The sequence below is a fragment of the Pipistrellus hanaki genome, assembly GCF_964339955.1.
Source record: "Pipistrellus hanaki genome assembly, chromosome: 10".
NCBI classification, from domain to species: Eukaryota; Metazoa; Chordata; class Mammalia; order Chiroptera; family Vespertilionidae; genus Pipistrellus; species Pipistrellus hanaki.
In genome coordinates, this window is record NC_140512.1 from 63,763,845 (window position 1) to 63,908,023 (window position 144,179).

Here is a 144,179-nt window from a genome sequence, read left to right on the forward strand (position 1 = left end):
CCTATTGATGCTAATTCATGAGAAATTTTGAATGCATGTTCTCCTCTCCACGTTTCTTGCCATTTCTCCAATTCACAATGACATTAAGCCTTTTAATGGGTCCTGCCACCTCCTGAAATTACCCTCTAAAATCAATACCACACATTATTTAGCATAAAGAGGCATGGAATACAGATATATTCTACAATGTGGATTTTGGAAAACATTATGCTAAGAGACATATATGATATACTGGGTTGACCAGTGTCCCCACAAAACTTTTGTTCACTCAGAACCTGTGAATATAACCTTGTTTGGAAACAGATCCAAATCAAACAGATGTAATCAAATTTAGGTGAAGTCATACTGAAGTAAGGTGAGCCCTAAATAGAGAGGCAGAGATTAAAATGATGCATCTATGAACTAAGAAATGCCAAAGGTTGTCAGTCACCACCAGAAGGCAAGAAAGCATCCTCCTGTAAAATTTCCAGAGGGCACATGGTGCTGTTTACTAGTACATTCTGATTCCAGACTCCATAATGGTGAGAGAATAATTTCTATAGTTAAAAGCCACCCAGCTTGTAGTAATTTTTTATGGTAGTCCTAGGAAACTAATATAAATGGTTATATACCACTTTTTGTTGATCCACTCATCAGTTGATGGACTTTTGGTTGTTTCTACTTTTTGGCTAATAAAAATAATGCTGGCGCGAACATTGTGTCCATCTATGATATAATTTGAGTTAATTTTTGAAAAGAATGGAAAGTTAGATCTTTTTAAACCTATGAATATTGAGTTGGTCTAGCATCATTTGTTGAAGTTTATCCTTCCTCCATTGAATTGCTCTTTCATCTTTGTCAAAATCATTTGGTCTTACTTCTAGGCTCTCTGTTCTGTTCCATTAATCTATGTATCTATCCCTTCTCTAATCCAATCCAGTTCTGATTACACAATAAGTCTTAAGATCAACTAGCAGAATTTCTCCTAATTGATTCTTCTTTCTCAAAATTGCTTTAGTGATCTAGGTTCTTTGCCTTTCCACATAAATTTTAGAATAATCTTATCTATTATCATAGTCTGCTTGGGCTGCAATAAGAGAATAAATAAGTAACAAAAATTTATTTCTCACAGTTCTGGAGGCTGGGAAGCCCAATATCAAGGTGCTGGCAGATCTGGTGTCTGGTGAGAACTTGCTTCCTGGTTCATAGAGCATCCTTTTGTGCCCTTACATGGTGGAAGCAGAAGGGGGGTCTCTGGAGTTTCTTCCATGAGGGCACTAATCCCACTCATGAGGTTTAGGCCCTTCCCTATGACTTAACGAGCTTCCAAAGTTCCACCTCCAAAAACCATCATTTTGGGGATTAGATTTCAGCATATAAAATATTTTTTAGGAGGTGTGGACAGAAACATTCAGTCTAGAGCATCTGCATTTACAAATATATTTTTCTGGGTAAATTTCAAGCTTGAAAAATCAATTACATATGAATAACTCACCTATTTCTATCTCTTAAGTCCAGCCGTTTTCCTGAGATCCATATTTGAATATCCAATTAGCCACTTGACAGCTACATTTGAGTAATTTGTTTTGAATATGTTAATTTTGAGATGCTCCTTTTATCTTCAAGTTTATCCTCTAGTCTTCTCCTTTTAGTAAATGGCACTACTACTTACCCAGATGCTCAAAACAAAACAAAACCTTCTAGCCCTGGCAGAATGGCTCAGTTGGTTAGAGTATCGTTCTTCCAACCAGAAGGCAGTGGGTTCAATTGCAAGCAAGAGCACATACCTAGGCTGAGGGTTTGATCCCTGCTCAGGGTGTGTGTGTGTGAGGCAACCAATTAATGTTTCTCTCTCCCTTCCTCTCTCTCTAAAACCAATTTTAAAAAAGCATATTCTTGGGCAAGGATAATAAAACAATAACAAAAAACAAACAGAAGAGTTTAAGTGTCTTTAAATACACACACACACAAATACACACACACACACACACACACACACACACTCAGTTTAAAAACATTTCGGGTTCTGGTCAAGTTGGCAGAGTAGGTAAATGCGGTGCTCACAATCTCATACAACCACATCAGTAGCACCTGAAATACAGACCAACAGAAGTCCTAAAACGAAGGAAACACAGAAGAAGACACATAAAGACTGGTGGACGGAGGGGCACAGAAGCAAAAGTTGCTGGTCCCACATCTATGTGTGGCAGGAAATGATTGGGAGGAATATTTCATCATTGAAAATTCCAGAAAAAGAATTAAATAAAAGAGAAGCAAGCAATGGATCAATGTTTCTCTCTCATATCTGTGATTTTTGCTCCTGAGGAGCTGAGGAGCAAGGAGTCCACACCCCATACCAGCCCCCCAGGCCAGGGTTCCTGTGCCATAAAGAGAAGTGTCCATAATTTCTGGTTTTGAATTGTGACTGAGTGAAATGGGGGGTTTTTGGAGTCCTAGGTATTCCTCTTAAACGGCCCATGCCCCGTTTTACTTGAACTCACTTGTATGTGTGGAGTAACAGCTCTAAAGGCTTTAGGGAAAGGATTGGAGGGGCAGCTTTCTGCAAGATAGAAGTGCTGGCAGAGACCACTGTTCTTTTGCTGAGCCTTCACCCCACAGAGAAGGTGCCTTATGTGAGTCTCCATCAACCTAGCTAACACTGTTTGCCCTGCTCTGGAGATTCCCTGAGACCCTGTCCCAACCAACTTTTGGGCCCACCCAAATTTTCAATGGCTGCTCCATACAAATGGCCTATCTTAGATCATGCTGCAAACTTTCCTAGAATTTCTCAAAGGTTCACAAACCCCAAACAAGTAACATCTGTCCTCAGCAGGCGCCATACCTCTTGCTAAGTGGCCCCAGGCCCAGCACCAATAGCAGCTGGCCTTGGTTTGCAGCTTGGCATTTCCCAGGCATCTCCAAACCCGCACCAGTAACAGCCATCTGCAGATCATTCTGTCTCATGCGGAACAGGGCACAGGGGCAACTGATCTCGGTCTTCACCTACTGAAAGGTCCCAGAGTCAGTGCATCCCGTAGATGGCTCCAGATCACACCAGAACACTGACCAAACACCTCCGCAAATGACACACTCAGGGGGTGAACTCAGTGGGCAGCAGAGCCCGTCTGAAGTGAGTCCTGCTCAATGGAGTTGGCCCCTGCACAGCAGCTCCTCTCCGCAATCTTGGCCAGTCCTCAAGGAAATCTTGAGTTAGGCTTTAAGGATTGCCCCACTTGTAGCTGGAGCAGGATTGGGATTTGTATGCCAAGCTATGATTTAAATCCTTAAAGCCAGTCCTCAATCTTGGCCAGTCCTCACATCAATGGGAAGGACGGTCCTTCCCATTGATGTGCCAACAGAAATCAAGGCTCAGCTACAACAGGAGGGTGCACACAGTCTGCGCAGGGTGCACACCTAAAGCACCTCGTTCGTGTGAACTGAGAAGTCTGGGTGTGCCACTGGGCTCTACAGGACACTTACTACATTTGGCCACTCAACCAAGTCTAGGAGACAGCAACTCTACCCAATTCATAAAAACATACACAAGGAGGCAGCCAAAATGAGGAAATAAAGGAATATGTCTCAAATGAAAAAAGAAAGAAAAAGAACAAAATTCCAGAAAAAGAATGAAATAAAATGGAGACAAGCAACGAATCAATGTTTCTCTCTCACATTAATGTGTGTTGTTGTTTTTTCTCTCCCTCCTTCCCTCTCTCTCTCTCTCTCTCTCTCAAATCAATAAAAACATATCCTCAGATGAAGATTAAAAAACAAAAAGCTTGTGAGCTCCAAGAGACTACTTGTTTTGTCTTTGATGTTGTCTCCCCAAACCTACTTGTACCTGGCTATGCTCAATATCAATAACATTTATTGAATGGATGCATTTAGAGAGGCATGACCCCCAAGTGCCAAACTACTTAAAAATAGTCATCTCTGAAAATCTCTGAAGTAAATGACTCCAAACTCTTACATCAAAGATTCCTTAAGAGGGGAAAAAAAATATTTTACAAAACTTTCAAAGAATAGTGCATGGTTACCTCCCTTTTAAATCAACCTCAGCTAATAAATCTGCTATTCCTTGGTGGATTTACTTTTCTGTGGCATTTCTCGTGGAGATTAGATGCAGAAAAGCGGGTCTGGGCTGCTTTCACCTAGAGTTGTTTGTATTATTCACTTGCTCTCTGAACATATAAATAATTTCTTCTTCCGCGCTCTTTGGATCCACTCTCCCCCCTTCCTGACTTGACTGAATTTTTCCTTTAGTGCGTCTACACTCTCTGGGTGGGAAAGCGTTTTTGATGCTCTTAAATTTCTGAATCTTCAAGGAGATCTCAGAGCACATGAAATGTAAAGAGAGACATTCTCCTGGCTCTTTCGGGAGCTCCCATTTGTCTTATAGCTTCTTGAATGCATGGGCGGTGCTCCGTAGGAATAATGTCCTGGGCAACAGCAGCCCCTCTCCAAGGGTACGCATGTTTGGCAGTGGGTTTGGAAGGGGTGGGAGCTGGGGGGTAGGGAGAAGCTGAAGGGGACAGGAGTGACAGCACAATCATAGCTTGGCATACAAATCCCAATCCTGCTCCAGCTACAAGTGGGGCAATCCTTAAAGCCTAGGAACCTCTTCGAACAAGTACCCTGCGAGCCCCACCTGCACCAGGGACACAGGTTTCCATCTCTCACAGCCAAGGGGCTGCTGGGAGGGATGAGGGGCTATGCGCCTGCGCCTGCGAGCTCTGGGCAGGGCTGGGGCACATCCCGCCTTCCCGCGTAGCCCAGTGCGCAGGCGCAGGCGCAGGCGCAGGCGCAGGGGGCGGTGCACGCGGAGCAGTGCGGAGGGAGGGAGGGAGGCCCGGCGGCCATGGCGGCAGGCAAGGCGGCCAGCGTGTTCCAGGGCCTGGCGGTGGCCGGTGGGGGCGAGAGTAGCGACAGCGAGGACGACGGCTGGGAAATTGGGTATCGCGACCGGGCACCTCAGGTAACAGTGGAGGCTTTTTCTTCCCTGCGCCTAGGTCTGCCTCCCCGGGCCCTCGAGGACCCGGCCTCCTCCTGAAACCCCTTCCTTCCTCACCTGTTTTCACTCCCTCTTCTGTTTTTTGATCCAGTGGAAATATGGGCTTTGGGATTTGAAACAAACTTCGTCTCGTTTACTTATTGTGCTTTTCGCCGGCTGCGCCGCTTTAGGTTGTCGATGCGGTAGCTGGTCACGTGGGCTCCTCACATGGGCTCAGACCCGCCATTACCTGGTCCCCTTTGGAGGTCACTTGAGACATGAGTTCTTTAGCTTTCGTATGTCGCCCACCACCACCATCCCGCCCCCACCCCTCCAAAACGATTTACCTGTTGCCGTGGAAATGAACATATGCATAACTATTGCTTTCTTTGTCTGTTTTTTTTGTTTGTTTGTTTTTTGTTTGTTTTTTGTTTGTTTGTTTGTTGTCGTTTTTTTAGAAATTAAAAGGACCGGTTCCCACTGAAGACAAGAACGAAACATTTAAGAGAGCATTGACCACAGGAGATATTTCATTGGTCCAAGAGCTCCTAAATTCTGGTGAGAAATAAAGGGTAGTTTCAACCCAACACCGTTGTTCTTAAGTTCACAACTGCTTCCGATCACAAAAGGGTTGAGTTGCTTTTCTAAGGGGAATCACAGCGAATGTTAGTGGATCAAGTGGCCTGCATACCTTTCTTGACTCTGCGTTCTCTTTGCCTTTTCTTCCTCTAATTTGAGAAATTACCTTCCATGAGTTCTTCCACTACAAGAGGCTTATTTTGACCAATCCTACCCAACTAATACTGTGTTTTGCTTTTTTTCAGCATTTTCTTGTTCTATTAATATGTTTCTCAAGAGTGATTCTAGTTATGACATCTCAGTTATGGTCTTTTCCTGTGCCGGGTGTGTGTGTGTGTGTCTGTGTGTGTGTGTGTGTGTGTGTGTGTGTGTGTGTAAAATGAGGCCCGGTATAGGAATCAGGATATTTAGGTATCTGTTCCGGCTGTATTGACTAGTCAGTGTGGTTCCTTGGAAAAGTCATTTAAACTTCCAGAGCATCAATTTATTTATGGAAAGCATCATAATTTTGGCCTGGGTCCCATGACATTTTTTTTTCTGTGGATCAAATATTTTTAAGAATTAACCTTGACATAGAAATGTCTTTCATTTGTGACCTGTTTCTTTGTCTCCTAGTTTTGGCTGCTTCCTTGAGTTGATAGAGTGGCTTTGTGTGCTAGGTATCCTATAGGGTCCAGTGGCTCAGCCTCCCCAGTTACCTGAGGTGAACACTCTTGGTGCACCCCTTTGTGGGCTGTGTGCACAGTCTTATTGTAGTTAAGCCTTGATTGTTGTTGGTATCATTGGGAGGAATTGACCTCCAGGCCAATTGGCTGTGTGGATCAGCTTTGTCAATGCTGGGAGAACTTCTGTGCTAGAGAACTTCTGTGCTAGAGAACTTCTGTGCTAGAGACACCCTTATGAGAAAAGACTTGCAAAAGCCTCTGTGCTCAGCTTGGATGGGCGAAGTCTCAGTGCGGAGCAGACAGCAGTGTTTCCCTTCAGCCGTCCCCTAATAGGCCCCTGGGTCTCAGTGTCCCGTGGTAATCTCTGCAAGCACCTCTGAGAGGAAGCCGCCCTCCAGTTTCGCCCACTGCCAGACAGTCGTTTTTCCAGGAACGAGTCTGGATCCCCAGAGTCTCTCCTGGAACTGGAGTTCAGAGCCGTCAGGAGCTTTTGCCTCCCTCCCAATTGAAAAAGCCAGCCGTGTACTCAGTTGCCTGTCCTCTTCGCACGCTCGCCTCAGTACCTCTTCCTTCTGCAGTTCTTCTGAGTTTCAGTGTGCTTTTCTCTTTCCTGACAGTCCAGTTTCACCCTGTATGAGTCTGGGTCCGCAGAGTCTCACCCGGAACTGAAGTTCAGAGCAGTCGGGAGCGTATGTCTCCCTCCTGCTTGAGAAAGCCAGCTGTGTGCTCAGTTGCCAGTCCTCCACGTGCGTGTCTCAGTACCTCTGCCTCCTGCAGCTCCTCTGAGTCTCAGTGTGCTTTTCTCTTTTCTTCTAGTTGTAGAATTTCCACTCAGCCAGCCTTCCTGTGGTTTTGGATGATGTCTGTTTTGTCTTTCGGTTGTAGTTTTGAAATTGTGCGAGGCAGCAGTTTAGGTGTTTGCCTATGCCGCCATCTTAATTTCTCCTGTGTTGTTTTCTCTCATTAATTACTGTGTACCTTATATCAATTGAAGTTACACAGTCAGGAGTAATTTTTCAGTAACTTAGTGTGGATATTATCTTCCTCTCTTTGGATGGAACCCTTTTTAGCCAAGTCTATAAAACTAAATAAAAGGTGTTGAAAGCACCTTTTATTCTACTTTTTATCTTTTCTTAATATTAACAAATATTTCTTAGGTTGAAGTGAGAGAGACATTGCCAGTTAAATCTTGATCTTTTTATTGAAAAGGCTTAACATACATTGAATAGGCTTTGTCCACTGCCTCATTGTATTCTTGCTCTCTTATCACATCTTCCCCAGTCATGGATAGAAACCTTTTTATATGATCACATCAGTCAATGCTGTTGGATAAGAGCAGATGACTTCAAGGATTTTAACCATTAATGACTTGAGAATTTTAAGGTCAGCAGGCTCAGCTGGCTCTTGTTTTTGCTAAACAAGTTATTAACTATCTTTTCCTGTCCCATTGTCATTAGTAGCTTTAAAACTTCATTCTAGTCCTCAGGCCTTGGGTCCCATCTACGCCTCTTATTCTAGCACATTGCTTGTCATTCATTAGTCCAAGGCAGACCCTGATAGTCATTTTGACTTGTTCTTTTCTATCACTTCTCCTTTTCAGAGTAATTTTAAATTCTGATGATCCTGCCTTTAAAATATTCTTTAGTATTCCATCCTCTTTTTTCCCACTACTTTTGCTGTGACATTTACATAGGCTTCTAGTCTGATAAATGGTCTCTCTGCCTCCTGTTCCACTCTCAACAGTAGTACCTTTGTTTTCTTTATAATACAGATATAATGGTGTCCATTCTTTGATCACAAAGTGCAGTCAACATTTCTTAATAGAGCTTTTATATTCTAACCCTAATCTATCTTTTTAGTTTCATGTTTGGCCAGTCACCCATAGATAAATTTTGTGTTAGGAAGGAAATTAAGCGAATCTTAAGAATATACATGGTGTTCACGACCAAAGAAATGTATAATATTCGAATTTAAAAAAAATTTGCCTCTGTGAAACCTTTCCAACTCCCCTAGAGAGAAAATGGTAGCATGTAAAACCTGTTATAACATAATAGTTTTATATAATACATTGCTGGGGCTGACCAGCATTCCTGGAACAATGGATGAACAGATTACTCAGACATAAAAGAGAGGGCTAAGGGGCCCTCTGCTCTAGTGGCCAGGACAGCCTCTATTACCTGCCTGTCTAGGCTTTATTGGAATTTTTAACTTTAGATATAGTCAGTACGGTGAGTAATCTTGGGAGGACACATCTATTTACATTGTCCTCTAGGCAAGGGCATCCAGGTATTAAGATTAAGGATTTCAATATTGGTGGTGGAGTTTTTTAAAAGCTTATTTTTATTTTGACAGGCATTAGTGTAGATTCTAGCTTTCAGTATGGATGGACTCCCCTTATGTATGCTGCTAGTGTTTCCAATGTAGAGCTGGTTCGGGTCCTTTTGGACAGAGGCGCTAATGCAAGCTTTGATAAGGGTAAGATGCTTTGAATATTTAATGTGAAAATTTACTTTGTATATTCTCTGTTTATACACCTCATTATATTGTGTTTAGGTGTGGTAATGTACAGTTTCCATGTTCTGTTTTTTATATATTCACTTTAAATCTTTTTCCTTGAAAAAAATAAGGGTAAGGTGTTTGAGATTATGTAACTGATTATGTTTACTGTGATTTTCTTGATGCAAGTGAAAAAAACTAAAGCAGTTAAAACTTTTTATAGTTATATTGGGTGAATAACATATAAAAGAAAAATTAGAAACCATAGACATTTTTAAAAACTCTCCAAAAAGGTATATTCCATTTATTTTTTATAACTAGTTGTGTTATTATGTATCTTTAGCTCTTATGCAAAAGGATTTGGATTATTTTTATAAAGGAAAAATGCATTGAAAGCATACATCAAAGCGTTCATAATTTTGTGGAAAATTACTTAAAAATCAGTTCTTGGAATTTAAAACTTAACTCTGAATTATATTAAAGTTGTTTCAAAGATAGTTTATTAAATCCATATTATTCTATCTTTTTTATTAAATGATTTCTATTCAGCATTTTTTTGAGTGCTCTTGAAAAATAAGAGTATATGCAAGTCCAATTTAATTATTATATTGAATTACTCATCACTTGTTTTTAACATGCTCCACATTAAATGAACTAAATTCATTTCATAATTCAGTTGTAGGTTTTATTTTAAAATTAACTTTCACATTAAGGTTGTACCTACATTAGATATTTGTAAAATCATTTATAGTTTGTTTTCTCATTTATATATTTTATATAAATTCCCATATTAACAGTTTTATGTTTAATCAACTGCAGTGATGAGTTTTTCTTTTGTGTCATTTTAAAATATCACCCAATGAAAGCTAAATTTAGGAATGAGATTTTTGAAGTGTATAAAATATTCTCAAAAAAAAAAAATAGTTTTCTTTGCTGTTGTAATCAGAGGAATACCTTACAGCTAGAAAGCATTTCATAAATTCTTTTATGTAGTCAACAACAGCATCATCAGGTAAAGAGGGCAAATATGAGCTTCCTATCTACAAATTAGGTCTACTGAGATAGTAAGGCATCACTCTAGTCATAGTTTATTATTAGTGGTGGAACTGGGAATAGAATATCTTTATACTCAGTCAGTGTGGGACCACTAATGTAAACCATGACTGCCTTGATCTATTTCGAATTTTTCAATTTTATTTAAGAAGTATTTTTGTTTTTTCAATCTACCCTGATCTCTGCTGATACCATAGAACCTAGGGGAAGAAGAGTTTTAGTAAAGAGCACAGAGCACAGAGAAATCAAGTAGAAAAGGACTGAGAAAATGATTTTCAGTAGGATGGTTTAGGTATAAACCAGGTCAGTGAGTTGTCAAATGAATGAGAAGTAAAGAAGTGAAATCAGAGAATAAGCAATCATTGTTTTTTCAACATGATTACAACAAGGTAAGTTTTAACCAACCAAAAAGTGTTCAACTCTGGTCAGTATCTTTACATCTACTCCATGCTCTTCCCTACTTTCCTATTCTCTTGAAGAAATAATAGGAAAAGGAAATTAAGAAATGAATTACAGATAAAATTTTGAGGTAATCCATCTCTAATCTCATTTTTTGATGAAGGAAGATAAAGTTGTCTACTAAGAGAAAGGGATTTGGAAATAGGTTGTAGAACTATAAGAGTGCAGTACTTTTTATTATCTTTTGAATAGTAAAAGAAGTCAATTAGATATACCTGTTGATGTGGTTCTAATTTTTCTATTCAATATAGATAAGCAAACTATTTTGATAACCGCATGTTCTGCTCGTGGCTCAGAGGAACAGATCTTGAAGTGTGTAGAACTGCTACTTTCAAGAAACGCTGACCCAAATGTTGCTTGTAGGTAAGAGCCTTACTATCTGTTCAGAAGTGATGGATACTTTATCAGACTTAAAAATTATTTTTTAAATCCTCACCCAAGGGTATGTTTATTGATTTTCAAGAGAGGCTGGGAGAGAGGAAGAGAGAGAGAAAGATCAATGTGAGAGAGAAATATTGATTGGTTGCCTCCCATTCAAGCCTCCACTGGAGATCAAACCCACAACCTAGGTATGCGCTCTGACCGGGAGTCAAAGCCACTCCCTTTTGGTGTATATGGGATGATGCTCCAGCCAACTAGCCATGTCTGATAGCATTTTTTATTTTTTTAAAAATTATAAGCAGTGTGTATTTACTTGGCCATAAAGTTGATGAATGAAAATATCATATGATTTATATAAGATGATCAAAAGAAGGAATATTATGAAGGTAATCTTTTAGCTTTTAATTTTTAGAACAACATCCTAAGAATTTGAAGTGAAAAGGAAAGGACAGTAAACTATTATTTCCTATGAGTCATATACTCAAAAGAATATGATTGAGTCATAATAGACGGCCTCTTAACTTTGTGTTCTCTCTAACATTTAAATCCACTAAACAATTTTATACAAATGCTGAGATATATATCCAAAATAATACATCCAAATGCTTTCATTTTCCAAAGAGTTTTCAATGAATTATGTTATATCATATATGTAATTGCCTAAATACATACAAAACAAATAGTAAGGTGTTCTTGCATCTTTTGAAATGTCAGTAATTTTTAAAACATGAACCAGGTTGCTTAAAATGTCTGTCATTGACTTCTTTCTTCTCTGGCTCCATTTTCCTGTTAAATCTCTTTCTGGTTTATTTAATCTTCAAAATGAAGAGAGTGGGAATTCTATCTGATCAATAGAATTATGTCTTGCAAAAATAAAGAAATTATTAATCATTTATTAATTCAAATAATAATGATCTAATGTCTAATATATTGAAATAACTTTGCTGATTTTAGGAGTTTTTTCCTAATTTATTTCAGGTTCTATAACCCTTGGACAGCAGTTTTGGAGGGTACTGTCCAACTTTAGATAATCCCTAGATCTTTTTTGAGATGCAAAGATTTTTATTTAGTAAAGTGGTTCTGAAGCAAGACCTAATTTGTCTCCCAGTGGACATTTGGCAATGTCTGGAGACACTTTTGATTCTCACATCTTGGAAAAGCTAATGCCATCTAATGGATAGAGGCTGAAGATGTTGCCAAATATTCTACAGTAGATAGAACAGCCCCTCAAAACAAAGAATTACTCATTCTAAAATGTTAGTAGTGCCAAAGTTGAGAAATTGAGTGTGAGAAAAGTCAAGGCTTATAGAGTGGATAATCAATATTTAACAAAAAATTATTGTAGGAAAGGAACTTCCTATAAATTTTTAGCAAACCAATTCACAGGAGCATTTTTTTTGCCATATATAATATAATCCCTAAAAAAGATTTGATTGTGCCTTAGAATTGGGAGCTCTTTGTCTTTAACATTTGGCATTTAAAGTATGTGTCTTGGTGTTGACCTCTTTGGGATAGTCTTGATAAGGACTCTTTATACTTCTTGGACTTGGATGTCTGTTTCCTTCACCAGTTTAGGGAAGTTTTCTCTGATTTCTTCAAATATTTTTCAGGCCCTTGCTGTCCTCTTCTCTGATAACTTTGTGATATGGATGACATTGTCCCAGTTTCCTCAGACCATCCTAACTTTTTTATTCTTCTTGTGTGTGTTTATTTTAGCTATTCCAAGTGACTGTTTTTTGCTAACTTGTATTCCACATTGCTAATTTGATCCCTGCTTTATCTAATCTATTGATTTCATGTAATGTATTTATTTCCATTTTTGTAATCTTCATTTATAAGGGTTCCTTTTTATATATTTTTTTCTCATTTTTAATTTTTTACTGCTTAAAGTATTACATGTGTACATATCTTACCATTGTCCCTGCCCCACCCACTCCCATACATGCCCTCACCCCCCAGTGTCTTGTGTTTATTGGTTATGCTGTATGCATGCATACAGGTCCTTCAGTTGATCTCTTTATCTTCCCCCACCCCTCCCCAACCTTTCCTGCTGTAATTTGATAGTCTGTTTGATGCTTTACTGCCTCTGTATCTCTTTTTGTTCATCAGTTTATAATGTTCTTTATTATCTACAAATGGGTGAGATCATGTGGTATATTTTTTTTTCATCGACTGGCTTATTTCACTTAGCATAATGCTCTCCATCCAGGCTGCTGCAAATGGTAAGAATTCCTTCTTTTTCATAGCAGCATAGTATTCTATTGTGTAGATGTGCCATAATACATCTGATCCAGTCATCTGCTGACAGGCATTTAGGCTGTTTCCAAATCTTAGCTATGGTGAATTGTGCTGCTAAGAACACAGAGGTACATATATCCTTTCTGATTCATGTTTCTAGTTTCTTTGGATATATTCCTAGGAGTGGGATTACTGGGTCAAATGGGAGTTCCATTTTTAATTTTTTGAGGAAACTCCATATTATTATCCATAGTGGGTGCACCAGTCTGCATTCCCACCAGCACTGCACGAGGGTTCCTTTTTCTCTGCATCCTCGCCAGCACTTGTGTTAGTTGTTTTGTTGATGATTGCCATTCTGACAGGTGTGAGATGGTACAGCATTGCCTTTTTTATTTGCATCTCTCTGATAATGACTTTGAGCATGTTTTCGTATGTCTCTTGGCCTTCCATCTGTCTTCTTTCAAAAAGTATCTAAGTATTCTTGGGTTCAGTCCCTTGCTTTGCATCACTTTGTAAATTTCATTCCATTCCCTTCTGGTCTGGACTGTTTCTGTTGAGAAATCCTTTGATATTGTAATAGGAGAACCCTTGTAGGTAACTTTCTGTCTCTCTGTTAGCTTTTAAGATTCTTATTTTGTTGTTGGTGTTTGCCAATTTAATTATGATGTGTATTGGTGTCAGTCTTTTAGGGTTCATTTTGTTTGGGACTCTGTGCTTCTTGGACTTTTATGGTTTTTTTCCTTGCCAGTATCAGGAAAGTTTTCTGTCATTATTTCTTCAAACAGATTTTCTATTCCTTGATTCTCTTCCTCTTCTTCTGGTACTCCTATATGTGAATATTGTAGATTCAATTGCTTTGCTACTCAGGTTCTTTTGAGGATGGTGCTACTGTTGTAATTTCTCAGTTCTCCTGGGCTTGGTAATCTAGTATACCTCCCTAATTGAGCTATTTGGGTTCTCTTGATGTAGACCTGCAAGCTTGAGAGGCACAACTGTGGTGTCTAGAAGTCAGCCGCTGTGGAGGGGAGTGTCCCAATTTTTTCTATCTTGCACCCTTAATTGAAATCACGCATGCCCACCAGTGACTCACAGTGGCACCCAGGAATTGTCTGTTGGGATGATGGGGACTAGGGGGCCTGCACTCTGGAAAGGCTTGACTGTGGTGTCCAGAATTCTATAGTTGTGGGGTGGGCAGACTCAGCTTTTGCTGCTGCGCCTGTGGTAGGTAGGTCCTCACTCCCAGTGGTGGCTCACAGGGGCACCCAAGGTACATTTGCCTGCAAGGTACACTGAAGTACTCTGTCATCTCTTCTCTTTTTATATTTTCTATCTTCTTTATTATATATATTTTTTTATCTCTTTGTTGAAGTTCTAGTTCATCTATTCTTTCCCTAAATTCACTAGCAGTCTATAACCAGTGTTTTGAACTATATATCTGGAAGACTGCTTGCTTCAATTTTATTTAGTTATTTTTCTAGAGTTTTATTATGTTCTTTCACTTGGAACATGTTTTTCTCCTTGTTCTGATTGCCTTCCTGTGATTGTTTCTATGTATTAGGCAGAGCTGCTACATATCCCAGTCTTGGTAAAGTGGCCTTTTGTGTTAGGTCTCCCATGAGGCCCAGTGGCACAGTGTTTATGGTCACTGACCAGATCCTCCAGGTGTTTCTTCTTTATGAGTTATGTGTACCCTCCTTGATTGAGATTAGCACGTTAATGGGAGGGTTTGAACTCCAAGCTGAGTAGTTGTGATTATTGGCAGTTACATAGCTGTTGTGCAGGGGCTGACCTTACTGAGTAAGATTCATCTTTGTAGGGTTCTGGTGCTGGCTGAGTCTACCCTTTGAGTGTGTGGTTTGTAGAATTGTTTGCGTAGTACACCGGTGTGGTCTGAAGCTGGCCACCAGGTGTGTTGGTCCTGGGACCTTTCAGAAAGGGTTCTGGGGCAGGCCAAGGTCAGCTGCTGCCTGCACCTGCCCAGGGCCACTTGGTATGAGCTACAGAGTGATCTGGAGATGTTTCCCACTTATGCTTGGCATGGAGGTTCCTGGAGGATGCTAAGCTGTGAACTGAGGCTGGCTGTCTCCAGTGCTGGGCTTGGAGCTGTTTATTAAGAGGATTAGATGCTGCTATTTGGGGTTGTATATCTTTGAGAGTCTAGAACATAAGCCAAGACAGTCCGTTTGTATAGAAAAGCCACTGAAATTTACTTGAGTGGGCCCCAAATTTGGGAAGGTTGGGGTCTCAGGGAATCATCAGGATGAGGCAAATGTTGTCAGCCAGGTTGATGGAGACTCAAACAGATATGGCACCCACCTGTGTGTTCAGGCTAAATTGGGTGAGTGCTCAACAAATGAACAATGGCTCTTCCCAGGACTTCTGTCTGGGAGAAAGCTATCCCTATAGCCCTTGCCCTGAAGTAAGACAATTCATTTCCTGCACATCTGTCTGTGACACCTTGAACTGCTGCCCCATTGCTGGAGTTCAGAGTGAGTGAGTCTCTCAGTAAATAAATGTGTGGGCCCTTTAAAAGGAACATTTGGGACTACAGCAGCCTACTGTCTCACTCACTCACAATCTTTGCTGGTTTTCACAGCCAGAAGTTATGGTAACTTCTTTTCCCAATACTAAAATCCTGGGCTGGGTGGCCTGGTGTGGGGTTGCTCCTCAAGTGGGACCTCTGCATATGAAATAGCTCTCTGGATTTCTAACCATCACAGAGGGGTGTAGGACTAGCCCCCTCCCACCTATCTGATTGTGGCTTCTTATATATATCCTTGGCATTGTCTAAATTTTTTAATTGTTTTTTACTTATATATAGCCTGTTAGCTCTTTAATATTTTGTGTTCCATGTAGATTTGTTTAATATTGTGAGAAATAGCATTGACTTAATATTTAATTATTAGCTTTCTATATAAGTATGTAAAGATCTACTTTGTTCTTTTATTTCTTCTTAGGTTTAAAAATTCTTTTTTATTTTCCCTCCAATGGGACTAATAGTCAAAACATGCAAAACATGATAACTTGAGCCTGGCCAAAGGTGCTCAGTGGTTGAGCATTGATCTATGAACCAGGAGGTCACAGTTTGATTCCCAATCAGGGCACATGTCTGGGTTGTGGGCTTGTTCCTCTGTAGGAGTGGGTGAAGGGGGAAGGGGGGTGCAAAAGGCATTGGATAAATGATTCTCTCTCATCACTATGCTTGAATCTCTCTCTCTCTTCCTCTCTGAAATAAATAAAAGCATATTTTAAAAAATGGCAACTTGAAAACCATTTTTAAATTAACACATATCACAGCTTGTGTTTCTCTTGGATCTTGCTTTTGGCAATACTTTAGCGCATTGTAATTTGTCTAGCAAATGTGGGGATTTAATACTGGTTTATTTATTGGGATTTTAGAGTTTGTTTCTGGGGTGATGTTTTTATTTAGTTTTTAAAGGAAACATGTATTGAATGTTTTCTGTGTACTCTTTATTGTGTTAGTTGCTCTTAAATGTGTTATTTAATATATTCCTTACAACTAGAGGTAGATGCTATGTTACTTGTATGTAAAATAAAATTGGCACTAAATCATTTAAGTCTTTGAGTATAGCAGAGGTTTAATTTGAGCAGGATCTACCACTGGAATGAAATTATATTTTCCATTTTGTCTCTATTTGGGATTAATATTACATATTTTCTAATTGTTGCAAAACACATGTTTGTGTTAAATTTCCTTATGTCTTTGGATTTTTCCCTCTCTTACCCTAAATTATTAGGGAAATTGGCTATTTTGATTTTGAAGGTCCACAGATTGCAATGGGAAGTACTATATGAACAGAAAAATATTGCTACTTTAATTTGGCTTAATATTTAGCCCTGAAAACAAGGTGGCCTGTCATCAACGTAATTGGAACTTGGCAATTGGCACTTGTGCCAAGTATGGACTTAACATTCCTTTTTTATTTGCATTGATAATGTGGTAACAAAAGAGATTATAAATTATGAAAGTCTAAAAAACATATAGATTATTAAATACATGATAAAATTTGAAACCTTCTTCAATATTGCCTTAAATTTAGAATTGACATTTTTATTGTTGGATTGGCTTTAAAAGTATATATTATAAACATTTATGCATTTAGGAATTACATAGGTTTTCTTCCCAGTTTGCTGAAACATTTTCTTAAATAAATAAATAAATAAGAATTCATTACTTTCAGAAGGCAATTTTTCTGGCAGAAGATAGTGTTCTATTGAGATTGCTCAGTCATGAGGTAAAGGTTTTGTAAAATGATGTGACACTTTAATTTCAATAGGTGTTTTATTAGTGTTGATAAGACAGCACACATTAACTAATGTTCAAGGTTTTTACGTAATCATTGTGTGATCATTAACTTGTCAAATGTTAGTGCCCATTTTAACAAATAGAAAATACTCTGGGAAAAATGTTGCTTTCTTTCTCAGATTATAAATTTAGTTATAAATGTCAGAAGCAGTTTAGTAGATTGAGGTCTAATTTTGTATTATAATGTTAGCTTGTTTTTTTAGTTTTGAGGAAATAGTGATATATCTTTGTTGAAGTCACAAAAAATATTTTCAGAAAGCATGTTAATAGCTTATTTAGAAAATATTACTAGAAATTGTTATTTTCCCCCCCTGTATTTTTCAACTAAATTGCCTGTCCATATCCTATGCTCAAGGTTTTATTTACCTATTTTCCTTATGTACCTTTAGGAGCTGATCTTAACTTTGTTAGCAGTTTTACATGTTTGCAGGCAATTACAAATATCTTAGTATTACTTTAGATAAATAGGGCATAGCATTAATATTGTTATTTATGTACAGAATGGAGATGAAGGAAGTCCTAAACAAAAGCATAGAAGCAAAGACTTATTCTGACTTGACTTTTTGACTTAACTGGTATTTACAACCAGTGGTAAGTTGTGTGCTGGCATTTATTCTCCTTAATTGTGGTCACATGGGCATATGTAACTTCAAGGGAGTGAGGAAGTATAATCTTGCTGTTTTCACAGAAGTGAAATCAGTAATAATGGTAGGCAGCCCTGATTATTTACCACCTAAATATATTTTCTTCATGACTACAATAATTGTATTTATTTTTTACTATGTGCTTAAAGCAATAACTAATTTTGAACATAAATTTGCACCAAGAAAATTTTTTATCTCAAATTGTTTCATTCACTTTTATATATAATTTGTCCCAAGTTGGTTCTTCCTTTGTAATGTCTATTAGATTCATTGCAGTTTTGATATTGTAATCCTTTAGGGCAGGGGGTGGAACATCCAGCCTGTGGGCTATAATAAGGCCCCCGAAATCTTTTGGTCAGACCCTGCTAATGCATTAGGGGTGAGTTAACTAAATGTTTTACCAAATATAGCAGGCTAAATTTTAAGTTGATAATTTTGTATGGCCTGTGAATGATATTATAAATGGCTCTTGGCAGAAAAAAGGTTCTATTCCCATGCTTCAGGGGCTACTTTTTTTTTTTTTTTTAATATATTTTATTGATTTTTTTACAGAGAGGAAGGGAGAGAGATAGAGAGCTAGAAATGTCGATGAGAGAGAAACATCGACCAGCTGCCTCTTGCACACCTCCTACTGGGGATATGCCCGCAACCAATGTACATGCCCCTGACCGGAATCGAACCCGGGACCTTTCAGTCCGCAGACCGACGCTCTACCACTCTGTGATCTGGTACCTCATTGTAGTTTTGATTTGCATTTCCCTAATCGCAAGTAAAGTTGAACATCTTTTCATATATGTGATGGCCATTTGTATGTCTTCTTGGGATAGGTATCTGTTCAGATCTTCTGCCTATTTTTTAATTGGATTATTTGTGTGGTATTGAGTAGTTTGAGTTCTTGTATATTTTGGGTATTAACCCCTTCACAGAGCTATTGTTTACAAATAATATCTTCCATTCGGTTGGTTGCTGTTATGTTTTGTTGTTGGTTTATTTTGCTGTGCAGAAGCTTTTTAGTTTTATAGTCCCTTTCATTTATTTTTGCTTTTACTTCCCTTGCAATTCAGATCAAAGTCATAAAATGTTCTTTATTACCAGATTGCATAATTTAGTATCTATGTTTTCTTCTATGTACTTTATTGTTTCAGATCTTATATTTGGGTCTTTGATCCATTTTGAATTAATTTTTGTACATGGGGACAAACTGTAATCTAGTTTCATTCTTTTGCATATGGCTTTTCAATTCTCCTAGCACCATTTATAGAAGAGGCTTTCTTTTCCTTACAGTGTGTTTTTTCCTCCTTTGTAAAATATTACTTTGCCTATATACCTGTGGTTTTATATCTAGGCTCTCAATTCTGTTGCATTGTTCCCTGAGTCTGTTCTGCCAATAGCATGCTGTTTTGATTCTGATAGCTTTGTAATTTCATTTGAAGTCAGGTAGTGTGATATCTCCAGCCTCATTTTTTCTCAGGATTGCTTTGGCTTTTTGGGGCCATTTGTGATTCCATACAAATCTGGCAATTTTTTATTCTATTTCTTTAAAAAATGACATTGAGATTTTGATGGGAATTGCATTAAATCTGTATATGGCCATTTTAACAATGTTGATTCTTCCAACCCATGAACAGAATATTTTCCATTTTATTTTATCTTTTTCTAGCTCCTATAAAACTGCTTTTTAGTTTTCAGTATATAGGTCTTCCACATCCTTTGTTAAGTTTATTGCTAGGTATTTTATTCTTTTGGTTTAAATTGCAAAAGGAAGTTTTTTTCATATTTTTTTCCTGAAGTTTCATTATAGTATATAGGAAAGCAATGGATTTTTAAAAACCAGTTAACTGCCATGCATCCAAACCATCTCCTCATGCCACGATATTTTGAATTTGCGCCTATAGATGATTATGGTGTACAAAGGGTTAATATATTTTTATTGATTCCAGAGAGGAACGGAGAGGAAGAGAAAGAAACATCAGTGATGAGAGAGAATCATTGATTAGCTGCTTATTGCACGCCCCTTCTGGAGATCCAGTCTGCAACCTGGGAATGTGTCCTTGACAGAAATCAAACCTGGGACACTTCAGTCTGCAGGCCAGTGCTCTATCCACTGAGCCAATGGGTTTTTGTACATTGATTTTGTATCCTGCAACTTTACTCTATCTGTTTATTGTTTCTCAGAGTGTTTTGGTGGAGTCTTTAGGGTTTCTATATGCAAAATCATATCATCTGCAGACAGTGTTTGTTTGTTAATCCTCACTTGATGACATCTTTCCATTGATTTTTTTAGAGAGAGTGGAAGGGAGGAGAGACAGAAACATCCATGTGAGAGAGACACATTGATTGGTTGCCTCCTGCATGCACTCTGACCAAGGCCAAGGATTGAGCCTACAACCTAGGTACACATTCTTGACTGGAATCAAACCCGGGAACCTTCAGTCAACAGGCCTTCAGTCTATCCACTGAGCCAAAGTAGCTAGGGCAGTGGTCAGCAAACTCATTAGTCAACATAGCCAAATATCAACAGTACAACAATTGAAATTTCTTTTGAGAGTCACATTTTTAAAACTTAAACTTCTTCTAATGCCACTTCTTCAAAATAGACTCGCCCAGGCCATGGTATTTTGTGGAAGAGCCACACTCAAGAGGCCAAAGAGCTGCATGTGTCTCGTGAGCCGCAGTTTGCTGACCACTGAGTTAGGGTAGCAATGGATTTTTGTACATTGTTTTTGTACCCTGCATCTCTACTGTATTTGTTCATTGTTTTTGAGAGTGTGGTGGAATCTTTAGGGTTTCTATATACAGAATCATGTCTTTTGTAAACAGTGACACTTTTTTCTTCCCAATTTGGATGCCTTTTATTCTCTTTTCTTGCTTGACTGCTCTGGCTAGGAGTTGCAGACCTATTTTGTTATGACTGGAGTGGGTATACTTGTTTCTGATTTTGGAGGAAAAGATTTCAGTTTTTCTTGTGCCAGCACTAGACTTTTTGGATTATAGTATCATTGAAGTATAACTTGATATTGCCATCCCTTCAACTTTGTTCTTCTTTTCTCAACATAGCTATGCTATATATAGGGTCTTTTTGGTTTCATAATATACATATGTTTATTCTAGATTTGTGAAATATGCCCTAGGTATTTTAATTGGGATTGCATTGAATCTATAGATTGTTTTGGGTAGTTTGGACATTTTAATGACTTTAATTCTTCCAATCCATGAACATTGTACATTTTTTTCACTTGTTTATATTTCCCACTACCTTCTCTCCCAACCCCCAGCACCCTATAGCGTTTTAAAGAGGTCTTTTATCTTCTTGATTCATTTTTTCCCCTAAGTATCTGAGCTATTTTGTTCCAATGGTGAGATTGATTTTTTTTTTTTTTTAGTTTCTCTTTCTGAGAACTCATTATCCTGTCTAATAAAGAGGGAATATGCAAATTGGCCATCATGCCATCACAAAGATAGTGGCACCCATAGCCACAAAATGGTAGCACCCAGTTCCCTCAGCCCTGCCAGGGGGGAGGGGTGGCAGGCGCAAGGAGTGGCCCGACCCGCCCTCAGTTCCCCAGCCACCCAGGCTGGCCATAGGTACAGACAAACCTTGGATGACGGCTGCCCAGCCACCTATGGCTGGCCAGAGGCTCAGGCAAGCCTTGAATGGCGGCTGCCCAGCCACCTATGGCTGGTCAGAGGCTCAGGCAAGTCTTGGATGGCAGCTGCCTAGCTGATGCCAGAGGCACAGGCAAGCCTTGGATGGTGGCTGCCCAGGGCCTCCCGAGGCTCAGGTAACCAGGGTTGGCCAAAGTTTGCACAGCCAGCAGTGGCAGAAGTGTGACAGGGGTGTTGCCTTCCCCTGATTGCCAGGTCGCCTTTCACCCCTGAGGGCTTCCAAACTGTGAGAGTGGGCAGGCTGGGCTTAGGGATCCCCTGCTCAAGTACATGAATTTTCATACACCAGACCTCTAGTTGGTGTATAAAAATACCATTGATTTCTGGATGTTAATTTTGTATCCTTCTACATTGCCAAATTCATTTATTAATTCTGATATTTTTTTTGTGGAGTCTTTATTGTTTTCTGTGTACAATATCTTGTCATCTGCAAATAATGACAGTTTTACTTCCTCCTTTCCAATTTGGATACCTTTTATTTTTCCTTGTCTGGTTATTATTGTTAGGACTTGCAGTACTTTGTTGAATAAGCGTGGTTAAAGCAGACATCCCTTTCTTGTTCTATGCTTAGGGGAAATGTTTTTAGTTTTTGCTCATTGAGTATGATGCTGGCTCTAGGTTTGTCATATATGGCCTTTATTAGGTTGAAATATGTATAATCCTTCTATTCCCATTTTGCTGAGAGTTTTTATCAAAAAGGGTGCAGGATTTCGCCGAAACCAGTTTGGCTCAGTGATAGAGCATCGGTCTGTGGACTGAAAGGTCCCAGGTTCAATTCTGGTCAAGGGCATGTACATTGGTTGCGGGCACATCCCCAGTAGGGGGTGTGCAAGAGGCAGCTGGTCGATGTTTCTCTCTCATCGACGTTTCTAGCTCTCTATCTCTCTCCCTTCCTCTCTGTAAAAAATCAATAAAATATTTAAAAATAATAAAAAAGGGTGCAGGATTTTGTCAAATGCTTTTTATACATCAGTTGATATGATCAAGTTATTTTTGTCTTCCAATTTATGTGATGTATTACCTTTATTGATTTTCGAATATGGTACAAACTTTGCATCCCTAGGATAAATCCCACTTGGTCATGGTGTATGATCTTTTTAATGTATTGCTGGTTTCGATTGGCTAATATTTTGTTGAGAATTTTAGCATCGATGTTCATCTGGTTTATTGGCTATAATTCTCATTCTTCATAGTTTCTTTATCTGGTTTCCCAATTAGGCTAATACAGATATATAGATCAATGGAACAGAACAGGGAACCCAGAAATCTACCCAACCTATTATGCTCAATTAATATTTGACAAAGGAGGAGAGGGACAAACATGGCAGCATAGGTAAACACCCGTTCTCCCTGCCTCCCACAACCACATCAAAATTACAACTGAAATACCAAACACCCATCATTCAGAACCACTTGAAAGTTAGCTGAATGAAATTCCTACAACTAGAGAAAGGGTGAAGGCACAGAATGTGAAGGCACAGATGTGGTCCATCTGGCACCTATGTGGTCCATTTTTTAAATTCAGAGGGAGATTTTCCCTACAGAAGCCACTGTGGGGAGCAAATGGTCCCAGCTCCACACCAGATCCCCCACACAGGGTCCCAGAGCTGGGAAAAGAAGTCCCTGAAATTTTGGGCTGTAAAAACCAATGAGGCTTGTGGCTGAGGGACACAGAGGCTGCCAGAGAACCAGCTGTCCCTCTTAAGGGGCCAGGCATGAAATTATTCAGACTCGCTTCCTCTGAGCTCCAGTGCCATGAGGCCTTGGGGTACCTAGCCATATACACATAGTAACTGGATTATCTGGCATGGGCACAGGAACTCAGGGGCAGCTTTCTACCAGACAGAATGCTTACAGGAGTTTTTGTTCCCATGCTGAGACCTCCCTGTTGCAGAGCTGACTGGCAATCATATCTGAGTCCCCATCAACCTGGAGCACACTGATTGTTTCACGCTGGTGATTCCCTGAGATCCCACCCCATTCAATTTGCATCCCCATCTAAGCTGTTTGCAGCAGCTTTTTCGTATGAATGGCCTGTCCTATCTTGGATTCAGACTTTGCTAAAATCTCTCAAATAAGCTGCAGCTGGTGTCGGCATGCCCCAAACATATCAATAGAAGGCCCAATACCTGGCACCAGCACAACTGCCTTCACAGCTTAGGCTTGCCTGGAAACTCCCAAATACAATACATAAAATGAGGGAGCTGGAGATCTTTCTGTAGCTCTTGCCAGGTGGCCCCAGGCAGTGGCTGACTTTGTGCCTCCCTAGAAACCCAGGAGCCAGTGTACTCAGTAGACAGCTTCAGACCATACCAAATTACAACTCTACACATCCACTAGTGATACACTCAAGGGGAAGACTCAGTGAACACCATAGCCCTCCTGAAGCAAGTCCTGCTTCATAGTGTTGCCTGCACAGCAACTCTCCCGCTATATCACAGCTGGTCCTCAAAACCAATTGGCCTGGAGGTCAATTCCTCCCAGTGACACCAACACTAATCAAGTCTCAATTTTCTGGTATTTCGGTGCATCCATTGGTTCTTTTCCTTTGTATTTGTGCCTATTGTTTTGTTTGATGGTACTCCATACTTATTTCCTCTATCTCCTCTTTTCCTACACTGTTTCTCAGTTTGGGCTTTTTTTTCTGTGTGGTTATCATATTTATGAAAAAGAAAGTTTCATGTATACAGTAGTCCTTTTCTTTTGAATGCATCTGGTCTCCATCCTCCTTACCAAATTCGGACCTTTACTCCCTCCACTTCTATGTTTTTTGTTGTCACAAATTATCCCTGTTTATGCTATAGGTTTATTAGTGATCTTACTCAGATTTGTGACCTTTTTGTTCTTTATTTCAGATAGAATAACCTACTTGAGTATTTCCTATCATGGAGTTCTTCTGGTGATAAAATCTTCCAACTTTTGTTTCTCTGCTAACGTCTTTCTCTTTCATATTTAAAGGATAACTGTTGAATATATTTTTCTTGCCTGGTAATTTCTCTCTTTTAGTTGTTTGAGTATGTAGTACCACTCTCTTCTGGCTTGTAGAGTTTCTGCTGAGAAATTCAATGATAACCTAATGGGCTTTCCTTTATAAGTTATTTTCTTTTTTTTTCTGGCTGCTTTGAGAATCCTTTCTTTGTTGTCAATTTTTGACAGCTTTAATACAAATATGCCTTGGAGAAGGCCTCTTTGGATTGAAGTAACTAGATGTTCTATTTGCTTCTTGGATTCAAAGATCTAGTTAGTTTTTCCCATAGGTTTGGGAAGTTCTCCTCCACTATTTGTTTGAATTGGCTTTCTGTTCCCTTTTCCTTCTCTTTTATGGCATGACTATAATTCTTATATTACTCATTCTGATGGAATTCAGATTGTTTTCATAGAGTTTGTTAATTTTTTAAAAATCTTTTGAAGCTCAAGTCTCTCTCCTCTTCCCTCTGCATCATTTCTATCTTCATTATCACTGGTCCTTTCCTCCATTTGTTTTGCTCTATATCCGGTGCTCACTAGGTCATTCTTTATCTCTTTTATTGAATTCTTCATCTCTAGGATTTCTCTTTGGTTCTCTTTTAAAGTTTCAATCTCTTGGTGAAATACTAGTTTTGTTTGTTGTTTTCTAAACTTGCTAAATTGCCTGTTGTATTATCTTGCCTCTGAGTGTTTTCAAAACTGCAATTTTGAATTCTCTGTCATTTATGTCATATATTTCCATGTTTTTAAGTTTGTTTTCTAGAGTTTTATTTTCTTTCTGAGCTCTCTGTCTTGGTTATTCATGGTATTTAATAGATTCCTTCTCTTTCTAGGAATCAAAGGGTGAGTGGGACTTTTCCAACAGATTAACACAAAGAGGTCTTTCCATTCTTTTTCAGTAAGAGCTGCTAAATCATAAGTTTCTTTTTAACTCTTGATTCCCAGTGCTGTCCCCTACAGCCTCTGCAGCCAGTGTAACCCTGATGTGTGAGGTAGAGCTGGGCTGGGGGAATCCCCTAGTTTCTTTGTTGTTTTGCCCTCTCAATAATGGCAAAGTGGGTCTTCTGCTGGCATCCCTGTGTCCCCATTCTGTGTCACAGAGTGCACTTGTTGCTCAGGGAAACATGTGATTCTGTAGTATTAGTTTTAGTTAGTATTAGTGATTCTGTAGTATTAGTTTTAGTTGGTATTAGTGATTCTGTAGTATTAGGCTCCCATTTAATGTGCTCCACATTCGGACACCATGGGCAAAAGGGCAATCTCTGGAAGGGATGGGGAGAGGGAGGTTGGAGGGTTGGGGTGGGAAGGAGGCCAGGTTTTGTGGCTTTGTTTCTCTGTGAGAATTGCTGACTGCCTGACACCACAGCTGCTCTTCTGTGCTATGTTCTTGCCCAGGTGTCCTAGCTCAGCCATAGCTAGTGCTGCTTACTCCTGCAGGAATGCCCGAGTCTCTCTCTTTCTCCCAGCTGAGAGGAGTGCCAGCCACAACCGGATTCCTCCCCTCTCCAGCAGAGTTCCCAGCTGCCAGGCCACATCCCTGGCTTCTCTCATACCCACTTCCTTTCACCTCCCCCTTTCTCCACTTGCCCATCTTTAGATGTTTCAATGTATGGATCGCTCAGGGGTATTTGTGTCTTGAGCAGGGACTCCTTTGTTGAGTTATAGCTGTTTAAATTGTTGAAACTTCAAGGGAGAAGACCAAGGGAATCTTTCATGCCACCATTCCTCTGCCACCTCCTTTGACTTATTACTCCCTAATCTCTAACTTTTATTTCATTTATACAATTTCAACATCATCGCTCAGATATATGGTCATTTCTGACTCTATATTTTTGTTTTCTCCTAACTGTATATTTAAATTATCCCTTCCAGGGCCACATTAATAGTCCATTAAGCTTTCCATAAGAGCCCTATATGTTTGTAAGTATTTGGGATGGGTGATTAGCTTGTTTAGCACATGTTTATACATCTCGTGTTGTTTTCTCGTTGTTTTTAATGTATGAAAAAGTCTTGATTTCACTTTGAGCCACTTGACTACCATGGCACCATACATATTTTTTATTCCTTCACAATTCTTTCATGAGAAATTTATCATTTTCATTGAATTTAATAGATTTGACGTAGAATTATAATTTGACTATTTTATTTGCATAACTGAACTGAAACATATAATTTTCAAAGTAATTAATTCATTAATCCATTTATACCATGGATTGTATGAAGCATGACTTAGGGCCTGAAGATCTTGGTCCAAATACTACTATAACAACTAGTCCAAGCTAATACACTATCAAGACTTTTTCTAGTCTTTGAAGTTTAGTTTTTTAAGTGATTAATAGATGTGATACCTAGCTAACAAGTAGAATTAAAACAAGATAATGAATCTGAAGGTACTGAGCATATTGTCATTTCATAGTAACCATTTACCCAATTTTACATTTACTTAAGTAGATAATGTATTTTTTCTGTGGTATTATGAGAGTCACAATTCCTAAAATGCACATTTCTGATTGATTTATGAAACTTAGTTAATAAGTGTATATTTTATTTTTCTTTAAACCTTTCTTACCATTTTAATGCTACTATTAGCCATATATATATACATCCATCTGCATATTCATACATAATAGTCATCATCTGTAAATCATTTGGCCTATTTTCTATTCTACATTTTCAAATATATATATTTTATTGATTTTTTACAGAGAGGAAGGGAGAGGGTTAGAGAGTTAGAAACATCAATGAGAGAGAAACATCAATCAGCTGCCTCCTGCACACTCCCCACTGGTGATGTGCCCACAACCAAGGCACATGCCCTTGACTGGAATCAAACCTGGAACCCTTCAGTCTGCAGGCCGACACTCTATCCACTGAGCCAAACCAGTCAGGGCAATTTTACATTTTTATTGAGATCTGATTTATAAAGTGAAATGTATAGTTTTTAAGTGTACAGTTTGCAGTATAACAAATAAATACACCTAGGTAGCTAACATTCACATTTCCCTAGAAAGTTTTTTAGGTCCCTTTTAAGACAGTCACCTAGAGGCATCTCTTGTTTTTATTTTTATTTAGCATATTATAAATTAAATACTCTTTTTTAAAATATATTTTATTTTATTTTTTTATTTTTTATTTTTTATATATTTTTTAATCAACAATAAAGAAGAACTTTATTTATTTATTTATTTATTTATTTATTTATTTTAAATATATTTTATTGATTTTTTTTTTCCCCTCTCCCTTCCTCCCATACATACTTTCCCTCCCCAGAGTTTTATGTCCATTGGTTGTACTTATATGCATGTACACAAGTCCTTCGGTTGATCTTTTATCTCCCCCAGATCTTCCTCCCCTCCCCACTGTAATTTGACAGTCTGCCTGTTGCTTTACTGTCTCTATATCTGTCTCTTGGTTCATCAGTTTATAATGTTCTTTATCATCCACAAATGAGTGAGGTCATGTGGTGTTTCTCTTTCATTGATTGGCTTGTTTCACTCAGCATGATGTTCTCCAATTCCATCCAGGTTGCTGCAAATGATGAGAATTCCTTCTTTTTTATGGCAGCATAGTATTCCATTGTGTAGATGTACCATGGTTTTTGGATCCAATCATCTGCTGACGGACACCTAGGCTGTTTCCAAATTCTGGCTATTGTAGATTGTGCTGCTATGAACATAGGGGTGCATATATCCTTTCTGATTGGAGTTTCTAGTTTCTTGGGATATATTCCTAGGAGTGGGATTACTGGGTCAAATGGGAGTTCCATTTTCAGTTTTTTGAGGAAACTCCACACTGTTCTCCACAGTGGTTGCACAAGTCTGCATTCCCACCAGCAGTGCACGAGGGTTCCTTTTTCTCCGCAACCTTGCCAACACTTGTCGTTTGTTGATTTGTTGATGTTGGCCATTCTGACAGGTGTGAGATGGTACCGCATTGTTGTTTTGATTTGCACCTCTCGGACAATTAGTGACTTTGAGCATGTTTTCATGTGCCTCTTGGCCTTCCTTCTGTCTTCTTTTGAAAATATTCTATTTAGATCCATTGCCCATTTTTTAATTGGATCATTCATCTTCCTTTTATTTAGTTGTATAAGCTGTCTGTAAATGTTGGAGATTATACCTTTATCAGTGGTATTATTTGCAAATATGTTCTCCCACACCGTGGGCTTTCTTGTTGTTTTGTTGATGGTTTCTTTTGCTGTAAAAAAGCTTTTTATTTTGATGTAGTCCCATTTGTTTATTTTCTCTTTAGCTTCCATTGCCCTAGGGGCAGTATCAGTGAAGAAGTACTTTTGGCATACGTCTGAGATTTTGCTGCCTGTGGATGCTTCTAGTATTTTTATGGTTTCCCATCTGATGTTTAAGTCCTGTATCTATTTTGAGTTTATTTTTGTGAATGGTGTAAGTTGGTGATCTAGTTTCATTCTTTTGCATGTGTCTGTCCAATTTTCCCAATACCATAAAATATATTTTATTGATTTTTACAGGGAGGAGGGGAGAGGGATTGAGCATTAGAAACATTTTCATGTTTCAATTAGGGATTATTTTTCTTCTGAAAATCTTTTTTAGTGTATTCATCAGCTGCCTCCTGCACAGGCTTACTTCGGATATGCCCGCAATCAAGGTACATGCTTTTGACCAGAATTGAACCTGGGACCCTTCGGTCCGAAAACCGACGCTCTATCTACTGAGCAAAACCAGTTAGGATTATATTAAATACTCTTAGTGTGTGAGTTATTTCACTCAGCCTAGTGTTTTTTATTTACATTCATGTTTTTATAGCAGTAGTTCAATTGTTTCTATTGATGAGATATATTTCAGTGTTTGAATATATCACAGTTCTTTTTTCTTCTAGTTTTCTTTTTCATATTGATTTCTAGCTTAATTCCACTGTGGGGGTGAGAACATGTTCTATATATTTCACATCTTTGAAATTTATTAAGACTTTCTTGGTGGCCCAGTCTATAAACAGTTTTTGCAAAAATCCCATATACATAAAAAATAATGTAAGTTGGTAGTAGTTGTGTATAATGGTATGTGTTGTATTAATTAAACCACATTTATTATCTTGTTCAAATCTAGCTGACTACTAATTATTTTGGCTTTTTCTGTTAGTTACCGTAATGTGTATTTTGGTCAACTTTTGCTTATTTGTTTTAAAGCCACCATATTCCTGATACAATGACTTTATTCTTATGCAGTGTGATTCTCAGTAAATGTAGTAATACTTCTTTATTGCAATACACTTTCTTACTAGAATGGCTATATCAGCTGTCTTTTAGTTTAGTATTTTTGTTTGATGGTATATCTTTTTTTTGTTCTTTTTTTCAACTTTTCTATCTGCTTTTATTTAAAGTAAGCAATGTATAGGTCCCTTTTTAAAATCAAGATTTATTAATAATAGTTTATTCTAATTAAAATATTTGGTCCATTTGTATTTAGGGTGCATGCTGATATATCTGTTCCATTTAGTTAGTGCTCTATTTTCCAACATTGTTTTTTGATTCATTTTTTAATTCAATTTCTATCTTGCTAATTTCTCTATTCTTCTATTATTCTTTGAGTGGCTATTTTAGATATTATAACATGTATTCTTTATTCATTAGAGTCTATTATAAATTAGAACTTTTATCAATTCCTGGGAAATGGCAGGAATCTTAGAATTTTTTAACACCATTTGCCCATCCAAATTTTGTAGATTTACATATTCATTTTATTTGGTGTTCTTCAGTCCACCCAATATTTTCATGTTTCAATTAGGGATTATTTTTCTTCTGAAAATCTTTTTTAGTGTATTTCCTAGTGACAAAGCCTGTTTTTGTTTGAAAACCCTTTTTTTCACTTTAATTTTGAAAGTTATTTTCATTGACTATATACTTCTAGGTTAGAAGTTATTTCCTTTTGATATTTTTAAACTATCATTTTGTTGTCACCTAGCCTACATTTTTCTATTGAAAAGCCAGCTGTTAAGTCTTATTCTTGATTCTTTGAATGAATTATGTTTTATCCTGCGGTTTTTAAAAAAAGATTTTCTAGCTCTAGCCAGTTTGGCTCAGTAGATAGAACATCAGCCTATGGACCAAAGGCTGATGTTCGATTCCTTTTAAGGGCATGTACCTTGGTTGCAGGCTTCTCCTAGGTCCTGGTTAGGGCACATGCAGGAGGCAACCAATTGATGTGTTTCTCTCACATTGATGTTTCTCTTTGTCTTTCCCTCTCTCTCCCAGTTTCTCCACAAGATCAATGGAAAAATACCCTTGGGTGAGGATTAATAAAACAAACAAAGATTTTCGATTTGTCTTGTTTTAGATAACTTTGTTATGATATCCTTATATATAATTTTCTTTGAATTTGTTTAACTTTGGGTTCATAGGACAACTTTGATATACATATTTAATGAGTCTGGGAAATGTTTCAGCTAGTATATTTTCAGATATTTATTGTGCCTCATTCTCCCTCTTCTTTCCAACTGGGGTTTAGACCATTACACCCCTATCCACATATGTTTCTTCACATTCTTCTTTATCTTTTATCCTTTTATATTTTACCTGGGTGTTTTCTCACTGCCTATCTTCCAGGTTGCTAATCCTCTTCTGTTATAGCTAATCTGTTATTACATCCAACCATTAATACCTTACTTTCAGTAATCCCAGTTTTTTCAGTTGTAGAATTTCTGACTGCCTCCTTTATTCCAAAAATTCTAATCTCTAAATTTTTTTCTTTCACACCTATTTTAGGTTGTGCTTATGATAACATTTATAGATCTGTTCTTTCTGTCTGTTTTGTTTTGTTTTGGTCAACTGGTTTTATCTCCTAGAATGCCTAGTAAATTTTTATGAAATGCTAGAAATTACGTATAAACATTTGTATAGGTCTCTTTGCCTCCAGAAAATATTTAATTTTTTTCTGCATGAGAGACTCTTGATCTACTTATGGATTATAATGGTTCAAGGCTGTGTTTTGGGATTGGTCTCTTTTCCCAATAGCCCTTCAGTGGTAGAAATCCAAGCTTGCAGCATTTATCTGACCCACTGGGGTAAATGAGTGGTCTGGATAATGGATATGAGATGGATGGCAGGTTGTGTAGATACATGAATCCTTCAGGGGGCAATTAGAGAGTTATCTGGGGGTCCAACTGAATATTCAGGCATTGATTCAGGCCTGGAAAGTTCAAAAAGCTTTAAATTCCCAGGCTAGTAAGAATAAGAATGGGATATTTCCTCATGCCTCAACCTTCATAATGTTCATTTGAGCAGGTTGATTAAACTGACTACATTTTATATGTTCCCTATCTTTACTCTTTCCTTAGGATCATGAATGCAAAAATTTGTTTCTTCAACTTTATGGAAATAATGAAATCCCTCACTAGCTTTTTAGCCTCTTAACAACTGGTTTGTAGTCATCCTCTCTTCCTTCCTACACATATCTGTGTATCTTAGATCACTTTTCTGCTATTCCTTTTTTTTTTTTTTTTTTTTCCCTCCCTAGTCTTAACTCTTAGAGTTCTTGTTTGGTAGTCCTGAATCCAATTTTTGTGCTTTTAGCCCAGCCCCATAAGGCCTACAACACAGGCCATAGCTTTCTGCTTATGCTACCCAGGAATTGGCAAATGTCTTCTTAAGGGAACAAGTGGCAAGAAATGTAGGACTCAACAAATGCTTATTTTCTACCCAGGATATTGGTTTCTCGTGTTCTTGCTGCCTTAGTTTTTCTACAGTGCCTCAAACATAGTTTGTATTTTACAGATTTTATAACCTTTGTTAGTAGAAAGGTTGATCTAATAAAACTACCCTGATAGTAATTGGAAATGGATGTCCTAGTTATAGCATTTTATCATTGTCAAAATTTACAGTTTTCCATAAATTTCCCAGCTAAAGCTGATTAAATAGAATAAAAACAACAGATAATATTGAACTACACAGTAAAAATCTGACATGAAGACAAACCAACCATTTTACACTTAGTACAGAGAAATGATACATATATCATTATGTAGGTGCTTTTTTTCCCCCTGCCAAACTGATAATTTTGTTTCTACTTTTTCATGTATGCCATCTAGTGGAGGTTTTGTAGAAATGAAATAACAAGAAAGAAAGATGAATGAAAGATCATCCAAAAATAAAGGTCATCCAAAAATAATTTTTAAAATTATAGTAACATATATAAATTTTACTATTTTAACCCATTTTTAGCCATTAACAATTTTGAGAAAATTTGGTAGATGAATAAAAATACATCTTAGTATCAGTAGTAAATTCAGCTGTGTTTTGTTAGACAATATATGCTGAACATTAGAAGATACAAGATTAAAGATCCAGTCCATTCAGGAAGAATCTGACAGTATAGATTACAACACTTAAAGGCATTTGTAACATAGTAACTTTAGAGGTAGAATAGGATATCTCTACGAATCAAAATTAGGAGAATTTAACTGAGATGAAGATGACAAATGGAAGAAACTTCCTAGAAGTATATCATTTGAACTGAGGTTTAAAGAATGAATAGAAGTTAGCCACCTACCAGTAACTATGGTAGAAAATGATATTCATGCCCTGGGCAGGGTGGTTCAGTTGCTTAAGTGTTGTCCCTTGCATAAAGAGGTTGCTGGTTCAATTCCTAGTCAAGGCACATGCCCAGGTTGCTGGCTCAATGCCAGTAGAGGGCATGCAGGAGACAGCCAATTGATGTTTCTCTAAAATAAAATAAAACATATTAAAAAAGGAAAAGAGAAAATTCCATGTGGGAGCATGTTTAGGCAGACAAAAAGCCCATTAGATTCAGGCAATTTGTAAGTTATGTAACCAGATTGTATGAAATTGGTGTAGAAAATGAGCAAAACTCATATTCATCATTGGCTAGATAATAACTTGTGTAATCTTTGCTTAAAAAAAATGAGTTTAATCCTGAAAACTATTGAACAATTCTAAGAAGAATAAACATATCCTAACTTAATAAAGAGGGAGTATGCTAATTGACCCTCACATCATCGCAAGGATGGCAGTGCCTACAGCCAATAAGGAGGGAATATGCTAATTGACTGCCACACCCTCAAATATAGCAACACCCACACCACAAGATGGCAGTACCCAGTCCCCTCAGCCCTGCCTCAGGAGTCCCCCAGTCCCTTCAGCCCCCCAGCTGCCCAGGGCCGGCCCAAGGCACAGGCAAGCCTCAGATGGTCGCTGCCCAGCTGTCCAGGGCCACCTGAGGCTCAAGTAACCAAGGCCGACTGAGGCTTGCGCTGCCGGTAGTGGTAGCAGCAGAGGTGTGATGGGGGCATCACCTTCCTCTGATCGCCGGGTCACCTCCCGCCCCTGAGGGCTCCAGGACTATGAGAAGGGGGACAGGCTGGGCTGAGGGACTACCCCTCCAGTGCATGAATTTTCATGCACCGGGACTTTAGTTATTTTATAAAGGTTATTCTGATACCAAGTTGAAGATGAATTGGAGCCAAGAGGTTCAATTAAAAGGCCATGGACTACATACTCAAAATTGAAAATAGCAAGTAAATTTGCCTGAATTTGAAGAACATTAGTTCTATTGTACCTCAAGATAGTTTTCAAAATTGATTATTTAAAATTCTGACCATGCAAGGTTTTTGTTAAAAAATTTTAAAAGTATGTAACTTAGGAAGTGAAAAGTCTTTCCCCCCTACTCTTCAGTTCTTATAGCAGGTTGTTATATATTTTTGAAGAACTTCTTCCATGTGTTACCATTTGTGTTCTGAAGCTTTTTAGTAAGCAAACTACATCTAGTAGTTTTCTTATCTAAGGGGGAATACGCATCTGTAAAAAGCCATTTATATCCATGTGAATTTATAAACAAAACTATATCCCTGCTTCTTTCTGAGATTCTTAAGAGAAACTTATATTTAGAAGAACTTAAGTTTTCAGTACAATTTCAGAACAAATTTCAAAAAATTTTGGTTATAATTTTTAGTAATTAGGTTCAATCAAATGGGACACTTAACACTTTCTTTTTTTTTTTAAATATATTTTATTGATTTTGTACAGAGAGGAAGGGAGAGAGATAGAGAGTTAGAAACATCGATGAGAGAGAGTCATCGATCAGTTGCCTCTTGCACCCCCCCCACTGGGCATATGCCTCTAACCAAGGTACATGCCCTTGACCGGAATCGAACCCGGGTCCCTTCAGTCCCCAAGCCGACGCTCTATCCATTGAGCTAAACCGGTCCTGGCAACACTTTCATGTCACCTTATTTGGACACTCTGCCAAAGAGTATCACCTCTTTGAGATTATACTTCAGCCAGCTTACTTTAATTAGGTTACCAATTTTGCCGTATGGTGGAGAGAGTTTATGAAATTTATCCTGTGTTTCATGATCAAATATACAAAAAAGGGGACATCTGTAATATTTTCAACAATGAAGATTTAAAAAAATAAAAGAATATGGTGACCTCAGTCCCACAACCACAAGGAACTAAAATTTACTAACATCCTGCCGAAACCGATTTGGCTCAGTGGTAGAGCGTTGGTCTGCAGACTGAAAGGTCCCGGGTTCGATTCTGGTCAGGGGCATGTATGTTGGTTGCGGGCACATCCCCAGGATGCTGGTCGATGTTTTTCTCTCATTGACGTTTCTAGCTCTCTATCTCTCTCCCTTCCTCTCTGTAGAAAATCAATAAAGTATATTTAAAAAAATAAAATTTACTAACATCCTGAATGAGCATGTAACGAAATTCTTTCCCAGGGGTTGGCCAATGTGATAACTGTTTTGGAATACCCTGAGCACAAACCCAGTCATGTGCCATGCTTGAAAGTTTGACCTACAGAATTCTGAATTAGTAAATGGGTGTTTTATTTTTTTATTTTTTATTTTTTTAAACATATTTTTATTGATTTTTTACAGAGAGGAAGAGAGAGGGATAGAGAGTTAGAAACATCGATGAGAGAGAATCATCAATTAGCTGCCTCTTGCACACCCCCCATTGAGGATGTGCCCACAGCCAAGGTACATGCCCTTGACCAGAATCGAACCCGGGACCTTTCAGTCCGCAGGCTGACGCTCTCTCCACTGAGCCAAACCGGTTTTGGCTAAATGGGTGTTTTAAATCAACCAAATTTATGGTCATTTGTTATGTAGCAATAGAATACAAATATACGAACATTCAATTAAAAATAAATAAATAAATAAAAATTTAAATTTATTGGCATAAATATTCCCTTATACTTTAAAATCTGGAGATTCTGTACTGATATCATTTCTCTTATTCCTGACATTGGTGATTTGTGTTACCTTTTTTTTTTATCATGATCAGTTTGGACATAAGTTTTTCAATTTTATTGATCTTTTCCTCTTAATAATAATCTGATTCAAAAGAAATAAATGTACAATATGAAATTTTAGAGAAAGGTAGAGGGAACAGCACTTGCACAGTCCCTGAAAGGGGAATAATTTAGTGTTTTCATAAAGAATAAACTGGAAGTGGCCAAAAGAGGAGTCATGGAGAACAGTTCTGAGACTTATGTAGTAATATAGATCAGAAAAATATAGATGATAGTTTGGACTGCTTATAATAGCTAACAAGATGTGAGAAGTGGTTAGATTCATAATATATTATGAGATAAATCCAATAGCACCTACTGATGACTTATGGAATGATGGAGAATAGCCACAAATAATGCTTAGTCTTAGGCCTGTGGTTAAGGGTAGTTTTGTGAAATAGTAAAGATTGGAAGGAGCAGATTTGAGCTATTGTGGGAGAAGTGAGATGGAGGAGAGGCCTCAAGAGATCTGATGTATACTTAATGAACATTTTGAGTGATTAGTTGACTCAGATGAATTTTTCTTTTGTATATTTTCTCTTTGCTTAAGTTATCCAGGAAATTCACTCTTTAATGTGTAAAAATTGTCATCTAATGAAAGCACTATATAGGAGATATTCAAGGTAAAAGAGACAATGTTTGATAACTACATATAGTTTTTAATAAAACATTAAAGTTGTAATATACTAGGAAATAGAAGAAACAGATAAATGTGTAAATCTTTTTGTGCTAAAGACATTGGAGTGCAGTGATTAGAGTTAGGTTGTACCTTATGCTAATAAACCTAATAATGAAATATTCTGTTTAAAGGTAGTGTTTATAATGTGAGTAACCAAGATGAATTTCTTTAATGAGATAAAAATAGAGAATTCTGAGCTGAAACTTGTTTGGCTCAGTGGATAGAGCATCTGCCTGCAGACTGAAGGGTCCCAGCTTCCATTCCGATCAAGGGCATGTGCCTTGGTTGTGGGCACATCCCCATTGGAGGTGTGCAGGAGGCAGCTGATCGATGTTTCTCTCTCATCAGTGTTTCTGTCTCTCTGTCTCTCTCCCTTCCTCTCTGTAAAAAAATCAATAAGATAAGGTTTTTTAAAAAAAATAGAGAATTCTGAAATTTGTTATTCTTTTTTGAACTGCTTTATATGTAAATTAGATATTTGAGGTGACTCCAGAAGATTAGGCCCAGAATTCCAGACCTGCTTTAAAACAGACCACAATATAAGCTTAGCCCAAATAGAATTGATAGAACCTGCTTGGTGTCCTTTGTAATAGGTCCAGAGGATGACTAACTTCTAGAGGTAGAGGGATTCAATCTGTAATTTTGGAAAATGGTACAGTAGAGGGAAAACACTATGCTCTCCTGAAAATAGTCTCAGAGAATTTGGCTGAACTATTAGATTGATCTCTTTCTTGATTAGAGTAAGCCTCCAAATCAGGGTAAAATTCTTTCAGTCGTAAACTGAAGTAGAATTGTAATAGAATACTTGACAAAACAGAGGAAGTTTTAAATACATTTTTATTTCAGCAAACTGCTATATAAAATACAATAAGCATTCAGTTTGAGCATTCCTCTGAGGACAGGGACATTTTTTGTGTTACTCATTACTATATTATCATAAGCACAGTGAGGCTACTCTGATATTTTTTTATATGAATTTGTAAATTAATGAAACCTCAAATTAGAAAGTGTGGTTTATTTTGTGATTTTTTTTTACTTAAACGTGTTTCTTCACTAGAGGGTGCTGTGTAAGCATGCTATACTTTTAAGTGTTCATTTTATTTTCTGAGATTGGATTTTAAATAATAGGATTTATTAAAAGCTCTTATTTTTCCTTTTGCTTTCAAAGCAATACTGATGGTATCATATATTCGTGAACTTGAGTAACTATTAATAGAAGAATTAACACAATTGCTTCTTTTCTTCCTCCTCTTTAGGAGACTTATGACTCCAATCATGTATGCTGCACGAGATGGTCACCCTCAGGTTGTTGCTCTCCTTGTTGCCCATGGAGCAGAAGTTAATACCCAGGATGAAAATGGTTATACTGTGAGAATCCATTGTACAGTGCTCCTTTTTATTTCCAAGACATTGATATCTTATAGTTATTAGTATTAGGCCACAAATACTTTTGAAGTAAAAGTTACAGAAGGGCTAGGATATAATTGTGTTTTGATGAAGAAAAGCAACAGCTGAAATATAAAAGAGGAATTATCTGTCTCTCTTGGCCTTCACCTTTGACAAAGAAGCTATCACACACAACAAAACCTGGGCTCCAGAATACACCTAGAATTCTTTTTTGATAGAACACAGTTCAGTAATTGGCAGATAAACCATTTTATTATATAACATCACTTGAGTGTGTAAAACATTTCTCTTATAAAATCACGGAGTATTGGAAGTTTGCTTTGCAATTACAACTTTGGAAATATGTTTACATTAAATTGTGAAATGAAGAAATTGCATCATTTCATTAGTTAACCATGTTTACTTTTTTTTAATTTATTGTTCTTTCCCTCTCATATACAGTACCTCTTTTTAAACAATGTTTTCCTCCCCGCCTCCCACTTGTCCAGGCTTTAACATGGGCAGCACGTCAGGGTCATAAAAATGTAGTTTTGAAGTTGCTTGAACTTGGAGCAAATAAAATGCTGCAAACCAAACATGGAAATACGCCAAGCGAGATTGCAAAAAGAAATAAACATCTAGAGGTATGCTTTTATATATTAAACTAAATTTTCTATGGCATGTTACGTTGTCATTTGCATTCTAAAGTAAATGCTGGTAACTAAAGCTCTGTGAAACTTCATGAAGAAATTTGTAGCTTTTCTTCTAAGCTTTGAAAATTTGAGGACTCTTAATTAGTTTATTGCATTATTAAATCTAGGGCAGTGGTCGGCAAACTCATTAGTCAACAGAGCCAAATATCAACAGTACAACGATTGAAATTTCTTTTGAGAGCCAAGTTTTTTAAACTTAAACTTCTTCTAACACCACTTCAAAATAGACTTGCCCAGGCCGTGGTATTTTGTGGAAGAGCCACACTCAAGGGGCCAAAGAGCTGTATGTGGCTCACGAGCCGATGTTTGTCAACCACTGATCTAGGGTATGTGACATTGAAATAGAATATTAAAGAACATCAAAGAAAAATATAAACATGAAAGATTTTGAGTTTTTAATTGTTTCTTAAAGTGAGATTTAATTTTGTATTTTGGTTAATTATGAAGCATAACCTTGACTTACTAAAAAGTTAGATTTTAAAACTAAGGAATTTCCCATATGGAGTTGGGATTTGTATACATTTAGCCCTGCTTATTACTTTCTTCCTACTTAACCATGTATTTAAAGTATTTCCTTTGTACTCGATCTGAGATACTTAACCAAATGGAATTTTTCATTTTGTTTCATTTTGTATGGGAAATATTAATGACTATATTCTTTGGTTTTTACTATTTTTAATTAGGTGTACTTTTTTCCTGGTTAATTAATTTTATTTATTTTTTAAAATATATTTTTATTGATCTCATAGAGGAAAGGAGAGGAAGAAAGAGGTAGAAACATTTATGTTGAGAGGAAACCCTTGACTGGCTGCCTCCTGCACATTGGACCAAGCCCACAACCCAGGCATGTGCCCTTGCGCAGAATTGAACCTAGGATCCTTCTGTCTGCAGGCAGATGCTCTATCCATTGAGCCAAACTGGCTAAGGCTCTGGTTATTATTTTAATTAAGAAAATATTTGCTTAATTTAAAAAAAAATTATTCTTAGGATAGTAAGTTGTGAAAGTTCGGTCCCTTTCACTTTGGAAAAAACATTCTTTCTAGATATAAAATAATCACATTTAGTTTCTTTTAAGTGTAAGTAATAGTATATAATATTGTTAACTATATTTGAATGCCTCAACTTTTTTCAGATCTTCAGCTTTCTTTCTTTGACTTTAAATCCATTGAAAGGAAAGCTTCAACAGCTAACTAAAGAAGAGACTATTTGTAAACTATTGACAACGGATTCTGATAAAGAAAAAGATAGCATATTTAGGTAAAAACCTTTTTATTGTTCACACAATACCTATAATTCAGTAAAAATTGTGCATGGTTTTATTACTTCTAGTAAATGTGATATATGATATCTTAAACATAAGCATTTTTAAATATCACTTAGAAATGTCTACTTCCTAAGTGCTTTATTCTTCAGAATTTTAGAAAAATTTTATATTTGTATATTGACAGTAATAAGGATAATGTTTTGACTTTAAAATATCCACAATAAAATTTATTCCTAAAAGTTTCTAAGATTATGTTTTTGTTAGTGCTCAGTTTGTTTGAACACTAAGTTTTTAGCAGATTTCTGATTTTATAAGTTAAAATTAAAAACACGTATTTTTTCCTGAACACCATTGGTCAGTATAGGCCACAAAATTGTTAGCTATTTACCCACATTTAAAATTATTATTAAACTCTTAATTCTTATAGTTAGTGTTTTTCATGTACAAGATCTCACAGAATATATATAACAACAGTTATTTTCATTCTTAGAAAGATTATTTACATTTTACTATCACCATTTACTATCACATGTTTACTTATATCTTTACTCAAGAATCCTTTTTTATTCCTGATATAACATAGATCTATTGTGTAAATATGCAATATATTTTACATATATTCATTTTCACTCATTCTCATTTTTTCTCTACATTATAAATACTTATTTGTTGTTTGGGCATTTATAGTATTTTTCTGAAATTGACACTACTATAAATATATATAGTTCATATACAGCATTTGGAGACCTGGAAGTATTTTTACATGGTCTTGGACTTGAACATATGACAGATTTATTAAAGGTAAGACATTGTATAAGCTACAGTAAATTACTTATGTATATTTATTGGTTAACATGACATTAAATATCTATAAACAGGCATATGAAAAAGTCCCAAATGCACTTTTCTTTGTGATTTGTACTTATATAAGCATTTTGAAAATTTGTACTTAAAAGAGTTTCAAAATTTTGTACTTACAAGCATTTTAAAAATTTATTATTCTAGAAATTTATATACATTTTCTGGCTGGAATGAACAGCTTTTATTTACTGCCTAAAGCTTCGCAGAAATCTTCCTTATACATCTAAGCTCTTCATTTGTTTTTGTAATTGCTAATCTTCCTGTATAGAATATTAGAAGAAGCATTATTTTGAACCAAATAAACCTGGGATCAGATTCTTGCTTTAATGATTATTAACTAAAATATGTTACTTAAATATCTCTTTTTTTCATGCTGCTGATAATACCTAATGTAGGGTTGTCAAAAAGATTAAATTCATATGCCATCCACTGTTAAAAGGTCCTTTCGGCATGAATTATGGGGTTTGAATAGATGATAATTTTAAGACAACTAGAGGCCCAGTGCATGGATTCATGCACTGGTGGGTTCCCTCAGCCTGGCCTGCACCCTCTCACAATCTGGGATCCCTACGGGATATCAAAGAGCCAGTTTCGGCCCAGTCCTTGCAGGCCAGGCCAAGGGACCCCACTAGTGTACCCTGACTTGATGTTTTTCTATGCTTTTCTGAGTGTATAATTAATTCCTCTCTTATTTTCAAACTAGAGGTCCAGTGCACAGATTTGTGCATCAGTCAGGTCCCTCAGCCTGGCTTGCAGGGATTGGGCTGAAACCTGCTCTCTACCATCCCCCAAGGGATCCCAGATTGAGAAAGGGTGCAGGCCAGGCCAAGGGACCCCACCGGGCCTCTAGTATGCATATAAGATCTTTGGTTAATCTCTTTCCTCACTTCTCTGAGATTCATCAGTCTGTTCCATGTTTCCATGCCTGTGGATTTTGCTCCTGTATTGAGTGTCTGCACCCTGGTGGTCAGTGCACATCATAGCTACTGGGCCAGTTAGGCTTTTATATATATAGATTAACTGATATTGAAGGATTAAAGCACTATTCATGATAGGCTGTTTGGGTAGTTCAGAATTAGACTTCCTTGTACAATCTTGAAACTTCTTATTTGAGTTATATTGAGTAAAATTAAATGTTATTGGTGGTTTAATGTGATACAAATAGAAATTTTAAATACTCATAAAACATAATTTCTATCAAATTTTATAGAGTAAATATAAATTATTTTTAATCTGGAAAATTAGCTATGTATATTTTTAAGGTAATTATAGATATTATGACATTCATTACTATCTACCTGGTGGTATAATTCTGTACCTGCATAATCCTGTCCATTCTAGAAAGTTGAAAGTTGTTTAGGTAGAATGTAACTAACTTATGTACACGTGGCTACTTCCTCTTCTACTGTTTCATTTATTTTGAAAGGTGGCATTCTTTTTTCCTTTTCTACAGGAAAGGGATATAACTTTAAGACATCTTTTGACCATGAGGAAAGATGAGTTTACAAAGGTAGTATCAATTTCAAAAACTGCAGACATAATCTTTCATATTTCTAAAATTGTAGATGGAAACTTTTTATTTTCTATTTTAAACATCCTAGGCTATAGACCATGAGTGATATTTTGCTAGGTTTTTTATTCTATATGATTATAGATAACCAAAATCTTCTGTTATGGTGTTATGTTATTTTAAGAACATTTAAAATCTTAAGAGTTTTTTTTCTTTTGATTATTTATGACATTTAACTAAAAACGCTTCATTTCTAAATATAAATTAAAATTTTAAAACAGGTTACTTAGAAATAAGAGGTGTTTTTTGTGTGAGTATGAACATGTGTCATCCAAATATTGCCTTTTGCTGGATTCTCACAATGATCAAGACCTGTTATTTCATCATCTGATATTATTAAGCAACAATTTAAAAATAATGTGGGAAATATAAGAGTAACTTTTAAAAAATTTTTAATATTTTACTGATTTTTTTTTTTTACAGAGAGGAAGGGAGAAGGATAGAGAGCTAGAAACATCAGTGAGAGAGAAACATTGATTGATCAGCTGCCTCCTGCACACCCCCACACTGGGGATGTGCCCACAACCAATGTTCATGCCCTTGACCACAATGGAACCTGGGATCCTTCAGTCCGCAGGCAGTTGCTCTATTGACTGAGCCAAACTGGTTAGGGCAAGAGTTACTTTAATAATAGGATACTTAAAAAGTAATGATATTTCTGAAATATTGGAACACATTGGCATTAACACATTGGAAACTTGAAATCTTTAGTGTCACTAAAAATCAAAATAAACACACTAATTAGCTAAATCCAGGAAAGAAAATTTAGTTAATACTAAGGGAAGAATACAAACATAAAGAAGACAGTTCTTATGTAATTACAGATATTTCAAATAATATTTTGAAGGAAAAATTGTATTACTGTGGTTTTTTAGACTATATGTTAAAATCTAGTCATTTGTTTTTAGAATCCATCACAACTGTTGTGTATTGTAAAAAAAATTTACTAAAGTTGCCGAAACCGGTTTGGCTCAGTGGTAGAGCGTCGGTCTGTGGACTGAGGAGTCCCAAGTTCGATTCTGGTCAAGGGCATGTACATTGGTTGTGGGCACGTCCCCGGTAGGGGGTGTGCAAGAGGCAGCTGGTCGATGTTTCTCATCGACGTTTCTAACTCTCTCTCCCTCTCCCTTCCTCTCTGTAAAAAATGAATAAAATATATTTCAAAAAATTTACTAAAGTTGCCGAAACCGGTTTGGCTCAGTGGTAGAGCATCGGTCTGTGGACTGAAAGGTCCCAGGTTCGATTCCGGTCAAGGGCATGTACCTTGGTTGCGGGCACATTCCCGGTAGGGGATGTGCAAGAGGCAGCTGGTCGATGTTTCTCTCTCATCGACGTTTCTAGCTCTCTATCTCTCTCCCTTCCTCTCTATAAAATATCAATAAAATATATTTTTTTAAAAATTTACTAAAGTTACTATGTATCTATCTTGATGTAAGCTTCTTCATCACAGTTACAAACAAATATTTTTCCAGTCTTATTTTTTCAATATGTATCTTTTTTTAAGATATGAATTAATCAAGTAGAAAACTATAGTAATTTTGAATATTATTAACTACACCTTGACATTATATCTATTTAGAATGGAATTACCAGTAGAGATCAACAGAAAATTCTGGCTGCTCTTAAAGAACTAGAAGTAGAAGACATAAAATTTGGAGAATTACCTGAAATAGCAAAGTTGGAAATCAGGTAAAATTAACTTACTGGTTTACATTAATATTGTTTAGAACCAACTATTCTTTTTTTTTTTTTTCACTTTAATTTTGATAATGTTTCAGTCATTTTACTTAATAGCATATTTCCCCAGATAGTTCATTTTGCAATACTGTGTTCTAAAATGGGAGATACTTTAAAATATATATTTTATTGATTTTTTAAAGAGAGGAAGGGAGAGAGAGAGAGAGCTAGAAACATCGATGAGAGAGAAACATCAACCAGCTGCCTCTTGCACACCACCTACTGGGGATGTGCCCGCAACCAATGTACATGCCCTTGACCGGAATCGAACCTGGGACCTTTCAGTCCGCAGACCAACGCCCTACCACTGAGCCAAACCGGTTTCGGCTAAAATGGGAGATACTTTATAAAGTCGATTTTGAAGTTATTTTACCAAGATGCAAAACACTGTGTCTCCTTGTTAACTCACATAAAAACATTTTTTTATTTTATATTGCATTTTGTTAAATGAACTATTTAAGAAATCTCATGCTTTTCTTAATATAGCTCTTACTCTCTTTAAATAATTTAAAGTGTCAAATTGAAAATACAAGGAAATTATATTTTCATTTAGGGCAGTGGTTCTCAACCTTTCTAATATCGTGACCATTTAATACAGTTCCTCATGTTGTGGTGACCCCCAACCATAAAATTATTTTCGTTGCTACTTCATAAATGTAATTTTGCTACTATTAATGAATCATATTGTAAATATCTGTATTTTCCGATGGTCTTAGGCTCTATAGTGACCCACAGGTTGAGAACTACTAGCAGGGTTGCCTAAAGACAATTGGAAAATACAGATATTTACATTACCATTCATAACAAGCATTGGAAAGGTTGAGTACCACTGATTTAGGGCAACAAGAAAATGTTTCCCATGTAGCTCAGCTCTATCTTCAGCTTTATTCTGTAAGAAATTGTTATTAATATATAAAGTTCATTTTCAATATTATAAATTTGTCATGCACTGATTGTTAACATTAGTAGTCTAAAATTTATTTTGAAAAGAATTTTTGATTTTATTAATGTACATGAAATTTGTGCATGGGAGGGTGGTGACCCTCAGCCCAGCCTGCACCTTCTCCAATCTGGGACACCTCAAAGGATGTCCAACTGCCTGTTTAGGCCTGATCCTTCCATGGGCAGTTGAACATCCATCTCACAGCCCAGGACTGCTGGCTCCCAACTGCTCGCCTACCTCCCTTCCTGATTGCCCCTAACCACTTCTGCCTGTCAGCCTGATCACCCCCTAACCACTCTCCTGCCAGCCTGATGGATGCCTAACTGTTCTCCTGCCATCCTGATTGCCCCTAACTGCCCTCCTCTGCAGGCCTGGTTACCCCTAACTGTCCTCTCCTATAGGCCTCATCCCCCCCCACAACTGCCCTCTCCTGCAGGCCTGGTGCCTCCCAACTGCCCTTCCCTGCTGGCCATCTTGTGGCGGCCATCTTCTGTATTGGAGTGATGGTCAATTTGCATATTACTATTTTATTAGATAGGATTATGTAGTAGTAAAAGCTTTTAACTTTTTTTTTTTTTAATATATTTTATTGATTTTTTACAGAGAGGAAAGGAGGGAGAGAGCTAGAAACATCGATGAGAGAGAAACATCGACCAGCTGCCTCTTGCACACCCCCTATCGGGGATGTGCCCGCAACCAAGGTACATGCCCTTGAACGGAATCGAACCCGGGACCTTTGAGTCCGCAGACCGACGCTCTACCACTGAGCCAAACCGGTTTCGGCAAAGCTTTTAACTTTTATTTGAAACAAATTATAGGAGCCCCTATGTACCTTTCATCCAGTCTCACCCAATGCTAATATCTTGCTTAAGAAGATATTACAATATCAAAATATCAAAACCAGAAAACTGATATTGGTACAATCCACATAGCTCATTCATATTTCACCAGTTACACCTGTACTCATTTGTATCTATGTATATAGCTCTATGCAATCTTATCACATAACTAGAGACCCGATGAAAGAAATTCGTGCAAGAGTAGACCCTCCTTTCCCCTGGCTGCTGGCACCGGCTTCCCTTTGGCATCCAGGACCCGGGTTTCCCTCAGGCCGCTGGCAGGCACTCAGGACCTTAGCTTCCCTCACAGCCCCAGCTTCATCCGGAAGGTTGTCCGGAACGATGTCTGGTCTAATTAGCATATTGCGCTTTTATTATTATAGAAGATAGAAAATAGCTTCATGCACCCACTTTCATAACCAATACACCTAACAGACCATTACCACAAGCCTCCCTCATAGTACCCCTTTATAACTATACCTCTCCCTCCCTTCTTCCCTAATCCCTAGCAACCCAATAATTTGTTATCTATTTTTATAATATTATTTCATGAGTATTATATAAATGGAACCATATAGGACATATTCTTTCTGTTGGCTTTTTTCAATCAGCCTAATTTCCTTGAGGTTCACTCAATTTATATCCTATAAAATATAATGCTTACCAATTTAGTAGTATTATCACTAGTCTGCCTAAAACTAATATTGCAACTATGATAAACACTGAACACATGAATAATAGATTTCCACATTATTTTAAAATTTAGAGGTTTTTCAGGAAAAATATAACTGATCCAAGATTTTTTTAAAAAAACTTTATTACAATGTTAAATTATTTTCCTTTCTCTCACTATACCTCTTTATAACAATAAGATACGTTTTCAAAATAATGCCTCATAATTGCTTCAAAATAACACTTAAGCACATTGTGAAGGATTTCAGTTGTGAGAAATTAAAATCAGCAAACCTTGAATTACTTTGTTCATTTTCTTCACTTATTTAATGTATTGCTTTTATGAAGGAATATCCTAAGTTTTACATGCTAACTTGCAAATTAAATGTTTTAATATAATTTATTTGTGTGATGGCAGAATTGCCTGTACAAATTTATTTTGTGGATTTAATACACTTAAATAATGTGCAGAATACTGAATGGTTTACTTATTAAAACTGCTGAATTTAAAAAAAATAAAAGTGGAAGACATATATTTTAGGAATTTGACCTTGTTATTAAATCACAGACTTTGTTTATACGCTGTTAAGGAAAAGGTTTTACTTCCCATTTATTCAAAGTCATTCTTTAAAGAAGAAATTAGTCATTAAGTCATAAGAAAACTAACAGCAAGAAAAGTTGAACTGATTGATTATAATCTTCTGATAATGTGATTTTAACAATTTAGCTACTGATTTATTTTAAGATACTTTCTTCTGTGTTTGTAAATTTTCTAAAATAGTATCTCCTAACATATGCACAGTACACTTAGCCTTAGTATGTTTTCAGATTTATAGAATGTATTTTACAAATATTAATAACTATTATATTACTACTTTGAGATATTTTGAACAGCAATAGTTGTTTTCAGTCATGTCTTGACATTTTCAACCATTTCTGCCTAGACCTTTTCTCTGAGCCTATCCAACATCTACTTAAATTTATCAAAGGCATCTCAAAAATATTTTCATTAAGAAAACTGGTTCTTCTCCAAAAGAAAATAAATCTGTATAGATACAAAATTTTATGTAAAAATATATTATTCACATCTATTATTTTTAAGCTTTCTAAAATCAGGAACCTACGTATTTAACAGGGGAATTATTGAATTACATTGCATCAATATAATTATTTTATTGTGCCATTAATATTAATTTGAGACTTAATATCATGGGAAAATACTCAGAATAAGCATAAAAAGCATAATATAAAAATGGAGTGTAAAGTATAGTGCTAGTTATATATATGCATAAGAAAAATACTGGAAGAAAATATGTACTATAAAAAATATTCTGAAAGAAAATAGTATTAGTTACTATCTTTGGATGATAAGAGTATTGGTAATTTTAACTTTTTTTGATATTCTACAATGAGCACAGAGTATATTTATTTGGAGTACCTTTAATTAAAGTATAAATTTTATCTTATACTTGACTTCACATTTTAAAATATGGTCTGTTGTTTTACTTAGGTGAACACTATGTTATGCTGCAGTATCAAATCTAAAAGAGTTATTGTATCAAAGTTTATATCTTTATCCCTTATGTAATGCCAGTAGCTCTCCTTCTTGTTGCTATTCTGAGAACAGGCTGGAGAAACAGCCCCAACCAGGGCATGCTGCTCTTGTAGCAAAGGGAAAAGAGAGCTGGAAGAACCAGTCACTCACTCTCACAGCTTCTATTCAAAACAGTCACTTTCAGTCATATTTTATTTGCCAAAGCAAGTCACACAGCCAGCCTTATGTCACTGGGGCACGAAGTATAATTCTGTGGCAGAGAGAAGCCTGGTAGTATTTAGCACAGTAGAAAATACATAACTTCATCAAGTAATGCAATATACTATGCCTATGCCATATCTGCTTACTTTTAATTTAAATATGTACAGAATTATCAGGGCTGCCATGTAAAGACATATAGGGGGAATCTGTATTGTTCTGGGTCAGGGTTGGGCAGCCATTCACATAGCTGTATTTTTACAGCTTACCTATCCTTACTAGCTCTGAACATTATACAAGAATGGTATATATTTTCCTCTTATTAAGACTCTAATTTTGTTCATTGTTCTACTTATTTGAACTGAGTTCTTATTCTCTCATCTAAATAAGAGCTTATAAGTTTATATTATACATATATATGTATGAAGTGCCTATGTAGAATTATATACCTGCTTTCAGTTGATATTTTGAATTAGAGTTCTCAATGCATCTTAATTTCCTTGAACTCATTAAATAAAAAAGACACAGGTCATTAATGAAATACTCTTGCAATAATTATTCTTTTCATTGATAATAAAATTTGAGTATTTAAAGAGTACTAAGTGTGCCTTACATAAATATTACATGGAAACAAAATTGATGTAAGTAATGACTGTTGTTAAGATCAGAAAGAAAATGGAATGAAGAATTATATTTGTTTTAAAAATGCCTTTATAAATAACAAAATATATTTATTTAAAAAAAAAAAAAAAGGCTGCCACTTTCTGTTGCTTACTGGTCATTTCCACCTACATATCTCATTGACATAATCATTATAATTAAATTTATTTAAATGTCATGTATATGCTAGACAAAATACTAGATGCTTTTCTTACATTACTTTCTTCAGTCTTCTTTAGAGTCTTGTTATCTCAATTCTAGAATACAGAAATATTCGGCTGAAGATTAGGCTTTCCCAAGATCATAAATGTGGAAGGTGAATTCAGATTCAGGTCTTTCTGACTCTAGAGCTTATTCCTTAATTGTTATGTCATAATATTATATCTTTATCCCACTTCCCTACCCCACCCCTAGATTCAATTCCCTGTTGGTGCCACCACCTTCCATTGAAACCAAACAACAGAATCATTCTAGACTTTTCCTTTCTTCTACATTCAATCTGTCATCAAGTTTTTCAGTTTATTTTCCAAAATGTTTCTTTCAATCATTATCTACCCCTTCCGTCAAACAGACTGCCATTGTTATATCCTTCGATTAAGCTTTTCTTCGTCATCTCTTAGATCAGTGATTTTCAACCTCTTCCATCTCATTGCACATATAAACTAATTATTAAAATTCTGATCTGACAAAAAAAATAGGTTTAATTTTGACTCATTCACATAGATGGCTGTTGTGTTGGCTGTTGTCATTTTTTTAACTTAACATTTTAGGGGGAAAGAGGTCAGTGCCCCTGACTCGTCAGGTATTACATGTTTTAAATTTTCTTGTGGCACACCAATTGAGCATCGCTGTCGAATATGGATATATCCATTAGTATCCTACTTACTCTTCTCTATTTTCACTTTCATATTCCTTTTAACTACACCATTTCTCAAATAAGCTTTCTTAATCAAAAATCTGATTTTATACTTTTCTATTTAAATTAATAACTCGTACCTTACAAAGAAGATACAATTCAGTTCCTTAGCATGCCACAAAAGTTCCTTAAATAAATGGTTAAGTCTATCCTCTTTCCTTACTACTTTCCCATAATTGTGCTTTAGTTATATCTTAGTGACCTCCTACTCTCATACTTTTGCACCTGCTATTCTCTTCATCCATAATTCCTTCTCTTCTTTACTTTTATTACTTTCTCTTCCTTCCTTACAAACCTATTCTGCTCCACACTCAATTCAAGTTACCATCTCTATGAAGCACTACTAATTCCCAATTCCCATTATACTGTTCATCATTTCTGTTTTAGATGCCTCCACTATAAACTTAGGTTAACATCTACGGTACCTTAAAGGAGTTGTTATGAGGAATTAAAGGATAATAAATGTAAAATAACTAGTGCAATGCCTTTAGATAGTATTCAAAATCTGTCCTCTAACACTCCTTCATATAACTCTGTGAATAATCATGTTATTAATTGCACTAGAGGACCAGTGCATGCACTGGTGGGATCCCTTGGTTGGGCTTGCGGGATCAGGCTGAAACCTGCTATCTGACATCCCTTGAGGGGCCCCAGATTTCAAGAGGGAGGTTCTTGGGTGATACCCCCCAGAATCGGGCTCTCTCCTTTCTGGTGCTGGGTGCATCACCTGAGAACCACCCCTGCCAAGTGACCGCAGCTCGGCAGCTCCTGCATTGAGTGTCTTAACCCCTGGTGGGCAGTGCGCATCATAGCTACTGGCCAGTCTGCTGGTCGCTTAGGCTTTTATAGATAGGTAGGTAGGTAGATAGATAGATAGATAGATAGATAACTTGCCTCTCTTTCTGAACTTCGAGATCTTCAAGATTAGAGATTTGGTTTACTTTGTATATTCACTGTCTATTTCAGTTTCTGATACATATTAGCTATTCTATGAATACATTTTAGAGAATATAACAAATATAACTAGACACTGAATAGCACAATAGAATGAAATAAATGGCTTACATGTATGATTCCTGTTTGTTTCCTCTTTTTAGTGGTGATGAATTCCTCAACTTTCTTCTGAAATTAAACAAACAATGTGGCCATTTAATAACAGCTGTACAGAATATCATTACTGAGTTGCCTGTAAATTCTCACAAGGTACTCTACAAAAATGAAGAAAAGTATGAATGCTGAAGAATATTTCAGATAATTCTATGACAATTAGTAATAGCAGTAATATGTTAAAATTGTATTTTTATTCTAAAAAATTCATATAAGATCTCAATAAGTAAATATGTTATCTATTACTCCTTTACATACTTATTAATTGAAAAACTTTTGTGTGCTAGTCCTCAAGAAAGGAAAATGAGTCAGACAAAAAATTAAACTGTTCTGTTTATTGTACTTACTATTTGTTCTAAAGGGAATTTAGAACAAATTTAAAATATAAAGACAGGAGACCAAGTGGAAGTTGAAATAAAACATTGTTGAGTGTTATTAAAAAACCATATCAAGCCCTAACTGGTTTGGCTCAGTGGATAGAACTTTAGCCTACGGACGGAAGGGTCCCAAGTTTGATTCTGCTCAAAGGCATGTACCTTGGTTGCTGGTACATTCCCAATGGGGGTGTGCAGGAGGCAGCTGATAGATGTTTCTAACTCTCCCTCTCCCTTCCTCTCTGTAAAAAAATCAATAAAAATATATTTTAAAAAACCCAACCATATCAATATATAAGGTGTTTTACTCCAACTAGCTTGGCTTAGTGGTTGAACATTGACCTATGATCCAGGAGGACATGGTTCAATTCCCTATCAGGGCACATGCCCAGGTTGTGGACTCAATCCCCAATATGGGGCATTCAGGAGGCAGCCAAAATTTTATCTAATCTCTTCTATTCTTTAATTACAGAAGACATATCCTATCTAATAAAAAGAATAATATGCAAATTGACCATCACTCCAAAACACAAGATGGCTGCTCCCATGTGGATACAAGATGGCCAGCAGGGGAGGGCAGTTGGAAAGTACCAGGCCTGCAAGGGAGGGCAGTTGGGGGCGATCAAGCCTGCAGGGGAGGGCAGTTAGGGGTGAACAGGCCAATAGAGGAGGGAAGTTGGGGGCACCTGGGCCTGCAGTTAAGGGCAGTTGGGAGGGACCCAGGCCTGCAAGGGAGAGCAGGTGGGGGAGACCAGGCCTGTGCTGTGCTTACAGGTACCCAGGAGAGGCCAAGATGTGGCTAGTTCTGGGCTTAGGGCCACTTTGCAAGAGGCACAGGGCTTCCTAAGGCCAGATGTTGCTTATTTGTGAGATTTTTGAAAAATCTAAAGCATGAACCAGGATAAGTTATTCGTTAGGAAAAGCCCTGGAAACAGCTTGAGTGGGCCCCAAAGTTGTGTGGGGCAGAGTCTCAGTGAATCATTAGGGTGGAGCAAACAGGTGAGGCGGGCTGTTGGAATCTCAGATGTGGTGCCTACCTACTGGCTCTGTGGGAGGTGGGCTCATCCAAGGAATAACCTCTGCCAGCACTTCTGTCTGGGATAGAGCTGCCCCTCTAGCTCTTGCCCTGATGGTGGACCATTCAGTTCTTCCCTCTATGTCTGGTGCCTTTTGAGCTGCTGCCCCAGTGCTGGAATTCAGAAAGAGTGAGTCTCAATAAGTCTGTATGCAGCTCCTTTAAAAGGAACAATCTGGGACTTCAACAACTCTGTCCCCCTCATCCTCCATTCCAGCTTTTAATTTTTGTTTTATTTTTTATTGGTTTTAGAAAGAGAGGAAGGGAGAGAGAAACATCTGTTTGTTGTTCCACTTATTTTATGCAATCATCGGTTGATTCTTCCATGTGCTCTGACCAGGGATTGAACCCTCAATGGTGGCATGTCAGGAAATGTTCTAACCAACTGAGCTATCCCACTAGGGCTTCAGCTGGTTTTTGCAGGGTCTTCTTTTCCTGGCACTGACCCTGGGCTGGGGGTCTGGTGTGGGCTGGGATCCCTTGCTCTCCTCAGCAGGGACCTGTGCAGCCAAGATACCCCTGCCAGTTTTTGTCTGCTACATCTGGGTGTAAGACCATCCCATTCTGAGTCTCTGCCCCTCTTACTAATCTCCATGTGGCTTCTTCTTAAATTCCTAGTTGAAGAATTTCCATATAGCCAGACTTCAGGCAATTTCTAATGTTGGTTGTTCTGTAGTTTAGTTATAATTTTGATATGGTTGTGGGAGGAGGCTGGAAATTTTAAACAGAGAAAGGGTAAGTGATCCATAAAAGTAAACTTGTTTTGTAGAATTTTTTAAATGTGATTTGGCTTTAGTTTTATAGCTTTTTACTTTATAGTGAAAACATTTTAATGTACTTATTTTCCTGAAATTAAAAAAAAGTATATATTTTATTGATTTTTTACAGAGAGGAAGGGAGAGGCATAGTTAGAAACATCTATCAGCTGCCTCCTGCACACCCCCACTGGGGATGTGCCCACAACCAAGGTACATGCCCTTGACCGGAATCGAACCTCTGACCTTTCAGTCTGCAGGCCAACGCTCTATCCACTGAGCCAAACCGGTTTCAGCGATTCCTGTAATTTTTTATAACACTAATATGGGAATCATGTCATTCTTCAAATTTTCATCATAATTTATTTTTCATAAATATTTTTATTACTAATAGTCTCCATAAAATTATTATGTACTACATATATTTAGTAAATTCATCCACGAAACTGGGTTTGACTATTTATATAATGTTACTGACTTCTTAAATGCTTTTCCATTAAATAATTTAATGCTGTGTAATTTTTGTGGATATGACGTTGTGAAAGTTGTTTTCTATTATTTAACATGCAACTTTTGAAAATATTGACAGATAGTACTTGAATGGGCTTCTCCTCGGAATTTTACTTCCGTTTGTGAAGAACTGATTAGCAATGTTGAAGATTTGAGTGAAGAAGTCTGCAAACTAAAAGACTTAATTCAGAAGGTATATATTTAGCATAAAAATGGGGGAAATCATTGGCAGGATAGTATGTTAGACAATGAAGTAATTCTGACCAGAGCAACTTAAGCTACCACTAAACAGTTGGAAAGAGACAGTTTCTAAAGGAAGAAGTAATACATAGGAAACAAATTTTGTCGCTCATCAAAGAAGTGCAGACTAAAAAAACAATGATAGATCATTTTCATCTTTTACACTAGCAGGGATAGTGTATTTACTCATTTCTGGCTAGAGTTCACCAAGCTGATAGTTTCATATGAGACAGGTATCACAGTCCCTTTTAGAAACAGTTTGACAAGATGTGCTAAGAACCATAAAAATACTTGTATATTTCAGTAATAGTTTAATCCAAAATTGTATGTACAATGAGTGTCCTATATTAGCAAAATGATTAAATAAATCATTGTACACTTATTATAATGATATGCAGCCATTTGAGAAAATAACGAAAATGAAATATCAGCTTGTTGAAGATATGAAGTTATATTGGTAAGTTTTACTTATATATAAATATGTAGATAAAAAATTAACCAAAATGAAAATAAAAATTACCAAAATGAAAGTTAAGTTACTTGTGTTAATGAGATAGGATTGTGGATAAAAATATTTGGTCTGATTTTTAAAATAGAATTTTAACTATTTCAGAGAAGAAGGGAGAGGGAGAAAGAGATAGAAACATCAATGATGAGAGAGAATCATTGATCAGCTGCCTCCGCACATCGAACCCATAACATGGGCATATGCCCTGACGGGGAATCAAACCACGATCTCCTGGCTCATAGGTCGACACTCAACCACTAACTCATACCAGCCAGGCTATTCGTCCTACTTTTTAGATTTTCTATAATACCTTTTATAATTTAACTTTTTTTAAAAAAAGTATGGGCTTGTTGTTATTGTTCCTATACTCACATAGAAGTATTTATCTGGATTCAAAGACAAGTGATTTTCCCTCTTTTAGAAAATAGGCTGTAACAAAATTTAAGCTGCTGAAATCGGGAACTCTTTTGAAGATAGTTAACAAAGGAAAACACTTTTACCTGATAAAGAAATCACGTCTAAGTTCTTCAAGTCTATTTAACAAATACATTTTATATCTGTAAAGTTTTTTAATATGTGATGTGAACACTAGATTATGCATTAAATTTTATAGCATCAACTCATAAATTATTTCATATTTTCATAAAAAAAAAGTTTTCCTCAAAATAAATTTGATACATGTTCCAAGTAATTGTCATTCTAGCTATTGTTCTTTGGGAATGAAAGCTAGTGCATTATTGTTGTTTTTTTCTGAGTTGGTCTTAATCACCATAGTGAAATTTTATTTAAAGAAGAGCTTCCAAATTTGGAAATATGCTATCATGTCTTCTAGCTTATATTTGAAAGTTTACCAGTAACTGAAGGGAATTTTTAAAAGAACCATATGAGTTACCATAAGTATATGGAGATAACAGAGAGAGGGTAGGAGAGGTCAAGACTGGACTTTAGCACCACATCACTCTCTTTCAAACCAACACACTGACAAGCTCCTGTCAGAAAGGGTCATCCTAAGTAATTGGTTAATAAAAGGAATTACTGTCTCAGGATTCAGTAAATGGAGCATCAATGTCAAAAAGGAATCTGTTACTGAATGAAGCCATTTGGAAGTTAGACGAAGAATAAAGTATTAATGAGATTGGCACTGATGTCTGTTTCTACTATAAATTGAAAATTAATTTTGCAGGCATTTAAAATTAAATATTTACACTGTAGATTTTAGTAGTTATTTTTTCTAATGATGAAAGTATTTGTCACCACTCCAGCACAGGATGCTTTTAGTAAATATTACTCTATAAATGTGCCTAATTATTTTTATCTTTTAAGAATCTTTTGGTTTCAGTTCATTTTCTCTCTTCTCCTCTACCAACAACTGTCTCCTCTCTCTCTCTCTCTCCCTTGCTCTCCGTGTCCCCCCATTCCTTCCTTTCTTCCTCCCCATCTCTCTTACACATACACACACACACACACACACACACAATTTGGGAGATATTTTAGCAAAAAAGGTCTGTGTATAAAGCTGAGAAACTGGGTCATGTACTTTCATTGTGGAAAAGGGCTAGGAAAACCACTTAGATTTTTATTGATGTTTGTTCCTTAATTATATTTAAATAAAGGATTAAACTTATAGTATTACCATAATACCTTACAGCTTTTGTTAAGATTTACATATTGTAGGTACATTATAATAATGGTTAACTTTTTTGTAAGAAATCAAGTGATATTTAATACAGAAGAAAAAATGCAATGATCATTTCTTAGGTAGAAATAGAAACTTTAATATTAAAGAAACTTCATCTTATGATAAAAACATGATATGAAAATATAATAACTATAAGAACATTTATTTTTAATGTTAAACTCATGGTTTACTATAATGGATCCTGGTGAATAAAAGACTAAAGACATATGTGGACATTTTAAATCTTACATAAGAATTTTGCATTGACTATCTAAATCATGCATTAACATGGATATATTACATTTTTTAAGTCAAATATATTTCTATTTTCAGTGTACCATATGTACATTAACTCTTCTTTTTCCCATGCAAAATATTTAGTTGCAAAACGAAAGAGAAAATGATCCAACTCATATACCATTAACAGAAGAGGAACCTACATGGAATAATAGAATTTTGAAGAGGACGGCTATTACAGTATGCGGATTTGGATTTCTTCTTTTCATTTGCAAACTAATTTTCCAAAGAAAATAATTCTAATATTTATTTTGAGTATTGTGTGTATATTTTATTTAAATAACCTTAAATGTTACTTTTAACCATTTGTGGCTCAATAAAACTATATTCTTTGCCAATATTCCACAGGAAAAAATATGATAGCATTGAGCAGGGGGTTTTTCTTTAGAAAGTGGTTTGTCACTTTGACTTAAAATGTAATTTGTTATATTTTATGATAATTTTGATCAAGCAGTTATGATTCTTAAGTTTGACCCTATGACTCTAAATCACAATTCAAAATAAAAGTTTCATCTGACATTCTTTGACATTTTTAAAAAAGCGTTTATTTTTCTCAGAGCATCCTATAAATTCTATAGTGTTCATTAATCAATAGCTTTTTTTTTTTAGTCCTTATTTTCCCTCTCAATATTATGGAATAAGTACTTTCTTGTTTAATTTTGTAGTTATTTCTTTTGAAAGTATTCCAGAGAATTTAAAGATAAAATATAACATTTTTGAATTCTAGTTTAAAATTCTAGGGGAAAATGTTTTAAATGTAAAGTAAAAAAAGAAAATTTATGTAATGTATTTAATGGGAACATATGACATATACTGTGTGTGACATTCTTGAGAATGTTATACATTTGGCATAAAATTTCTCCTCTATCAGTGTAAATAATAATTTCTATTTTTTCTGAAAACAATATTCAGATGTTTTTAAAAATACATTTTTTAAAAAACATTTTAAATTTCTCTTTTTTCTGAAAACAAAATATTCAGATTTTTTTGAAAAATATGTTTTTATTGATTTTTAGAGAGGAAGGGAGAGAGAAACATCAATGAGAGAGAAACATGGATCACTGCCTCCTGCATGTCCCCTCCTGGGGATGCAGCCCACAACCCAGGCATGTGCCCTGACTAGGAATACAGCCGGTGACCTCTTGATGCATGGGATGATGCTCAGCCGATTGCACCGTACCAGCCGGGCAGATTCAGATTTTAACAGTGATGGTAATCACAGGGCAGACCCAAATTAGCAGGGAATAGAGTAGTTAAATCTTGTTTGGCTTAGAAAAATGCATTTGGTCTACAACTATTGAAAGGTAAACATCAAGCAAAGGGGAAAATTATGGAAAGGAAGAAGTATAAGGACGAATAATTAGTAGCAATTTCTGCTCTTAGTAATACCAAAGCAATAAGACTTGAATCATCATTCTTTTTCTGAGAATATACTCAACCATATATCATTGTAAAGAATTTATGTCTAGCTGAAACTGATTTGGCTCAGTGGAGAGAGCATCGGCCTGCAGACTGGAGGGTCCTAGGTTTGATTCTGGTCAGGGGCATATACCTTGGTTGCAGGCATATCCCCAGTAGCGGGTGTGCAAGAGGCAGCTGATTGATGTTTCTCATCGATGTTTCTAACTCTCTATGCCTCTCCCTTTCTCTCTGTAAAAAAATTAATAAAATATATTTTTTAAAAAAGAATTTATGTCTGAAATTTTAACCTAAGTACCATATTTTTTTTTTCCTGATGTCTCTCATTCAAATGGGGTCAAGACTTAGAGCTAAACTGGATATGAATAGAATAGTTACTTCTTTTAAACATATATTTCACTACTAGCACAGCACTTAGGTTAAATTAAAGGTGTTCAATGTTAATTTTAGTTTCCTTAAAAGAACTGTAGAAAATGATATTATGACTGATTTTTTAAAAACTAGGAACATGACAGACATGCTACTGATTGTATACTTATAATACCCTGACCTCAGTTTATCTTGAAGATAATCATTTTTCTTCTATTGGCTGATGGGTCACTATTTTTTCCTCTGGCCAAACCAAATCTATGCATCTCTCAAATACTAAGATAAAACTGTTATAATGCAAATTAGCAAAATATTTGTTTTATGAAAGAATTTACAATAGAATCCCTTAAAAAAATGATCTGCCCTAATGAACTTTAACTACAATTAGCTACTCTGGGGAAAGAAATGCTGTAAGGTCCATTGCAACTACATATTATGAGTATATTTTTATTCCCTTAACACAGTCTAATTTTCAGGCTACAGACTGAGAATAAGTAGAGCATCACTTATTGTGATAAATTGTTTCTTCATGGGCAAAGTATGAATAGAATAAATAAGATTATCCAAATGGTTTGATATTGGTTTTTCTTTTTATCTATTCCTGCTCTGATTATTTGACTTGATTACAATGCTTTATTATGAAGAGTGGCATCACTCCTGGAATAGTCATTCTTTACAAGATAGCTCAATACAAATTATTTTTTCTTATCTTAAAATAAGTTCCATAGAGACCTCCCTAAAATGACAGTCATGAATATTGTAAACCAAATTTCAATTCTATGCACTTGAAAGTAGTAAAATATTTTGGAGTCAAACGTGTTCTTATAGCTTTGGAATCAATTTGGGAACTCAAATAATCAGTATAAGCCCCTGTTGGGATGCAAATATCTTTGACGGAGAAGCATGCTTACTTGCCACTTTTTTTATTGTATAGAAAATTTTGCGAGAATTTTATTTTTGACTTGACAGTATTCTTACAGAAGGAGATACCAGGAGAATTTCTGAGTTTAGATCACATATGTCAAACACAAGGCCCGCGGGCCAAATCCAGCCCGCCAGGCCTTGCAATGTGGCCCGCACCGCGCTGTCATCACTGCACTCTGCTGTCAGTTTATGACATTGTCAGTTTATGACTGTTCAGTAAACCATTTGGCCCGCGATTTAGGCTGGATTTTAGATTTTGGCCCCTTCTCTGATTGAGTTCGACACCCCTAGTTTAGATGCTAGAATAATTGCTAACAGGAATTACAATCACAAGGCTAAAAGACAACCCAAAGTAATTAAGATGTATAGCCAGGAGAGTGGATGAATCTGTGTACACCCAATGAAGAGAGAATGAGAAAAAATTCTTACGGCCACTATGAATTAAGAGAGGGAGGCATCAAACATGGGTAGGTTCTCACATATGAGGAACTTCCTAATTGTTTAGACAGGAACCAACCATTTGTGGGAATTTCAGAAATTGTAGGATAGCAGGTATTTATTTATTTTTAAGTTAAATATCTTTTTTTTAATTTCTTTATTAAGGTATTACATATTTGTCCTCATCCCCCCATTCCCATCCCAGACCCCTCCCCACTCATGCCCCCAACCCCGTTTTCTGTGACCACTGGTTAGGCTTATATGCATGTGTACTAGTCCTTTGGTTGATCTCTTTCCCTTGACCCCATCCTCTCCTACCTTCCCTCTGAGGTTTGACAATCTGATCAATGCTTCCCTGTTTTTTAAAATATAAATGGTGGAATGACTGGTCGCTATGATGCACACTGACCACCAGGGGGCAGACTCTCAATGCAGAAGCTGCCCCCTGGTGGTCAGTGCACTCCCCTGGAGGAGTGCCACTCAGCCAGAAGCTGGCTCACAGCTGGCAAGCACAGAAGTGGGAGGAGCCTCTCCTGCCTCTGCTGCAGGTAGGCAGTAAGGAGTGAAGGATCCCAGACTGTAAGATGGATGTCCAACTGCCAGCTTAGACCCACTCCCAGTGGCAGTCAGACTGTGGGAGGACACAGGCCAGGTTGAGGGCCACTTCCCCCTACCCCCATGCACGAAATATAATTTACTAGAGGCCCAGTGCACAATAAGTTAACAGGTATTTTTTCTTACAGTACTTCGAATATGCCATCCTACTGCAGTCTCCATGTATTTTTATGAGAATTCGGCTGTTAACCTCATTAGGGTTCCCTTCTACATGACAAGTCATTTTGCTGCTTTCAAGATCTCTTCTTTGTCTTTTGTCTTTCAGCATTCTTACTATCTTCTGTCTAAATGTGGATCTCTTTATTTATCCTACTTGGATTTCATTGAACTTCTTGGATGTGTAAATTAAGGTTTTTCATAAAATGTGGAACGTTTTCAGTCATTATTTGAATGTTTTTTTTCTTTCATTTTTAATTAATCTTCAAGTTCAGTGATTCTTCTATCATTTCAAATCTATTATTGAGCCACTGTCACGGATTTTTTTTCATTTTAGCTATTGAACTTTTCAACTCCAGAATTTCCATTTGTTCCTTTTTTTTAATGATTTCTATATATAGATATTCTCTGTGTTGGGACATTTTCTTCATACTTTTAAATATGAATTACTTTAGGTTTTTGAACATATTTATAATGGTTTAATATGACATCTGATGCCCCTCACAGTTAGTTTCTGGTGCCAGCTCATTTTCTTGTGTATGGACCACACTTTCCTTTTTCTTTGCATTTTTGTTAAAAATTGGATGTTTTAGATATTATAGCAGTTCTGGAAAGTGATTTCTCTATTCCTGTTTGTTGTTATTTGCACATTTATTTGTTGAGTGACTTGGCTGGACTGTTTTAGTAAAGTGTACCCCTAAAGTATGGAGCCCCTGATGTCACTCCTCAGAGGGTGTGCTCTTGGGCAAGTCACACAGTCACCCTGGGATGTTAGTGATTTTAATTTCTAACCATCTCTTTTCCTGATCACTCTGGAAGGCTGGCTATTTGCCTCATTTGGTATTTCACCCTACCGTCTGGCTCCACTAATTACTGGTTAATTGCTTTATTGTTTTGGCATGAATTGCTTAGCAAGCTGATTAAATTTGGGTAAAGGTTGTTTTTGAGACTACTTAAAAAAAAATGTTTTTGTTGAGAGAGAAGGGACAGGGAGAGGGAGAGAAACATCAATGATAGAGAAACATCGTTTGGCTGCTCCCTGCACATCCCCTGCTGGGGATTGAACCTGCACAACAGTTATGTGCCCTGACTTGGAATTGAATCGTTGACCTCTTGGTGCAAGGGGCAATGCTCAACCACTGAGCAACACTGGCCAGGTGAGGCTACCTTTTGGGGTTTATTTTAACCAGGGAAGGACCCTTCTTAGCTGCCTCTTTTCCTGATTTTTTCTGGTAAATTAGCTGACTTACCTACCGTTTAGCTTGTTGCTCCCAATTAAGAGGTTTGCTCCAAGTGTGCCCTTAGGTTTAATTTTTCCCACATTTTTTTCAAATGAAGTCAGTTCCTTTGGAGAGAACTCTTTTTTTTTTTTTTTTTTTTTTTACAGAGAGGAAGGGAGAGAGAGAGAGAGAGAGCTAGAAACGTCGATGAGAGAGAAGCATCGACCAGCTGCCTCTTGCACACCCCCCACCGGGGATGTGCCCGCAACCAAGGTACATGCCTTTGACTGGAATCGAACCTGGGAGGACCTTTCAGTCCGCAGACTGATGCTCTACCGCTGAGCCAAACCGGTTTCGGCTGGAGAGAGCTCTTATGCTCTCCTTTCTTATGAACTCTTTCTCCCTATGGGCAAAATCTGTGAGCTACCCTGGTTTACTACCCTGGCTTCTGGGAGGGCAGTAGCTTCTGATCTTCTGGGTTTGCTTCTCAGTGCTGTGCCCTCTGAGTGAGCCGGGTGAGGAAGGTCAGGATCCTGGCCTGCCATTCCTGAGTGGTCCTCATCCTATTCAGTGGATGGAGCCCTCTACTTCTCAGACACAGTCACCAGAATCCAGCCATGTAAGCTTTGAGTTGGAGGGGATATGAAATGCTCTCCTCTTGCCCTTCAGATGATCTATGATAACCCTTGTTTGGGACCTGAGAGGAGAGGGAACTCCATATTCTTGGCCATATTATGCCCAGAGTGGAGTTTGTGCCAAGCTGAGCCGATTTGGGATTAGGGGTGGAGAGTTGGTGGTAAGGGAGGAAGTGGATATGGCTCAGTGTTAGTAAGTTTTCTTGAATAACTGTTGCTTCATTTTTTTATTTTTTATTTTTTATTTTTTTAGCCATTAGGACTCTTTCCAGAGACTTTAAATAAAGGTTGTATTTGTATAGCTGTCTCTGCTTTGCTTGTTCCTATGTGGTATACCCATAGCGCCCCTCACACGTTCATCCTGGCAGTGAAACTCCTTAGCTAATAATGTCTAGTGTATCTGCTATGTGCTTAGTATAGTGCTTCGCCCAGAACAGTGTGCAATATATATTTTTAAGTCAGAACGTTAGATGAATAGTTTTCATGTAAGCATTACCTAGCACTAGCTTAATATCACAGGGTGCTGAAATTCTAAAATATTGGAAACAAAAGCAAAGACCACCTAGGTTTGACCAGGATATTCTAGGACTAAATAAATGATGGGCAAGGCTATCCTCTCAATTTTGAAAGCTTTCCTATGAAAGCTATTTCAGCTGACACCTAATTCAATTAATTATTATTTATTAAATATGGGAAATGGGATATTTAAAAGTATAAAAATATATCATTAAAAAATGAATCCAGCTACAATTTTAAGCACCAGATCAAAATTGAGGCTTTTTTTATGGTATGATTTTAGAGTGCCAACCTTTTTTTTTAATCTTAACACTGCAAAAGTTCATTATTTGAGAACACAGATAACCATGATGACTTCTGTTTTGCACTATGAGTTACTCTGTCACTACTTAATAAATAATCATGTGTAGCTCTATGGGGGTGGAAATAGGGTGGGGATTTTCCTTTTGGCACATCCACTAGTGAGTAATACATTTATTTCAAGTGCCAATAAAAATGTTATACTGGACTTATATGACACATTTGTTAGTTATTAGAAACACTAATTTAAATAATTTGAACAATGCTCTATTATATTTCTCTACTTGTAAAGTTATATTATCACATGAAAATTCTAAACAAAATGAACAAGTTTTTAATACTGGCATTTTTGGATGGAGTAAATAAAATAAGGACATTTTTGGGAGTGACACCATCTCTGGACTTATCTCAATAAGACAGTATTATTCACCATTTCTTCTCAACTGATCTTTCATAATTGTTTCCATGAACTCGCTTCCTTCCTGGAATCTTTTCACACTTTAATTATCTATTATTTTCATTTTGAAGTTTGTGTCTACTATTACATGCCGCCTCTTCCCTTTCAACCCTATCCTGCCCTTCACCTCTCTGCTGGCAGAACAGAATGCACTAGGTGGTAGCCTTGTTAATAACTTTTACCTTCTCTGGGACTTGGTCTCCTCATCTGCAAAACAGATGATCTCTAAGATTAAATGGATTAGAATAATATCTTCAGAAATGGATCTGATTCAGAACTCTGAAATTGGAGAAAACCTTAGAGTCTTTATATAAAAGCATCAATGCTTACTAGACAAGTTTGACCCCTCACTAAGTATATATATTATTGATTTCAGAGAGGAAAGGAGATGAAGAGAGAGATGGAAAGATCAATGCTAAGAGGGAATTACTAATTGGCTGCCTCCTACACACCCCACACGGGATGGAGCCCACAACCCATGTATGTGCCCTGACCAGGAATTGAACCATGACCTCCTGGTTTATAGTTCAGTGCTCAACCACCGAGCCATACAGGCCAGAATGGTTTTGCTTTGGATCTCACATTCAGAGATCTGATAAGAGAATTGCTCTTAATGTTCAGTTATTGCCAATATTTTATATTTTGGGAAACTTACTAGTAATGACCTTTCAAGTCATTAAACAATAAGTGATTTCTTAGTATACAGGGGTGGACAAAAGTAGGTTTACATTTGTAATATAAATAAGTAATGTAATAATAATACAAGAATAAACTCTGTGTCTTGCATACTTACAACTATAAACCTTTTTGTCAAACCTTGTATTTAAGAGGCTATACCCAGACATTATATAATTTATCTGATATTAGAAAACCTAAATATTTCAGCTGCTATTAAGAGAGGAATTGTGATTCCTGTTGTTTTAAGAAGGTAAGCTTTTTCTTTTTTTTTTTCTTTTTTTTGACACCACTTTATAAGACTTGCATAGGCTAAAGTGTGGTTCAACATTTTAAATTTTTTTCTACAGTTGAGAGTGTGGAGATATATTCACTTATCTTTCCTTGTGGGAGTAGGGCTCAACTTCAACCAATGCCTCCTACAAAAAGACAGATACAAAAGGAAGAAGTAACGAAGTTCCTCAGATGTAAAATCTTTTAGAAGAGATTTAGACAAGATTTAACGTACACTACTCATCATGGAGTCAAGGTTCATTAGTGTTAAACCAACTTTTGGACTTGCATATGTACAATTTTTCCTGAGCCCAATGTAAGGTATTGAAATAAGATACCTAGAACCTTTAGTAGTAATATAACTATCCACTTAATGGTAATATTACAGTTAACCTTCATGTTAGTGGTAATATCACAATAGCACTCATGGTTAGCTGTGGCTTACCATGATTGGATTTAAAATGTGGAAATGAAAGATTAGTTACTATGCAAAGTCTTTAAATCAGTTTCTAGATAAAATATAAAATAGGGATAGCATCACAGAATGAATGAAAAATTGTGAATTTTCTTCTTCGTAAGATTTTGCATCCAGAAGAGGATGCTGTGATGGCATAAAGGACTTATTCCCCCAGCTGCTGGAAATGAGACTGGCAGACAGTACTTTCTGTGCAGTTTCCCTACTAAGGAACACTGTCTTCCAAAAGTGATGTTCTACTCCCCGCAATGGCTAGTTAATATAGGAACTTAAAGGTTTCATTTTCAGGGGCCCTCCTCGCAGGGACCCGGCTTCCAAACTCCTGGTGGGGTTGGCTGAGACCTCCACTGAGTGTATCACAGCGTATCTTGTCCCTAGGCCCATCCTGCTTCCTTCCCTCTCCTTGCACAGGTGTAGCTCTACAGAGCACTCCCTAGTAAATGTCCATAGGCTAATCTCAGACTCTATTTGCTTCTGCCACTTACCAGCAGTACTTTAGAAGAGTCGTGAACTAGGCCTCACTGACCACAGATGGCCTGCCTCACACTTACAGGCCCTTGATTCCGCCCCACAAAAATGCTTCGATTACACAGAGTCCTTCACCAGATTAGGCCAGTGTCCAGGGCACTGACTCCTCATTTCACTCAGGCTTATGCCAAAGATGTAACATTTGGCGCAGATGTCTGAGCCTTCAAGTTTCAAGGTATAGACCTATTAGCTGTTACTAAGGGGCCAAAGGGAAGAACAGTGATCATTGATTGGAGCTGGGGGGCGTCCCAAAGTAACAAAAGATGGTGTGGCCATTGCAAAGTCCATTGACTGAAAAGATAAATGTAAAAATATTGGCGCTAAACTTGTTCAAGAAACTGCCGACAATAAAAATGAAGAGACGGATGTCAACACCACTGCTACTGCACTGGCATGCTCTTTTGCCAAGGAAGGCTTTGAGAAGATTAGTAAAGATGCTCAGGCTGTGGAAATCAGGAGAGGTGTGGTGTTAGCTGTTGGTGCTATAGTTTCTAAATATAAAAGCTGTCTAAAACTGACACCCCCTGAAGAAGAGCTCAAGCTGTTATACTATCTACAAATCGAGACAAAGAAATTGGCCGCATAATTCCTGATGCAATGAAAATGACTGGAAGAAGAGGAGTCATCATCACAGTAGAGGGTGGAAAACACTGAATAATTAATTAGAAATTATTGAAGGCATGAAGTTTGATGGAGGTTATGTTTACCATACTTTGTTAATACAGCAAAAGGTCAGAAATGTGAATTCTAAGGTGCCTGTGTTCTGCTGAGTGGGAAGAGTATTTCTAGTGTTCAGTCCATTGAGTACGCTCTTGAAATTGCAAATGCCTGCTGTAAACCCTTGGTCAGAATCGCTGAAGAAGCTCTAAGTACACTTGGTTTGAATAGGCTAAATGTTGGTCCTCAGGTTGCAGCAAAGCTCCAGGTTTTGGTGACAATAGGAAGTATCAGCTTAAGACATGGCTATTGCTACTGGTGGCACAGTGGTTGGATTGACTCTTAACTCTTAAATATGTTCAACCTCATTACCTAGAAAAAGTTGGAGAGGTCATTGTGACCAAAGGTGATGCTATGCTCTTGAAAGGAAAAGGTGACAAGGAATTATCAAGCAGTTAATGTCACAATTAGTGACTGTGAAAAGGAGAAACTAAATGTCTGGCAAAGCTCTCAGATGTAGTAGCTATGCTGAAGGTTGGTGAGGAAAGGGATGAAGTGAATGAAAAGGAAGAGAAACAGATGCCCTCAGTGCTGCATGAGCTGCTGTTGAGGAAGGCATTGTTCTGGGAGGAGGTTGGGCCCTGCTTCGGTAGTGCATTCCAACCTTAGGCTCGTTCATTCCAGTTAATGAAGATAAAAAATATTGGTGTAGAAATTATTTTAAAAGCACACAAAATTCATGCAATGACTATTGCTAAGAATACAGGTATTGAGGGTTCAGTGATAGTTGAGGAAATTATGCAAACTTCCTCAGAAGTTGGTTATGATGCTGTTTGAAGTTTTGTGAATATGGTGGGTAAAGGAATCATTGACCTAAGGTGGTGAAAACTGCTTTATTGGATGTTGCTGGAGTGGCCAACAGCAGTTGTAGTCACAGAAATTTCTAGACAAAAGAAAGCTCCTGGGAAGGCAGGATGGATGGAATGGAGGTGGTATGGGAGGTGGCATGTTCTAATCCTACAATAGTGTGAAATAGGAATTTTAGGGGAATATAGGCAGGTTTACGGAATTTTTAGAATTGGGGTTTCATGGAAAAAATACAGGGCTACATATTGTGAGAAGGTACATTTTCATAACACAAGGGACCAGCAACAGTTACATTTATATAAGACAAGGGAACTGGGAGTAGCCAAAAGGTCTATACTAACAAAATAAAGGAGGAGGAAGAAAGCCCAGAAGGAATAGGAGGACAATGAGGGAGGAGGACCTCAAGAGTTACTATATTGATAGTAACCAATTCAAAAGAGAATATTGACCAATCAGAAGGGATATCAGGACACAAGGACTTGCAGCCTTTATAAACGACAGAACCAGGAAGTCGGTGGTTTTCCTCTCCCCATGTGGGAATCTTCAATAAATCTCCACCTCTAGCCAAAGCCGGTTTGGCTCAGTGGATAGAGCGTCGGCTTGCGGACTGAGGGGTCCCAGGTTTGATTCCGGTCAAGGGCATGCACATTGGTTGTGGGCACATCCCCAGTAGGGGGTGTGCAAGAGGCAGCTGATTAATGCTTCTCTCTCATCGATGTTTCTGACTATCTGTCCCTCTCTCTTCCTCTCTGTGAAAAATCAATAAAATATAAAATAAAGTATATTTTTTAAAAATCTCCACCTCTATTATACCATATTCAGTCCATGGATTCATTCTTTGATTCTGACAGACAAAGAATCCGGGGAACACCACATGTTCCAGTATAAAAATCACATATCAAGTGCTTTCCCATCATTCATGAGAACTGAGAGAGGAAGCTCAAGGCAGTCCTCCTCACCTGTAACTTCAGAGAAGTCAATTAAAGGAAATGACAAGAAAAAGGCTGGCCGATGTTTAAGGAAATTACTATAACCATCAGTTACTGGTTTCAGTTGACAACATACAATGGTTATTGTCCACGCCTAAAGATATTTTATTTTGTATTTTTGAATAAAAGTTCACTTTTACATCCCTGATAAGTGCAAGATCTATGTACCCATGTACTGTTTTCATCTTAAATCACTGAGGATTTTAATGCTTACCATCAACCCGATGAGAAGCTAAAAGCAGCCTTTCCATAGAAAGCAAGAATAATTGTGTAAAAAAAGCAGAGAAATATCTAATTACAAGACTTTGGGTAATAAACATTTATTTAAAGTAAAAAAACACACAAGAGTCATGAAATATATGATTATAATTAATAATTATTTCCTCTGAAATTTAGTATTCTAATCTGAAAGATAAAAATCATCCTGAGATTGGATTATGATTAGAATGTTAAATGCCAGGACATAGAAATGGTTGTAGAGTTGCATAATTAACGCAAACTTTTGGCCAGACAGACTGGGGTTCCACTTTTAGCTCTGCCGCTTACTAGCTGTGCAGCTTTTATACCAGTCTTTTAGCTAGTTCAACAAAACCTATGTCCTAATAAATTTAATTAAACCCATAAAGCTGATATACTGTAATTATTAAGTGAACTAAGGCATATAAAGTTATCTACATTGCCTTGTATGTGGCATACACTGAGTAAATGGTAGCGGTATATAATCTCTATCATTGTTATTCATCATAAAGCATGCACTGCAGTGCCTTGCACCAAAAATGATACTCTACAAGAGAAAAAAAGTCAGATGTTTCTAATTGCCAGGACCATATTTTAAGGGAAATGTTTTCTATCATGTAATGACACAAAAATACTTAAATTCTCTAAACCAAAACAGATGTATTCACAATTCACAAGGTCAGGAGAGTTACTAGGTCAAGCAGACAAACATTTGATAAGACCCCCTCTATTTTCTCTCTCCCTTTTTAACAGATTGTATGTAGCACGCTCAAATGTAGATGTGCAATCAGCTATAAGTTAAAAGCAGAAACCACTTGTCTACACTGCAAAGTCAGACTTATTAAGTCTGTGTATGATCGTGGAGAAAGCCAGGCTTTGCATTCTTATTATCCCACAGAAGAGGACTGGTGGTGGTGTGAGGAGGTGTGTGACTCAATCCTGGCCAGAATGTCTGATGATACGTTCCCTAATGCACTCTCACCTCCTCAGGTCACAAAGAGGACCTCCTCTCACTGAAACATTTTACACAACACGAGGGGTACCAGCGTTTATCCATCTGGTAGGTACACATTTTCTAAGCTTTTTATTCATTAAAAAATATTTTTAAAATATTTATCTAGATTCCAAAATGGTGGCAGAGTAAGTATAAGCTACACTGACACGCTCCCAGGTCCAAACTGGAATTACAACTACAATAAAATACAGAAAACCCACCCTGAATAATCAACTGAAGACTAGCTGGAGAGAACTCTGATAATCAAGGATGGAAAGAAGAGATTGCAGAGACTGGTAGGAAGGGCAGAGGCGTGAAAGGGCTGGCCAGGCTCCAGACAGCAACTGAAGTTCTGGAGGGATATCTCAGCTCCAGAGGGTTCTCACTGAGAACTCTGGGGTCTAGACCCCAAGTAGGATCTCCCAGCCCAGAGCACCAGGACTGAGAAAGATGCCCACATAACATCTGGTTGTAAAAAGCAGCAGGGTTGCTCTCTACCAAGGGGAGAGAGCTGGAAATGCAGGCACCTTCTTAAAGGGCCAATGTACAAAACGTTGTGTGCATCCACTCACCTTGGGCTCTGGCCAAGGAGAGGTAGAGTGGACTGAGCTGTGTGAGCAGAAGCCAGGGTTGGGGACTCCGGGGTTAGAGCTTAAAAGGCAGAAACTTAAACCACTGTGGATGGGTATTCCCAACTAATACAGGGTTATATTGCCTTATTTTTGCAATTTGCTCTTTCATCAGTACTATTTTCAGATGTAGTCATGTTAAAAAGTAAAGACATAATTAGTTTTAATTAATCTTTAATAGTCCATCATATGGCCATCCCACAATTTTATCTACCTGTTCTCACACTGATTGAATTTTGAGTTTCGTATTTCTGACTTTTTCTTCCAATAATATTACGCTATACATACCTGTAAATTTGTCCTCATGTACAGGTGATAGTTTCTTGAGTGGAATAGCTAGTTATAGAGCACAAGCCTTTTCTAACCCATTAACTGTTGATGTGAGATAGTTCTGTTTGTCTCCCCCAAGATCTTCTCTCCACCAACCGCTCCCTGGGAAGGTGAAACTATGAACTACATTAATGGATCCTTCAGCTCCTGATAGGATGTATCCAATAGGGAACCTCAGCAGAATACCTGAGGGAGAGTGAGGTCCAGGTATTCACCTGGTTCCACTCTTTGAAAGAATGGACACGTCTCCTCTCAAGACAACCCCTACAAGATTCGTTTCTTTTGGACCCCAGCCTTCACTCCCTTCAGTCTCTTTGTAAAGCAAACCTCGGATTATCCTGTCATTTTCTCCCAGGTGACATTCACACTGTATCACTGCTACCCTGCTCTTCAATGAGCCTATATGAGTTTGAAGACCTATCAGCAACACACACATGTTCACCACGCCACAGCCATACCAATGCTTATAGGAACTGCCGTACTTCTCTTATCTGATGGACTCAATAGAATTGTTTTCATTTTATTTTGTACTTTTCTGATAACTGGTGAAACTGAGCACCTGTTTATGGCACCGTACCCCTCCCCCCCCCCCCAAGGGAACATGAAACATTCACTAAGATAATATGCTGGGCAATGAAATAAACCTCAATAGATTAAAAAAAAATGAAATCACACAAAGTATGTCCCCAATCTGACCTTACACCTCAAGGAATTAGAAAAATAACAAAGATCAGAGTGGAAATAAGTGATAAATGAAGCACTAGAAAAGATCAATGAAACTAAGAGCTGATTCTTTGAAATGATAAACAAAATTGACAAACCTTTACTGAGACTCACCAAGAAAAGAAAAAAAAGAGGACTCAAAATCAGAAATGAAAGAGATGTTAATAACTGATATCACAGAAATACAAAGGACTATAAAAGATGATAACAAATATATGCCAACAAATTGGGCAATGTATAAGGACTGGATAAATTTGTAGAAGCATACTGCCTATTTAAGACCGAATCATAAAGAAATAGAAAATCTTAGCCAACCTACTCCTAGGAAGGAGATTACGTTTGTAATCAAAACAAAAGTCAGGACCAGCTGGCGTCCCTGGTGAATTAAAGGAGAGTTAATACCAATCCTCTCAAAAAACAGAAGAGGAGGGGACACTTCTAAACTCGCTTTATAAGGCCAGCATTACTCTGATACCAAAATTAGACAAGGACAAGACAAGAAATTATAGGTCAATATCTCTGATGAACACAGATGCAAACACCCTCTACAAAATATTAATAAAATTCAACAGTGCATGAAAAGAATCTTACACCATGATCTAGTGGGATTTATTCTAAAGATGAAAGGATGATTCAACATGTTCAAATCACACAATGTGATATACCACATAATAAAATGAAGGATAAAAATTATACAATCATTTAGATAGATACAGAAAAAGCATTTAACAAAATTCAATATCTATTCCCGATAAGAACTCTCAGCAAACTGGGTATAGAAGGAATGTACCTCAACATAATAAAGGCCATATATGACAAGCTCACAGCTAACATGATACTTAGTGGTAAAAAGCTGAAAGCTTTCCCTCTAAGATCAGGAACAGGATGAATGGAGAAAGAAAATACCACAGACAGGAATATTATTTAGCCAGAAAAAAGGAAATCCTGCCATTGAGACAACATGGATGGACCTTGAGGGTATTATGCTAAGTGAAATAAGTCATGCAGAGAAAGACAAATACTGTATGATCATTATATGTGGAATCTTAAAAAACAACAATTCATAGAACAAATGGGTAGTTGCCAGTGGTGGGGCTGTGGAGTGGAGGAGATGGATGAAGGTGGTCAAAAGGTACAAACTTCCAATTATAAAACAAATAAGTCCTGGTGATATAATGTATAACTTGATGACTATAGTTTAAGCATATGACATTGTATATTTTAAAGTTGCTAATACAATAAATCTTAAAAGTTTTTTTTAAAAATTGTAACTATGTGTGGCGATGGATGCTAATTAAATTGTGGTAATCCATTTCACAATATATACGTACTTCAGATCATTACAGCATACTTCTCTTTATTATGATTAACTTTATTGCACTTCACAGTTATTCTTTTTGTGTGTTTTTAAATTTTTTTAAATTGATTTCAGAGAGTAAGGGAGAGGTAGAAAGAGAAACATCAATGATGAAAGAGAATTATGGACTGGCTGCCTTCCATAGGCCCCCATTGCATGTGCCCTGACCAGGAATCAAACCATTGACCTCCTGATCCGTAGGATGATGCTCAACCACTGAGCCATGCGAGCTGGACCACAGGTATTGCATTTTAAAGTTTTTGGTAATCTTGCACTGAGAAAACGGAAAACCTTCTGGAAAGGTGTCACGATGCTAGGTGTCATTAAGAACATTTGTGATTCATGGGGAGAGGTCAAATATCAACATTAGCAGGAGTTCCGAAGAAGTTAATCCCAACCTTCAGGATAACTTTAAGGGATTTAAGATTTCTGGGAGGAAGGAACTGCCGGTTTGAGGAAAATATCAGCAGAACAAGAATTATAAGGGGAGCCTGAAGATGTGACTCAATAGCCACAATTTCAGAATAAAACTTGAACAGATTAGTTGCTCTTACAGATGAGCAAAGTGGTGTGTTGAGATAGAATCTACTGTTAAAGATGCTGTGAAAATTGTTGAAATAACAACAAAATAGAATATTACATTAACTTAATGGATAAAGCAGTGGCAGAGTTTGAGAGCATTGACTCCAATTTTGAAAGAAGTTCTTTGGGGAAAATGCTATCAAAGAGCATTGTGTGATATAGGGAAATCGTTTATAAAAGGAAGAGTCAGTCAATGAGGCAAATTTCATGGTTGTCTCATTTTAAGAAATTGCCACAGTCATCCAGACTTTCAGCAATCACCACTCTGATCAGTAAGCAACCATCAACATAGAGGTGAGACCCTCCACCAGCAAATAGATTTTATCACTGAAAGCTTAGATGATGCTTAGAATTTTTAGCAATAAGGTGTTTTAATTAAGGTATGCACATTTTTTAAAACATAATGCTATTGCACCGAAACTGGTTTGGATCAGTGGATAGAGCGTCGGTCTGTGGACTGAAAGGTTCCAGGTTCGATTCCGGTCAAGGGCGTGTACCTTGGTTGCGGGCACATCCCCAGTAGGGGGTGTGCAAGAGGCAGCTGATCGATGATTCTCATCGATGTTTCTAACTCTCTATTCCTCTCTCTTCTTCTCTGTAAAAAAAATCAATAAAATATATATAAAAACACCCATAATGCTATTGCACACTTAGTTGACTGCAGTAGAATGTAACATAGTTTTTGTATGCACTGGGAAACTAAAAAAAATCACTGGATTTGCTTTATTGTCATATTTGCTTTATTGCAGTGCAGTGGTCTGGAACCAAACTCGCAATACCTCCAAGGTACACCTGTATCAGTATACCTAAAACAAATACAGTGTCACATGCTGGTTATTCTCAGTGTATAAAAAGCTGTTATTTTGGGGGTAGTTTATTATACAGCAATAGGTCATTGAAAAACTTATTTGTTATATTATTTCTTTAGTGATTAACCTAAAGATTACAAAGATTAGAACCAACATTTTATAACTTCAAGTGGAATGTAGAAAGCTATCACCATATTTTAGCCATTATTTCTGCAGGTATATTTTGTTGCAATGGATGGTTTACCTTTATCAGATTTCACAGGACAATGTTATGCTTTATATAATTGTTCCAGAGATTTCTAAAGCTTTGCTCATTTCCTTTTATTTTTTTCCCCTTTTCTTGTTAGGACTGGATAATTTCTATTGACCTATCTTCAAGTTCACTCACACTTTCCTCTGCCATCTCCACTTTGGTGTTGGCCTAATCCAGTGAGATAGATATTCACCACCTCACAGTGAAAGATGAGTACTTTTTTCAGTTCTCAAACTTCTATGTGGTTCCTTATCTATTTTATGTTTACTTGTTAACATTTTCTATTGTCTACTTATCTCAAAAGTATATACCCTTATTTCTTGGAGCATTTGAAAAACAGCTACTTTAAAACTTTTTGATCATTTCGACATCTGTGTCATCTAAGAATTAGTGTTCATATATTATATTTCTACTTGAGTTGGAAATTCTTGCTTCTCTGAATGCCAGGTAATTTTGTCCTATCCTGGACATTTTGAGTAGAACGTTAGAAGGCCCTGGGTTTTGTTTCAATCCTAGGGAGAATGCTGCTATTATTTTAGCCTACAGTCAGCCCAGTCAGGCCAAGAATTCTGACCACTTTTCTCTGGTTCCTTGTTTTGATGTTTTGTCCATTTTCACAGGATTTGCAATGGTATTCATGCCTGCCTCACATATGTCTGGGACCTGGGAGGTGGTCTATCCCATGGCTCTGTCCTCAAAGTCCTTAGTATGATCAACATGTGTACAGGGGGTATGAGCAGCAGCTCACATGTAACTTTGTGGAATTATTTCCCCAGCTCTGGCTTTTCACTATTTCCCAAAGACTTCCTGGTTCTCTAGGACTCTCCTTTTTGGTCCTTTGGTCCGAACCTGTGGCTTTAGTTATCTCACTCTGCCACACTCTGCTTTCTGTGGCTGCACCCATCTCTGGAGCACATAGCAACAGAGAAAAAGAAAGTAAGCTATGGAATTTTGTTCCACCGTCTTGGGACCTCAGTTCCTTTGTTTAGAGAAAAATGTTCTCATCTTTTGAAGTTTTAGGCACACGTGGGCTCTCACTGCTGCCACAGTCTCTACTGCCAACATCTACACAGCAATTCCCAGGGCACTGAGGTCTGAGATAAATGGAGGAGGCAGAGGCAAGGGGATTTCTTCCACCCCGAGGATGTTAAGGGTGCCTTTTGTGCTCCTTGAATAAAAACTACTTGGCTTCTCTGGATACTTCTCCTGTTGGTCTGCCGGTGTATTAAGGCTTTGACTGGAGGATTTGGCTGCCTTGGGCCCAGGTTTCAGAATATCAGAGGAGATACACAAATAAAAAACTCATCACCATTTGGTGATACTTCAGTTCCTGGTCTTCCTCAAACCACCTGCTACCATTTACTTTTCAGAGTCCTCACATAGCTTTTCCGTGCACGGGCACTTTCAGAGGGAGAGACAGGGTATAGTGTACTTCGGGTTTCTGTTCTCGTGATGCCGTATGGTTTTCCTCCTATAGGATTTAAACCTCACAAGATGCAGCAACCATTGTCCTAACAGGCAATATTATTTTACATTTTCCTTCAAACTTACCCTCCCCGGTGCTCACTCCTTCCTGTGATTCCATAAGACCATTTGGAATAATTTTCTTTCAGCCTAAAGAACTGACTTAATATTTATTTTCTTAGCTTTTGTTTGAAGGCATCTTTATTTTTCCTTCGTTTTTGAAGGAGCTTTGCCGTGATTATAGAATTCCAGTTCAGCAGCATCCCCTTGAAAGATGTTATTCTACTGTTGCCTGATTTCAGTAGTTTCTGCTTGTGTCTTTTTGTGCAGCTCTAATATTTTCTCTTTGTCTTGTTTCTTATGGTTTCTTTTTCCCTATTGAAGCTCTCCATGTATTTGTTCACTGTGACTATTTGTTCCTTTAAGTACCTGAACATAGTTATATGCTCAATATGCAGGATAAGAGCTGCTTTAATGTTGCCTTCCTGACAGTTCCTACATCTGGGTCACCTCAGAGTCAGTCTCTTTTGACTGCCTGCTCTTGAGTATGGCATGGGTCATTTTTCAGGTTTTTCACCTGTCTATTAATTTCTTTTTATTTTATTTTATTTTATTTTATTTTATTTTATTTTTATCAATCTTTATTGTTCATATTATTACAAAGGTTCCTCATTTATTCCCCCCTCCACCAGGTTCCTACCCCACCCTCTGCCCCCTCCCCATCCCCCATTGTCCTCATCCATAGGTGCAGTTTATGTTCAGTCTCTTCCTCCCTCTCTTTCCCCGATAGTAAATCCCTTTTCAGATAGTAAATCAGTTACTTAGCATTTTCTCATATCAATAATACCTCCACATGCCCAATGATACATTTCACACAAAAGACATTTCCAAATAGGTCAACCAGCCTCCTCCAGGCCACACCCAAGGCACTCACAGATCAACACCCCAGCCCTATACTAACTCAACACATCCAGATCTAAGATTAATTTCTTTTAATATATATTTTATTGACTTTTTACAGAGAGGAAGAGAGAGGGATAGAGAGTTAGAAACATCGATGAGAGAGAATCATAGATCAGCTGCCTCCTGCACACCCCCACCGGGGATGTGCCCACAACCATGGTTCATGCCCTTGACCGGAATCAAACCAGGGACCCCTCAGTCTACAGGTCGACGCTCCATCCACTGAGCCAAACCAGTTTCGACTATTAATTTCTTATTATATGCTTGAGATTATAAATGATACAAGGTCATCTTAACTTAATGGACGTTGATTTTATTCTTGTAAATTCCCCTTGGCCTGTCTGTCTTTACACAAAGTCGTGACCCTTACTTCAGAGGGATGGTCTTTCTAGCATCTCAGTTGAATGTCTGAAGTGCACAACGGGGCCTCCAGACCCTGCTAGGCTGGAACTCCAATCTCTCTCAGCACCACATGCCATGCAGCAGGCAATTGGTGCTAGACCTCACAGAGTTTTGTTAGACCTATACTAGAGTCCAGATGCACGAAATTTGTGCAAGGGGCTCGGCCCTCGCAGCCCTGGCTTCATCCAGAAGGTCGTCCGGATGATTGTTCTGCTGTTTGGTCTAATTAGCATATTAGCTCTTTATTATATAGGAGTCAGTCCAGCTCTTGTCCAAGGACCCGTGGTGAATCTCCATGTAGACTGTGGAACTTGCCTTTGCACAGCTACCTGTTTTCAGATATGCTACCCGCTAACTTCAGCCACTTCAACAGCACAAAACTCTAATCTCTTCCTCCTTAACTGAGTCAGTTGCTCTGCTTCTGGCAGCCCAGGAAAAGTACCCTTCCGCAGAAAAACCAGAGCAATTATGAGAAAGTTATGGAACACTCTTCACGTGGTTCCCTTCTCTCGAGGGTCACAGCTGTGTTTCCTTCAGATCCCTGAAAACATTTGCCTCCTCTGTTTTTGCCCAGTCTTAGAAGTTATTTTACTAGGGAAATATATCTTGCTGGGAGTAACTTCTTGGTGCACATTAATTTAAATGCACATTGAGATTTAAATCACCGATAATAGAACTTTTCCTACAAGCAATTTCTGACAAAGCTTATGTAAGAGTGCTTAATTAAATTTCAGGAGTGACTAAAGGGGAAAGGGAGCAATGTTTTTTGTTTTTTTGTTAATTCTCACCCACGGGTATTTTTCCATTGACTTTGAGAGGAAGGGGAGAAAGGAGAGGGAGAGAGAGAGAAACATCGATGTCAGAAACACACATTGATTGGTTGCCTCCCACACATGCCTGACCAGAGCCCGGGATTGAGCCTGAAACTGAGGTATGAGGTATTTTCCCTTGACAAGAACCATACCCAGGACCCTTCAGTCCGAAGATGGATGCTCTATTCATGGAGCCAAACCAGCAGGAACAATGTTTTAAGGGCATTGCAGACAAATTTCAAACCTAACCTATATTGTTATGTATCTGATACTCTTAGACGAAAGTACAAAAGGTACAAATTTCTTTTTTCCCCCCATCTTTGACCTCTCCTGTAAATACACAAAGCTCACTGAAGCTAAGTTGGAGATACTTGAACTTGGAATCATTGGTTGGTGAGTACCTAAATGTGGAGACATTGCCTTAAGAAGGCAGTTCAGACTGAAAGAAAATCACTATTTGGTTCTAGAAGTGACTCTCCATTTTTAAAGGGTGGAGATGGTTTGGTAGTAAATTAGTTCTCTCTCTCCGCCCTGGGAGATTAGACAAACAATGGATCTAACTAAGAAAATAGACTGACTCATTTGGCTACAATGCTATACTGAAGTTACAAGCAAACTAGCATTAATCTTCAGAAAAAGAATCGGGTTCTGTATACTGTAAATGAGTTTCACAGTCAATTCTGATATTTCTCACTGAAGAAACAAACAAAAAAAAACCAGACATGAAATTCATTGATCTAAATGCACTCTTAACCCTGTCTTTCCTTACATCATCATCTGCTCTAGCAAGGCTGAAGTCATGTGCAATTTACTTCATTATTAGCTCTTCCTTGGGATGACAGTTCTTATTGTAAGAGAACTGAGGTTTGCAATCACCCTCTTTCCTCCTAATTTGTGAGCATTTCCAAAGTTCTAACAGTAAACACTCCATCTTCAACATGAACAGTGCATCAAGGGAACAGGTATGGATGAGAGGGGAAAGTCGGGCCTGTGGGGCAGGAAAAGAAGGTGTATGGAGCTGATAACGGGTCAGCAGTGAAAAGGGTGGAGAATGGGAGGGAAATGGAATCACAGGTCTGGCAGAGACAAGTCCTCTGGCGGAGACCGCCTCTGGACAGGTCAGGAGGGGGTGTCTGTGTGGGCCTTTCCTCACATCTGGAGTTAGCTTCCCATTAGCTGAAATGTTCAGCCCTTTGCCTTTCACCAAGCCTTACGTCTTCTCTTCAAAGCAGGTGCTCCTTCTCCTCCTGCCCCAGGAGGAAGGCCTTGGGGCGGGATTGATTAGTTGGGGGGAATGGTCCGTTCTTCTTCCAGGAGGTCTGGTTCAGGGTTAGGCCATCCACTGGCCTCGCTCACAACGGAAGGGCAGGTCTCCTGGCCAATGGACAACTCCCCTGGGCGGGGAGACAGGGCCTCTGGCTGATAGTCACTCTGCATGTGTCCCAGGACACCCTATGCCCTAGGGTGGGCTGGGAGCTTTACAGGGAGCTTCAGGCCTCCTTGTCCATGGGGATACATACAACCCCCTGCATTTCCCCCCCACCCACACCCTTGCAATCTTTTAAAAAAATATATTTTATTGATTTTTTCAAAGATAGGAAGGGAGAGGGATAGAGTTAGAAACACGGATGAGAGAGAAGCATCCATCAGCTGCCTCCTGCACCCCCTCCCCCCACCCCTCACTGGGGATATGCCTGCAATTAAGGTACATGTCCTTGACAGAATGGAACCTGGGACCCTTCAGTCCGCAGACCTCCGCTCTATCCACTGAGCCAAACCGGTTTCAGCCGCACCCCTGCATTCTTCACTGAGAAGGGGCATGCTGGCACCTATGGTCCCTTTGGGGCCACCCACCCCTTCTACATGTCCCGGTGTCTGCGTGTCCCTGGAGGGACTGCGGCCAGGGTGGGCGGAATTAAATCGTGGCTCCTTCTTCTGCTTCACCCAGAGACGTGCTTGTGATCTTGTGCACAGAGGTGCATGCCCACATTGGCTGCAGTTGGGTGCCTGGCACATCGCACCCCTCGTCCCCTCCCTGGCGACCTGCGCGGCCCGCCCCGAGCTTCCCGGGGTCACGGCCCCCGATACGGCGGCGGCCTGGCTCCGAGCCTCGCTCTTCCCGAGTCGTGGGTGGCGCGGGGCTGGCTTCCCTCCCCTCCCTTTCCGGACCCAAACCCGGACGGATCTGGGTCAGCCTGGGAGGGGCGGGGGGCCGGGGCGATGACAGCATCTCTCAGGTTCCTGGCGATGAGCGCGCTCCCTCCGGCCTCTCACCGCTCTGCCCCGGGGGGACCGCCGCTCCGGCCGAGCTGCTGCGGCTCTGCCACCCGGAGGGCCCCCTCCACGCCTGGCGACCCATGTGCCCCCCCTTCCACCAGGACCCCCTCCCCAAACTCCGGTTCCCCCCCGCACACGCCCCGCGGGCGGGGTCCGCCCGGGAAGGGAGGCTGGAACCGTTCCCCGAAGCCCGTTCCCGGTCTTCCTTTCCGGCGATAAACGCGGGCTCCGCGCCAGCCGCGCTCCAGATGCTCCGCCCGCAGCCCGCGCCTGTCCCTGGGCCCCGCGGGGCACGAACCCGGGGCGAGGAGGTCCCCCGCCCGCACACTCCGCGGGGAGGCGCTCCGGGGGCCCTGGCTGCCCGGTGGGGCCCTCCCTCGGGGTCCCGCTCCCGCCCGGGCAGGGCTGGGTGCAGGGCTGGGTGCGGGTCCAACCGCATCTCCCGGACGCCGGGGCCGGGGCGCCTGGGAGGTCGGAGGGTCCTGGACCTTCGCGGCCCCTCCCCGCGAGCTCTCACATAAGCCGGCCCCACCCCTCAATCCCGCCACACGCCCCGCCGCCCCAGCCCGACCCTCCCTCCCCATCCTCCCTGCAAGTGGAGGCAGAGCCGCGAGTGGAACATCCATCGCCTCCGGCTCCTGCGCTCCTGCGCCTCAGTTATCTCCGGTCCCCTCCCTGGTCCCCTCCCTCGGCTCCCCACTCCCTCGGCTCCCCACGGCCCCGCTCCCGGACCTGGCCCCGCAGGAGGGGCGCCTCCCCGCCCCGCACGCGCTTGCGGGTGGCGGGAGCCACGGGTGCTCCGGGCTGGGAGCTCCCCCAGAGCTACCTGCCTGCCTCCCGGAGCCGAGGCCACAGGAGGTGCGGCCGGCCCCGCCCCCGCCGCCCACAGGCACCGGCCATCGCTCCATCCTCCGGACCAGCCCGCGCCCCTCCCCGCCGGCGCCCCCTCCCTGGCTGCCCGGGCGGGAGGCGCAGAGCTCTCCCCGCCGGCGCCTGGGGAATCCTGTGGGCGCGGCGGTCCTTGGCCTTTATCGCCGCCGGCTCATCCTAGGAAACTTTATCAGCGCGGCTCCCGCTCGTCCCTGCAGACCCACCGGGCGGCGGCGGGGACCTGCGCTCCGGGCTGAGCGCGCTGCTCGGGCACGCATGGCGCCCGCACACGGAGTCTGACCTGATGCGGACAACGGGGCTAATATGAACGGCCCTCTCGCTGGGATCTGGCTCTGGCTCCCTCTGCTCCTGACCTGGCTCAGGCCCGAGGTCAGCTCCTCATGGTGGTAAGTCCACGCACCGGCCCGGGGTGTGGGGGTTCCCTGCGGGAACGGGGACCGCACCTCCGGGGACACCCTGCCCGCTGCGCTTCTCTCTGGAGCGGGTCCCAGGCGCTACCCCGCAGCTGCCCTCTCCCTTCGCCCTGAACCCCAGTCCCTCGCTTTTCCTCTGAAGACCATTCCAACTTTGACAACTAAAAAAAGAGAGAGAGAAGGAAGAAAAAAGAACCCACAGCCCCCCCTCAAATGAGAGCTCTGATTCTGATATTTGGATTATTTGGATCCAGCTGAATGACAGCAAAATCAGCCAATTCCTTATCCCGTTAAGAGACGTGTGTGTGTGTGTGTGTGTGTGTGTGTGTGTGTGTGTACTCTGAAAACTGCAGTTGTCCTCCCTGCCACTCCCCCATGCCCCTCAAAAACTCTAGACAAACCTAGGGGCCATCCAGGCAGGGGCTGTGTGATTCTGCATTATTTCTCGTCCTTCCACATTCCTAGTGCTTCTCCCCATGGCTGGGAAGCTCACTGTGCGGCTGCCTCCAGGTAGAGCCTGCCGCCTCCCGGAGCTGGGCTGGGGGTGGGGCGGGGGCCCAGGGGAGCTGGGCTGCTGTCCTTTGGCAGCGGATGGGCTACCCATTTATTTATTTTGCACAGTGAACACGGCAGGTCTCAGCCCCCTCCCAACGGGAGCTTTTCCTCCCACCCAGAAACCCTTCCACGTCTTCCCACCTGATGATCTTGAAAGGCGGGAATGGAGGCTCCTTGCACCTAGGAGTTCCCCCACCAGATACTGAAACACTGATTCTGAAAGCCCTGCTGCCTGGGGGGTCTCACGGGGGAGTCTGGGCCACAGGACAGACAGGCAGGGAGCTCTCCAAAGGCGCGGGGCAGAGCACTGATGGGAAGAGGGGTTCCAGCCCTCCTCCCGCACTTTGGCTGGGAAGGCGTTCAGCCTTGACATTGCTGACACTGGACCAGAGGTTGATTTATCAGAATGACCAATTGTTGCTGTTTTTTTCCAATAAGATGATATTTCTGTTTCCATGGTTAAACATTATTGATTGCCCAGTCTTTTTGTCACGTTGTCTCTCGGCTGTCGCTTGAATATGCTATTTTTTGGGAAATCACGGCTATCACGATTTTATGATCATATAAAGTAATGAAAATGCAAGAAAAGACATTCTCCTTGTTTGATGGCTTCAAAAGACACCTATGGCAGCTTTGGTTATATAAAAGGTACCTTTTCTAAACATTTCACAACTAATAGAGAACATCTGGGCAGAGATGATGATGTAATTTTTTTTTTTTTTTTTTTTTTTGGTTAAAGTGTCTTTTCAAAAGTACTTTATGGAGCTATAATACTGTTTGATTCTTCCAAACATTCAGTGTCCTTAATAACAATAGAAAGAACGATTTCCAGAGGTCCTCTAGAAAGGCCAAGAAGGGCTAGAAAATGGAAATATTTAAAGGACCCGAAAGGACGGCGTGCCTGCCAGGAGAGTGTGACATCAGATACCGGCAGGTGTCGATTAGACAGATACAGACAGTTTCTGTAACATACTCAAACATTCGGGTCACACAGACGCGGGCGAGAAGCTGTAAAGGTCGGCTTCCCCAAAGCCAAGTCCAGACACATTTCATCATTGAGATCAGAGCCTTCTTGGGAACAGTGTTTGAGGGCTCTTCCCAAAGGATGCTGCCCCTCCCTGCTCACTCTGTTCCCTGACCGCCCAGGGCGTCATCCGCTGGCCCCGGGTTCATGTCCCAGACAGCCATCGCTCGGCTTGGGGGTGGCCTCCACCAGGTTTCCCTCTGGTGCCTGCTGTGCTGCTTCGCCGTGCAACTAAAATTAAATACCCTTTGCTTCCCAGTGTCCCTAAAAGGATATGGCATTCACATTTGAAACAGCGCTTTGAGCTGAAACCGGTTTGGCTCAGTGGATAGAGCATCAGCCTACGGACTGAAAGGTCCCGGGTTCGATTCCGGTCAAGGGCATGTACCCTGGTTGCAGGCACATCCCCAGTGGGGGGTGTGCAAGAGGCAGCTGATCGATGATTCTCTCTCATCGATGTTTCTAACTCTCTATTCCTTTCTCTAAAAAATCAAAAATAATATATATATATATATATATATATGTATGTATAAAAGAAAGAAAAAAAAAGAAACAGCGCTTTGAACTCAGTCTCCCAGGACGCGTGGCTTCGGGCCTCCATGTCCGTGTCCTCACCCTGTGTTGGCCCTCCCCAGGTACATGAGAGCCACGGGCGGCGCCTCCAGGGTGATGTGTGACAACGTGCCGGGCCTGGTGAGCCGCCAGCGGCAGCTGTGCCACCGACACCCGGACGTGATGCGTGCCATCGGCCTGGGCGTGGCCGAGTGGACGACGGAGTGCCAGCACCAGTTCCGCCAGCACCGCTGGAACTGCAACACCCTGGACAGGGACCACAGCCTCTTCGGCAGGGTCCTGCTGCGAAGTAAGTCCCCGCCTCCACGGGTGCTCCCCCACCCCCACCCCAGCCTTCGTTTGGTCTTGGAAGTCCCTGCTCATCTCTTGCATTTTATTCAGTCAGGAGCTTATCCTGTGGGGGCATTGCCCCTGTTCTACAGATGAGGACTTAGGAAATCAAGGAACGTGTGTAGGAGGCTGGTCACAGGTTAGAATGTAGACCCCAGGCTGACGTCTTATCTATCACTCCTTGCTCTGTCTGTCGCTGGAGGAATCAGTGGACCAGAGTGAGCGTGCGGCTCTTGGAGTACCAATGAGATAAGACTTTTCAGAAGCCCGCATGGGAGAAAAAGACCTAGGGGAAGACTTGGTTTGCACGGAGTTAACACCCCTCGGGTTCCAATGTCCCATGTTCCTTAGTCCAGCCTAGGAGGAGGGGCAGCTGGGGGTCCAGAACTCTGGGCCCAGCTCGGCATTCAGGCTCATGAAAGCCCATCAGTCCACTGTGGGGGTCCCACATGGCCATGGGAAAGCTGCGAGCCCTGTCCGGAAGAGCCAAGAGAGTGAAAACCAAGAGAGCTGCTCCTTTGTTCATAAGTTTAAACATTCAGATTTCCAGCCCTGGCAGTGGCCACACCTATTCTGGCCACTCGTGTTCCCAGGTGTGACTGGCAGACAGGCGGGCACCTTCCCAAGTCACTGGGGCCGGACTGGGCGTGCGTCTGCTGTCTACTCAGTCGGGAACAGACTTGGAAAGTGTTAAAGTAGCAAAGCTGTACAAAAGGCATGCCTGTATTATCTAGTCTTCCCTTTACTCTTTCCTGCTAATAATGACCAGATTACTGCCACAGAATCCCATCACCCCTTCCTGCTCCTCCGGGTTCAGATTTTGTCTCTGGGAGAAAGGAGGCAGCAGCCACGGGCTTTCTAGACTTTTTTTAACTTGCACCTTCAGAAGATTTGAGCAGCAGATGAGGATGGAGTGCTCAAATCTTTTATTGGCCCTAGATGGCTATTATTACAATATCATGTAAATGTTATTAAAAAGCAGAGACAAATCTCTGCTCACCCACCTTTGACCTCCCATTCAGCTGTGGGTCACCCTATATCTAAATTAAACTTTTTTTTTTTTTTTTTTTTTTTTACAGTAGACTGTAAATTCTACAAGGTTGGACTAGCCTGCCTTCTCTGCATCTCACTTGATGCTCTGTGTGTTGCAGACACCATTCATTCATTGAATGGTTGCGTGAATGAATGGATGAACTTGTAGTGAACACCTGTTATTTCCCAGGTACACTTGAGGCAGAAGGGTATTTATGGAGGGTTAGGAGTGTGAACCATGAATACATAGTTGGGTTGTTTTGTATTGTGTGTGCGTGTTTTTTCACTTAGGAGCATTAAACATCATACCATTGTCCGACGGGTGTGGTTCAGTGGTTGACTATCGACCTATGAACCAGAAGATCAAGGTTCGATTCCTGGCTAGGGCACTTGCCCAGGTTTCAGGCTTGATCCCCAGTGTTGGGTGTGCATGAGGCAGCTGATCAATGATTCTCTCTCATCAATGATGTCTATCTCTCACTCTTTCTCCCTGCCTCTCTGAAATTAATTAAAAAAATTAAAAAACCCACAACATTATATAATTGTATAAAAAAATTTTTTAAAGTCCTGAATGTGGAAAGTAGCTCACGAATTGGTATAAAGAGAAAACTAACTGAAAATCACATTTTATTTTTCTTAAAATTTGTTCCTTAACGTGGTGCTATAAGCATTTTCGAAGAACTAGCACAGTCCGTTCCTACTGGGAAATCTGACTGAAAACACAAAAGTTTTGTGTGAACCCCAGAAACAGGAAACTTTACACTTGTTTTTGCCCACCCCACCCCCATCCCTAGGAAAACCATCCAGGCTGTACACTTGGTAATGCTTAGCAGAGGGTGTTTCTATCTTGTAATCATCACAGCCCCGGGGTTTTATGAGGCCAAATGCATAACTGAACGTCTCTGAAATCCCCCCAGGGCGTAGTGCACTCACCCGCAGCGTATCCCTCAAGAAAATTTATGGCCATATTCTGCAATTTTATTCTCTAGCTTAAGAACTATACTCTTCTGCATTCCTTTTGGAGTTTTGATATGACATTGCACATTTTTTGAAAGGCTAATAGTAAATTTCAGCAGCATGGAATTTTCAGGCTTCACCTAGATTAGCTCGCCAGTGAATCAATTCAAAGGCCGGAACTTGTCAAAGAAAGTTTGCAAGTATTTAGCAGAAGATACCTTTGGACAAATTATGTAAGGCTCTCGGTGTTTGCAATACATCAGGGCTTTTCCTTTTCAAAGTGCTCACAACCATTCCCCAGTGATTCCAAATGAAATGTCCTTCTCATTTATAAGATGATCCCCTCTAAATTCTGTCTGTGAAAATCCGTTAAGATGTCTCTATAGTGAAGAAAATCTTGAGGTCACAAATCAAAGGACTTGATTTTGACAGCTAATCCTCAACGCCTGCCAAAGCTGGGAGTTCATTCATAAAATACTTTAACTTAATCTTGACAGTGTTTGTTTCTTCAGAGCTGTGGAGTGCTGAGAGGGAAGAGGTTGGAACTAGTTTGACTCAGTCGAAGGCCTCAACTAAATAAGAGATTCTAACTCTCGTTTCCCTCAGAGTTCTTTCAGCTGAAGCTTGAATGCTTTGCCAAAGTACTCAGAACTTAAAACACTCAAGCTACACAATTTCTTTCCATTCTTCATAGAAGGCCAGATTTCTTCCTGGACATTTATGTAAACTCCTGTGACTGTCAGTGATGATTTTGCGTTGATTCTGGGAGGGCTGAATTTGGCCTAAGGTAGTTTATCCTGGAAATCATCATGAAATTCCAGTAAAGCTTTCCAAAAAATTTCTATAATTAATTGCTTGGAGAGAAATGCACATCTTAGAATTGTGAAGAACTTCCTTTGGAAACCTAAATGTCCTTATAGATGACTGGGAAGGCAAAGGGCGATGCCATTTATAGGAAGAACATAAAGGTTACTAACACATCCCAGGGTCACAGAGAAATGGAGAACATTTGCCTCTTTTGCTTCAGCCAGCTCAGAGTTAGACACTCATTTTTAGTAACCTTTGCATTTCACTCACTCAACAGACTATCACCAGTCACAGGCTGAGAAACTCACATCCATATATCCCTGCAAGAATATACCTCTGGAGTTCTTGAATGAACCTTAAAAAGGTCTCATCCTTGTAAATGTAAAAAATAAAAATTAAAAAAATTTAAGCATTTTAAAAGAGTCAAACACATATCTTTCCAACAAGCCCAGCTTCTAGTGTCCTGCTCTACCAGGTAACAATCCCTGACTGCAAACAAACACTGTGCCTGTGCGCTTCGTGTAGACATCGTCTGACTTATCTGGACCCAGAAATTAGAGAAACGAATCGTAACACATCAGGAAGTCTAAATATCATTATTTAGACTTGGATTTTGTTTCATATTATGATGGCTTTAAAAAGAATCCATTTTTCTAAGAAGAGCCCCAAGGTCAAAATTTGTTTTGTTAGAAAGCCAGCTCTTGAAATGTGCTACTATTTCACACATAGCATTTTAGTGATTCATCTAAGACACTTAACTGGAAACATCTTAAGGCCACATCTACCACGATACCAAAACATCTGGAGGTAAAATGAAAAGCCAGTCCCTGTGCTACATTTTCAGTTAAGTAAATAAACACCTCTCTATGGAGTAATGCGCTCTAATAATCAGTGACAAATATTGGGAAAGGTATTTTCGCTTTAGAAATTATTTCCGGAAGGCAGCAGATTGTAAGTGATTTCGTTCTTTCAGCCAACAGGTCGATGCCATTGTGCCTTAAGCCAGGATGAATGCTCTGCCTGGTCAATTTATTCCTCTCCTACTTTCAAAATACTGTCTGGCCACTGGCATTCCATCAATGACATTGTCCATATTCCCCCCCTAAAAGACCACCTGGTAAAATTTCTCTTGGTTCTCAGTAAAAAAAAAAAAAATAAGGCTAGTGCTAAGTACCTTAAGCACTTGGGAATTTGCCCTCCGTGTGATATCTCTAAATGTGGACACTGAACTCCAATCCAAAACCAGGCTTTAGAAGCTCAGTGGTTTTGGCATAACGAATGCAAGGTATTTCCCTAACGTGGGGTATAATTAAAATCTCATTTATCTGAGCGCCACAAGCTGGGATTAAACCACATTAGCCTCAGTGAGCCACCATCTTTTACAAAACAACTCAATTCCACTTAGAAAATCTGTAATCTTTCTAACCTGGGACTCTGAAACAGCCCTCATGACCATCCCATTTTCCTCCTGAGACCACCACCTGCTACCGATAGCACATATTCATATAATCGACTTTATAATACCTAACTATAGGGCGAAACTGGTTTCTTTTTATGATGCCTAGAGGCGTGGGGGCAGATATTTTTGGACGGCTGAGGTAAGTGCCATTTAATATGGTGTAGATATGTTTTCCCGATTTTTAATAATGAGACCAGCAGAGGAAAGATCGCAAAGGGCATTATATAATGTATATAATAAATTTCGGCGCTGAGTGACAGACAGAACCGAGCGGGGCTCTGATGCGGAGAGGCCGTTTGTTCTCCCAGCTGTGTGGTTCAAAAAGTCACACTCGTCTGGACACACCGGATCGCCAAGTGGCTCTGTGTTCTGCCTTGCCTTGGCAGGAGGCTGGCTGTTCAGCCTGGGTTCTGATTGTTAATATATTTGCTGCAGCAATCATTAATAAAGAGGCGTGCTAATAACAATGAAATACAGCTCCGCTTGAAAAATGAGGTGTACACAGACCCCAAAGAGCCTTATATCTGTCACTGTACCACAACACCGTGTTATGAGTTACTACAGATTATTAAAATAATTGAACGTAGTTATTGCCCTGAAATATGTACCTTTCAGCCTGCGAGTGAAAGTGGGCTGTGTGCTAATAAAGAACAATTCTAAGCAATCGCCCCAAAGGGTTCTTGCCCAAGTCTAATTATAGGCGGTAAATTTGTCTCCTTCCAGAAAAACCCAAGGAGAGCTTTCCACTGTCCTTTACCCAATCCCCGTGATTAGTGCAGGTGTTCCAGAAGAAAGTAAGCTCCCGGTCATAGTCAGACGCGGTATGTAACTGGGATATTGCATATTGCCTCCAACAATCTCCCGATTACTAGAGAAGATCGATGCCACGCCAGTGCTCTCCAGTGCTCGCGCCGGGGGCTGGTCACAGCCTTGAATTCTCTTCCCACCTCAGCCCCTCCTTTAGTTCAGAATTTCATCTGAAATATTAAATGTATAGGAGTGCCCTCAGAAAGGCCTAGAGGCTTGGCAGTTGTAGGTTTGATTTTTTACAGAGAGGAAGGGAGAGGAATAGAGAGCTAGAAACATCAATGAGAGAGAAACATCGACCAGCTGCCTCCTGCACACCCCCAACTGGGGATGTGCCCGCAACCAAGGTACATGCCCTTGACCGGAATCGAACCTGGGACCCTTCAGTCTGCAGGCCGACGCTCTATCCACTGAGCCAGACCGGTTTCTGCAGTTGTGGGTTGTTGTTGTTTGTTTGTTTTTTTTCTCCAAGATTTTATTCATGTAGTGCCATGGAATAACCAAGATCTATTATGTAATGAAAGAACTGTACAGTTCGGACCGAATGTACAGATGAAAAAACAAAACTGCTCCTCTCCTCTCATTGGAACACGGAGGGCTCTGGGTTAAGCAAGCACGTGTCTGGGGCTGACTGAGTGGGGGGCGGCGGGCGAGGCAGGCTTTCGCTGTCCCTTCTTTCTGCTGTTTACCTTCGGGACAGCGGTCAGACAGGCGTCTAAACTAACAGCAGCTTGTATTCGATGGGGAGGACTCCCTTTGAAGAGCGAGCCTTGGCTCCAGAAAGGAACCCTTTGGAGGATCAGTCCCTTTCTGCCTCGCGCTGCCGTGTGTCCGCGGCAGAGCGAGCGCCAGCCAGCCCGCGTCTGAGCAGCGTGTCTGTCCGGCCGCTTTTAAGAAACGCATTTTTGTTTCAGGTAGTCGGGAATCTGCCTTTGTTTACGCCATCTCCTCAGCTGGAGTTGTATTTGCCATCACCAGGGCCTGCAGCCAAGGGGAGCTAAAGTCCTGCTCCTGCGACCCCAAGAAGAAGGGGAGCGCCCGGGACAGCAAGGGCACCTTCGACTGGGGCGGCTGCAGCGACAACGTGGACTATGGGGTCAAGTTCGCCCGCGCCTTCGTGGACGCCAAGGAGCGGAAAGGCAAGGACGCCAGAGCCCTGATGAACCTGCACAACAACCGAGCCGGCCGGAAGGTAGGCTGCGCAGACCTTACACTTTCCTAGAGATGAGAACACGCCACAGAGACACGCATCCCCACGGTCCCCTGGCCCCAAGCTGTTTGCGCTAAAGAATGAATGCCACAGACTGGCCCTGGCCAGTGTGGGTCAGTGGTCAGAGCATCAGTCCGTGCACCGAAGGGTCGCGGGTTCAATTCCCAGCCACGGGCGTATACCTAGGTGATAGGTCTAATCCCTGGGCAACCAATCGATGGCTCTCTCACATCGATGTATCTCTCTTTCTCTCTCTCTTCCCCTTCTCCCTGCCTCCCTTTTTTTACTGGCTGTAAAAAGCAATGGAAAAGATATTCTCGGGTGAAGGCGAACAAAAACAAAAACAAAAGAATACCACAGCCTGGGCGGAAGTACCCCACCCACGCTCCACCTTTCTTCCCACAGGGAGCTGCGGGAGTCCACCCATTGCTCTTGGCATTGTGTGGAGTGAAGTGTTTTACGGTCCCTCCGGATAGCGTCATTGTAGACAGAAGGTGGGATCTGTGGGTGAGGCCAGTGAGTGCTTTGTCCCACACACCGATGGGGCCTAGAGAGCTTGTAGTGAGAGGATAGCAAGACCCAGAACATCTCCTCGCACACGTGTCCTGACAGCAGCTCACCAGGAGAGCATCCCTGTGGGCATCAGGGATGCTCTTTGGAGAACCAGACGTGCCTTGGGGTTTCAGCTACCGGAGAAGCAGACTGAGGGGGACACGGCCCCCAAGGGGTCCTCTGTCCCTTATCTTCTGTCCTCACTGACCTCCTGGGCTGGGAATCCACTGGTCAGTACTGACTCTCTACCTCCATTTGCCAGATGAGGAAACAGGCCCTCAGGTCCTCAAGGTCGCATGGGGAGTCAGTTGAAACCCCAAGACTAGAACTCAGCTTTCCACTGCAGACCTGGGGTTTGATGGCCTAGGCCAGTGGTCGGCAAACTCCTTAGTCAACAGCCAAATATCAACAGTACAACGACTGAAATTTCTTTTGAGAGCCACATTTTTTAAACTTAAATTATATAGGTAGGTACATAGCTATTAACTTAATTAGGGTACTCCTTCAATCGCACTGTATGTGCACCCCCCGCACATGGTATTTTGTGGAAGAGCCACACTCAAGGGGCCAAAGAGCCGCATGTGGCTTGTGAGCCTCAGTCTGCCGACCACTGGACCAGGATGAAGCCGTTAAAAGGACAGTGTCCGGACCCATTGCTAAGCCACGTCTTTCGGCATGGTGGCATGGCCAGAATAACTACAGAACCTGCATGCTGCCCACTGTGCCTCTGGCAAGAAGCACCCACTGGCTGGGGTAATGAAATATTAATTAGTCAGATTAATCAAGGCATAAGATACGTAAAGTGAGGGAAGCACGTAATCTTTTATGTAGGTCAGAAATTTATTTTCATGTTATTTATAATACTTATTTTCACACAGACACAGCCGCACTTATGTGATTAGATGAGATATACGTTTCGAACATTCTAGAATGTTCCTTGCAGCCTCTTCCCAGGATATCAGCCACAGTTGACTTTTCCATTGTCCTGTTTCCATTTTTGGCCATTGCGAATAAAGCTAGTGTCATTCTAATTGCATGAAAAACAGTTAGGGCCATCCGAGAATAATCATATTGCCAGTGAGAAGAGATAGACATAATTTGTCACTTGTCAACATAAAATTAAAATGTGCTTGATATTAATATATAAAGAAAGATCAGCATACAATTGAAAGGTCTTGGGGGGGCGGGCGGTCTTTAACATAAAAAAAAAAAAAAAAGAACTGAAAAAACAATGCGGATCTGTTTGGATGAAAACTCTCTTATTAAGCTCACAGAGAGATCAAATGTCATTTAGCAGGAGTTGAAAGGAAGGAACTCTTGCTTAGAACAAGGAAGATGATGAGTGTGACCTGAACTGTTTACAAATAGTACCTTTCTTGAACTTTAAAAGTCAACATTCCTTATGTTCATGAATTTATTAATTTACAGTGACTGCTGCCAAAAAATATAGGCTACGGTTGTGCAATCCCAGGACTGTTGGCAATGACCGCTTGTGCAACAGTTTGGATAGAGCACAATGTACAGCGACTTTGTTTTGACGTGGGTGCCGCCTGCATAAGACACAAAGGGTGGTGTCTTTGATAGGAGTGTGCTGCTCAATTACTCAAGCAGGAAACATCGTTAGATCTCTTAGATTGCAGATAAAGGTCACCCACTGCATCCAAGAGCATGTTGACTCGTCAAAATAAATATTAATGATGCTTAATCGCTCATTAGATACCGAATGCTCCAGGTCTTGAGGACAGCAGATCCCGGCTATTATCTTTTGGCCCTGAATAAACATGACTTGCAATGCGGATCACGTGATTCCTCACTGTGCAGAGGTGAACAGCTGTCAGGCCTCAGATACTCTCCTGCCTACTCTGCAGAACTGCGGAGGCTACTTCGGACTGGAATAAAAGTGCACACGCTGACTTTTTAAAATGTGGCTTTAATTAATGGTGGGTGGGCAGGCTTTTCCAAGGAGATGCATGATGTCAGTGAGCATGAACTTTAACGAGAGTGAATGTATTGAGATAAACATGCGTCTCTAATTCTCTCCTTGCCGTCGTTAGACCCCCAATCCTGACTCCCCCTTCACCCAGGCAGAAGGTCTGCGGAATCAAAATGAGAACAGGCTGGGCCTGGAAGGCAGGCCTCCTGAGCGAAATCTCCAGTGGGCCTGGTTCTAGCACATCCCAGCCGCCCGGGGCTGACCACGGCATTCGTTCCGTTTTCTTTCTTCTCTGTGCTTTTCAGTATCTCCCCAGTTGTCTAATATGAGTATCTTATACTTTTTAATGTTGTGGGGGAGAGGGGAGACCAATGCATTTTATTCAAAACACATCTATTCTAAGTTGATTCTGTTTAGCCAGTGCTGTAAGTCATCATTCAACACTGCCATTCACAAAAGGCCTTAATTTCCCCCTAATATCCAAGCAGTTTAATTCGCTTATTAGAACAGCTGGTTAGAGCACCCTCATGTGTCTCTGGATGGTAGTATCATTTTGGATCTGAGGGGTGACTATCATTTCACTCACCGATTCAGCAGAGTTTGTGATGACTCTGCTTTCCTTCGTGTTTACTTGAAACTCATCCTTGATGGAGCCTTGGTTTCTACCTCCGGGGAGTCCTAGGAAGATAAATTTACCTTGTTCAACACAAACTTTCTATTCACAAAGACACCCCACAGCTGCTCTCGGTGGCTCTTTTTAGGGGTAGAGAAGCCGTGTGAGGAAAGCCTCTGAGTTACGTTTTAGGACCAGGTGAGGCGAATTACAAGCACAAGTTACTGGGCCGATAGTCACCATTTGTTCCCTTCTGGGGGTTGAAAATGGCTTTAAAGTAGTCTGCTCTTCCCCTAATATGAAATCATCACAACTTCTTTTGCCTTTCGAGAGAGAATATATATCAAAATCATGTATCCAGCAAAATTCTGCCCTATAATCACTGGACATTTCTATAATAAGATTAAGAGGGATTCCATAAAAAACTTTCCCTAAATGATATCTCTTCCTATGGAAAAGATAGAACATGGGATTTGAAATGAGACCCACATTAGTCTTAGCCATGCAATACCGGTGGCTTTGCTCACTGAATTTCAGGTTCTATCGTGTGTAAACGTGTATTATATGTGCTCTAGGAAGACAAGCATAAGGCAAATAGCGGAGAGCCTGGCACACAGTAGGTACTCAATAAAAGTTCGTTCCTTTCCCCTTCGTGAAGTTATCTGTAACGTAGGTAATAGAGATAGGCACAAATTCAATTTGAACTGTTACTTAGTTCAGATTGAACTATACAGTCTGGTCACTATCCATAGACTCATCTTTGGTTTAGTTTAACATACTAAAAAAACAAAAAAACAAAAAAACACCCAAAAAACAAACAAACAAACAAACAAAGAAAACAGGCACGCAGGTCCTGACTGGGGAGTTCCGTTGGTTAGAGCAGTGTTTCCCAACCTTCTCTCATGATGAGAATCACCTGGTGGAGTTGTTAAAACACAGATTCCTGAATCCCAACTAAGAAGTGCTAAACTAGAATTTTGGGGAACATATAGGTAAAATTGTATACTTAACTAGTGCTCTAAGACAGATTTTATATACAGAGCACTAAGTTAGGTATGCAATTTTACCTATATGTTCCCAAAAATTCTAGTTTAGCACTTCTTAGTGCTCTGTATATAAAATCTGTCTTAGAGCACTAGTTAAGTATACAATTTTACCTATATGTTCCCAAAAATTCTAGTTTAGCACTTCTTAGTTGGGATTCAGGAATCTGTGTTTTAACAACTCCACCAGGTGATTCTCATCATGAGAGAAGGTTGGGAAACACTGGGTTAGAGCATTGTCCTGATATACTGAGGTTGGGGGTTAGATCCCAGTCAGGGCACTGTAAGAACTAACCCATGAATATATACATAACTGGAAAAACAAATCTGTGTTTCTCTCCTCCTCCTTTCCTTTCTCTCCAAAACCAATAAATAAGCAAATAAATAAATAAATACACAATTCAGGCAAATATTATTTGCTACTGTGCAAAACACTGTCAAATGTTTTATAATTTTATCTTTCAAAAACCCATATGGGAATTTAAGAAACAGTATCAGTATTCCTGTTTTTCTTTTTTTTAATATATTTTATTGATTTTTTTTTTTTTACAGAGAGGAAGGGAGAGAGATAGTTAGAAACATCGATGAGAGAGAAACAGCTGCTTCCCGCATGTCCCCTATTGGGGATGTGCCCGCAACCAATGTACATGCCCTTGACCAGAATCGAACCTAGGGCCTTTCAGTCCACAGGCTGACGCTCTATCCACTGAGCCAAACCAGTTTCAGCATGAGGGGACTCATTTTATTTTTTTATTTTTTTATTTTTATTTATTTATTTTTTTGCCTTAGTGATGTTTATTTATTTTTATTTTTTTATTTTTTATTTTTACATATTTTATTGATTTTTTTTATTGCCCCCCTCCCTCCCTCCCATACATCCCCTCCCTCCCCATAGTTTTATGTCCATTGGTTGTACTTATATGCATGTATACAAGTCCTTCGGTTGATCTATTATCTCCCCCTGATCTCCCTACCCTCCCCACTGTAATTTGACAGTCTGCCTATTGCTTTACTTTCTCTATATCTGTCTCTTGGTTCATCAGTTTATAATGATTTTTATCATCCACCAATGTGTGAGGTCATGTGGTGTTTCTCTTTCATTGATTGGCTTATTTCACTCAGCATGATGCTCTCCAATTCCATCCAGGTTGCTGCAAATGATGAGAATTCCTTCTTTTTATGGCAGCATAGTATTCCATTGTGTAGATGTACTATAGTTTTTGGATCCAATCATCTGCTGACGGGCACGTAGGCTGTTTCCAAATTCTGGCTATTGTAGATTGTGCTGCTATGAACATAGGGGTGCAAATATCCTTTCTGATTGGTGTTTCTAGTTTCTTGGGATATATTCCTAGAAGTGGGATTACTGGGTCAAATGGGAGTTCCATTTTCAGTTTTTTGAGGAAACTCCACACTGTTCTCCACAGTGGTTGCACCAGTCTGCATTCCCACCAGCAGTGCACGAGGGTTCCTTTTTCTCCGCAACCTCACCAACACTTGTCATTTGTTGATTTGTTGATGTTGGCCATTCTGACAGGTGTGAGATGGTACCGCATTGTTGTTTTGATTTGCACCTCTCAAACAATTAGTGACTTTGAGCATGTTTTCATGTGCCTTTTGGCCTTCCTTCTGTCTTCTTTTGAAAATATTCTGTTTAGGTCCATTGCCCATTTTTTAATTGGATCATTCATCTTCCTTTTATTTAGTTGTATAAGCTGTCTGTAAATGTTGGAGATTAAACCTTTATCAGTGGTAATATTTGCAAATATGATCTCCCACACCGTGGGCTTTCTTGTTGTTTTATTGATGGTTTCTTTTGCTGTAAAAAAGCTTTTTATTTTGAAGTAGTCCCATTTGTTTATTTTCTCTTTAGCTTCCATTGCCCTAGGGGCAGTATCAGTGAAGAAGTTATTTTGGCATATGTCTGAGATTTTGCTGCCTGTGGATGCTTCTAGTATTTTTATGGTTTCCCGTCTGATGTTTAAGTCCTGTATCCATTTTGAGTTTATCTTTGTGAATGGTGTAAGTTGGTGATCTAGTTTCATTCTTTTGCATGTGTCTGTCCAATTTTCCCAACACCATTTATTGAAGAGACTGTCTTGACTCCATTGTATATTCGTGCCTCCTTTGTCAAATATTAATTGAGCATAGTGATTTGGGTTGATATCTGGGTTCTCGATTCCATCCCATTGATCTATTTGTCTGTTCTTGTGCCAGTACCAGGCTGTTTTGAGAACAGTGGCTTTGTAATATAGTTTGAAGTCTGGTATTGAGATCCCTCCTACTTTACTCTTCTTTCCCAGGATTGCTGTGGCTATTCGGGGTCTTTTATTGTTCAAATTAACTTTTGGAGAGTTCTTTCTAGGTCAGTGAAATATGATGTTGGTATTTTAATGGGGAGTGCATTGAACCTATAGATTGCTTTAGGAAGTATGGACATTTTGATGATGTTGATCCTACCAATCCATGAACATGGTATGTTCTTCCATCTCCTTACATCTTCCTCTATCTCTTTTTTCAGTGTCGTGTAGTTCTCCGCAAATAGGTCCTTTACTTCCTTAGTTAAATTTATTCCTAGGTATCTTAATTTTTTTGGTGCGATGGTAAATGGAATTGCTTTTTTAGCCTCTGTTTCTGTAGTTTCACTGTTGGTGTATAGAAATGCCATGGATTTCTTGGCATTAATTTCATATCCTGCTATGTTGCCAAATTCATTTATTAAGTCAATTAGTTTTTTAATGGAGTCTTTTGGGTTTTTTATGTACAATATCATGTCATCTGCAAATAAGGATAACTTTACTTCTTCTTTTCCAATTTGGATGCCTTTTATTTCCTCCTCTTGTCTAATTGCAATGGCTAGTACTTCCAGAACTATGTCAAACAGGAGTGGCAAGAGTGGGCATCCCTGTCTTGTTCCTGTTCTTAGAGGGAATGGTTTTAGTTTTTGCCCATTGAGTATAATGTTGGCTGTGGGTTTATCATATATAGCTTTTATTATGTTGAGGTATGATCCTTGTACTCCAACCTTTTTAAGAGTTTTTAACAGGAAAGGGTGTTGGATTTTATCAAATGCTTTTTTCTGCATCAATTGATATGACTATATGATTTTTATCTTTCAATTTGTTTATGTGATGTATCACGTTTATTGATTTGCGGATATTGTACCATCCTTGCATTCCTGGAATAAATCCTACTTGGTCGTGGTCTATGATCTTTGTGATGTTCTTCTGGAGTCGATTTGCTAGAATTTTGTTGAGGATTTTGGCATCTATGTTCATGAGGGATATTGGCCTGTAATTCTCTTTCATTGAGTTGTCTTTATCTGGTTTTGGTATTAGGGTGATGCTGGCTTCATAGAAGGAGTTCGGAAGTGTTCCTTCCTCTTGGATTTTTTGGAATAGTCTGAGGAGGATAGGTTTTAGTTCTTCCTTGAATGTTTGGTAAAACTCTCCTGTGAAGCCATCTGGCCCTGGGCTTTTGTTTGCTGGAAGCTTTTTGATGACTGTTTCAATTTCTTCCCACGTCACTGGTCTATTGAGATTTTTAGATTCTTCCTGATTGAGTTTTGGCAGTTTGTATTTTTCTAGGAATATGTCCATTTCCTCCAGGTTGTTCAGTTTGTTGGAATAGAGTTGTTCTTAGTATTTTGTAACAATCTGTTGTATTTCGGTGGGGTCTGTTGTTATTTCACCTCTTTCATTTCTGATTTTGTTTATTTGGGTCCTCTCTCTTTGTTTCTTGGTTAGCCTGGCTAGAGGTCCATCAATCTTGTTTATCCTTTCGAAGAACCAGCTCTTGGTTTTGTTGATCTTATGTATTGTTTCTTTGGTCTCTATGTCGTTTATCTGTGCTCTGATTTTTGTTATTTCCTTCCTCCTGATTACACTGGGCTTTTCTTGCTCTTTTTCTAACTCTTTGAGTTGTAGAGTTAGATCATCTGTTACCATTTTTTCTAGTTTTTTGCAATAGGCTTGTAAGGATATGAACTTCCCTCTCAAAACTGCTTTTGCTGTGTCCCATAGATTTTGGATTGTTGTGTTTTCATTGTCATTTGTTGCCAGGATGTTTTTAATTTCTTCCTTGATTTCTCTGGTAACCCAGTCCTTGTTTAATAGCATGTTGTTTAGTCTCCATGTGTTTGATTTCTTTGGATTATTTTTATTGTAATTAATTTCCAGTTTTATGCCACTATGATCTGAGAAGATGCTTGATATGATTTCTATCTTCTTGAATTTGAAGAGACTTTGCCTATGTCCCAAAATGTGGTCTATCTTTGAGAATGTCCCATATGCACTTGAGAGGAATGTATATTCTGTGACTTTGGGGTGGAATGTTCTAAAGATGTCAATTAATTCCATCTGGCCTAGTGAGTCGTTTAGGATTGATATTTCTTTGCTGATTTTTTGTTTAGATGATTTGTCGAAGGGTGACAGTGGGGTATTAAAATCTCCTACTATGATTGTATTGCTATTAATCTCTCCCTTAATGTCCTCCAGCAGTTTTTTTTAATGTATTTGGGTGCTCCTGTATTGGGAGCATATATATTTACCAGGGTTATTTCTTCTTGTTGGATTGTTCCCTTTAGTATTATGAAGTGGCCTTCATTATTTCTTGTTATGTCCTTCACTCTGAGATCTAATTTGTTAGATATAAGTATTGCTACCCCAGCTTTTCTTTCCTTTCCATTTGCCTGGAAAACTTTTTTCCATCCCTTCACCCTCAGTCTGTGTGCATCTTTTTTTCTGAGGTGGGTTTCTTGTAGACAACAGATGTAAGGGTCTTGTTTTCTTATCCAATCTGACACCCTATGTCTTTTGATTGGAGCATTTAATCCATTTACATTTAAGGTTATTATTGATAGGTACTCATTTGATGGCATTTTTATTCTATACCCATGTTCCTTCTTCACTTCCTATTTCTTTATTTTTACAGTAGACCCTTTAGCATTTCTTGCATTGCTGGTTTGATGGAGATAAATTCCTTCAGTCTTTTTTTGTCTGTGAAGACCCTGATTTCCCCTTCAATTTTGATTGATAGTCTTGCTGGGTACAGTATTCTTGGATTCAACCCCTTCCTTTGCATGACTTTGTATATTTCATCCCATTCCCTTCTGGCTTGATATGTTTCTGTTGAGAAATCAGTTGCTAGTCTGATGGGGGTTCCTTTGTATGTAACTTTCTGTCTCTCTCTGGCTGCTTTTAAGATTCTTACTTTGTCATTGTTGTTTGCCACTTTAATTATAATGTGCCTTGGCGTCTGTCTTCTGGGATTCATTTTGCTTGGGACTCTGCGAGCATCTTGGATTTGTGTGGGTTTTTTCTTCTCTATCTCAGGAAAGTTTTCTGTCATTATTTCTTGAAATACTTTTTCCACGTCTACCTCAGTTTCCTTTCCTTCTGGAACCCCTATTATTCGAATATTATTTTGTTTTGTATTGTCCCAAAGCTCCCGTAGGCTCTCCTCCTGCTTTTTAATCTTTTTTTCTAGAAGCTGCTCTAATTGGGTATTTTTTTCCATCTTGTCTTCTAGCTCACTGATGTGGTCCTCCGCTTCATCTAGTCTACTCTTGATGCTTTCTATTGAGTTCTTCATAGTAGCAATGTCATTTTTAATTTCTTCTTGGTTCTTCTTCAATTCCTGATGGTTCTTCCTCATTTCTTCTTGGTTATTGTCAAATTTCTCTTCCATTCTTTTTAGCCAACCTATGATCATTATTCTGAACTCTTGCTCTGGTAGGCTGCTTGCCTCTGGCTCGTTTACTTCCTTTTCTGGTGATGCCTGCTTTTCTTTCATTTGCGGGGTATTTTTTTGTCTTCCCATGGTATCTCTTTCCAGGATGTCTGGTTATGTGGTGTTCTTTCTCTTGCGTTAATTTAAAGTGCAAAATACAACACTACCAGGTACAACACAAGAGGCACTTAACAGGAATGTATTTACAATATTAATAACCTCTAATAAAGGTAACCCCTAGCGATAGGCAAATTAGGGTATAGGAGAGAAGGAAAGAAGGAAAGTAAAAATAAAATAAAGAAAAATAAATTTAAAAAAAAGTCAAAGAAGAAATAAAGTAATGACAAAATGAAGTTGGAAAACAGGGAGAAAAAGAAGAGGAGAGAGAGAGAGAGAGAGAGAGAGAGAGAGAGAGAGAGAGAGAGAGAGAAGAAGCAAACTAAAAAAATGGGAAACAAACTATATATATGTGGAAAAAATTGCCATAGAACAACCACTGAGCCCAGCCAATGCCGGTAACAATACTTGGAGATTAATACAAACTACAATATCAACTATTATTAAGTAAGGTTATGATATACAGAAGAAAAAGAAACAAACATAAACAGAGGATTTAAAAAAAATACAAAGCAACAATAACAGGAATAAGCATAACAATTTCACTGAAAAGCATAAATATTCACAATAATCAACCTTCACACAAACAATGAGAAAAGGATAGAAAATAGAACCGTTTTTTTTTGTTTTGTTTTGTTTTTAACTAGTTAATATAGTGCAGAGAGTGGTATTTATACACTTGTATCAGGGGTTGGAACTTAGGTCTGTAAGTATAGTGAGAGTTTTAGCAGGGGGTATACAGAAAGAATAGAGGAAAAACTAAAGCCGGAAAGGGATAGGATAAACTGGAGACTAAAAGGTTAAAGTTTAGTAAGAGAGTGATGGGGTAAAGGTTGAGTTGAGATAGGGTTGAATGATGCTATAGTAGAGATTAAAATAGAATGAAGGTTACTCCCAATGTAAAATAAAGAAGAAGTAAAATGGTACTGGAGAGGAAAAGAAAAAAAAATGCAAAATAGCAGTAGTAATAGTGATGATAGAGATTGAAAAATGTAATAATCGAAAAGGTAAAATCAAGTAAGGAAAAAAGAAAAAAAATAGTTTCTTAAGTAAAAGATGTAAAAAATGAAAATTAAATAAAAAATGTAAAAAATGAAAATAAAATAAAATAAAGAATAGTAAAATTAGCATAAAATTGTCCAGTAGTGGTCATTCACTTCCTCTGTTATTGTATTTGGCATGCCTGATTCTTGGACCAGAGAGTCTTGCAGTTCCCAGCATTCCACTGCACCTCAGTTTTGTAAGGTAGTCCTTAATTTTAGGTAGGCTATATCTTAGTTATTTGTGTCCATTTATTTTTGATAAATTAAAAGAAAAAGAAAAAGAAAAAGAAAAGCAGTTTGTAGTTCAGCCCTTAGGTGTCAGTGTTACCGGTTTGACCTCCCAATCTTTGGTTGCTCTGGCCTTCTTTCTCTATGGCTCTACCTGGCAGAGTGCCAGCTGGCTTCCAGACTATCTCTTCTGGTTCCGATCCCTTGTTTCCAGGGAGGCAATTTTCCCCTACAATTTCCAGGATATGCCCAACTGGGCAGTCCTTCCCTAGTATTCTGAAGCTAGGGGGTGAAGGGGATCAGGCGCCAAGGTGTCCAGGTGTTCCGCCCTTGTCGGGACAGCTGCAATTCTTAACAATCTGTCCCGTGTCCCACTGGTGTTTTAGAAAAAGTCCCACTTCTGGGGACAATTACGCCAAACCCCGGACTGGGTGTTGCCAGACAGGTTTCTAGCTGCGGCCTTCTTTGTGTGGAGCTCTGGAGCGCTGGCCACCGCGGTGCTCCTGGGCCGCACTGGGGGCGGGCCCTCGCAGCTCTCTGGGGCTACAATATAGGCGGAGCCGCGGCACTCTGGGCCACACTGGGGGCGGGGCCTCGCGGGAGCTCCGGGGCTACCGCTGCCTGCGCCGCCAGAACCCTCAGGCTATCCCCGCAAACTCTGACCTTTCCATGGGTGGCTGAAGAGCTTCCTTGAATCCACGCGCTTGCTCCGATCGGGGCGCCACAGGTGCTCGATGGACTCCTCGGCTGTGGGTTTTCCAGGCCTCAGAGAAGCTGCTCCCTTCCTGGTAGGGTGGCGCAGCCTTCGCGCCGAGCCCGGAGCTCCGGGAGAAGTCAGGAGTGCTGGCCTCTTGGTCAGGAAATCCTGTCCAGCGGACCCTTCCTTACCTTCCTAGAGTGATCTGCTGCCCCTTAGCTGCTAATCAACATTCCCTGAGCGACTCAGATGTTGCTTCTATCTGTTTTAGGACCGGGGTCAGAGCAAGCCCATCTGTTCGGTCACCATCTTCAAGCTCCGCCGAGGGGACTCCAGTATTCCTGTTTTTCAAATGAGAAACTGGGTCTTAGAGAGATGACGGGGCTGACCAGGGTCGCACTCATGAAGTGGTGGGTTTGGAGGGTTCAAGTCAAGTTGTGTTCACCCATGTTTTCATCTGCCTTCCCATGTTGTCTCTGTTGAGAATTTCTCACGCACACGCACACACACACGCGCACACACACGCACACGCGCACACACGGTATTTCTGTATTTTAAACAAAGGAGCAGCAGCAGCCACCACCCTTGGAATTATTTTTTCCCCTTGGTGTGTGTCTTTATTTTACAAGTTTCCTAAAATAAACATGTACCTTTTTTAAAAAACAAAAAACAAAAACAAAAACAGGGAAAATGTTTTACATGTAGAAACATAACTGCTAACGGTTGTGAACAGCTCAGCGCCCCTCAGTCTTTTCAGTGGATTCACAACATTCCAGCTAACGGCACTGCACACTTCAGAATGCCGTTCCTCGGAGCTGCTGGGCTAACCTTTTCTCAACAGATAACTTATTGTTGAATTACTTTGGGAAGAGCTATTTGGGGTGCTAAGTTACATGTGGAAAAGAATAGGACGAAGAAGCCCCTGGCCATAAGAAAGTAAACTTTAGTCAAGGAGACCCAGGAAATACCACCGGGAGGCAAACAGCACACTGGGTGTGGAACAGGAAAATCGGCTAACGGGCCAGGGAGCTGGGGAGAGAAAGGCTGTGTCCCAACAGTGGGTGTTCGAATTGGAGATAAAGACTTCCGCTGGGGAGCCAGGACGGAGGGATGACCTGACCTAGAAACATGATGGGACAGAAAGGACATCAGAGTGGAGGTGAGGAGGGCTCCAGGGTGGAGCTCATGGCTCGGAAGTACTGGGAGCTGAGGCTGCAGACTCGAGTCTCAGCCAGATCTGGGAAGCCCAAACGATGTCCCCATGAAGCACTCGGCAGGTGTTGAACATTGCAGGAGAAATTCAATGCTTAGGTTTCATGCTTATGCACTGCTAACTTTTCTGGAGTCCACTTTAAAACAGTGACAGGTTTCAGAGTTCAAATCTTCTGCGATGTGTTTGAATTAATGACTTAAAAATAGACTTCTTAGAAAAACTATCCCTGAATTTTATTTTCAGCCATAAAATAAACATAGAAGGACTGATGTGGATAGTAAGCTTTCCAACTTATTTATTAATAAAATATTGGCATAGGGCGCCCTGGCCGGTTTGGCTCAGTGGATAGAGCATTGGCCTGTGGCTTGAAGGATCCCAGGTTTGATTCTGGTCAAGGGCTCCTACGTCTCCTGCAGGATGGATCCTGGCCTGGGTCAGGGCACATGAGGAAGATAACCAATTGATGTGTCCCTCTCACATCAATGTTTCTCTCTCTCTGTCTCTCCCCTCCCTTCAACTGACTCTAAAAAAAAAACCAATGGAAAAATATCCTCAGGTGAGGTTTAATAGCAGCAACAAAATTAACATATGGCAACTTTGTTGATATTTACATTTTTAATATAATGTTTACGTTATTATTGGCTACTTGTTAGGGGTTCTTAGCTATTATATTTACATCATCTGGTCTGAGGTACGCTGGAGGTTGTGGTTCTGGAACGAGAACATTAGTTCTAATAGTTGAGCATGGACCTTGGGCAGGTTACCTGACAAGAATTGCTCTCCAAAATGAAACCTATATACACATGCACCAAGTTTGGAGCAAGCCTAAGAGGTAGGTAGCATTATTAGCTGCATTTTGCAAACGAAGAGATGAAGATCTATAGTAGGGTGGCCAGACGTAGCAAACAAACGGAATTTATTTGCTATCAGAAATTCAAGTTTGACCTTGACATGCTGTGTTTTATATGGAAGAAGTTCAGAGGGTGGAAGGATCCAGAGTTTCTGTTTCATGCCCCGCCCAGTCCTGCACCACTCAAGATTAGCGCCCAGACAAAGCAGATGCTTCTCAGTTCTCTCTGCAGGAAACGCTTTCAAAGTAAACAGGAATGGACACCGTCCAAGATGTAAGCATGACCTTCTAGGCAAGTAAACGTAGGGCCTAATAAAGACGTCCAAGAATAGGTCCTGTGATGCCGTTTAATATACATAATAAATAATGCATCTGGACCTAGAGAACTGGGTGGGATTCAAAAGAAATCACTCTTAAAGAGGCATTACCAATAGAGAAGAAAATTACAACATTGAACTGAACTACAGAGCCAGATTGCTTTACCCTCCTACTCATCTGAACCCTCCCCTTCAGCGGCATTCAACGTCTTTATGAGGCACAGCCTTCACTTAGTATAAATGTGTTTTCTGATTAGTTCCCTTAGTTCATAAAACTGAATGCCTTTTGAGAAAGGAGATCAGCTCTACCAGCCTCACTTCTGTCTTGTTGGACTCAAAAGTAGTATGTGCTTGATCCTGTAGATCTTTTTATAGCATATGAATTAAAAACTACTCAGGCTTAAAGTCCCAAAGCAGAGAACAACTTAAAGTGCTTACAGTTCCATGTAAAGTTCTATTACTCATAGAAAAATGTGTTTTAGACCAGCCTTATTAGTCAGTGAGAATTATTGGGTCCCCCTGACCCCCACCCCCACAACTGTATACACACATTAACAGCTGGTAGCTCAGTTTTGAAAATGAAATGTATTTTTAAATAAATACTGCCTTTTTAATTATTCAAGGGGTGTGTATACATTTTGGGGGGACAGCCTACCTATGGCTAGTCAAGAGTAATGTTCTTGAGTTGCACAAATAAAAATTGCACATCTTATATTTCCTAGCTAAGCCCACCCAGAGTCACTGTTTTCAAAGAATGACAGTGCTCAAGAAATCACAATGTCTTATATATGTTAATAAGTTATTGCATAAGCCAATTAACTGCACAGTCCAGTAATAAATATCCCTTGTTTTCCTAGTTTCAAAGCATATATATTTGAAAGACATAAGTTGGTCTGATTTTCAGTAACTCAGAGGCATTGAGCTGTCAAAAAGGATTTAACTGTTTATAAATGTACTAGGGGCCTGGTGCACAGATTCCTGCACTGGTGGGTCTCTTGGCCTGGCCTGCGGGGATTGGGCTGAAATAAGCTCTCCAATATCCCCCCAAGGGTTCCCAGATTGTGAGAGGGTGCAGGCCAGGCCAAGGGACCCCACTGGTGCATGATCAGGGCTGGGGAGGGACTGCAGGAGGGCTCCAGGGCATGTCTGACTAGTCTCTCCCAGTCCCAATCCACTGGACCCCAGCAGCAAGTTAACGGTTGGAGCATCTGCCCCCTGGAGGTCAGTGCGCATCATAGTGTCTGGTCAAATGGTCAAACAAATGGTCGGACACTTAGCATATTAGGCTTTTATTATATAGGATTTGGCTTTAGGCCAGCATCTGAAAAGTAAATAATGTTTTAATGTTTGTTTCCCTCGGGAAAATTGATATAAGGTGCAGAACTATGTTAGTTGCTTTATGGCATACACACAACTAAAAAGTGAAGTACTAACACTCCTTAGAATGCTCAAATTAACTAAATAAATTAGTTAAAACATACCATCTAAGAACCTAAAAGAAATTCTAGGTAGGATTTCTAAGTCAAGGTCAGTTGTTAAGTTGGCATATCTTTCAAACAGGTGGACTGCCCTTTTTCTGTCAGGAAGAGAATCCATAGGACACAATACAGGGGTTTTTCAACTTTGCCAAATGCAGGAACTTACAACAGAAACATCTTCATGTAAGAAGTCTTACAAAGACACCCTGGCTTTGCTGGGGTTAGTCTTCAGAAAAGCTGAATTAAGAAACCCAAATTTCATTTCCTTTGGAGAAGTTTGTCTTTATAACTGGCAAAGCAATTCTTTGTAGACTAATTAGATATGCAAACACTGAGTGTAAATACTTTTGTAGACTTCCCTGAACATAGAGTCCATAAACTCTAGGTTTAGGGAAGTTGGCCAAAGCCCATTTTAAAAGCACTGGTAGTGTGATTTTAAAGTGTCAGCCTGGTGTTAGGCAGGCATGAGTTACATTCTGCCTTAACCACACTGGCTGGGAGACCTGAGAGCAAGGTCCTCAGTTTGTAGGTGTCTGAATAATCTCATCTGTGAAATGGGATGAAAATAATATGCTTTGGGGATTGAGTAACAGTGAAAATGAATTACTCAGCATGGTTTGACATAATGTTATGTCTCCTTATTATGCTCTGACAGTAAACTGGGCCAGATCAGTATAAAATAGGATGTTCTAGCCTGAGCAATGCATGAATTTCCTTCTTCCACCTCTTGTTTTAGATTCTGACATCTCTGAGGTATATAATATTTATACATTTCTTAAATTCTAAGAATAGAGAATAGCCTCTCTGGACTTGAAGGCTTAAAATACTAAAAACTAAAGATTTAAGGTCCATCAAAACTTTGCCAAGATTTTAGCACTGAAGCAATTAGGAGCTTATTGAAAATTTTTATTGAGAAAAGTTAGATGATAAGCTAAGAATGATTTCTCTGAGGCTAAACACCAAGAGTCCTTAGCAGTCAAATTTATTTGTCTTCAAAAGTAGTCATGTCAAGTGAGACAGGACACCCCAGAGTAAACATTAGATGGGGTTAAGCAAATGGTGTGGGGAGAAGGGTTGATGAAGAATTGAGCTGGCCACGATGGTGATATAAAAAGCCCGAGGGCCGTGAGGATGTGAAGAGAGGAGCAAAAGGGAAGGCTGGAAATGGCACCTTGACTGCAGCCTACTTTAAGAATCAAAGAAAAAGGAAATAGAACAAGAGATCCTTTAGAAAAGATTCAAGACAATATAGAAAATAGGACTTGCGTCGTGCATGGACTGTGGCCTAAGTTTCCAGAAAATGTTCTCAGCATCATTCATTGGAGAGAAACAGCAAGTCACTGTGCTGGATTCTTCCCTGTGTTCTTTATTTCTCTTGTGAAAGTAACACCTGCATGAACAAAAGTAACAAACTGAGCCGTGCAGAAGTGCATCATAAAATGGACCATTTCGTCTCCTTCCAGAACATTTCACAGTGTAAGTGGTCTCAAGGCTGTGGACAGGACATATACTGTTACACCTCTTCCAACACCAAAACCTCATTAAAGACACAGTAATGGAATTAAAAAAAAATGGTTGAAGTCAACAGTCAAGAGAATGGCCAAAGAATTGAGGGAGCTCAACAAATATCAGGAGAGTGGAAAGCCAAGGAAGACACTGTAACTGATAAAGAGGGGTGGAGAAGACACAGCAGACGGGGGAAAAAAAGAGCAGGTGAGCAATAGCCAACGTGGGAACAAAGATGCGTTGAGAAAATTTTATATACAAGTGAGCTCTGGAGAGTAGCATAGGCCTGAACATGGGGCTTAAATGAAAAACCCATAGATGGAATCTCAAATCCCATTCCCTCCTCTCCACCCTCGAGCAGAATCCCGAAGTCTAGCATAACCTCACAAGACTTTTGGAGTTAGCTTCAAGCATAACAACCAGTGTCCCACCTACTCACCAGAAAGTAAACCTCTCTGTCCCACAGGCCCCACCCATATAACCAGAGTTTCTGATTATGACTTCATTCTTAGATATGAAGAGACTGTCCAAGGATTACCATATATTTGAGCAAATTCAGCAGTATAAAAGAAAAAGGCCAAAAATGGGAGGAAAAATGCACCCCCATGAGAAAAAAAAACTCAATAAATCAGGGATGAGAAGAGGATATTTAAAAAGCCTACTCGGTCTACTTACAGAGACTCAAGAAGATAGTAGTAACATTCATAAGCAATAAGAATGGATGCTTTGAAAAACTAATAAGAAGAGAATAAGAAAGAACTTGGAAGAGAAAGCCAAAGAGATTTCCCAGAAAGTAAAACAGCAGCCTAAAAGACAAATTGAGCTCAAGGAGATCCATAAAAACACCCATCTTTACCACTTGGATTTGAAGCCAACTGAAAAATGGACAAGGGAGGCAGGGTGGATGGAGTAAGCGCACCTGTCACACTACTACTGAGAAGAAAGCTGCCCGGAAGGATGTAGCTTCAGAGCTTCGATGTGCTTCCCACACTCCACCCCTGACCTGGGCAGACCTATCACCCTGTCACTGGCTGGGCACTGGGCTCTCTGCAGGGAGCCACTTGCCGGAGGACAGAAGCTGATTATAAGGCTGGCAGATGCCCCAAGAGAAAACCCTCAGGCACACAAGTCCTGTTCTTTCCTTTAAACTCACCGGTTGGACAAGTCACTTGCTTCTCTTCCCCTGCGGGGAGGAATGCGTGAGGGGGAGGAGAGAACCGGGAGCATTACTCTAATGGAATTCCTCCCTCAAGAAGCCGAGAAGAAACTATTAAAAATAGTAAAGAGCCGAGACCGGTTTGGCTCAATGGATAGAGCGTCGGATTGGGGACTGAAGGGTCCCGGGTTCGATTCCAGTCAAGGGCATGTACTGTGGTTGCGGGAATATCCCCAGTAGGGGGTGTGCAAGAGGCGGCTGATCGATGACTCTCTCTCATCGATGTTCCTAACTATCTCTCTCCCTTCCTCTCTGTACAAAATCAATAAAAATATATTAAAAATAAAAATATAAAAATAAAAATAGTAAAGAGAAAGTATAAGAGACATGGAGGGTGGATTCAGAAGATGCGGCAGCTGACTAATTAGAATGCTATAATGAGACATAAGGGGAACAAAGGGCAGAGACAATGTCTCGAGGACATGAGTTTCGAGATGGAAAGGGCCCACCGAAGGCTGAGTAGGATTGTTTTTAATCCTAAATATTTCATTAGGATATTTCAAACACTAGAGATAATGGAAAGTTTCTAGAAGCTTTCATGTAGGAAAAAAAAAATCAGTTTAGAAAGATTTAGTAAGACATCAGACTTCCCATCCACAATACTGCAAGCCAAAGCCTATGGAGTAATACCTCCACAGTTTTAAGGAAAATTATTTTCATCCCAGAATTCTATACTCAGCCAAACTGTCAATCAAGTGTTAAGGCTAAATAGACATCTTAGATATGCAAGGATTCAGGAAATGTACCCCCTGAGCACCCTTTAGCAGGGACTGCAGTGAAGGAATCAAGGAAGGAAACAGGAGAAAACATGGCACCTTGCAGAGCATGTCCAGCGTGGGAGAGCAAGTATTAGGTCTAAGCTGTGTAGCCAGGCCAGGTTGGAATAAGAAGATGGAGGACTGTGAAGACCCCAGGAAACAAGGGGAATTGATGGAGTAGGGAGAACGACTGAGAGATTGTAATATTGGACCATAATAATCCTATCTAATAAAAGGGCAATATGCAAATTAGCCATCACTCCATCACAAAGATGATGGCACTCAGTCCCGCCAGAGTCCCCCACTCCTGAGTGCAGGGGTGGCCACTGAGAGTGGGCAGCATGAGTAGCCTGGTGAAATGCTTGTTTTGTTGCCATCGAGGACCCCTGGGGGGCAGAGGGGCCAGCCTGTGGCCGAGCGCAGGCCTGGAGAGGAGATGGCAGGTCTGCCTCCTACAGAAGCGCACAGCTCCCTCCCAGCTCCTGGGGGGTGTGTGTGTGTGTGTGTGTGCAGCAGTTCCTGCCGGCTCCTGTGGGAGCGGTGGGCAGCCTACTGCATGCAATATCGCACGATGGGCTAATAGTAGATTATAAAACTCAGTCCTGGTACTGTCTGGGATTGTGCAGTTAACAGTATTACATACAATAGATAGTTATTGTTTTGAGTTTTTAGACTCAAAGTCTAGACATATTTAGTGGGTGATTTAACTATAGTTACAAAACAAAACATTTAAAAAAATTCTCACCAGATATGTTTTTATTGACTTCTTTTTAGAGAGGGGGACGATAGATAGATAGATAGATAGATAGATAGATAGATAGATAGATAGATAGAATCAGTGTGAGAGAGAAACATGGATTGGTTGCCTCCCAGTTGTGCCATGACTAGAATCGAACCTACAGCCTTTTGGTGTACAGGACGATGTTTCAACCAACCGCGCTGCCCAGCCAGGGCCAGAACAGGACTTCAATGCATATCATCTTTGTTGCTCTAAAAGGACAGGCACTGTTGACTGAGGCTGGGGTAGAAGGGGAGGTGGGACTGCAATATCCTCCTGAGAGATAGCACCTGTGACTTCTGGAACAGGAAAGGAGGTGTAAGTGTGCTCCTGGAAGTTGCAGAGATCACCAGAATCCTGATACAACATGTTGGGAGTTGGAGGCAGGGAAGTGAGGAGTGAAATTCACATGCTCCATAATGAGAAATATGGAACGTTGATTGATAGGTACATAAACATTGATATGCAGAGCTGCCACATTCAGTTGTGCCAGGTTTACACCACACACCTCCAAAGGGCTCCATTCACTTCTTTAATACACACACACACACACACACACACACACACACACACACACACTAGAGGCCCGGATATCCTTATGGATGAAGCAGGGACTGTGAGGGCCAAGGCAAGCCATCATGGCTGCAAGGGACAAGCCCCTTGTGAGAATTTGTGTAATATTGGGCCTCTAGTATATATATATAAGTTCTTCGGTTATTATCTTCTCCCCTGCCTCTTCCCTTTGAGAATCATCACTCTATTGCATGCTTCTATGTCTCTGGATCTATTTTCTTCATCAATTCATTTTGTTCATTAATTTCCACATATTGATTAGGTCATGTGATACTTATCTTTCTCTGACTTATTTGATGCTGTCTCAAGGGTAAGGGCACCTTCTTTTATCCAGCTGCATAATATTCATGTGTAAATGTACCATAGCTTTTCTATCCACTCATCCACTAATGAGCACTTGGGCTGTTCCAAATCTTAGCTATTGTAAATAGAATTGCTATGAACAAATAAGAATGCATATATTTATTTTCTGATTGGTGTTTCAGGATTCTTAGAATGTATTCCGAGAAGTGGGATCATGGAGTAAAATAGGAATACCTAATTTTTAATTTTTTGAGGAAACTTCATACTGTTTTCTATAATGGCTGCACCCGGCTGCATTCCCACCAGCAGTGTACTAGGGATTCCTTTTCTCCACATCCTTGCCAGCAATTGTCATTTGTTGATTTGTTGATGGTAGTCATTTTGGCAGGTGTGAGATGATACCTCATTGTTATTTTAATTTGCATCGCTCTAATGATCAGTGACTTTGAGCATTCTTGTATATGTCTCTTTGCCAGCTGGATGTCCTCTTTGAATAAGTGTCTGTTTAGGTCCTTTGCCCAATTTTTAATTGGATTGTTTGTCTTCCTTTTGTTAAGTTGTATTCTTTATATATTTTGAAATTTAACCCTTTATCAGATGTAGCATTGGCAAAAATGTTCTCCCTTACAATGGATCTCTTTTCATTTTGTTGATGGTTTCTTTAGCTGTGCAGAAGCTTTTTATTTTAATGCAGTCCCATTTGTTTGTTTGTTTTCCCCCTTTGTTTCCTTTGCTCTAGGACAAACCGTGGTTCCCAAGCTACATGTGGCTTTTGGTCCCTTGAGTATGGCTCGGCGTTAGAACCACTTCCTTAAAATAGATTCGCTCAGGCCAAAAACCGACTTCTGTGCATGGACCATGAAGTTTCAGTCACACTGTACGTGCGTGCTCGCATGTGGTATTTTGTGGAAGAGCCACACTCAAGGGGCCAGAGAGCTGCATTGGCTCGCGAGCCGCGGTTTGCCGACCACAACTCTAGGAGCTGTATCTACCAGCATAATGCTATGAGAGATGTCTGAGACTTTGCTGCCTATAATTTCTTCTAGGATTTTTATGGATTCATGACTTACATTTAAGTCTTTTGTCCATTTTGAGTTTATTTTGTGTATGGTGTAAGTTGGTGGTCTAATTTGTTTTTTGCATGTAGCTGTCCAATTTTTCCAACACCATTTATTACAGAGATTGCCTTGACTCCATTATATGATCTTGCCTCCTTTGTCAAATATTGAGTGTAATGGCTTGGGTCAATTTCTGGGTTCTCTGTTCTGTTCCATTGATCTATATACCGATTCTTGTGCCAGTACCAGGCTGTTTTTGTTATAATGGCTTTGTAGTATAATTTTTATATCCGGTATCATAATTCTTCATACTTTGTTCTTCTTTCTCAAGATTGCTGAGGCTATCCGAGGTCTTTTTTGGTTCCATATAAATTTTTGGAGTATTTTTTCTAGATCTGTGAAATATGCCCTTGGTATTTTAATAGGGATTGTGTTAGATCTGTAGATTGCTTTGGGAGTGTGGACATTTTAATGATGTTAATTCTTCCAATCTATGAACACAGTATATTCTCCCATTTATTTTTATCTTCCTCTACCTTTTCAATGTCCTATAGTTTTCTGAGTACAGGTTTTTTTTTTTTTTTACCTCCTTGGTTAAGCTTATTCCAAGGTATCTTTTTTTGTTGTTGTTGCGATAGTAAATTGGGTTGTATTTTTAGTTTCTCTGAGAGTTCATTATTAGTGTATAAATATGCCATTTATTTCTGATTGTTAATTATGTATCCTGCCACTTCGCTAAATTCATTTATTAAATCTAGTGGTTTTTTGTGTTTTGTTTTGTTTTGTTTTGTTTTGTTTGTTTGTTTGTTGAGTCCTTATTCTTCTATATACAATATAATGTTATCTGTGAATGATGACAGTTTCACGTCCTCCATTGCAATGTGGATGCCTTTTATTGTTTCTTAACTGATCGCTGTGGCTAGGACTTCCAGAATCATGTTGAATAAGAGTGGTGAAAGTAGACCTCCCCTTTCTTGTTCCTGAGCTTAACGGGAATGGTTTTAGTTTTTGCCCATGGAGTATGATATTGGCTGTAGGTTATCCATATATGGCCTTTGTTGAGATATTATCCCTCTATTCCCACTATGCTGAGAGTATATATCAAAAATGGGTGTTGTATTTCTTTCAAATGCTTTTTCTGCATTTATTGATATGATCATATGATTTTTATCTGTCATTTTGTTTATGTGATGTATCACATTTATTGGTTTGTAAATATAGTACCATCTTAGCATACCTGGGATAATAACACTTGGTCATGGTGAATAATTCTTTAAATATATTTTAGACCCAATTTGCTAATATTTTGTTGAGGATTTTGACATCTATGTTCATCAGGGATAATGGCCTATAATTTTCTTTCTTGGTAGTGTCTTTATCTGCTTTTGGAGTTAGGGTATCATAGAAAGAGCTTGGAAGTGTTCCTTGCTCTTGAATTTTTTGAATAGTTTGAGGAGGATAGGTGTTAGTTCTTTTAATGTTTGATAAAGCTCCCCTGTGAAGCCATTCAGACCAGAACTTTCATTTACTGGGAGCTTTTGATTACTACTTCAAATTCATTAGTTGTTATTAGCCTGTCCCAATTTTCTGATTCTTCCTGATTCAGTTTTGGAAAATTGTGTGTTTCAAGAATTTTTTCATTTTGCCCAGCTTTTCCAATTTGTTGCCATATAGTTGTTTGTAATATTGTTTATAATCCTTTGTATTTCTGTGGGGTCAGTTGTTACTTCACCTCTTGTTTCTGATTTTATTCATTTGGGACTTTGCTCTTCATTTCTTGATGTGTCTGGCTAGCAATTTATCAATCTTGTTTATCTTTTCAAAAAACCAGTTCTTGGTTTCATTGATTTTTTGTATTTTTAAAATTTCTATGTCATTTCCCCCCACTCTGATCTTTATTATTTCTTTCCTTCTACTTACTCTGGGCTTTTCTTGTTGTTCACTTTCTAATTTGAGTTGGAGGGTTAGATGTCTTACTAGAAATATCTAATTTGTTTCTTCAGGTAGGCCTGTATTGCTATGAACTTTCTTCTCAGGATTGCTTTGTCCCACCTATTTTGGGTTTTGTGTTTATTTTTTTTCTAGGAAGTTTTTAATTTCTTCCTTGATCTCATTGGATGCATTTGTCTATATATATAAAAAAGATAATATGCAAAAGTGGCCCCTTGAGAGTTTGACCGGGAGACTGGGAATTTGATAGCTCGCTATGACATGTGCTGACACCAGGAGAAGTCCCCCGATCGGCTCTGATCATCAGCCAGGCCTAGGGACCCTACCGGTACACAAATTTCATGCACCAAGCCTCTAGTTGTTTAATAATTTTCTATTTAGCATCCATGTGTTTGAATGTTTTAAGTGTTTTCATTGTAGTTGATTCCTAGTTTCATGCCATTGTGATCTGACATGATTATTTTATATAATTTCAATCTTCTTCAACTTGTAGAAACTTTCTTTTTGTGTTGAATCAATAGATTGCTTTGGGTAGTCTGGATATTTTTAAAATGTTAATTCTTCAGCGTGTGGCCCCCCCGGTTCAGTGTGTAGAAATGTCCAAGCTGCGTACCAAGATCTATTTTTCCCAGACCTGGGCCCAGAAGCAGGTCAGACAAAGACTCAAAGCACCCTGATCCAAACATGGCAGCCGGTGAGGGAGAGAGTGTAAGTGAATAAAGGAGCGAGAGAGAAGTGTGTGGACATGTGTGATATGTGTGTGTGTGTGTGTGTGTGTGTGTGTGTGTGTGACAGCTAGATCTCACAGGCGTCTTGGGGACTGGCAGATTGGGTCTCCTAGATGGGGAGCCCCTGTCACAGGCACTCCCAGGCTGGGTGCAGCATTGGCATGAAGCCCACACCATCTTGTCAAGGGGAGCAGCAGAGGCCAGGAATACAGCCACACTATACCCAGACTGGCCTTGAACACCATTCCAGACCAATACAAGGAGCTGTTTGCCAGTCATAACCTGGGTGGGACCACCACCGGCCCTGGCTGGGGCTCTCAAACGGCTGCAATGAGTGCACACCAGAGAAACACCCTGTGCCACACTGCACCCTCTCATACGTGCACCCAGACCCAGCTATGAGTGCAAGCCAGGGAGGCCCCATGCCTCAGCCCCACCTTAGACCAGGAATAATGCTGCCATTGCAACTTGGAGCCACCTGGTGCCTCTAGCCCTGGGTCACAAGTCCACGCTGCTGTTGGTACCAGAGCCACCTGGAGCATGCCCTGCCTCAGGCCCTGGAGCTGTGCTGCTGGTGCAACCTGGTGCACCCAGCCATGGGTCACAGGACCAAGTTGCAAGTGTGCTGCCAGAGGGACCTATGGTGCCACCATGCCATGAGTTTTGGGACAGCGCAGCAAATTTCATACCAGAGGGCTCTGGGCCCTCACAGGGAGTCACATAAGAGGAACTGTACATGCACCCCCACTGACCCCAGGCATCTGAAGTGAACATCTGAGGACCAAATCCATGGGAGAATGCTGTACAACTCAGAGTAGAGACAATAAAGGCATGTGAATTAAGGCATAACCAGCCTCTGGACTAACAAGACCTGATCATTGGACCACTAGGGTCTTCAATCTCTCTGACTCAAACAGGGAGAAAGAGACAGCAAAAATGGAGAGACAAAAATAATCCCCAAAAGGAAAGAAAAAGAGGAATTGCCAGAAAAGGATTAAATGAAATGGAGGCAAGCAGTCTGTCAGAGAAAGAATTCTGAGTTATGGTTATAAAGATGCTCACCCAGTTGGATAAGAAATTCACCAACATGATTAAGAATCAAGAGGAAATGAAGAATGACTTAGCTGTAATAAAGAACATAATGGAAGGTTTCAACAATAGTCTAGAAGAAGCTAAAGACTGACTCAGTGAGTTAGAAGACAGGGTAGAAAAAAAAAAAACCCACTATGAACAGCAATTGGGAAAAAAATTAAAAAGCAGGATGAGAGTAAGGGAGCTTTGTAACAATATGAATGAAGCAATATCTGCAAAGTCGTGGTACCAGAGGACAAGTAGAGGAGCAAGGAATAAAAAACCTAATTGAAGAAATAATGACAGAAAATATCCCTGACTTGGGGAAGAAAAAAGTCACACAAAGCACAGAGTCCCAAATAAGATGAACCCAAAAGACCCATACCAAAACACATTATAATTACAATGGCAAACATTAACAACAAAGAAAGAATCTTAAGTGCTTCAAGAGAAAGACAGGAAGTTACCTACAAGGGAACTCCCATTAGACTATCAAATGATTTCTCAACAGAAACACATCAGGCCAGAAGGCAGTGGAATGAAGTATAAAAATTTTTGCAAAGCATGGGACTGTATCCAAGAATACTCTATCTAGCAAGACTGTCATTCAAAATTGAAGGTGAAAGCAGGAGCTCTGCAGCCAAAAAATGCTAAGGGAGTTTATTACCACCGAGCAAATCATTCAAGAAATGCTAAAGGGACTATTGTACTAGTACAGTGGTTGGCAAACTGCGGCTGGTTTAGCCGCTCTGTTGACTAATGAGTTTGCCAACCGCTGTACTAGTAAAAAGAATAGAAAAGGAAGAAGGAACACAGGCATAAAAAATAAAAATGGCAACAAACTAGTAACTATCAATAATAATCTTAAACATAAATGGATTAAATGCTCCAATCAAAAGACAAAGGGTGGCTGAATGGATAAGAAAACATGACCCAGCCGAAACCAGTTTGGCTCAGTGGATAGAGCGTCGGCCTGCGGACTGAAAGTCTCAGGTTCAATTCCAGTCAAGGGCATGTACCTTGGTTTCAGGCATATCCCCAGTGGGGCAGGGTAGGGGGAGGTGTAGGAGGCAGCTGATTGATGTTTCTCTCTCATTGATATTTCTACTCTCTATCCCTCTCTCTTCCTCTCTGTAAAAAATCAATAAAATATATTTTTTTAAAAAAGAAGAAAACATGACCCACATATATGATGTCTATAAGAGATCCACCTCAGAACAAAGGACTCACACAGACTGAAAGTAAAGGAATGGAAAAATATTTTTCAGGCAAATGGAAATGAGAAAAAAGTTGCAGGAGCAATGCTTATATGTGACAAAATAGACTTCAAAGTGAAGGCCATAACAAGAGATAAGGACACTTCATAATATTAAAGGGATTGATACAATAACAGGATATAACTCTTGTAAACATATATGCAACCAATACAGAAGCACCAAAATACATTAAAAAATTATTCTGGCCAAAACCAGTTTGGCTTAGTGGATAGAGCATTGGCCTGTGGACTGAAAGGTCCCAAGTTCGATTCCAGTCAAGGGCATGTACCTTGGTTGTGGGCACATCCCCAGTAGGGTGTGTACAAGAGGTAGCTGATCAATGTTTTTCTCTCATCAATGTTTCTAACTCTCTATCCCTATCCCTTCCTCTCTGTAAAAAATCAATAAAATATATTTTAAAAAATTATTCTGGAAAATATCAAAGGAGAGATCTGACAGCAATGTAATCATAGTAGGGGACTTTAATACCCCATTGACATCACTGGATAAACCTTCTAGAAAAAAAAATCAACCAACAGCAATCCTAAATGACTTACTAGATGAGATGGAACTAATTGACATCTCACCCCAAAGCTACAGGTTATACATTCTTCTCAAGTGCACATGGGATATTTTCAAAGATAGATCACAGATTAGGAAACAGGCTAAGTTTCCTCAAATTCAAGAAGATTTAAATCATATCAAGCACCATCTCAGATCACAATGGCATAAAAGTGGAAATCAATTACAATCAAAACAATTAAAAAAACAATCAAACACTTTGAGGCTAAATACCATGCTTTAACAATGACTGGGTTACCAAAGAGATCAAAGAGGAAATAAATAAAATAAAAAACATTCTGGAAACAAATGACAATGAAAACACAACAAGCCAAAATCTATGGGACACAGTGAAAGCAGTCCTGATAGGGAAGTTCATAGTACTACGATCCTACCTCAAAAAATGAGAAAACTGTTAATTAATTATCTAACTCTACAACTTAAAGAATTAGAAAGAGAGCAACAAGAAAAGCCCAGAATAAGTAGGAGGAAAGAAATAATAAAGATCAGAGTGGAAATAAATGACATAGATACCAGAAAAACACAAAAACCTACAACAATACAAAAGATCAATAGAACCAAGAGTTGATTTTTTGAATGGATAAACAAGACTGATGAACCTCTGGCCATGTTAACCAAGACCCAAATAAAATCAGAAAGGAAAGAGGTAAAGTAACAACCAATCACACAGAAATACAAAGGAATGTGAAAAAATACTATGAACAACTCTATTCCAACAAATTTGACAATCTAGAGAAATGGACACAATCAAAACAATAAAATACAATCTTCCAAAACTCAATCAGGAAGAATCAGAAAATCTGAATCAGCCAATAACTACTGAGGAAATTGAAGAAGTAATAAAAAATCTTCCAGCAAACAAAAACCCTGGTCCTGAAGGCTTCACAGGGGAGTTTTACCAAACATTCAAAGAAGAACTAAAACCTATCCTCCTCAGACTATTTCAAAAAATCTAAGAGGAAGGAACACTTCCAAGTTCTTTCTATTAATCCATCATTACCTTAATCCTAAAACCAAATAAAAATGTTACAAAGAAAGATAATTACAGGCCAATATCCCTGATGAACATAGATGCTAAAAATCCTCAATAAAATATTAGCAAATCACATCCAATAATACATTTAAAAGATCATACATCATGACCAGATGGGATTTATTCTGGGGTTACAAGGCTAGCACAATATCTGCAAATTAATAAACATGATACATCACATAAACAAACTGAAAAACAAAATTCACATGATCATATCAATTGATACAGAAAAAGCACTGGAGAAAATCCAAAACCTTTCTTGATAAAAACTCTCAGCAAATTTGGAATAGAGGGCTCATACCTCAACATAATAAAAGCTTTACATGACAAACCTACTGACAAAATTATACTCAGTGGGCAAAAACTAAAATCATTTCCACTAAGAAGAGGGATGCCCACTTTCACCACTCCTGTTCGACATAGTGATCAGCCAAAAAGAAGAAATGAAAGGCATTTGAATTGGAAAAGAAAACTGACATTATTCACTGATGACATGATATTGTACATAAAAAATCCCAAAGACTCCATAAAAAAAAACAAAACTAGTTGATTAATAAATGAATTTGGCAATGTAGCAGGATTCAGAATTAACATCCCAAAATCTATGGCATTTTTACATACCAATAATGAATTCACAGAAAGAGAAACTAAAAAGTCAATTCATTTACCATTACAACAAAAAAATTAATATAACTAGGAATAAACTTAACCAAGGAGGTAAAAGACTTGTACTCGAAAAACTATAGGACATTAAAAAAAGAGATAGAGGAAGATATAAACAAGTTGAAGAATATATCATGTTCATGAATTTGTAGACTCAACATAATTAAAATGTTTATACTACCCAAAGCAATCTATAGATTCAACTCAATCCCCATCAAAATACCAATGGCATATTTCACAGACTTAGAACAAATTCTCCAAAAATTTATATGGAATAAGAAAATACCCCAAAGAGTTGCAGCAAACTTGAGGGGAAAAAAAGATAAAGTTGGAAAGATCACAATACCAGACATTAAGTTATATTACAAAGCCACTGTTCTCAAAAGAGCCTGGTACTGGTGCAAGAACAGACATATAGATCAATGGAACAGAACAGAGATCCCAGAAATCAACTCAAACCATTATTCTCAATATTTGACAAAGGAGTCAAGGCATACAATGAATGCAGTTAAGACAGTCTCTTCAATAAATGGTGCTTGGAAAACTGGACAGATTCATGAAGGAGGAGGAGGAGGAGGAGGAGGAGGAGGAGGAGGAGGAGGAGGAGGAGGAGGAGGAGGAGAAGGAGAAGGGAAGGAAGGAAGGAAGGAAGGAAGGAAGGAAGGAAGGAAGGAAGGAAGGAAAGAAAGAAAGAAAGAAAGAAAGAAGAAAAATAAAGTTGATCACAAAATTACACCATACACAAAAATAAACTCAAAATAGATAAAAGATTTACAAGTAAATGTTAGATGGGAAACCATAAAAATCTTAGAAGAATCCATAGGCAGCAAAATATCAGATTTATCTCATAGCAATATGTTTATCAACACATCTCCTAGGACAATGGGAACTAAGGAGAAAATATACAAATGGGACAACATCAAAATAAAAAGCTTCTGAACAGCAAAATAAACCACAACAAAATTACAAGAGAGCCCACTGCATAGGAGAACATATTTGCCGATGTTACATCTGATAAGGGTTTACGCTCCAAAATTTATAGGGAACTCAAACAAAAGGCAGATAAACAATCCAATAAAAAATTGGTAAAGGACCTAGACACTTCTCAAAAGCAGACATATAGATGGCCAAGAGACATATGAAAAAGTGCTCCAAGTCACTAATCATCTGAGAGATGCAAATCAAAACAACGAGGTACCACCTCACACCTGTCAAAATGGCAGTCATCAACAAATGACAAGTCTTGACGAGGATGTGGAGAAAAGGGAACTCTCATGCACTGCTAATGGGAATGCAGACTGGTGCAGCCTCTCTGGAAAATAATATGGAGTTTTCTCAAAAATTAAAAATGGAACTCTCATTTGACTTCTAGGAATATATCCCAAGAATTCATAAACACCAATCAAAAAGGATATATGCACCCCTATGTTCATAGCAGCACAATTTCCAATAGCTAAGATTTGGAAACAGCCTGAGTGCCATGAGCAGATGAGTGGATTAGAAACCTGTGGTACATCTACACAATGGAATACTACACTGCTGTAAAAAAGAAGAAACTTTTACCATTTGCAACAGCATGGATGGAGTTGGAGAGCATTATGCTAAGTGAAATAAGCCAGTCAGAGAAAGATAAATATCACATGATCTCACTCATATGTGGGATATAATGAACAATATAAACTGATGAACAAAAATAGATCCAAAGACAGAGAATCATTGACCGTCTAAGCTTTGAGGGAATGAAGAGGAGGCTGGGCAGTGGAGGGGGGGGGGGCAGTGGGGGGGAGTAAGAGATCAACCAAAGAACTTGCATGCATAGAAGCATAACCAATGGACAGAGACAATGGGGGGGGGGGGGGTAGAAGGCTGGGGCTGAGGGGTAGGGGTAGGCTGGGAGAGGACAATAGGGTGAAAAGGGGACAAATGTAATACTTTCAACAATAAATAATTTTTTTAAAAAAGACTCAAAGTACCCCAGATATTGCAGGTCAGGCAAAGAATCAAAGCCTCCAGAGCCCAGGTCTGGCAAAGATTCAGTGCACCCAGGGAGCCACTTAATGAGCTTCAGGCTGTAGACCACGGCTGGGCATACCCTCCACGGGGTGTGGCAAGAGGGTATTCAATGGGTGGAGCAATTGTTTCCCTACCTCCCCACACCCCCTCCCCTGCTGGCCCTACTGAAAAAGCCATTGATGGGAAAGCTCTGCCCGAGAAAGACTGTTTCTGCTGCATGAAGGAATGACTCAGCACAGTGATCCCCACGCTGTCCTCCCAGCTCTCTCCCCAGAGCCACCAACCCCAGACTCTCCCCACGCAGCTCTCGTCCACTCTTCCTCCCTCTGCCGGAGCCTACAGGGAATGGCTGCAAATGAAATTCAGGGCGTTGGCCCTTTAAGGGGGGGGGGCCTGTGTTTCTAGCCCTCTCTCCCTGCTGGACAGAACCCCTGCTGCTTTTCACAGCCAGATTGAGGTGGGCACCTTTCCCGTTTCTGTTCCTATGGGCTTAGGCACCCAGCTTGGGGTTTGACCCCAGACCCTTAAGGGGGACCCCCCCCCCCCCCAGCTGAGACATTCCTCTAGAACTTCAGCTGCTGCCTGTGGGAGCCCAGCCAGCCCTCTCACGCCTCCACACTTCCCACCCGTCTCCATGTGGCCTCTGCTTACGTTCCTGGCTACACGGCTTCTCTCCAGCTAGTCTTCAGCTGGTTATTTAGGGTGACTTTTCTATAATTTAGTTGTCATTGGTCCTGGGAGAGTGTCAGCGTAGCTTCCATTTAATCCCCCACCATCTTGGAATCCCTAGAGGCTAGGGCCTAGGCCAGTGGTCAGCAAACTCCTTAGTCAGCAGAGCCAAATATCAACAGTACAATGACTGAAATTCCTTTTGAGAGCCAAAAGTTTTAAACTTAAACTTCTTCTAACGCCACTTCTTCAAGATAGACTTGCCCAGGCCGTGGTATTTTGTGGAAGAGCCACACTCAAGGGGCCAAAGAGCCACATGTGATTTGCGAGCTGCAGTTTGCCAACCACGGGCCTAGACTATTTGAGTTTTTAAAACTCCCATATTTCCTTAATTTAAGAATTTGAAAGTAACAATGAAAACAAACCCAAGAGTTCCCGGACGGGTAGCCCCTGGGATGTCCAGGTTCTTCTTTGCTCAGGGTTTCCTTTGCAGAGCAGCTGCCCCACCAAAGGCCTGTGGGGCCCACCAGCCCCCCACCCAGCGCCTGGGAGACCCCTGGGGAGGGGGTGGGCGCACCCTTTCAGACAGGAACCTCCTCCTGCCAATTGTGCCTCTAAAAGCGCGGGCTTTTCCTCCCCTGGCCGCCCCCATCTCTCCTCCAGTGCAGACCTGGGCACACTGCTGCTTGTGGCTATTTTCCCCAGGAGACCTAGGGTCGGACACAACTTCTAACTCAGTGGTCACATGTCCCTGACCCCAGAACCGGCCTGCCGCCGTCCACGGGCGTGGCTCCCCTGCTCCGGCCTGGGCCCTGGGCGGCTGGAACCCTGGAGGCGGGGCGCGGGCCGCTCTCCTCCGCAATATGCCCGGGTTTGGAGGAGCTCAGCCCTGGCTGCACATGAGAGGCACCTGGGAGGCCTGGGAGGGGCAGGACGCGAGCGGGGTCATTGGAGGGAAAAACAGCCGTTCTGTAATACTTTCAACAATAAAATTAAGAAGAAAAAAAAATGCACCTGAGAGCCCAAATACCCGCCAGGCCGCCCGCCCCCAAGCCCAGGCCCTAATGCGTTCCTGCAGGGAGCGGCAGCTGTGGGCGCTGGAGACATCCCAGCTGATGCCAATGTGCAGCCGAGGAGAACCCCGGCTCTGGCTCCCCCGGTGCCAGGAAGCAAGCCCCGCATTCCTGTATATATTTCGCTGGGCAGATAGTTGGACTTTGTGTTTTTCCCCCTTTTTCCAGACCACACAGCCCCCCAGACTGCAGCCCTACAGCTTGGGCTGTGAGAGAACACACTTTCCCTTTCTTCTTTGTGTGTACACGCACAGGCAGGCCTGTGAGAAGGGGCCAGGCCACATACATTGTTCTGCATGGCGCTTCCATCACTTGACTTCCTTTTGCGGCTGTCAGACTTAAAGACTCACTCCAGGACCACATAATATTGCATTACTAAGCATATAGCACAAAGGACTTAACCATATTTTCCTATTGATGTCATTTGGTGTGTTTTTTTCCCCCTAATGTTTTTGCTATTGCTAATTATGCTGTAGTGAACATTCATGTGGGTGTAAATTCCTCAGAAGTTGTGCAAATATTTCCAAAACGGAATCACCAAGGTTAAAGGATATGTATATTGAAATTTTTTTTACAGTATTGCAAAAATGCTCTCCCTTTAAATGGCACATCAATTTACTCTCCCACCAACAGTTTGTTAAAGCATCTTCTTTCCCATACTCTTACTAACATTCTTTTTAAAAAATATATACTATCTTATTGATTGTTTACAGAGAGGAAGGGAGAGGGATGAGAATTAGAAATATTGATGAGAGAGAAACATCCATCAGCTGCCTCCTGCACACCTCCTACTAGGGATGTGCCCGCAACCAAAGTCCATGCCCTTGACCGGAATTGAACCTGGGACCTTTGGGTCCACAGGCCAACACTCTATCCACTGAGCCAAACTGGTTAGGGCTTACCAACATTCTTATAGTCAATCTTTTTACTATATGGCATATAGTGGTTGGCAAACTCATTAGTCAACAGAGCCAAATATCAACAGTACAATGATTGAAATTTATTTTGAGAGACAAATTTTTTAAACTTAAAATTCTTCTAACGCCACTTCTTCAAAATAGACTTGCCCAGGCCGTGGTGTTTTGTGAAAGAGCCACACTCAAGGGGACAGAGAGCTGCATGTGACTTGCGAGCCGCAGTTTGCCGACCACAGCTATATGCTAATCTGCTAGGCAAAATAATATATATATATATATATAGTGTTGCATTTTTTTCAGCTTGCAGTTCTCTAATTTCTAACAAAGTTAAACATCTTTCTGTTAATACTCTGTTTCTTCTGTGAATGGCTGGTAGATTGTTGGTGACTATTTGGAAGATGCAATGTCATCCCCCATATTTCTCTCCCTCTTTTCCCTATTATAATAGGTCTGTAATATTACCCCATTAAGTATTGTCTTATTCAAAACAACGGAGGAAAGAAGAGTTTGCATAATTCAAAACTTGAGAAAAGCACAGTGCCATTTATGTTAAGATTTTAAGTGTTTTTTAGAGTGAGGAAACCTTTCTTAAAAGTCCCTGGCAGACTACCCCTGACATTATATTGGCTCAAATGGAACCATGGCAGGCCCTCTGCTGGGAAGAGTCAGTGGCAGAACCATGGAAGTCCCCTTATTGGCCTGGTCTGCTCTGGGCTCAGAGAGAGACCTGGCTGCCTCTGCAGCACGTGGCTGCCAACACCTGAGCAAATCCGAGGAAGGAGGAGGACAGTGGCTATTTCCACTCAATAGTGAGAGATGATCAACCATGTGTACCATTGCCACATGCATTTTTAAGGCGTTATAAGATATATCTTCAAGATCCAATTTAAGTTAATATGTAAATCATCCAATTAAACATAAAAATATCAACTTGGAAGTTTGCAACCTGGGAACTTAGCATTACAAAGGAAGGGCAGTACTATATCTTGTTATTTTTAAAAATGTTTTTATTGATTTTAGAGAGAGAGGAAAGGAAAGGGAGAGAGAGGAAAAGAGAAAGAGAGGGAAACATTGATGGGTTGCTGCCAACATGCACCCTGACTGGGAATCGAACCCACAACCTGGGCATGTACCCTGAGCAGGAATGGGACCGGTGACCTTTTGGTGCACAGGACGACACCCAACCAACTGAGCTACCGATCATTTTAAAGTTAGGAGTATCAAGGTATGAGTAAATAACTCAGCTTTAAAAGGAAAAAGCTGTGAAGAATGAGCATTCATAATCCATTCCCAAGCTCAAGAGAGATCACAACTGACAGTTAGGGCCTGCCCCATCAGGCACTCAAAGCACCGTGACAGGAAGAAGGTGACCAGCCTTGGCGATCTCACGGGGCCCTGGCTTTCCTCCTCGGCTCAGACGCCGAGCAGAGGAGTAGAAACCACCTGCTGTCAGTCCCCCTCCTCCATTTGGATCCCCAAGACAGAGGGTCTCCGAGGTGGGGGTGTAGACAGAGGGGGCAGGGAACCCCCTTGATGACATTTTCCAAGCTGGCACCCTGAGCAAAATTCTGAGCATAACACATTGAGAACATTATTTCTAAGAACTTGGAGGTGTAGCCGAAACTGGTTTGGCTCAGTGGATAGAGCGTCAGCCTGCGGACTGAAAGGTCCCAGGTTTGATTCCGGTGAAGGGCATGTACCTTGGTTGCGGGCACATCCCCGGGGGGTGGGGGGGGTGTGTGTGCAGGAGGCAGCTGATCGATGATTCTCTCTCATTGATGTTTCTAACTCTCTATTCCTCTCTTCCTCTCTGTAAAATTCAATAAAATATATTTTAAAAAATAATTTAAAAAAGAACTTGGAGGTGTAGCTATATGCCTGCTTTGCCTACTTCCTGAGATTCCGGCATAATATGGTTATAGCAGTGTGGGTGTGGGGTGTGAGTGGGAGGCTCCCTGACGCACTCGTGTTGACCCCTCCTTTACCCCCCCCCCCCCAAACACACACAGATACCTATATTCCAGGTCACCCCACCCCGGGCCTCACCCCAGGTAACTGACTCCTGGGGCTCCAGCCTGGTTTGCCTGCTCCACAGACTTACCCTGTTTCCCCGAAAATAAGACAGTGTCTTATATTAATTTTTGTTCCCAAAGATGTGCTAGATCTTATTTTCAGGGGATGTCTTATTTTTCCATGCGCTAGGTCTTATTTTCGGAGGACGTCTTATTTTCGGGGAAACACGGGTAGTTGCTGACCAAAGCTCTAGTAGAAGCAAGTGTGCAGGAATGTTCTTCATTCCAGAAAGTCAGTCCTAATTCGTTCACATGCTTGGGAAATGTGTCAAAATCATCCTGGAGCTGAAGGAGCCAAGAAAGAACGGCTGTAAATTAACCCACTCGCATCCTTCCCAGTTCGGGCTCGCCCCCTAGGTGTTTCCCCTCCTAGCTCGTCATGGCGGGCAGAAGGAGCCCTGTCACACCTGACATCTGTCCTTGTCATCACGAGGCAGCGTGGAGGGCCGGGACAGAGACCTGAGAAGGGGGGATGGCTTCAGTTTGGTACATCAGGTCTCAAAGACCTGGGCGTTTTTTAAGGAGGTCAGCATGAACTTTCCTGAAACTCCAGCTCCCCCATATGCCCTCACCCTCATACCTTTATATTTGGGTGTTGGGTAGGAGGCTCACCGGGTGAGCTGGGTGGCAGGCCGTGACCCAGACACAACCCTAGGAGGGCCATCTTGGCTCCCCAGCTCTGCCCCCTCTGCCCCCACCTGCCCAGGAGCTTCCCCTCCTAAGGCGTGAACAATAAGGACAGTAGGTAGCATGGGATTGTTGTGAAGGTCAAGGTCACGGAGATAGAGTGCCGAAGGCCTTGGCACAAGGCCTGGAACACGCAGAGCACCCATCAGTAGCAGCAATCACTAGAATCGGTTTAACAGTAGTCTGCAAACTCATTAGTCAACAGAGCCAAATATCAATAGTACAACGATTGAAGTTTCCTTTGAGAGCCAATTTTTTAAACTTAAACTTCTAATGCCACTTCTTCAGAATAGACTCGCCCAGGCCGTGGTATTTTGTGGAAGAGCCACACTCAAGGAGCCAAAGACCCGCATGTGGCTCAAGAGCCGCAGTTTGCCGACCACGGCCTTAGCACAATGCCTAGAACACGCTGAGCACCCATAAATAGTAGCAATCACTAGAATCCATTTAGTACATGATGCAGACTTAGCCAAATTTGCATGATAGCATACATTTTTAATAGGATACAGCAAGATTTACGTAGAGAATATTCAAATTCATTGCCTTACTCCTCAAACTGGCCCCGTTCCCTATTAACTTCAGGTTTTTGTTATACCGGTAGCCTAACGGGGCTCCAAGCAGGCGATGCCCTCCATTCTCTCCCCACCTCCCTGCATGCTAGCAGCCAGCGCAGAGTGGCTGACTGACCAGCCAGTGTCACAGAGACATCCCCGGTGCTGGCCCCGGGTCCCGTGTCTCCCATCCCTTCGGGCTGTTGGGAAAGCGGTGGCCCCGTGTCCCGCTCCTGAGTCCACCTCCTCGGACGGCCTGTCTCCCCCGCAGGCGGTGAAGCGGTTCCTGAAGCAGGAGTGCAAGTGCCACGGCGTGAGCGGCTCCTGCACGCTGCGCACCTGCTGGCTGGCCATGGCCGACTTCCGGAGGACGGGCGACTACCTGTGGAAGAAGTACAACGGCGCCATCCAGGTGGTCATGCACCAGGACGGCACCGGCTTCACCGTGGCCAACAAGAGGTTCAAGAAGCCGACCAAGAACGACCTCGTGTACTTTGAGAATTCTCCAGACTACTGTATCAGGGACCGAGACGCAGGTACGTTTAAAACGCTTCAATCACTGCACCAATTCTCCAGCGGTCAGCACGCCAGGTAAGGCAGCTCTGTGTCTTCAGCTCCCCAGTCCCGTGGGTGAAGCTGCTGCCTCCAGGCGGGAAGCTCATGTTCTTTCTTTCTTTCTTTCTTTTTAAAAAATTTTTTTCTAGTTTCTTTTTCTTTCTTTTTTTTCTTTCTTTTTTTTATTGATTAAGGTATCACTTATTTGTCCTCAACCCCCATTCCAATCCCCCACCCCTCCCCATTCATGCCTCCACTCCCCTATTGTCCTTGACCACTGGTCATATGTATGCACACAAGTCCTTTGGTTGATCTCTCCCTTTTATCCCCACCCTCCCTCTGAGGTCCAACAGTCTGACCCATGGCTCCTTATCTCTGGGTCTGTTCTTGTTCATCAGTCTATGTTGTTCACCATTTCCCCTATATGAGTGAGATCATGTCCTACTGGAAATATAAGAATCAAAAATGAAACAAGCAATAATCGTTATGCTGAAAGGCATATGAATCAGTCTGTAGTGAGTTTCTCTCTGGGCCAACAATTCTTTTGAGACCCAATTTCAATGTCAAACAGTGCCTTATGTGTACATGTCAAAGCTCATGTTCTTATCATTCATATTTAAAGTGCACAAAGCACTCTTCCTAAGATTCTGGAGAAATGGGGACCCAACAAAAACGTTTGTGGCAAAAAGTCACCATATGGCCCTAGCCAGTTTGGCTCAGTGGATAGAGCGTCGGCCTGCAGACTGAAGGGTCCCAGGTTCGATTCTGGCCAGGGGCACATGCCCAGATTTCAGGCTTGATCCTCAGTGGGGGGCATGCAGGAGGCAGCCGATCAATGATTCTCTCTCATCATGGATGATTCTCTGTCTCTCTCGCTCTTCCTTCCTCTCTGAAATCAATAAAATACACCTTTTAAAAAAAGTCACAATATGCAGATTAGGAAAATTCTTTCGCCTGGACAAAACTGGAGTTGGTGGGTGAGCCCGCACTGTGTATAGCATCACAGCACCTTTCCTGTTCTGCAGCTGAGAGGAGCATAGCTTTGCTGTGTATATCCTCCTTTGCCATGTATATCCCCCTTTGCAGTGTATATCCCCCTTTGCAGGGTATATTCCCCTTTGCAGGGTATATCCCCCTTTGCAGTGTATATCCCCCTTTGCAGTATATATTTCCCTTTGCATAAGATGACCAGGCGTCTCACTTTTGGCAGGACAGTCCCAATTTTTAACAATTTGTCCCATGTCTCGCTTCCCAAGGAGTTTAAAAAAAAAAAAAAATCCTGATTTTTGGAAAGAATTGGGACTTTTTTAAAATGCCTCAAGATGCGAGACAAATTGTTAAAAATCGGGACTGTCCCGCCAAAAGCAGGATGTCTGGTCACCTTACCCCTTTGCAGTGTATATTCCCCTTTGCAGTTTTGAAATCTGCCGTCCTTCACACTCCTCTGCGCTTTCTACTATGCTCAGACGTTGCCAAATACTAGGGAAAGAACTCATCCCGCTGGCTTGGCAGCCGGGGAGCCACAGGTGACGGCTGTGCACTGAAGCCACAGCTCCCCTCGCACCCAGCACCTTCCCTCTCTGAGCCCACTCAGGAGCAGCTCTGTCAGCTCCGAACAGCTGTCCCCTGGTGTGTTTTGTAAGTGTGCTGTGCCCGCCTCCCACCCCTCCTGCTCAGCTCTGAGCCCCAGGCTCAGCGCAGTCTTTGCAAAGGATCTGGTACAAGATAAGCATGAGTACAGTGGATAGGAGGCGATAGGGAGCCATAGCCAACTTCAGCTCAAGCCAGCTTCTCAGACTTAGTAGAAAACAAGGGAACCCGTGATCAGGACAAACATCCTTGGACATAAATTCCCAGTTTGTTTTTCATTCCAAAGCAATTGAAACGGTGCAGCCGGCCACGGCTCCTAACCTTAGGCTGACCACGGAGCACGATCACCAGAAAATGCCGCCAGGAGCCCAGGGCCTCTTCGTTGGCCTGAGAGGCTGCGGTTCCTTCCTGGTTGATGAGCCAGCTCTTTGCAGCACTGGAGCAGGTTGGGACATGCGGTCTCTGAGCGGAGCAGAGGGCCCTCTGCTGTACCCTGCGGCATTCCTGGCGCGCTTCAGGACCTCTAGCAAGTCTTCCTTCCCGCTGGGCCACAGGTGGAGCAGAATCCCCATGAAACCTGCGCTTCCATACAGATTGTCCCAGAGGTTTGGGTCCTTCTCTGCTGTGAAGCAGCTGCTTCATCTCGGGGTCCTGGGGCAGACCAGGGGGATAATGATATCGGGATCGTTTTAGGAGCTACCCATTGACCCCTGTGTGCCAGGTACTGGACTAAGATCATTGCACACGTGGTTTTATTTCACCTTTTGAGCCGCCCTCTGACATCAGTGCATTGGAGCTGGTTTCCTGAAAGAAAAAAGAAGAAGGACGAAGAGGGTGGCTTCTGGTTGGTCAACCAAGAGCCAAATGCACAGCTTTGTTTTTGTTTTTGTTTTTTTGTTTGTTTGTTAATATATTTTATTGATTTTTTTTTTACAGAGAGGAAGGGAGAGGGATAGAGAGCTAGAAACATCGATGAGAGAGAAACATCGACCAGCTGCCTCCTGCACACTCCCCACTGGGGTTGTGCCCACAACCAAGGTACATGCCCTTGACCGGAATCGAACCTGAAACCTTTTAGTCCGCAGACCAACGCTCTATCCACTGAGCCAAACCGGTTTTGGCAGCTATGTTTTAGTCAGATAAGCAGCCCTAGATGGCATCGTCCCAATTGTACACGTGAGAAAAGTGAAGGACCAGCCCAAGACCTCATGGGTCTTGGAGGGGAGCGATGTCTGGCTGGCTTGACTCCATGGCCTGTGCTCTTGACCCTGACACTGTAACTTGTCCCTACCTGTCTCCAAGGGCATGCACCTGGACAGGCCTCGTTTCAAATGTAAGAGGATCTGCTTCCCTGAGACTTCGCTTCTATTTTGTTTTGTTTTGATTGAAGCAGTTTGCACAGCAAAGTAAACAGTTATGCTTGATGATCATTTAGCTGCCTCCTGGATATTCAATGACATAAAGACCTTGCTTTCTCTTCCTCACAAGGAGATTAGGCAACTTCAGGATAATGATATTCTTGCACATGTTGCTTTTTCTACTCCCTGTATGAGAACACAATTCTGTTTCTTGATCCTAAGATAACAAACACATCCGTGGCACCTGCCGTGTGTTAGGGCTTGGTCTCCATTCTCTCCTTAATTCTCATGGGAAGTCTATAAGGTGGGTATGTTATTATCCCATGTTATGGGAGAGGAGACTGAGGCTCTGACAGACAAGTTATGCATTTTTCCCAAGGACCCTCAGCTGGTAAGAGGCAGGCAGAGCAGTGATCCATTCTTGTAATCACGTTACTGTGCCTCCAGATGTGCCAGCCACAGAGCACACTGCCGCAGTGTGACTTCCTGGGGGAAGCGATATAATTTATTCATTTACTTCTCTTTTCTCTAAGCTTAGCTGACTTGCAAATATGTGAACAATTGGTGTTGATTAATCAAGAACTACCCTGTTACTCTTTTTTTTTTAAGTAGTTCCAATGTATTAGGTCAGAATTCCAGTAACATTCCTAGATTATTCATAAGTTACCTGAACAATATTTAATGCCCTTTTGAGCTGAACCTAAGAAAATGCCAGTCATCCATGCAAACCTTGCAATATTTCTTTGTAATTCTTTTTTTTTTTAAGTATCTTTTATTGATTCCAAAGAGGAAGGGAGAGGAAGAGAGAGATGGAAACGTAATGAGAGAATATCATTGATTGGCTGACTCCTGCACACCCCCTATTGGGGATTGAGCCTGCAACCCAGGCTTGTGCCCTTGACCAGAATCCAACCCAGGACCTTTCAGTCCGAAGGCCAATGCTCTTTCTATTGAACCAAAGAGGCTAGGGCTGTAATTCTCTTGACTGTAATTCTCCATGATTGCTTTGGTGCTTCAGAGTGTTTGGCATCATGCAAGGAAAAGTGCAGATCAATGGCAGATTCGTATTTGGAGTCATGTACAAATAGCCACACATATAGGATGCAGATTTCCCATGAGAGAGCTTGCTTCAACCACACAGCTGCTAAGGGACTTGCACCTGTCTGTGTGGCCTGTGGCCTTCCAAAGGTGAGGCTTTCTCCTGGCCATAGTGTGCATCCGAGCAAGCCAGTCAACACAGTCATGGAAGTGTGTGGTTCAGGGTCACCCTGGAGCAGCTCCTAACTTCTCTTTGTGGAGGCAGGGAGGTGTGACAGAACCTGAGACCTGGGAGAGGGGACCCCATCACCTCACTCACAGTGGCATTTCGCCTCTGAGCTCTTATCATGAAAGGAAGGTGTGGGGTCAAGGCTAACATCCTCGCAGCATGCACGTGTCACAGAATGAGCACATCCCCAAGGGACCCTTCCCTTCACTCGACTCTTACTATGCTAGGGACAGCCTGCTTTCTGGTAAAAGGAACTCCCAAGTAAGTCAGAAGTTTGCAGTAAACTTTAAATCAATGAATGTATATATAAACTTTAAAAAAAATTCTTTATTAAAATTGACATACCCTTCCCCTAGAGCACATCACATACCACCCAATCTGTTTGCTTGTGGTCATAATGTTTTGTTTTGCTCTTTGTAATATCAGGCACGTTTAATTTTTGATGTATTGGGCACCTTTTACTTGCCAGCACAGGGAACACAGTGGTAGTGAGCAGTCTGAAGATGGTCACATAATAGATACTTGGGACTGAATGTCTTGCCTTTTGTTGGATAGCACCTGTTTCCTGTTCAAATTGACTCACGACTTGAGGGGAGTGAGTCGGCTTCAATGTGGCTTGTGGAGTAGATCAAGTCTACCGTCTAGTCCACTGTTTTCCAAAGTGAGGTCCTTTTCAGAGATGTATCCAACTCAAATCTTAGGACATTGTTCCTGAAATTCTGTAAGCATTTCGAACTTAAATACATCAAGCAGTTTATGTAATCTATGACTCCTGATTTTTCTGTAATTATTAGGTAAGAAGAAATCCAGGGAAACGTGAACGGGGGGAAGAGGGGGGGGGTTTCTAAGACAAAGAAGGAAAAGGTTTTTTATTTGAGGATCTCTAGATAAATGTCACCTCCCAAACAATATCCCCCACCCTGGCTTGCCCAGTGTCAGAGGGTGTTCTCTCCCATCCAGACCTGCATTTCCAGAAACACTCTTTGCTGTGAGCAAGCACGCTAAAAGGATTTTAGCCTTCAGAGCTTTCCCTGAAATCAGTTTGACAGAGGTTATCAAGTCAGCCTTGCAGTGATGTCCTGACAGAATGACACCAGGACAGATTTCGGCGAGAACTGCAGAGGGGTGAGGCAAGACCCTGAGGTGTTCCTGGGTGCGGACAGTCACAGACCCCAGGTGGGGAGGGAGGGGGACGCTGGGTGGATTCCTACTCAGAGTCAGACCCTGAGCTACATGCCTCGTGTGCATTTTCTCTGAATCTTCGTGGCAGTTCCCTCTATTTAGAGAAAAGGAAACCGAGGCTCTGAAAAGCCACGTAACTTGCCCAAGAGTTTGTGGCCTGTAAGCGATACACAAAACAAATTCATAAAAATCAAGACAGAAATCCACACTCCCCTTACTCCACCACTTTGCTTCCTGAGGGGAGATCTGCCTAATGAAGAGGCAGGGTGAGGACCTGGGGGCATCATGGAAGGAGGTGCCTACAAAGAGGAGGGGGCGGGGGGATGGAGGGTGGGCAGGCTCAGCCTCACCCACACTTGGCTCACGTTGCCTTGACTCCCCTGTCAGTTATAAGCCCTTCAAATTCTGAAGAATGATAATATTGCTAGTCATTCCTAAGAAATGATCGGCCCAAAAATCGAGTAAGGAGCTGAAACCGGTTTGGCTCAGTGGATAGAGCATCAGTCTGTGGACTGGGAGGTCCCAGGTTCGATTCTGGTCAAAGGCATGTACCTTGGTTGCGGACACATCCCCAGTAGGGGGTGTGCAGGAGGCAGCTGATTGGTGTTTCTCTTTCATCGATGTTTCTAGCTCTCTATCCCTCTCCCTTCCTTTCTGTAAAAAAAAATCAATAAAATGTATTTTTTTAAAAATAAACTAAGGAAGGTATTCTTATGGCAACAGTCAGAGACCCTTTCCCCGGGTCTTCGGTTGAAAACGGAGCGCTCTGGTGTGCGACTATAAATACTCCCCTTGATGTGAAGAGCATGGCCAGCCGTGTGAGGCTGTGCATGTGACATTCCGCAGGCCCTATGGGAGGCCGGGTCTGGAGGCTGGGCTCCGGGGACCGGTATGCCGGCAGTTCTGTGTTATCTGCTCCGGTGATTGCCCCAGGCACCCATAAATCAAAGGAGCCCTTAAGCCAGAGATAGGCTCATCTCTCCCTGAGGAATGCTGCTATCCTCTCGGAGCAGCGCCTGCACCTAATCACTGGCCACTTTCCCTGGCTGTGATATAGTGGCCCTGACCTGGGCGAGAGGTCACCCGGAGGTCTCCTCATCAGCCGGAGGAAGGAAGCAGCCCTCCACCCTTCTCCAGTCAAGTTCAAAAAACAAATGGAGTCCTGCCGCTGGGTAACGGTTAGCACGCCGGGAGCCCGGTCCCTGGCCGGCAGCTGTGGGCTGTGGACGGTCCAAGGGTTCAGGTGTCGAGGGTTTTCCTCACATCATTCCTATTTGGCCAACAGCTTAGAACCCACGGAAACACAATGCCAGCCGTGGGTGACGGAGACTGGGGTTCTAGGCACGCCCTTTGGTGTGGCCAGGTTTGCAGAACCTCTGAACGCTGTGACTGTGGCCCAATTAAAAACCAGGGAGCGACATGTGAGCAAAGAGCAATGGGCGGGCCTTGTTTTGATATGAAATGCACGGTTCCCCCCATTACGTCTTAAGCTCCTCAGTTCTTCACAGAACAAATACTTATGGAGCCCCTTCTCTATGCTGCACATGTCATAAGCCCCCTGAATGCAAAGGTGAGGAAGACAAACGGGGCCCGTGCCCTCCCGGCCTCCCAGGCTGCAGATGGGCCAGGCAGGCGGCCATGGGGCACAGCCCTGGAGCCGGATGGGAAAAGGGTGTGTCTTAGGCTCCCGTCCTCACTCCAGTGCTCTATTACAAGGTCTTATCCTTCACTTGCCATTTTGAAGAAGTTATTCCTCCCTTTCTGCCTTGAGACTTAAAGACATTCATGAATTGATATCTGAAAAGTGCTAAGACGGTGAGACTGGAAGAAAATATGAAAAATGTATTTGTGAGGCTTATAAGTCACCATTCCATAGGCAGTTAATTGATTATGTTGTATGGTTAATATTAATTATTATTATTTTAAATATATTTCATTGATTTTTTTTACAGAGAGGAAGGGAGAGGGAAGAGAGCTAGAAACATGGATGAGAGAGAAACATCGATCAGCTGCCTCCTGCATACCCCCTACTTGATGTGCCAACAACCAAGATACCTGCCCTTGACCGGAATCGAACCTGGGACCTTTCAGTTCCCTGGCTGATACTCTATTCACTGAGCCAAACCGGTTTTGGCTTAATATTAATTATTAACCAGAAGACCGTCTTTTCAAACTCTTAGTAACTTACAATGTAATTAGCTAGCTCCTCCCTCTTTCCTAAAATACCCCATTCCTCTGATTCTCCTCCTGCCCCGACAGCTGGCCTTCCTCACGCTCAGTTGCTAGTTTCTCCTCTTCTACTTCTAAATTCTGAAGGTCTGGAATGGTGAACACACGATACAGTACACAGATGATGTATTATAGAACTGTGTACCTGAAACCTATATAATTTTGTTAACCAATGTCATCCCCATACATTCAATAAGTAAATACATAAATTAAGGACTGGGTTGCTGCTCCTGGAGAAGTGTGCCCTGATTTGGCAAGGGAAGGCTGCTTTTAATTTTTTAAATTGCTTTAAATTTAATATTTAACAAATCAGGAAATACCAGGTATATGTTGGCCACCTGAGCATTCTGCAATAGATAGAAGAAATATAAGACCTAATCCTTGTCCTTGCGGAAACAAGATGAGAGAGAAATGATAAAACATTTCTAAACAGCACATGAGCCCCTTTTGCATGACATGTGTTATAGGACTCCGGAGGTCAGCTGAGCGTGGGGCAGTCAGGGAGAGCTCTGTTGAAGGGCCTGGATCTCAAAGGATGGGAAGATTTTCAACCTAAAGGAGGCAGAGGAAAGTCTGGAGCAGCGGATGAAAGTAACCCTTATGAACAGTCTGCGGGTCTGTGATATCAGAGAGTCACTGGTGAACGGGAGAAGATGGCCTGGTTGGAGGACACAGGTGGGGACAGTGGGCAGTGACGTGGGTGGGCTAGTGGGTGCTGCTGTGGAGAGCCTTGCAGAGTCTGGCCTCAACAACTTCAACTTCCCAGTGGCATTTGCTAATTTATTGGGATGTGCTTTCCTGTGCCGGTCAAACTTGTCCTAGTTACTATGCAAACACTAAGTAAAGTCATCTGAGATAAGTGGAGACGTGGTCTTTGCTAGCTCTACTTGGCAAGTTTTAATGCAAGGAAGGGCAAGCCTTGTGAGTAGACGAATGTGCGGTCTCTAACGTTTGCTCTTTAACATTCTTCTCTTCCCTCAATAAATCTGTGTCATTAATGACAACGTGTAAGTCAACCAGAGGAGAAACAGCCTATTGGATGACGGGCCTAAGTGAATGTTGCTTTACACCCTAATGGTCAACATATGGGCTGCTGTCAGCCTGGAGGGGCCGGAATGTCCGCAGACACGGGCGGGTCCGCAGAGAGAGCACCCTTCCGGCAGGTCCCGGAGGTGCGGGTCTGGGAACCATTAGCGCAGGCCCTCCGTCCTCCTCGGCTGTCAGGAAGATGCATGTTGGTGGAGACAGAAATGTTTTTGTGCTGGGAGCCCTGGCTCCACCATTAATTTTATAGCCCTGGGGACGGGATGCTTGATTCTGTGAAGTTCCCTCAGCATCGCCCCACCAAGAAGGACATGATGTGGCCACACGTTTACGTAGGTTAGAAACTCCAATTCTTCCTCCTCCCTTTCCCCGTGCCTGTGTGAGCTCTTGTGCAAGTTGTGGTGAGGACGGCACCTGTGGAGAGGGGAGGGTTAGATCCGGTTGGAACCCACGTCTCCCCAGGGCACAGACGGTGTGGACTCCCTGGGTCTTGTGGACACCGATTGTAGGTGATCTCAGGACAGTGCGGTGTGCAGATGACAGTAGGTGGTTGGGCCCAAAGAGCTTGTGTCTGCAGCCCTCTAGCCGGAGAGTAAGGCCTGCACACAGGCAGCCCACACATCTGGGCATACGTCACAAACACAAAGCAAAGGGAATTCGGGAAAGGAGCTTCCAACGAGTCCCTTTCTCACTCTCTTTTAAAAAAAATATATGTATTATTGATTTTTTACAGAGAGGAAGAGAGAGGGATAGAGAGTTAGAAACATTGATGGGAGAGAAACATTGATGGGAGAGAAACATTGATTAGCTGCCTCCTGCACGCCCCGTACTGGGGATATGCCTGCAACCAAGGTACATGCCCTTGACCGGAATTGAACTTGGGACCTTTCAGTCCGCAGGCCAATGCTCTATCCACTGAGCCAAACCGGTTAGGGCGGGTCCTTTTTTCTTAAGTGAACTGGGAAGATAAAAGTGCAATAAGAGGTAACATTTTTTAAGCAATTGGAGTGATTTTTAAAATAGGCATTAAATGTGAAGTATCTACATATGTGTTTATGCTGTTAACATATAAATTTGGGAGACTAATGATAGGGCCGTTACTCAAAACTATTTTTGAAATTGCTCCTTTGAAACATGTTTAGAGCCAGCCTGATGTGGCTTTGTAGATACGGTCTGATGCAAATATCTGACCTATAAAGGTCAACTTGGTTTCTGGAAACAGCTCAGAGAACATGCGAAGGAAGTCAGAGGCGAGTTAGGTACGGGACCAGGCTGCCACCTGTGCCCGGTGACCTCCCGCGCTGCTGTGGGCTCTCCGGAGACAGAGTTCTGCTGGGAAAGGGCTCTGCCCGAGCCTCCCGCTGGGCACCTTAGTGACATCCGTTCACACCACTTGAGGGCACACAGGCTGTGCACATGCCACCTTGGCATTGCAAAATAATTAGTCTCATTTCTCAGAAAGGTGACAAGCATTTCAGTGCAGGAGAGATGCAGTGTGAGCTGCTAGTACCATGGTAACTCGTCTTGTTCACCTTGTCATGTAACTTGAGGTGTCTTCATTGTCTGCAGCATATCATGAGCTGCAGACAACGGTCCCTCCAGACAAGTTACATATCAGGAGCTTTGCATGGTCTTCATTTGATAAAACAATGAGAGAAAGAGTGGGAGATACGCTAGAGTATTGCCCCTAGCTGCCTGGGGCCGGGGGTGGGGGCATCGGACCCAGCCCTGCCGAGAGGCTGCCTGGGATGGTCAAGAGCTCCAGCTCTGGAGTCTGACAAACCTGCCCCCACATCCCTGCCCTCCGCCTCCTTGTCTTCATTTCCAAGATGGTGATAACAATAAAGCCTATGTTCACCCTCACTGGGTTGGCTCGGTAAATGCAGCATCTGTCTACAGACCAAAGGGGCCCAGGTTCGATTCCAGTCAAGGGCACGTACCCTGGCTCAGGACACATGCAGGAGGCAACCAATGAATGTGTTTCTCTCACCTGGATGTTTCTCTCTGTATTTCCTTCCCTCTTCCACTCTCTCTAACAGATCAATGGGAAAATATGCTCAGGTGAGGATTAACCAAAAAATAAACATAAAATAAAATAAAACGTCTATAAGCATATGAGAACTACATGTGATGATGGGGGCAAATGCTTCCCTTCCCCCCGGGGCCCAGCCCAGGGCAGTGCTCCATAAATCCTGACCTCAGGTATGAATGGAAAGAGGAGAAAGAGATGAAAAAGAAGGTGGAGGAGAAGGCAGAAAGAAGAAGAATGAGGGGAAAGATGAAAAAAGGTAGATAAACCTAAAAGCTACCGTATTTGGTTTTGAAAATGTAAGAGGTGTGCCCTCTGGGCCCGAGGCTGACAGTGAGAGCTTGCTCTGTTCCCCAAGTGTGCGTGTCCCGGCCGGGCAGGGTGAGTGACTCATTAGTAAGCGGGTATGTTCTTTGGAAAAGAGATCTGAAAATCTATGTCCCAAATGTTGAGAGCTAAATAGCGGGCAGGCCATACAGCTCAGCGGCTCCTTTCATAGAGAGAATGTGCACATATGCACATGGATAGTCTTGATGCTTATCTATAAGCATAATACGTTAATTAGACCAGACAGCCTTCTTGATGAAGCCAGGTGCCAGAGGGAAGCCAGTGTCAGCAGCCAGGGGAAAAAATGCCTACTCTTGCATGAACTTCGTGTTTAAACCCCTTCACCTATCACGGCCTTTCACAGTGCAGCTTCTGCCCGCCTCTTTGGTTCATCTCTTGACACGCTCCCCTTTGAATGCCACATTCCTGCCATGCTTAACCCCGCTCTGCTCCTCACACATTTCCTGGTCTTTCCTGCCTCCTCCCTTTTCTCCTCCATCTTCTTCTTGTTATTGAAATACGAAATACATACAGCCACATACGTACAACACTGAACTATCTCAAATGAGCACGTCCATAGAACATGTGCTCAGGTCAAGAACCCAAAGGGGACCAGTCTTCCGGAAGCCCCATTCATGACTCTACACAACCCTCAGAGAAATCACTTTCCTGACTTCTAATAACACAGACTAGTTTTTCCACTTCTGTACTTTATATAAATGAAAATCACAGAATTGTGTCACACATCTCCTGTTACTTAACAAGATGTCTACCACCATACCACCCTGAATGTGCTCCGTCTCGTCTGATCTTAGAAGCTAAGCAGGGTGAACAAGATGCCAATAAGCTTAATAGCCTAAAACAGTGGTCGGCAAACTGCAGCTCTGTTGGCTAATGAGTTTGCCGGCCACTGCCTGAGGGAAAACTCTTACAAAACAAGGGACCGAGAGGTGGTCAGTGCACCTCCCAGTGACTGGTTGCGCAGTCATTCTGGTCATTCTGCCATTAGGGTCAATTTGCATATAACCCTTTTATTATATAGGATAGAGGCCTGGTGCACTCGTGGGGGCCGGCCAGCCTGTCCTGATGTGGGTGGGCCCCAGATGATGAAGGTGGGAACGGTGGGGCAAGGGGCCATGTGGGGGGTTTGCAAGCCTAACACCCCCCTGATTGGGGTGGGGGTCCCCACTGAGGGTGAAGCCGGCCAAGGCGAGGGGCTCCTGTCATTCTGGTCTCTGGTTGTTCTACCATTTCAGTCGCTGGGCTTTTATCATGTAGGATTTCTAATGCCACTTCCTCTACAAAACTGCTATTAACAGCTTCTCTTCTGATCCTGATTGCTACTATTAATATTAATACCAATAAATCTATAATAATAAAAGCGTAATATGCTAATTAGACTGAATGCGTAATTAGAAAGCGTAATATGCTAATTCCCCTAGAGCAGTGGTCAGCAGACGAAGCCAGGGCTGTGAGGGAAGCCTGGGTCCCGGGTGCCAGAAGGAAGCCAGCGCTGGCAGCTGGGGGAAGGAAGGCCTCCTCTTGCATGAATTGTATTCATCGTGCCTCTAGGATTGTTGTAATACTAGGGGACCAGTGCACAAATCGTGCACCTTGAAAGGAACTGTGGGCCACCTGGCTGTGGTAGGCACAAGGGTGGGTGTTGGCCCATACTCCACGCCCCCATCTGGCCCCTCCTGCCATGACCCCCGGTCCCCTGTCTGCCAGTAGCCCCGCTCCCGCTGCCGCTGCTCCCATGCGCTGACAGTGCCGGCCCCGCTTGCACCTGCTGATGGCACGGAGCGACTGGGGCTGGTGCCAGCAGTGATTGCGAGCGGGGCCAGAACGGTCAGCGATGTAACTGTCAGCGATGTAAGCTGCTGCCCCGATTGCCCCTCAGGAGCTGGGGGAGGTGGAGAAGCCCTCAGGGGTGATTAGGACCAGCAGCCACTGCTAGTACCCGCTTTTGGCACCAAGTGATTGGGATCGGCGCTGGGCATGGGCACCAGTAGTGAGTGCGAGCAGGGGTGGCACTGACAGCAGGTGTGAGCGCTGGGCAGGACTGCAGCGTGGGAGCAAAGAATTTTCAGTAACCACCAGAGGCTTGCCCCAATGACAGCGACCAGTGCCCTGCCTTGGTCTGGCACCCCTGCTCACTTGCTCCACTCTCCTGCCGCGGCCAATGCCTGCCATGTTCCACACACGCCCCCTGGTGGTCAGCACATGTCATAGCGACCAGTTCAGTTTTTCCAATGTTTGGTCTATTTGCATATTATCCTTTTATTATATAAGAGGACACTTGGCTCACTGCCCCTAGAGCAGAGGTCAGCAAACTCATTAGTTACCAGAATGTGGCTCGCAAGCCGAAGTTTGCTGACCATTGCCCTAGAGCACATGTGTCAAACACAAGGCCCGCGGGCCAAATCCAGCCCGCCAGGCCTTGCAATGTGGCCCGCACCGCGCTGTCATCACTGCACTCCGCTGTCAGTTTATGACATTGTCAGTTTATGACTGTTCAGTAAACCTTTCAGCCCGCGATTTAGGCTGGATTTTAGATTTTGGCCCCTTCTCTGATTGAGTTCGACACCCCTACCCTAGAACATAAGATCCTTGGGGCAAGATCTTTGTTTTATTTGCTGATAAATTTTAAGCTCTCAGAACTGCCTAGCACCTAGTAGGCACTCAGTAAATCCTTTCTATAGCACTTATTATGCAGGGCACTTTTGTGAATTATCTCATTCCATCCTCCTTCTGATGAGGAAGGAACTGTATTTATTCCAATTTTGCCTGAGAGGAAACTGAAGCTTAATTGCCCAAGGTCACAGTTGATACATAGCAAAGCTAGGATTTGAGTCCTGATATGTTCAAGCCCTAAATACTCTCATTTGCCACCTCTGAGCTTTGTCTACTGTGGTGTTTTGTGTAAAACTGTACTGCAGGCTACAGTAGGTTTTCAGCAAATTCCCCAAGCAAGTAGCACAGTGTCTCAGACATGTTTGTGTTCACCAGATGTTTATTGAATTAAAAAATGGGTGTACTGCCGAAACCGGTTTGGCTCAGTGGATAGAGTGTCGGCCTGTGGACTGAAGGGTCCTGGGTTTGATTCTGGTCAAGGGCATGTACCTTGGTTGCGGGCACATTCCCGGTGGGGAGTGTGCAGGAGACAGCTGGTCGATGACTCTCTCTCATCGATATTTCTAACTCTCCATCTGTCTCACTTCCTCTCTGTAAAAACTCAATTAAAAAAAATTAAAAAAAAAACAAATATATATATCTATATATATCTATATATATCTATATATCTATATATCTATATATATCTATATCTATATCTATATCTCTATATCTCTATATCTCTATATATCTATATATCTATATATCTATATATCTATATATATATATATATATATATATATATATATATATATATATATATTTTTTTTTTTTTTTTTTTTTTTTTTTAAATAGGTGTGCTGCCCTGGCCAATGTGGCTCAGTTGGTTGGAGCATCATCCCTACAGTGAAAGGTCACGGGTTCAATTCCCCATTGGAGCACATGCCTAGGTGGCAGGATTAGTCCCTAGTCCAGGCAATTGATCAATGTTCCTCTTCCACCTCTCTCTCTCTCTCTCTCTCTCTCTCTCTCTCTCTCTCTCTCTCTCATCTCCCTCTCCCTTCCTCTCTCCCTAAAATCAATAAAAACACATTCTCAAGTGAGGATAAAAAAAAAAAAAGAAGAACTTTCTAAAAAAAAAAAAAATGGGTGTGCTGTTTAAGAGGCAGCATTTGGCAGTGAGTCCTTCTTGCATAATCAGTAATTCTGAGCACTGTCCTGATAGTTGCTACAAATCTCGGCCCAGATGCTGCCTCCTCTAACCTTTGCTTCTTCGGCACCATGTAGGCTCAGGGATGTCCCTGGCTGACCCACCCGCCACCCGGGACCCAGCCCTTGCCATCCTTCCTCTCCTCTGCCTGTCTTCCTGCTGTCGGTGGCCTGGTCACGCAGAGCAAGTCGTGGCCCTCCCTCTTCTCTTCCTGACCCCACACTCTGCTTGAACCTGACTGCTTCCCTGGTCACTCGTGACTATCAGGGCAACATGACATTTATGTAGATAATTGGAATGCAGTGCAGAGTGTGATAAACACAGAGAGAGTCAGGAGGCACCAGAGGAGCTCCGAAGAGGAGGAAGTGGCTAGTTACGTGATGAAGGAAGGGGAAGTGAGTGAAGTTACTGTCCTTTTCATCCCAGTGAAAGCTATGAGCCCAAAACTTGGCATACAGCCTGACCTCAGGTAGAGATAGAAGTAGATGGGAAAACGGTCCAGGATCTGAGCAGCATCCTCTTTCCGTGTCTTATCCTTGCTCTCTGTACATCTGTTTCATTCTGGTCTCTCTCCTGACCTCCTCTAGTCCACAGATCTCACTGCGGTGTGTGGCTACCAGTGGCTACAGCATTTATGGTTGGCAAGACCATCCCTATCAAAATCACATAGAACATGACTAACTGCTATGCTTATACCTGAAACTAACACAAAGTAATTTTGAATCCAAACTGTCATTGAAAAATACAATTAAAAAAAAATCACAGTCCCCCAGGGAAAGATACCTGATTGGCTCACCACAAGTCAGGTGCCCTCCCCTGGTCCAATCATCTGCCTCCAACAGAAGAGGGGAATGTTGGACGGTTATGGCTGCCAGACCCCCATCTCTGTCCTGGAGGAAGAAGCAGAAAGGACCATTGTGAGTTGAGCAGATGCTCCGAAAATGTCCGCTCTACTTGGTTCTCTTGTGAGAGAATTCTAGGTGCTCCCACAAAGCAGAACAAATGAAGAGGCTTCCTCTCGTGGAGACTGTTTTTCAGGGACACATTCATAAAAAGGAATCATCCCAAATACCTCAGAAGGTGTTCCAATGGTCTCTCTACACTAATCGTGTTCATCGGAGGTCTAGGCTCCTGGCTTCAGCCAGGGGCCTCGCACACATCTCGAAGGCTGTGACACCGCGGCGTGCAAGAGCCTGGCTGGGCATTGCTCCCCTCCAGGTCTTAAAGGGATGACACCCACACCTCCCCATCGCCAACCAGGGTTCTCTCCTCATGCTAATGAGCCTGGGAACCCGGTCTGGGGAGACAGAACCCCTTCCTTGGAGGGTTCCACACCCTCACAAATTCCTTTTTAAAAAAATATATATATTATTGATTCTTTTATAGAGAGGAAGAGAGAGGGATAGAGAGTTAGAAACACCGATGAGAGAGAAACACCGATCAGCTGCCTCCTGCACACCCCCTTACTGGGGATGTGCCTGCAACCAAGGTACATGCCTTTGACCGGAATCGAACCTGGGACCTCCCAGTCCACAGACCAATGCTCTATCCACTGAGCCAACCTGGTTTCGGTGACAAATTCCTTCTGAGAGAGCTAGCTTTGGCCACTGCTTCCTGAATGTGCTTCTTGGGCCAGGAGAGAGGGGCCTGGGATAGATCCTCCTTTCATCCTGGTCTGGCCTCGCCCGCTCGGTGGTCCATCAGTCCAAGGCTGGGTAGGGAACACCTGACACCTTTAACTCACGCGGAAGTCAGGTGCCCAGGGCAGATCCATCCGAAACTGCGCTCCGCCCCATCCTTTCTGGCCCTGGCCCTCGGCGGCACGATGTCCCCTG

The 144,179-nt window shown here is 40.9% G+C and overlaps 2 protein-coding genes and 1 pseudogene across 3 annotated transcripts in view; all 3 read left to right on the plus strand.

The window, feature by feature from the left end:
• Nucleotides 1-4,837: 4,837 nt before the first annotated feature.
• Nucleotides 4,838-56,503, plus strand: ASZ1 (ankyrin repeat, SAM and basic leucine zipper domain containing 1; the record flags this gene model as incomplete). The annotated part of the gene is made up of 13 exons (XM_084896974.1): nt 4,838-4,954; nt 5,428-5,527; nt 8,566-8,688; nt 10,473-10,584; nt 37,665-37,776; nt 38,304-38,438; nt 39,640-39,764; nt 40,497-40,572; nt 42,086-42,142; nt 43,782-43,891; nt 50,820-50,925; nt 53,623-53,736; nt 56,351-56,503. 13 exons carry the CDS (start codon nt 4,838-4,840, stop codon nt 56,501-56,503), a joined length of 1,440 nt encoding a protein of 479 aa, XP_084753100.1.
• An 8,811-nt stretch (nt 56,504-65,314) lies between these two features.
• Nucleotides 65,315-66,938, plus strand: LOC311629614 (60 kDa heat shock protein, mitochondrial-like; annotated as a pseudogene). The gene has a single exon. The product of its transcript is annotated as a 60 kDa heat shock protein, mitochondrial-like (transcript).
• Nucleotides 66,939-80,223: 13,285 nt separating this feature from the next.
• WNT2 (Wnt family member 2) overlaps nt 80,224-144,179 on the plus strand; it is a 65,785-nt gene continuing 1,829 nt past the window's right edge. Inside the window, exons 1-4 of the mRNA XM_084896975.1 lie at nt 80,224-80,888; nt 83,130-83,356; nt 89,374-89,651; nt 127,212-127,476. Of these exons, the coding sequence (XP_084753101.1) occupies nt 80,806-80,888; nt 83,130-83,356; nt 89,374-89,651; nt 127,212-127,476 (853 nt within the window). The 5' untranslated portion in view covers nt 80,224-80,805. The remainder of the gene's footprint in view (nt 80,889-83,129; nt 83,357-89,373; nt 89,652-127,211; nt 127,477-144,179) is intronic.